This window comes from Anarhichas minor, unplaced genomic scaffold (genome assembly GCF_050575085.1).
Source record: "Anarhichas minor isolate MPS153535 unplaced genomic scaffold, ASM5057508v1 ptg000038l, whole genome shotgun sequence".
In the NCBI taxonomy this organism is placed as follows: domain Eukaryota; kingdom Metazoa; phylum Chordata; class Actinopteri; order Perciformes; family Anarhichadidae; genus Anarhichas; species Anarhichas minor.
The window spans coordinates 1,865,356-2,009,534 of NW_027466484.1; the positions used below are offsets into that span (position 1 = coordinate 1,865,356).

The 144,179-nt window shown below is 44.1% G+C and overlaps 4 protein-coding genes across 13 annotated transcripts in view; all 4 read left to right on the top strand.

The window, feature by feature from the left end:
- The first annotated feature begins 16,308 nt into the window (after positions 1–16,308).
- slc4a11 (solute carrier family 4 member 11) lies at positions 16,309–92,012 on the top strand. The gene is made up of 20 exons (XM_076107391.1): positions 16,309–16,446; positions 33,796–33,846; positions 38,691–38,807; positions 46,789–46,832; positions 51,269–51,497; positions 59,616–59,697; positions 60,740–60,863; positions 65,334–65,543; positions 69,679–69,763; positions 70,763–70,888; positions 71,789–71,902; positions 72,825–72,957; positions 74,080–74,153; positions 76,760–76,988; positions 77,405–77,511; positions 80,989–81,154; positions 82,144–82,317; positions 84,786–84,981; positions 86,308–86,477; positions 88,524–92,012. The coding sequence occupies exons 1-20, from the start codon at positions 16,410–16,412 to the stop codon at positions 88,588–88,590; spliced, it is 2,535 nt and encodes an 844-aa protein (XP_075963506.1). The 5' UTR covers positions 16,309–16,409; the 3' UTR covers positions 88,591–92,012.
- Positions 92,013–94,211: 2,199 nt separating this feature from the next.
- Positions 94,212–100,648, top strand: rpia (ribose 5-phosphate isomerase A (ribose 5-phosphate epimerase)). The gene is made up of 9 exons (XM_076107402.1): positions 94,212–94,552; positions 95,306–95,366; positions 95,888–95,943; positions 96,236–96,295; positions 96,485–96,549; positions 96,631–96,699; positions 96,978–97,119; positions 98,168–98,267; positions 98,900–100,648. Exons 1-9 carry the CDS (start codon positions 94,388–94,390, stop codon positions 98,995–98,997), a joined length of 816 nt encoding a protein of 271 aa, XP_075963517.1. The 5' UTR covers positions 94,212–94,387; the 3' UTR covers positions 98,998–100,648.
- Positions 100,649–101,877: 1,229 nt separating this feature from the next.
- On the top strand, positions 101,878–132,308 carry eif2ak3 (eukaryotic translation initiation factor 2-alpha kinase 3). Its single transcript, XM_076107400.1, has 18 exons — positions 101,878–102,391; positions 111,947–112,076; positions 118,970–119,164; positions 119,264–119,394; positions 119,684–119,936; positions 120,054–120,222; positions 120,381–120,506; positions 120,718–120,840; positions 120,976–121,205; positions 122,161–122,273; positions 124,086–124,208; positions 124,724–124,873; positions 126,063–126,606; positions 126,897–127,070; positions 127,202–127,375; positions 127,549–127,650; positions 128,439–128,501; positions 129,335–132,308. The coding sequence occupies exons 1-18, from the start codon at positions 102,093–102,095 to the stop codon at positions 129,515–129,517; spliced, it is 3,282 nt and encodes a 1,093-aa protein (XP_075963515.1). The 5' UTR covers positions 101,878–102,092; the 3' UTR covers positions 129,518–132,308.
- Positions 132,309–133,056: 748 nt separating this feature from the next.
- atrn (attractin) overlaps positions 133,057–144,179 on the top strand; it is a 135,705-nt gene continuing 124,582 nt past the window's right edge. For 7 of the 10 annotated variants that reach the window (XR_012958963.1, XR_012958962.1, XM_076107397.1 and 4 more), the window contains exons 1-2: positions 133,058–133,559; positions 142,954–143,037. Coding sequence is in view for 8 of the 10 variants with exons in the window: in XM_076107397.1 (XP_075963512.1) it covers positions 133,330–133,559; positions 142,954–143,037 (314 nt within the window). In the remaining 2 variants the exon portion in view is untranslated. Of the gene's footprint in view, positions 133,560–133,588; positions 133,757–142,953; positions 143,038–144,179 lie in introns of those variants that run through there. The other 3 variants (XM_076107392.1, XM_076107393.1, XM_076107394.1) reach the window with 2 other exon arrangements.

Here is a 144,179-nt window from a genome sequence, read left to right on the forward strand (position 1 = left end):
AGCGTATCCATCTTCACCATGTTTACTTCTGACTGGAGGCACAAAAACGGCTTCCTTGAGATCTGAGGGATAAAGTGGGTTTATATTCTTCAAACATAACAACATATTTTGGCCTTGGGCTGTTATGTGATTTATAAACTGACGGATCCACGTTAAAAAAACTCTATTCTGTAACTAACAGGTAGCGTAATGTCCTCGGCTGCTTGGTTTCTCGTTATTGTAGCTGCTGCAGTCAAAACGTGTTGCGCATTGCACCCTGCTGGAGATGAAGGCATGAATGAGTTCCTCTAAAGCTCACGTGGACATGAGACCTCTGATTCCTGCTATTCATAGAGGATAAAAAGGTGAGTTAGTCATTACCGTGCTAGTGCTGTGTTGATGCAGCAGCTGGAGCTACATTCTGAACATGTTTCTAACTTGGGTTTTAGTTTTTATAGCAAACTGTAAGGGGGGGGGGGGGGGAGTTGCAGCATGCAGTGTGACTGTTATGATCAAAGGGCTGACTCCCAACTACAGATACAAGTTTGATCAGATCTCTGGGATACAACCTTTGTAAAGGTGTTTTAATAAGGGTGTGCTGCATAAAGTGCATCTATACCTGGAAATAATCAAAGAGCCCGTGAGTATCCAAAGCTACCTGCCACAGCCGCCCAGCCTCCTCTTCAACAGCTTAAAAACAGCACGCCACGGACAGATGGCCTCTGTTATAATGGATTGGTTGTATATTGTCATTTTAATGCATTGTGTAAAAAAACCTAATCAATGGTAAGTGTGGTAACAAGCTACTGCACTGTACAAATACCTGTGTTATTGTATATCCATTCTGGATTATTTGGAAATAGTTGTGGTGTATTTTTCATAGAATATCATAAAGTAAGCTGCCTTAAGTATTCTTTACATCGTCACAATTTTAACCACAGCAACAAAGATGCAAATCATCTAAAAATAGACAAAATATGACCAAAAAGAGACACAAGAAGATTACAAATGACCCAAAATGACAACAAACAAACACAAAACAACCACATAGAAACATAAAACATCTAAATAGATGAAAAACAACTAGAATGAGACAAAAAAAATACAGAAGACACGCAAAATGATTAAAAATAGATGCACAATCAACACAAAGATGCAAAGCGACTAATATAGATGCAAAACAACCACAAAATGACCATGAGGTGCAAAGCGACTACAAACTACCCAAAATGACCTCAAAGAGCCATAAAACAACTACAACCAACACAAAATGACCAAAAACACACAGAACACGACTACAAACGAAGACAAAGTGACCATTAAAGAGACACTCGACTACTGCAAACAACCAAAAGATGACCAGATAGAAACACCAAACCTCTACAAACAACTACAAGATCACCAAAAACACACAAAACGACCAAACGTAGACGGAGAACAGTCACAAGGGATGCAAACTGACTAAAAGTAGATTATCTCAGGGTCTGGTTTCCTAACCTCATCTAAAAAACATGAGCAGCAACTGAACACGTTTATTTTCATTAATTGTTTTGCATAGATGCATTCAAGTGATATTTACTTGAGCGTTCATGTTGTAATTGTTAGTCCATGTATCAGAAGTAATTGAGAGCAGCGTGTTTGTTGTGGACGGATTGTACCTTTACAGCAGCAGGTGTCACGTTCAATGTCCGGTTATTCAGTCCGACACTAGTTTGGACAAATCCACCGGTCTCGTGCCTGTAAAGGTGCGGTGGGCGGGGTCACTGGTTCAGGCACTCGGCGGGCGCGTGCTGTCAGCAACACCTGATGATGACCGTATCGTGACTTTTAATGTAGCCACCGGACGAAACAGACGTCTCGTTTTTTTTACTCGTTTCCTGTGAAACAAGTAAGAAAAGCTGGTGAGAGAAAATACTCGAGACGTTATCGGGACACCGGGGACGTTATGGAAACTGTTCAGGACGACGGAGAGGCGACGGGGGGGTCAGTCAATCGATTCACTGGAGGTAAGAAGATGCCTTTAAGTTCTTGCTCGCGTGTTCTCACACGCGGGTCAACTGTCGTGACATTTATGGTTTTGGTGTGAGAACTGTGTTTTATATTTTGCACAACTGTCCAAAAAATGATTTCATGATGCAAACTACTGAAGCTACTTGTCATGCATGATGGCATGCAAGTCATAGCTGTCTACAGAGTTAGTTAAAGTGCAGTGTGTGTGTGTGTGTGTGTGTGTGTGTGTGTGTGTGTGTGTGTGTGTGCAGAGAGATGGAGAGATAGATACAGATGGAGAGAGAGATTCTCCTTTAATTAAATGGGACACAAACTGCACCAGAGGGCCAATTTGCTAAAGAGGGAAATTAGGCAGGAGTGGAAACAAGACAGCCTCCGTTATGTAGTTTCAATTGCTTTGCAGAGTTTTTAGGCTAATATTTCCCAACTGTTGCATCATTTAGTGTTTAGTTGAAGAGCTGCAGGACAACCTGCAAACTACAACACCTACTGTACTTGTCTCAGAGCTCAATAAAACGCTCCTCTCTGGTGACAGAACGTGTAAATCAAACATATTGTGCTGTTGGTCACGTCTCTAACAGTGGAGTCACACATGTTCCTCTATCGTGTTGACATCTGTGTAGGTTTTCACCCGACACGTGTTCTGACGTGTCGGGAGATGTGTGAGGAATACAGCAGAGCTCGTTGTATGTGGATAGGGACTGATGGATACACCAGTAAACAGTGTCGCTGGTGCCAAGACACATGTAAACAAGCGGCTTTAAGTCCAACAAACAGTCAAATGTGGCATCTTGAGACGTCGTGCTCTTCCATGCTTTGCAGCCTCACGTTTACATTTTTAGTAAGTAAAATAACTTGTATTTTCAGCACAGTGGCACCGATAAGCTGACTAAAACACAACATTCCCAATGATGATGATGAAGAGAGGTAGTGACTTATCTGAACTCCAAACGCACCACAAGAAACACACCCAAGATATAGGAGCAGATAAGCACATTTACCTTTAGATCTAACACATTCGTGTTATTGTGCCGATACTGCGGTTTCAACTGTGTTTCTCTAACTGACTATTCCGACTCAGTACTGATTCTGTGACATCTTGTAATAGATTTAACGTTGATTCATCTGACCTCCATGCAGTTGTAGAAATCAGTGGTCAGCTGATGAATCCATTACTGGCTCAATAGAAAGTTGTGGAATCAAATCATCATTCAAGTCATTTATTGAGCAAACATGCAGTTAATATCTTCTCAAATTTCAAGATGTGCTCTTTTTTTCTCACTTTGTTATGACTGAATATAATGTTTTTGTGTTTATCAGACAAAACAAGACATTTGAAGAGTGAAAGGCCATTTTTCACTATTTTCTTACATTTGACAGACTAAACGGTTCATCAGTTCATTAGAAATAATCAATATTTAATAGACAATAATGATAATAACGTAGCTGGAGCTGTTTCTATGAAGGTACATGTATGAACCATGTAAACTCTTCTTTGATGATGTGAAACAGGTTTCCTTCATACTGTCGGCTTGTAGGCTGGTTTTCTTTTAACCACATCAAAATGAAATCAAGGAGCTTGTAATTTGGAACACTTCTCAGAGAGACTCCATTAGCCTCTTGAACCTTGCTTTGCCTTATCTTGTATTTTTAATTGGTCGTTGCAGAGCAGAGGCTTTACAGCCCTGAAGAAATACAAAATCTGTATTCCTTTGACCTTGAATTTCCCCAAACATCACTGTTCCTACACATCATCCGGGGTGTGTTGTGTAACGTCCTAACCAGGATTACCTCTGTGTGCCATTTGGCTGACACTTTCATCCTGAGCTCCTGGTGGACTTGAGAGTGCCTCCATGTTGTTCTGCTCCTGTGGGAGTGGAGCTTCTATCTGTGACGCTGTTAATGCCGTGCTCTACATGCTGACCTGCTCTGGAGGATACAGCGTGACCCTGTTAGTAATGTAGAGCGCACATTTAGAAAATGTCTTTACGCAACAGTATCTTCAAAGCCTTTTTGTTTTTTTACTTTGTTTATCGGGATTGTGATGTAAACCGGATTATATCTTCAGTGAAATATTATGGACATAAAAAAAGAGACAAGAGAAAGCAGAACGCTACATGGTGATGACAACATTTAATAAAAAGAACAACATATAATAAAAAAAATTAAAAAATGAATAAATATATAAAAGGTAGGCTATGGTATTTAAAAATACAAAACTTCAGGGCAGAGAGGCTGTAGTAAGGGAGCATGACTCATTATGACTTTCTCCCTGTTACAGAACAACGGGTAATGTGATTCTCTCTAAAGGATCCATACTTTAGCTAGAGTCCCGTCCTCAGTATTTTACTTTCTCTAACTTAAGTCATGTGTGCAGTAAATATGTCTTCTAGATATGTAATCATCAAAACCGGTAAACATTCAGTCTTTCCTCAGGACTAACACACGATGTAATATCCTTCAGACTCCTGAGTGATTTGTGAGTATTTGTGTTTTTCTCTTCTTCACTGCGACCTGAATGCACTGTTGTTACGATAGGACCGTTGATTATTAAGACAATCTGCAGATGAATTGGTTAGTTGCATACAGTGATTATTCAAGGACAACGTTGTCCCGGATTGTTGCAGTAACCCAGCAACACAGTTGGAGGAACATACAATTCACTGAAATTCACATCAAGTTTTACAGAATGTACCTTGGAAAAAATGTTTTTCAAAACGTACAATTGCGTATTAGTCATTAGCTGAGCCGAGGTCTTGAATATGTTCAGTATTGAACAATGTGTCGATATAACGGATCTGAGGTCAGAGGACGTCTTTAGTGCTCCTCTGAAGCCTCTTGTCCGTCTTACGTAACAGACGTGTGTTCAAGGATGCGTGGGGGTTTGGGTCACAGTGTTAATTGTTGTCGTTCATTATTGGCTGTCTGGTGGGACTGCAGTAGAATCAAGTAGCTGGTGGTGAAGACATTCATCGATCAGCTCAGACACAGCGACTCACTGAGCTTCCGGCTCCCTCAGTCGCTTCTAGAAGCACGTTGTCGCGTTAAAGAGACACATCGTGGTGTTAAACTGATAGTTCACACATATGAACGTGCACATATTATAAGGACAAGTAAAACGCAACAAGTCTGAGAATTACAGGATGTTTTATCCATCAAATCATTCTTAAATAATTGGTTTCTAAAATCTTTAAAATGTCAAAAATCAGAACTTAAATCCACGTTCAGCTTTACATGTTTTTGTCCAAGCAATATTCCAGAAATACAAATGTTATCTTGGTTACATGGTTACATCTTTCTACAGTAACCACAAACTTTTATTTCTTATGTTATGTTATTAGCGTGACGGCTTCACTAAACTACTTCAAGAAGACTTGAAACAAGAGACTGAGACCATAAACTCATGTTCACAATGTTTACTGAGGTAATAAATCAAGAGTCATTTTCTCATAGACTTCTATACAACCAGAGGAGTCGCCCCCTAGTGGACACTAGAGAGAATGCAGCTTTAACACGTGAAGCATCAGCTGTACTCTGCAGAACCGGAGGTTGCCGCCTGATATTACTGGAGGTTGCATTGAGATACATTATGATGCCGAAGGTAAATTATAACGCTATCATGATGCCGTAAAATGTAATCCTCTAAAGTGTAAAGTGTAGTTTTTGTAAAGCATCTTGAATAGAAACAGTTGTTTGAAGGAGATGTTTTCACAACAATATAAATATATATTAGAGAGGGGTTTATGACCTGTTTAACTCCCTAACACGAGGAAGTATAGTTTACATCCAGACTGGTCACAGCTTCTCACATGTGAGGATCTGCTGCTTCCCCCTGTGTGTTATCATTGTAAACTGACAGTCAGACAAAAGACATTTGAAGACGTGAACTCTGGGAAACAGTGATGGGCGTTTCTTTCACTATTTCTTGACTGTGTACAAAATGAAGAGTGGATGAGTGGAGACACCTTACTGTAGCCCTTTAGTGCTCACTGCCTGAAGCACATGTTTTAGAAATGACAGTAATGTTACTTTCCTGCTCACATATATACTATTCCACAGAATGGCACTTCAGTATGTCATTGGAAAAAAGAATGCATGGAAAATCATGTTGTAAATATTAGTTTACGATCTACCGGCACGCCGATAAATCCTTTGTGTCTATATTCAGAGTGTGTGCGAGCGTGCGTTGTGTTTGTTTGATTTGTCTGCGTGCGGTTTTATGACGGCCGCGTTCTGTTATTCTCCTCGGCGAGCGGCACTTGGCCAGCATCTGAGAAACGGACAATGCGAGGCAGGACCAGTCAGGAGGAGAGGAAACCCCACCCGGTGTTTGTCCACCAGCTGTGTGTCTGCTGTCTTCCTGCTCGCAGCACCAGACAGCAAGGTGCCCTTTGCAGTTCATTGCAGCGCTTCCAGAGCGCTCTGTAGGTGCTCAGAATGTTAAGGCTGGTGGCAGACTGTCATCTTCTTTCTTTTTCTTCAGAAGCGCTTGTCTGCGAGCAAAGGCTTCTTTTCAGAATGAGGCAGCTTAATCTATTTTCATAAAGGTGACACGCACTCCTGGAAAAACATATTAATAGCACAAAGTAGAGCCTGGAGTCTTGGCTGATAAACATCAGGAAATTATCATTTTCTCAAAGAGATGGGTATTGATTTCAAAATGAATTCTTTAACCACACATCAGATTAGAGCACGTGCAGTATTATTACCAGTATTATTAGATTAATTACCATGACTATTAATCTTTAATGTGGACATTTTGTTCAGGATAGAGGGAGATATGAGCCACCCGACCACTTACTGCTGTCTGTGCTAGAAGCTCCTTCAAAGTGAATGTCGTCCTGACTTAATCAGTGCAATATTTGACAAATATCTTACCGTAAGAATGGGCTTTGTGGCAATTTAAATTAAGTTCCAAGCAGATCCACCTATGAAATGTTAAAGTAGTGTTTTGGTCAGGTCCTCTTGGAGGAGAGTGTGATTTATGGAGGAGGAGGAGGAGGAGGAGGAGGAGGAGGAGGAGGAGGAGGAGGAGGAGGAGGAGGAGGAGGAGGAGGAGGAGGAGGAGGAGGAGGAGGACAGCAGCATTGCTTCCCTGTGAGGGCTTCTGGAAATGTAAAGACAACAAACATTTCCTGTTTCCTTGTGTGCGTGTGCCTGTGGAGGGTATCACACTGAAGAGGGGAAACTGGAGGTCAAAGAGCACAGTCACTGTCTTCAATTCATGCTGCTTCTTGCTCTGCACATTTCTTTATCTGACCAATCGGAGATCAGACGAGCCTCACTGAGATAACCGCTCTGTGTTTATTAATAAATACATCTTCTACTCATTTTCACACTAGGTTTGCTTTGAAAACAGGCACCATAGAAGAAACCCTCGAATATAAATGGCATGTTTTGAAGAAGCGTCCTGTGTTGAGGCTGTGTAGCCTCCAGCAGAGGGCAGTGTGTCTCTGTCTCTGTCTCGCTCTACTACATCGTCTCTCCTGGCGAGTGTGTTTGGGATTATATTCAAGATATTTTGCTGAGTCATCCTTTGTCTATTTTGCATCAGCGATACAATAATCCTTTAATTTGTCATTATTACCTTATTCTCGGCTGCTGACTGTCTCCCCTTTGGGGATTAATAAATCCATTTTTATTTGGGCATTGTGAAAAACATTTCATGGGGATATTAGGAAGAGAGAGAGTTGAGAAGTGTGTTTGTGACCAGAGGGTTGCTGGTTCTAATCGGAGAGCCTGTTGGAAGAGCAGAAGGGAAAAGTGAGTCACGTGCCCTTGAGCAAGCCAGGCCGCTGCATGTGAGTGAGTGTGTGCTGTGTGAGCGAGGCGCTGCTCAGTCAGCCTCCCCCGTTTAGAGGAGGGCTGAAACTTCCCCACCACGCTTGCTGCACCGGGATTCTCATTTTTTTGTACATCCCAGGCGGTTATGCCACGCAGGTTCCCAGGACAGCTTACTCCGAGCGAGCGGGGGGGATTTACTGTGTGGCACTTTGCTGGAACGCGTTGTTGTCGAGGATTTGATTCTGTCAAACTGTAGGCCGCCGTGGCAGCCATTACTCTGATGCCAAACAAAGGAGTTAACCAAAACGAGCTGGTCAACTTCTTGCTGCGGCTGAAGGATGTGCGTTTTAGGGAGCACTGAGTCTATTGTAGCATTATGTTCTTTTAGCCAATTATTGGTTTGGCACAGGACGGAGAAATACTCAGGTTGGTTTAAAAGAAGAAGAGAAGCTGACTCTATTACTATTGATTTAGCATCGCTTCATCAACAGATCAACCCGACCAATGAAGTGAGGGGACAAGTGTTGATAGGGTTGATTTATGTTCTGCTGTAGCTATAAAACAAGGTTATACAAAGCTGTCAATTGATGGTTGTGTTTTGTGTAGAAACGTGCGGCTGTGTGAGCTCATTTCCTGTTTCCTGAGAGTGCGGTGCAGCGGTCACCGCTGCAACTGCAGGACAATGGAAGGTCAAAGTGCACGTCTGCACCAAACCGTCTTCTTCTGCCAGCAGGGTGACGGGGAGAGCTCATCCCAATATCACATCTAGGAAACTCACAATGTAGTGTTGCACTTCAAACGTTGGAGCATCTTTTGAGGTAATATGAGGTCAGAAAGAAATAGTTACTGAAAGAAAATGACTATACTTACAGCATGTGAACCACAATGCAACTAAGTAAGTAATGTCAGACTACCTCTTTGATTTGACCAAATGATTGACCTACCACTGTGTGATGGACCCACCTCACAGCCACATGTGTTGAGTCATCGTTAGGGGATGGGAGCGACGTCACACCAGGGTTGACTGGTCTGCTCCAGCCAGGTTAGCTGTTAATAGCAGTACCAGTTGAGAACAATACATTATGGTAGTATTCTGTGTATAATTACACCGTAGCAACAAGTTCACAGACATCACTTAGACCGTACTGTATGCATGACCGATTTAATGAGACACAAGTGGCACAGAAGTGCTAATAAACAGGATATTACTTTTTCTTTTTTTTTACTGTTGATGCTCGGAGCAGCCATCTTGGATTTTGTGTTCGGGAGTTAGTGGTTTAGTCCGACTTTCCGAATCGAAAATCCGACATCAGGCGGCGTTCCAGTCGAAATTTCTGAGTGGGAACTGGGAAATTCCTACTTCCCAGGTGAAATGGAACGCAGCATTGCATCCTCCACCGGTGGTGTGTGTTCACCTGCGTCATCTCAGTCACAGTCAGACGCTTTTGCCGGAGAGAATATAATCAAGTTGTTCTTCCTCCAAATTCAATCTGTAGCTAGTTCGTGACCTGAAATATGCCCTCGTCCCCCTGGCAATACTTATAGCTCTGCACTGAGCACACACACACACACACACACACACACACACACACACACACACACACATACCCATACAGTGGGAATTGCGGGATGGTATATACTGAGAGCTCCTGCAGTGATGTGTGGGGGCAGCAGAGTAACAAGAACCAGCTGCTCCTCTCATCCTCCTCCTCGTCCTTCTCCCTTCTCCTCCTCCTCTTCATCGTCTCTCTCCTCCTCCTGTTTCCTTCATCTCTCTTTTCTCCTTTGTTATTATGATTATCACTGCGCCTCTCTCTCTCTTCCTGTGCCAGACTACAGCATCAACAACAACATCATCAACAAAGGGGGATGAAAAAATACAGACAGACTTCCCCTAATTTGCGCACACACACACACACACATATATGGTCACACGTGCACACAAAACATGGCAATAAAGCTCATAGACACACACACACAAAAGACAAACTATAGACGCCTACACAGAGACGGAAAGACAAGATAGATGCCTACGGATGCAGACACTGAGGTGTAGTTAGAACACAAGCACACACACACACACAGTCATGCCCACACACACACACACACACACACAGTCGGCTGCTAATGAAGGTTGTTCCCAGTCAAAAGGAGGGAGCAGGATTCCCTCACTGATTGATGGCTCACTGGGGCAATAGCTGCCGCTGTTTGTGCATCATTACTTGCTCTGCTGTATTGCCATTAATACTAGACTAGTGCAGACGCAGCCGCCTCAGGAGCCCCGCGGCTTCTGAAAACAGGGTCGGCAGGTTTTAAAATCACCAAGTGGAAAGTCTTTACACCGGCTCAGAGGCACGATGGCATCCTAATGATGCTGTACACCACATCCTGACATCTGGCACAAGGACAAAAGGACAGCACACACACACACACACTCTGCAGCAGCACAGTCATGTACAGCACCGGACTACAAATCAGTGGAATCGCATCTTTTCTGCAGGCCCGTGCTCAACATGGCTGCATATTAGAATAGCGAGCGACGGGATCAAAAGGACCATGTGCTCATGAATGGCACTCAGCCGCCGTCACATGATCAGCGGGAAAGTCTCTCTGCGCCGGCTGTGCCATTGTCTCCCCGTGGGGAGCGGTGGCACCCGACTAGACAGGAGCTACAGTGGCTGCATTAGACTTTCTTGTTGCCCGTCATTTAGACGAACACAAATTACGTCATAATCTATTATTACCTATCATGATCATTCTTTAATTATTATAAGACAAAGGCCTATTTAAAGGCGGAGTCTGTGATTCTAATCCAATACGCTTTTTGTTAAATTCAGCCAATCTCTCCTCGCAGTCCGCTGTGTGTGTGTTCTGTGTGTTCTGTGTGTTCTGTGTGTACAGTAATAGAACAGCCCCAGTGTTCACTCACAGCCTTGGCTCTGTGAATGGGAAATAAACAGAGTGGACTGGACCAGAGCACGAGGGCTGTACCGCATGCACTTATTTTACAAATTCAAAGCTTTTATTGAGGGTTTTTTGAATGAAGCTCCACTTGTCCATTAATTCAGTCGCGAGCCTCCCTGTGTGTGTGTGTGTGTGTGTGTGTGTGTGTGTGTGTGTGTGTGTGTGTGTGTGTGTGTGTGTGTGTGTGTGTGTGTGTGTGTGTGTGTGTGTGTGTGTGTGTGTGTGTGTGTGTGTGTGTGTGTGTGTGTGTGTGTGAGAGCAGACAGTGTTTCACTCCTGTGAAAATGTTGTTTTCTGAAAGGCTGAACGCCAAAAAGCAACACTCGCATGCTTCCTTCTGCGCCGTAATACAGTTGGTGGGTGTAGTTCGGTTCACAGAAAATAGTTCCTAAATAAAACTATTAACAAGACTGTTGGTTATCTTTTAGTAGCCGGGTCATGGTGTTTCTCAGTTTCTCAAATCTAGTTATTCACTAATATTCATATAGTGCCACTATAATGGAGAGAAGGGCAGACATCTCTACGGCTGATCTCTCCAACACTCAACACTGAAGACTGCAGAAATGACTTAACGTATCCGAGTCTCCTGAATGCAGGTTGAATGCACCCAACCCCCCGTGGGCCTTGTGAGTGTTACACCTTATCGCAAACAACACCCTTTCTCTATGTTTTTGTGGCCTGCTTTCTAACCTTTTTTCTATCTTTTGTTTTTGTTGAAGCAGCAGGAGGGCTGAGCGATGGACTCACAGCTGTACGGTTCTGGGAGGAGTCGATCCCAGGCCAGCAGGGGGGTAGATGTGGTTTCAGGGGCGGAGAGGGTCCTAACTGTTCAACTCTCTCTGTGCACCTCATTGCTCTTCAGTGGTGAACGCGGTTCACGAGTGGTGATTCATCACTCACTAACACACACACACACACACACACACACACACCAAGCTGAGAGCTTCCGCCGATGACGAGCCGCAGAGTAGCCAGAGGGTCATTCCAGACGCTTCTCAGTATCCTCTAAAACTGACATTTTATACTTTTTTTGTTACACAGGCACCTCCCACTGCAGGTATGTGGTGGAACCACCTTTTGATGCCAATTAGCTGGCGAGAGCGAGGAGCATCTTGTACTGGATGTGTCGCTCCGAGCAGAAACAAGAAGCAGACCTGGCTCTAAGCCCTCAGCTGGAGTCTGAGGCATGATGGGACTTTCTGTTAGAGAGCGAGGGCGGCCCACGGCAGCCTGTGTCGGGCTATTAAATACAAGGTGAAAATGCTCAAAATGAATGGATAGAATATCCATTTTAGCGTTCAACATGGCCACAGCTGAGCCGGCTGACAGCGCAGACTTACGGAGGGAGACTTCAGAGAAGGGCTCGCTCAGAGGGAGAGTTCATCCTCTGCTCAGTGTGGCCGTTACTCCACTAACAGAGCAGATACTTGTTTACCGCTCTATTGATGCTCTGGATATCGGTACAAAGATGTGGTTCTATCAAAGCAATTACTGTGAGCCCAATGAAAACGGGGACAGAGATTTAGATGTTGGTGCTTGGTCGCTCCTTGACTTTGAGTGAGTAGAAGGGCTCCGTGTCACCAGCAGCTGAGCACATGGCTGTGGCAGGTTACGTGATGCCCTCCTGCTCTCATCCTCCTCAACCTAAGAACCTGGGAAGTGTTTAACTCAAGGTTTGGGTGGAACATCGGGGCGGTCGATATTAGAAGTTGTAGATGAGGTAATGAAAGGCTATTCTTTTGCAGCTGCTTTGTTTTTTAACAGCTGTTTTGTTCTGGAGCCTGGTTTCTGGATACAAAGTAGCTATAATTAGGACTAGAAATGTGTTTACATAACTCTCCCTTTTTCCCTTCTCGTGATATTATGACAAGTGCCAACGCTCGCTCTCTCTCTCTCCCTTCAAGCTAACATAACAAGTGCAGAATCATTTCAGTTACCTGTTCACCTGTGTTGATGAAGCCCGACTGATATCAGCATTGCCGACATTCGTCTCAATGTTTAGCAAATCACATATTGTTGACCGAAAAAGAAATTGCAATACACTAATGCTACACGTGTGTTAAAGGTTATTTAGACAAACATTCACTATCAGTTTATTTTCACCTGTAAAATATCAATGGATGAAATGAGAACGTTAAAACAGAATCACCGCCTGAATCTGCAGCTCTCCTCGGCTTTACGGAGTTCCAGCTCATTATTTAGCCGTCTGGATGGAAACCTTCTCTCCGCTCTCATAGTGTTGTTTTCGGCCACAGCAGACACGCAGTCTACAAAGTCCTGATTCCTGCTCGGCACCAAATGGCAAAAAGACACAATTGGCGACTAGCTAGTGAACAAAGCGGAGCGTTGAGCTGTTAAAGAGCAGATATCGTTCCTCGAGTGGAGCGGTGAGAATGTTCCGCTCCTCGCTTCCAGAGCTGTTCGTTCCTTCAAACAAACAAGCTGAGTTGTATTTTAATTAGAACTGCACCGATTGAGGTTTTCGGATGAAGCTTCTGAACGGTCCTGTTGCTCTGTGACTTTTCTGGATGGAGTCAATTTGCAGCTTCTTGCTCACAAATTCGCCGACAACTTCCGCTGCCCCGAAGAGGCCAAAACCAGTCAGCTGCTGCAGGTTTGATCACTAAACGTACGGGGGTCCTTGTGTGTCACACTGAGAACAGCAGTATGGCTTTAAGAGAGGAAGGTAGCACAGGCTTGACATGATACTTGGCCTTAGTCAGTCACCTGATAAGACGCCTACAGGCACTGAGCTGCTGCTTTACTGCAAACAGGCTCCACACTGAAGCTGCCAGCTGAGAGAGATGAACAAACAAGGGTACACGTTCAAGAGAAATGTGGGCGCGAGCAAGATATTTGAGTTTAAAACTCATTTTCTTACACAGTAAAGCGTTGGATATTACATAACCTGGGCACAGCCGCCTTCGTTCTTCAAAGATCATTTTTTTTCAGCATCCAGTTTGGAGTTCACTCAGATTTTATTTTTACGTTTACAGTATTTTTCCCGCCGTATTTCCACTCTATTGAGCTTAATTCTACACCGTACTGGAACCACCTCCGGTGCAGCGCGCAGACACCATGCTGATGAGATTGGATTTTTCTTCTGGCTTCGGAGAATAACAAAGGTAGAAACAAGTGTAGATTCAACCTTTAAGGCTTCAGCACAGCCCTCCAAGCACCTGACAGGACGCGTCTTATTCCTCCAGGTCGTCAACTCACTCGCTCTTATTGACACTAACAAGCACTTGTGTTGTTGTGCAGCCGTGCCGTTTGGTGTTTAACTAGAGTGCACCCATCAGGACACCCGGGTTGCAGGTTTCGTGGTCGGTGAGAACACTGGAATTATCGTCCAGGTAGAATGCACCCCGGTTCACCGAGTGACGCATTTGCCCTCGCAGTGCGTAACAGTTCTTATGCAAAACAGAGCCACTGGCCATACCGCACACAGTGATGTTATATATGCTGGCTTATGCAAATGAGAGACCTTTCACAGAGCATTTACATCAGGGTGGGAGATGAACTTTTTGATCCAGTGGCCTCTGTGTTTATAAATCCAACCTGCTTATTATTGCATTACAAACGAAAACCTATACTCCAATATCATAGTGTAACAGTATGAAGTAAATCTGATCACCTGGTCATCTTGAGACATGGAACAGTCTAAATAGATGCAACGTTTTCTATTTATTGGTATCGGTCTACATGGTGGTTAATATGGACCCTGTATCCTACAAAATGACGTTCCCATACAAGTAAGCTACATTCTCAATTAGCTTTCAAGGGACTACGGTCTTAAGATGTTTAACGTCGTTGTATTCAGGCAACAAGAGTACTTGGTTATGTTTAGTAAAGCATCACGGTTTAGCTCAGGTGTGACTGCCATGTTGGTTACGGACATAGATTGAAATAAGTCGATGTTGACTTTTGGTTTTGCACGGGACACAAACAGCAGTCTGCAGGGTGAAAGTCCTGTGTGTGGACTTCCACAGACTACCATCAGAATGATAGGAAACTAATGTAAACCTGGACAAAATATGTGTAACTCAAAATGGATTTGACGATGACATTAAATTTCCAAATGATGCTTCCATGTTGACTGTCGCTCCGAGCCTCGAGGTCTAACGTGATGTAAGAGTTGTTGACGTTGCCTCTTTGGTAAGACCGCGATCAGCAGGCTTTGTTTTCTTTGTTTGGCCAGGGAGTCATCCCGGAGAGCCCGGAGAACCCGTTTCCCAGCGTTACGGCCGCTCACGTCAAAAAACATGAGCTCTGAAGTTGCGTTGCTTGTATGTTACCTGATGGGGCTCGTAGGAATGTAAAGATGCATACGTGATGCAGATATGAGACGGTAAGCAGGGTTTATTTTGTTTTCTGTGCAGAATCTCGTGCCCTCTGCAGCAGCTTGCTCTTCTTGGACAGAGTTGCTGATACCTGTCACCGTGCGAGCCTGCGTTTGGCTCCTGAATGCGGACGTGTCGACACGGGCCTGATGCCAGTCCCTGTCACTTTAGCTGGGGGTGACGGTACTATATCAACAAATCTTTGCCATCATGTTGCTCTCACATCAAGGCAAAGCTACGAGTCAGTTTTGATCAGGGCTGCCTGCGACTCACCAAGATAGTTTTTTTGCATTTTATTCGAGAGAGAGAGAGAGAGAGAGAGAGAGAGAGAGAGAGAGAGAGAGAGAGAGAGAGAGAGAGAGAGAGAGAGAGAGAGAGAGAGAGAGAGAGAGAGAGAGAGAGAGAGAGAGAGAGAGAGAGAGAGAGAGAGATATTCCAACAGCTAGTCCTCCTGAACACGCCACTAGTTCAACTATTGATTTATCGCTCACAAATTGTTTCATTTAATCAACTAATTGTTTTTTTAAATATGTGCTTTTGTGAAAAATCACAATTTTTCCAGAATCCAAGGCGCCCTCTGAAATACATGTAGAGAGAGAGACTTTGAGCTGCACCAGAAAGTTAGGTCAGCTGTCAGTCTTTGGTTGGGCTTCGGCCTGATTTGGTTTAACTTCAATAAATTATGATCCACAATATTCTGTCTTGAGAGAGACAAAGCAATACTGTATACGCAATACTACGCATGCTTTGCGGAAAGATCCCGTGACTACAACAGCGTTACGCTGTGGCTTTATCCCCGTTACGCTCGTGGTTTGACATTGTCCGATCACATCGCAGTATGCGTGGACAAGTGCAGAAATATGTGCATGAGATCGTTGAGAGAGATACGCTCACATTCATGGAGAAACTAGTTTAGTCAGTCTGAGCTATTTGTCGGATAAAGCGACGGTGACCAGGTGAGCAACAGGACGACATGTTGCATCTTGGGCCTGCTGCGTTGGGGGGGGGGGGGGTGTCTTGACACGAGGCTTGCCTTCGCTGCATGCCGGCCTGCCATAGGCTGCCGACTGGTGAGCTGGAAAAGTGGAGGGGAGAGGTGGGTTGGAAAAGTTGGGGAGGCACTAGGACCCAGCGGCGAGACAGCGAGTAGGCAGACAGAGTGAGGCTGAGTCACTGCATGTGTCTGAGAGGCAGTCAGACACAGAGCAGAGCAGAGGGAGCAGAGGTGATCTCACACTCATCAGCACAGGATAACACAACCATGATGGGTTGACTTGGGGGGGGCAGGCGGTTGGAGAGAGGAAGTGTGCGTTCGCCACCACTTGCTCAGCCATGGAGACCAACAAAGTTCTACATTTTGTGCCTTCGGGTAAGTGGATCCAAGCTCTCAGAGCTGCTCCTCAGCTGTGCACGACATGTCGTTGACTTGGGAGAACCTTGGGGGTTCCCTACCTAGTGAAACCTGAGAACCCCTCCTGTGCACATACATGTGCAGCCCACCTCCACCTCCACTCTGATGTTTGGGTTTGTGCATGTGTGCCACTGTACATACTTGGTGTTATCTGTGTGGCAGAAATCTTTGTTTTCATGTTATTCTCAGAGGAGGTGGAGTTGTAGAAGCCACGTTATGCGTACACAAATGCAGATGTGGTTTATCTTTGTGCGTTTGTTTTTTGCTGCATTTTTGTATGAGTGCGCGTTTGGCGCTTTTTTTTTTCTCTCTCGCTCTCTCTGGTTTGTCTTCTTGTTGATCATGTCTGGTATGCGACACAAGTGGTTCCTGAGTCGTAGTGCTTCAGTTTAGGAACTGAACCATTTTTTTAGAAGTGACACCCAAGCCAAAGGCGGTAGACCTGTCGAGCAGAGACAGACGGAATGCAGAGCTCACAATGCACTTTCTCATGTGTTGCGCTGATGGGGGGGCTCGTGCAAGTGCGCTTGCCAGACGGAGAGGGATGGACACGGCACATGAAGCACTGTGTGTGTGTGTGTGTGCGTGTGTGTGTGTGTGTGTGTGTGTGTGTGTGTGTGTGTGTGTGTGTGTGTGTGTGTGCGTGTGTGTGAGACTAGATTAGTGTTGGTGACAGCCACAGGAGAGCAGCGAGTTCCCCCATCACTGAAAGTCCTCTTGAGAGACCAGAGCCCATTTGGAGGTGTGATGCGGCTGCCTCCCTACTTTCATTTTGTCTGGGAAGGCAGAGTGGAATACTGTGTGTCTGTGTTTCTGTGTGTGTGTGTGTGTGTGTGTGTGTGTGTGTGTGTGTGTGTGTGTGTGTGTGTGTGTGTGTGTGTGTGTGTGTGTGTGTGTGTGTGTGTGTGTGTGTGTGTGTGTGTGAGATGGGGACATTATGTGGGATAATAATGTGAGTGCGGGAATATTATCTGAGCCAGTGTGTGTGTTTTTGTTTGTGTATGGGATAATGTGGGGGAATGTATCCGTGCATTTTTGTGTGTCGTGCTCTTGTGAGATGCGTGTGTGCGTGCGTGAGCGTCACGCACCGTGCACACTAACTACATCTCAGAGTGTGTGTCGGGGCGTGATGGACGCTGCTGTGGCTCGTCCTCTGAAGAGTCATTTGAATTAATTTGCTCGGTGCTGATTGGAGGCGGAGATGGCAGGTTTGATCCTCGCAGCAGAACAATTGGGTTCTGCGGGAACAGAAAAAGGAATTCAAAAAGGTTTGTCGACCAATCACGGGAAAGGTTGGGGTTTGAAAAGAGTCAAAACATCTGATCCAGTGATGTCCCATCAGATGTCTAATCCACCTCATTACCATCGTCCTGTGAAACCATGGCTTTAGATTAGGCTTATTAACCATTTCTGCCATCTGGATCGTCAAATTCAAAGCAGGCGAGCTCTGGTGCGCACATAACGGGGACACGTTGTCCATCAGCGTGTCCAGCCGACGCTTCCCATGCAGATTACACAAACTGCTTCAGAAAGATGTTTTTATTGGTGTTGTCTTCAACCCCCCCCCCCCCCCCCCCACATATTGCAGAGTGATCTCCCACATCGTGTCAGTATTCGGTGGAAACCTGCTGACAGGTGAAGGAGCAGCTGGTGCCGTGGGAGCAGGTCACGGAGGCACGGGACTCCCTTTATTGCACATTATAATGATACTGCAGCGAGTTTCCCCTTTCATGCTGACGCGTGTCTTCTGATTTAGTTTGCTCGCTCTCAAAATTGAGCAAACAGGCAGCTTGTGGCGATGCAGCGTGGAGAGGTTGTTACACAATGTTTTTAACTTTGACGCGTCACTGAGGATGAACTGTTTCCTGTAATGGTTTCTCTTGGATTGTTATTCGTGATTCATCTCTAAAAACGGAATATGCAGCATAGGAATAATTTGCTGCATAGTTTTATAGTATCGGGGGAATCATGTTTCGATCATATCGTTGTTCAAAAGTAAAGTGTAGATAAAAACAAAAGAAAATAGTTGGAGTAGTTTGGTTTGATGTAATGCGTCATAAGTTTTGCGCATTCTTGCCATATCATGATCAATATCCAAAAACCTATCACGATAGTGTCACGATACTGTTTTAAATCAGCCAGAACTAGAAATATTCCGCATTTCCAAAGAGAATTTCTCGTGAAATAAAATAGTATTCAAATATACAAAAGGTCATTTACATTATTAATTAATCAGCAGTAAATCTTAATCACGATTAATTGATTATCAAACTGGTTGCTAATTAATTTTCTCGATGAAACAGTTTTGTAGTCGGTGCTTTCAAGAGACAGTAAAACCCCCCAAACAACACATTTTAATTACTTTAAATCCACTCCAGCCAAATCCACATTTCCGCCATCTTTTCTTCAACAGAGCTGACTAAATATCATCACAACGTTAAAGTGAAATCTCCGGCAGGGTGTCAGTCTGCAAGTGTGACAGACAGCCTGGTAATCAGTGCTGCAGCCGTGACCGGCACAGCCGCAGGACATCAGCACGGAGGACACACAGGGGCCGCGTGAATTAGTAGTTCCACCATGTGGAAGTGGAGGTGTGTGTGTGTGTGTGTGTGTGTGTGTGTGTGTGTGTGTGTGTGTGTGTGTGTGTGTGTGTGTGTGTGTGTGTGTGTGTGTGTGTGTGTGTGTGTGTGTGTGTGTGTGTGTGTGTGTGTGTGTGTGTGTGTGTGTGTGTGTGTGTGTGTGTGTGTGTGTGTGTGTGTGTGTGTGTGTGTGCTGTAGATGTGACGGTGATCTCTGATCAGTATTCACCACTGGCAACAGATCTCAGAGGCTCTGAGCACAGCCATCTGGGCAGAGGAGAAACACACACACACGTACAAATTATTATACAGTACCACACACACACACACACCAGCACTGAGATATCACTAAAACACGTCCAACCAAGACACATCAAGACAGTCACACGCACAAGTGTATTCACACATTAGCATTTTTTTCGTTTTAAGTAACACACACACACACACACACACACACACACACCGACTGGGTCACAGATATTGTCCCGACACACACTGCATGTAATTATATACATATTTCATTCTATCTACATCGTTTGCCTGTTGAGACACACCGCAATTATGTAGATGTGTCAACATGGACCCTCATCATGCACACTTCAAGGAACACCGAATGAAGAAGACGACACATTCATTACAATTACGACTCAATAACACACACACACACTCTCACACACACATCATGCCGTGGTGCAATGGTCAAAGTGTGATGAAAACACTTCCTGTCAGGTGGCCAGTGGAGTCCGTATGAGGATGACGAGCTGCGTTAAGCTTCATCACACTCACAATCAGCAGAGATGTTCCAGGTGATGAATGACGGCTTACAGACAGATCAGTGAGCTGGTGATTACTTCCTGTTTGGTGACTTTCTGGTGATAAATGATGTTCTCACTGCGACATCAGTGAAGTAGAATCAGCAGCGTTTGGTCAGTTCTTGCATCGATTGTTTTCGCTTTACTTAAAGTAAAGAAAGAGGACTTAGAGTATAATCACATTATTACTGTTGTAATTCATCATAAGGTCATTATAAATGTAAAAGATTATAACGTATTAGAACTTTGGGAATTATAATACACCATGAAATAAAATGACTGGCAGTTATGAACTTATAAGTAATTATAAGATGCTTTATAATGAGTTATGTCTCATTATGAATATCTGCGAGTGATATAACTATTATGAACATTATAAGTATGATTTTAAGTATTCACATAAAGCATGATGATTAGGTAACCGTTTGATTCGTGCTCTGTTTCGTACTCGATATTGGACGAGCACATTGACTTTAATGTTTTAAAGTAAGAGGATCAGGAAGGCAGACGACATGTAAAACATTTTACGTTTATAAAGCTGCACTTTCCCCCGAGACGCACTCGTTGTGCACAGTGCACCCGTGTCCTGTCCTGTCCTCACCCCTTCAGTAGACGGAGGAGCACTGCTGCATACTCACACTTCTCTGCATGTCCTTGACCACGGTTGTATTCCCCCTGTCCTTTGAGCACAGCCTTCACGTGTTTGCACATGAGATGGAGTTGTGTGCAGAGATGTGCACGTCATCTTCCTCACCAGCGCTGACTTTACGCAGCTGCGACTCATTTTTATTGTTCTTAAGCAGCTATTACTTTCACCGCATTTTACCCAGAAACAGAAACAACAAAAGCAGTTACAAGATAAACACAATAGATGACATAACAATAAGGAACAACACCATACATAACAGCTTCACAGGTTAAAGAGGAGTAATGAACACCTGTCATGTGTTGATGCATTGGATGTCTTCACTAACGCCAACACAACCGTTGTCACATAATGATGAGATCAGCCTCTCATCATGTTTCCATCAATCAATCAGCCGATCAGCACCAGATGATCATCACATCATCAATTCACTCCTTTTCTAAACAACAATGCCAAACTTGTTCTTAAATGTGCAGATGTCATACTTCACTATGCTACACTGAGTACATTTACAAAACGCAGCTTTTAATAACACAAGATCTGCCTCCAAATCACATCATCACAAATGAGCCCAACACGACCCAGTTTAAAGGTTGTTCAGTCGATACTGAGAAGTATTACAAACTAACGCAGGATGAACAGTCTATTTAAGCAGCATATCCCTGTTCGCTCCATGTATAAAAACACAGCCCTGTAGTTCCAACATGGCGCGTAACGTCTTCTGTTGATTCCACACGTCTTTGTTGCTTTATAGCAGCTCCACATGTGGATGTATAGAAAGCATCCGTTCTTCTCCAAGCATCAGATCAAATGGGTTTAAATACTAATGTGCTGCATCTTTGAAGAACAACCACTAATTATAAATCAGGTCAGACTGCATCCAGCTACACCAGTACAGTCATTTGAACTGTTTAAGTTTAACCTTTAACTGTTTTATATTCACACGATTGGATGTAAAGCTTTGTTGTTGTTTGCAGCAGATTACATGAAGGAATGTAGGAATTTAAGTTTTAAGCGGTTTTCGGCTTGAAAGTCGAGGATGAGGAACGGATGTTCGGGCTCTTCAGTGAACATTTGATGCACTTTCATTTCAATCCCAGGAGAGGCCCTCTCTCCAAAACACAATAGATGCTTTTAGGTCAGAAATAAAGCAGATTGCCTGCTGCCATCGTCTCCACATTTAGAGTAGAGTGGGTCCCAGAAGTCAGATTAAATGCACACAGCATGGACATGCACATGATCTCTCATGCACACACGAGGACATGAAGTTCATGTACTTTTTTTACACGCGTAAGCACGCGTACAACACACAGTCCTCCCTCGTCTTTGGTCGTGACAGGCCGCTCGGGTTTGCCGGCGTGTAATTAGGCGACAGTTTAACCCAAGCATGCGCACACACACACACACACACACACATTCACTGCATATTCAAGCTTACTGTACAGGTTACAGCACAGGAATCGTACCTGCACACAGGCGAGGTGTTCGTTTCACTTCCTGTTTCATTTTGCTTTCGCGTGGTCGACTAAGGCTGCACGGCATTGCCAGCGCAGAACAGTTTTGTGCCGCGCAGGCTACTTTCTCGTTTTGACTTTAATTTCAAACCAACAAACAGAGTAGAAGACTCTGCCCCCCCCCCCCCCCCCCCCCCCACACACACACACATAGTAATTATTCCCAAACCTTCATTGTAAAGCTTCCCTTTCCACGCGCCTGAGCAAGGATACCAACATGCCAAATAGAGTGTGGCAATATGTATAGTTGGTATAATACATAGCACACACACACACACAAGCACGCAGACACACACACACACACATGTATAACCCGACAAATTAATCAAAATGCAGAAAGGAGTTGCATCACGATGCACGATGACACATTTTCTTCTTCCCGCTCGGACTGAGGGAATGTCTGTGTGTCCATAAGATGTGTTTATTGTTTCTTGCAGTCTTCCCTCACTTTGAGGTCCGATGTCCTTTTTGTCCTTGTTGCACGTGGTGATGGCGTTCATCATCCATCTGTGTTCTCAGCACCAAAACTGCATCCGTATTCCAGCACTTTTAGTGCCGGTAATATCTGTATTTGAAGTGTGTCGTCGACGTCGTTGTTGTACGGGCACAGTTCACACTGACTGACGTTCAAGGTTAGAAGGAGCTCACCTGCAGGCTGAAGACAAAGACTACACCAGCCGCTCTGCAGCCAGCCTCAGGCGGAGGATTAAAGACGGCCAGCAGTGAGACTTACTGTAGGACGCCGAGCTGGAGAACAGCAGGTAGCCAAGGTCGCTCAATTTAAATTCAGAGACAGCGACTGAACACCGCTGAGGTTAGTGGTTTGGTTCTCACCAGGGCCCCGCATGTTAAAGAGCTGTAAATACTCAGCTGAAATTTGATTTAAAAAGGCCGTAAAATGTTTCATTTCATCTCATTTGAAAGGTCACATCCTCTACCGCAAAGAATCCAAATCACTTATTTCCACGTAGGGTGGGAACACGCACAATATACGCACACATATATGGACCTCACATGGGGGGGGGGGGGAGCAGACACATATACAGTAAACTAGACTAGACTTTTGTGCCGACATTTTCTCTCCCGCTTCCTCACATCGATTGAGGTTTAGCTGCGTAGTTCTGCGTAGTTCTGCGTGCACCACAGATGAAAAGCAGTGAGCTATGCTGTTGGATGGCAGGCTGGAGCAGCGTACAGTAGAAGGCTGTGTGGAGAACAGCAGACTTGAAAGGGAGATGGTGGCCTGGCTTTAATCGAGCCAGAGGAAGAGGGGAATGTGCAAGCAATTAGCAGGAATCCCCTCGCACTGGCGTCCCGTCCCCCCAGTCACTCACTCCCCAGCTCCTTCGCTGCCTGGCTTGTTCACACAAAGAAACAGCAGAGCTGCAGCACCTGAGCATCATCACATACCTGTGTGTGACTGATGGATGTTGAGACGACAGAAAAAACAAGAAGATGAAGAGAGGAAAGAAATGGAAAGTGAGATGTATGAATAGATGGAGGGGTAAGAAAAACAAACCGATGGAGCGCCGAGGGGTGGAGGGCTTTAAATTGGAGCGTGTTCAGGCGCCAACCTCGGCCAGTCACGACGCCTCGTCTCTCAGCCCTGCAGACGAGAGCCGGACTCACTATGACTGTCAATCCCTCTCAGGTGAGAGGACCGGAGGATTACTGCGCAGCTCTTCTGTCCACAGGCGTCACGCCAAGAGCAAGATCTGACATTCAAACGCTGCGGGGCTGAAGTTATTTGCACAAATGTAAATTCCCACCAATTAGACAATTAGTCCAAACGAATGGCTCTGCTGGAGTATCCATGTTTGTTCTTTGGTTGAGGTCACTTACTCTTTTGCTGCAGATACCGATTGCTGATCGTCGATGAGCCGAACTGGCTGATATAGATGGTCTTTGTTTCGATATAGGAGCTGGTATAAAAGGCTCCAGACTCGTTCTTTCACCATTGTCCCGAAAAATCATTTCAACTGCTCTGAAGTCAAACCGTGAAACAATCCTAAATGCAATCGATGCACTACGATGATTAATAAAACCGTACGGATCACCGATCAACTACGGTCCGTTACACCGCTACCAATTATACACATTGATGTATGAACAGATATAAACACACACACACACACACACACTGCTGTCCAGCGTCAGCCCAGCCAGCCAGAGTCCACCTGCCTGCCAGACAGCTCGGTGCGAGCCAGCCTCGTGGTCACGGCTCTGCTGTGACATCATCAACGTGAGACAGCAGCCCGGGGACACAGCTGTCAGGAGCGGAGCCAACAGCTCTTCTCCTTAATCGATCCACGTCCTGTTTAAATTCTCTCTAATATTATAATAAGAAGCTCAACCGGTGTGACGACGGCGAGCAAACACTTTCATCAGTGCAACGTCTAAAATACAATAAAAACATGTCACGGATGAAAACTAGTGACGGCAGAAAGCGTCCTGCAGAAGGAGATCTTACATTTAATTGTGAGATTTTGTCATTTTGAGTTTTAATTATTCTTTTTTGCCGATCACTTGTCTCAAACTTCAATGTCCTTGTTAACAATGCAGGCATCCCTCACTGACAACACAGAGCGCTCTCTGCAAACGCCGCTCATTATACTGAATGTGTCTGAATCGGGATTTGGACCAATCGCTTTCAAGACGACTGAAGCCGATGTGACTCATTCCACTTCAAGGTTTTCTGGATAAAAGCACACATCACATGATGTGGTGTTTACCTCGGTTGCCCGGCTGGACGACAGTTCAGGCTCGTTATATTTTGTGGAATATTCTAAAGACTTAATTGGCAAAATACATCGGTAACCTACGGATAGAAATCAAATCATTGTTTTGTCCAACCAGCAGTCCAAGAACCAAAGTAGACCAGTTTATTATCAGAGGAACATTCACAATTAACAAGCTGGAACTAGAGAATGTTGATTAATTGATTCATTCTCCAGCGATGAACTACTCGGCTCATCTGGACTACGGATCAGTTCATCATTCAGAGAACGTCCGACCTTTTAAATGTATTTGGCTTGAAAAGTGTCTCAGAAATAACTTCCTGTAATTGTTAATATTTTGTTGACGGCTCCAGTTTGTCCACATCAACAGTAAATGTATCGTCTCTAGAAAGGTGAGATTTCATCGACTGCTGGCTTCTGAAATCAGAATTGATACGTTTATGTCTCAGTTTCTAGCTGCTGTAGTTCAAGATTCAATATGAATTAACAAATGACTTCATTAATCCTGATTGTGCTATAAATTAGCTTTATTGTTGGGTTATTATTAGATATGATGATAACAAAGTGAAACATAAAACCTGATTTTAAAACAAGAACAGCCTCACACCAATAATATTAGTATTTATTTATCCTTTGTGTAAGCAGGGTTACCTTATGATTTATGATTACCTTATTAAAGATTGTTTGGTTGTTTTTCACTAAAGAGGATGTTTGTTTCTGAACAAAGTGTGAGGTGAAGTGATACCCGAATGTTTTAACGTTTTAGTTTAGTTGTGAACATATTTGAATGATTATCGTGAATCACAGCTGTTCATGTTCATATCTAACCCAGGCAGCGCTCAGCATCATGGAGCATCGCTAAAATACACGGCGCTCTCATTGCAAATCATTTAAAAAAAGAACAAATGAGAACATAGTGGCTGTGGCGCTTGTATTTTAATGTTGCGGTTATTGCGACGGCCCTAGAGGTAAGGGAAATAACGAGGGAATGTGATGAGAGACCAGCAGAGACTCTTCCCGGTGGAGCCGGGACCAAAGTGACCGTAACCTCGTGATGAGTTGAAGCCAAATCCTGCTTCTGCACATCTTATTACATCATCCAAACCAGATTCCTCTCGAGGCTTCACTTCACTGATGCGGTTGCCTTTCAGCAGCTCAGCGGTTGCAGCGTGGCTCCGTGCAGACCGCCGGGGTGGCGTCCCACCTGAGCGATCACTCCATCCATTTCTGTCTGCTTATCGGGGACGAGATTAGAGAGGAGTCCCTTCAGCGCCGGCTCTACTTAGTGGATCACCACCAGGCTTTCCGAGGCCGGCGTGATATGGATTTGCCCTCACCTGCTGGTGATGGACAGGATAAGATCTCACATGCAAGCAGTCACAGTTGCACTCCTTCACAAGGAGTCGAGCAGTTAGAGACAGGATAATGATCTGAGGTGTTCAGCTTGGAGTTAAGCAGCAGTTTGCTGTCGCCTAAGAAATGAAGCAGGAGGTGTAATACCTGCAACTTGAAGCTCACTTTTACTACATTTCATTTCACCTCTGGGGGGTTTTGATGCAGCAAAGGAATCTTTTTGCTTTTTGTTTGTCAGTTCTGTTTCAACTTCAATCTCTTTTCCAAACCAAACCTCATGTGATGACAAGTTGCCAAACCTCCGAATAAACAAGTATGTGAGTAGCAACAGGCTGAATTTGCAATGAGCCAAAATTAATGAAATACAGAAATTCCAACGAGAAAATGTGTTCAGCCTGGTTCAGACCTGAGATTACAGAAAGGCGTAGGCGTGCCCTCTCACCTAGCTTTAGGCTCCAGCGTGCCCCTACGCCTCTTGGGAAATACCATGCGAACTGTAAACTGCCCTTTACAACGTGGGTGTGATTAGCATGCCGACTGAAGCTCTTTAAAAAGGAGACGAATAAAGGCCAAATGTGTGCCTGCTGTTTAAAATGTGCATACGAGCTAACGGAGTAGCTCGGAGCCGAGCATCGGGAGGAATTCCCTCTCCGCCTGGGCTCTCTCAACGACCACAGCTCCAGAGAGGACGGGTGCCAAGAGAGCCCGTGGGCACAATTAGCCAACAAAAGGCCCGGCCTCCTCCTCCCCGGTGCCGGCCGGGCCCTCGTAGATCCCCCTACAAACGCAGCGGGGCACCTTTTAATGTCTTGCCCTCTTCACTTCAGACTCTCAGCCTCACCTCTCCTTTAAATTCCAGGGTTTTGACCCTCCTGGGGGTTCTGACATCTGTTTTCACATGTACCTGCAGCGTGCTACCCTGCAACACATCAGCCTGCACGGGGGAGGAAGGTTGGCTCAGCTTCAGCCCGGCTGCTTTATGAAAGGTCGTATAAGTTGACTTCCTGTTGTCTTGGAGCATTTAAATACACATCAAAACACGCTTTTCTTGATCCAATTAAGGCAAAGTCTGCACTGGGTTAGAGTAACGAGTGAGTCGTACCAATAAAGCCATCCGCAAACGTGTAAGGCCCTCCCCTTTCACTTCAGTACTGTAAGCCATCAACCAGCAGCAGGAACATTAGATGGAGACATCTGCAGGCTTTACACCGCAAAGGTCAAACAGCGTGCGTGCCTTTGCTGGTTTATCTGCATCTAGCAAAGTCAGTACACAACCTTCTGCACTTTACATTATTCATCAATAAAGACGGCATTCTCAGGATGCAGCTTCACAAGACTTTCTGCACTTTAAATGATAGAGAAGTCAGGTGATGTTCCCAACAACAGCTTTACTCCTTATTTCTGTGTCCCTTGAAATGTTAATTCAAAGCTTTCTTAAGCCTCCGTCCCTGTGACAGACATTTCTGTTTGTCCGTCCGTCCTTCCGTCCCATCCTCGTGGACGCGATACCTCAGGAACGTCTGGAGGGAATCTCTTCACATTTGGTGCTCAAAGGTCAAGAATTCATCTGCTATTTAAGTTACATTTCAGACACATGTCTCAAAAGAATAAAATGATGAAGTGAGGACATTTTGGACAGACGTGGATGTAAACTGCAACTTGACTGGTTGGCGGAGGCAAACGACCGCTGTGAGGGTAATTATAGTTTTTTGTTGCTCCATTGTATTTGGTGATAGATATATTTGCACTTTGCTCCTCTTTAAACTTCTAAAGTGCCTGCTGCTTTCTAAGGGGATTAGAAGTGACTTTATTTAAGCTCAACCCCAACTTCGCCAGCTGATGCTGAACTTCTACTGAAAATATATTCACCAGCTTTAGCCTCTTGTGCCACACTGCACCAGGATAGAAATTCATCCTCATGCGTTTGTGCCCCGAGTTGACACTTGTGATTGCACATAGGAGTTTAAAGTATATGCTTATAATCTTTTTCTGGTCCCATCATCTTTCTTCTCAGTGACTTCTCGCTTGGCTTTGTCGACTGAAACAGCCGGTAAACAGCCGCGGTCTGGGTTTCCTGCGGTGTTTAGCTGTAATGGCGTGCTGTGACTTGGTAACGGAGATCATTTTAAATGTTGGCAATACACCTACAGGACTGGATCTTGGCCTTGGGGCATATACGACACTAAAACTGTCCCTGAATGTACGGATGACTGAGGGAAGACATTCTTTCTCTTCTGAGGACACAAGGATCAAAAAGGAGACTCAAAGCAGAGGGACGGGTCAGCTGGTGTTCGATTCCACGTTTGCGGTTGCAGACAATTATGTTATTTAAAATCGTAGTAATACTTGAAGCTTTGCATATTTTGTCATTGTTACATTCGTGCCAATAAAGCATATTGAAGGGAAGTCATTTGAACAGCTGACTTGCTGTGTCACTCCTCCGACTGATGCAAAAACCACAATCGCTGCAAAAGGCAACAAGCAGCTGCCTGCCATCTTTTTTTAAATGATTGCAGATAGATAGCTGGTATCAGACCACGGTTTGGGTTTGTGAGGAAGTCAACAGTTTGTCATGTGGCATCAAGTGATGAGCGGAGCAGATGTTGCCTTGCTTGTGGGTTTGTGACATGTAAACTGGGCTGACTGACAGATATTTCCCTCATGTATATGTTGGGCGACGATGAAAGGACCGATTCCAAGTAAAAGACTCGTACACACACACACACACACACACACACACACAGCAGAGCAGTGAAAGGGATGCGACGTTCGTGTGATACTATTCTAACCAGTTCTGACTTCCTGCCTGCAAGTAGACGGCTTCCTCTTTTCTGCAGATGATCATCATACACCTCTTTTTACCCTTTTTTTGCATCAACTACTTCTAAAAGCTGAACTTTCTCTTCCTGGAAGAGCTGCGTTAACAGTCGGTTTGGTTTAACCACCGTTTGCATTTATTTCATCGCAAAATCAACAAGGATCCGATAACCGATTGTGAATAATAAATATCTTCAGGAGGCAGAAGTGTGCAGCAGCTTTCTCTGTTGTGCTTGTGAGAGAATCCGCATGCACGGGTGTGTTATGACAGAGTTTTTGTTTCTGCGTATTTAATTGTTTTCGTGAGAGTCTGCAAGGCCGAAATGTGTTGTGCAGACAAACACGTAACGAAGTGAAGCAGGTTCCTCACTTCCGTTGTTTTCGTGTTTATTTCTGAGTGAGTGTTGGTACAAAGCTCTTTATTTGTTCAAGTGAAGCTTGCAGTCTCACAGCAGAGCAGCGTTCCTGCTGTATATTCATTGATCTGGAAAAGCCAGTACATGGATAACTTGCAGTCCCCTTCAATCCAACTAAATCTCTCTCCCAATGTGTCAGTGCCAAGCAGCTCAATGCGAGCAGAGCGCGTGAATCTTCACAGTGCTGCTCCTGATCACAGCACTCAGAGACGCAGCAGCACAGCCGTGATGTGTCACATAAATAAAGGAGTGCAGTAGGAGAAGCCCTCCAGGAAAGAGACGGATCTGCTTTTGTTCAATGATTTTCCAACTTCTCTGAGTACTAAAGAACATAGTTTTATTGATTTTATGTAACTATCCTTTTTCCCACTTAATAATGATGATAATAATCTGTCAAAGCAGTGGCGCTTTATCCTTTGGACACAAGAGACTTTCAATGTTCTTCTCTACGGCTTTATTCAGACATGACGGGTATAATATCATTTTTAAAAATAGCCAAATATTTGATGGTTGCAGCTCCTCAAATGTGAGAATCTGCATCTTTTCCTTGTTCTTTAGATGATTGTAAACTGATCATTTTGGCGTTTTGGACTGTTGGTCGGACAAAACAAGACACAAGCTCAACTCTGTGTTCTGATGTTTCAAAGACAAAATAATGAATTGAGAAAATAATTGGCACATTAATTGACAATAAAGAATGATGAAGCTTCATGGCTTATGTGATATTTGGCATTAGATGCGAGTGAGGAAGCAGCGCTCTGTTCTCTCGACGACTTTTTTCATAAACTTTATAATTTATTAGACGGAGGATTCTGTGGCCTATTTCACAAAGCCCGATGAGATTTATGTTGTGAACTAAATTCCTGTTTACTCACTAATAAAGTGTTCCGCTGGATATTCTTAAGTTCATGCATGCAGATGGAATGAATGAGAATGTAACTGTAAACTAAAGAGAGGAAGTGCTGGCCTGATTATTATTACTTTCACAATTAGTTGATTCATTGTTAAAGGTTCTCAATACGGAATTCAGAGCATTTCTGTTGCCTCCACAAGGCTCTCAGCCGGCTGGCAGTCATCGTTGCTAACAGTGCAGACAGAACTAACAGTGTTTAGCTGAAGGGGAACCGGAGGGGGGGTGCTACGCTGTATGAGAGCAGTGCAGCGCAGCGGTGACTAGCCAGTGGGTATTGACAGGTCTCTACAGCTACCAGAGCCGTGTACGGCGCCTCTACGTCACTCCTCCGCAGTCCAGATGTGCTCGCTTCAGTTCACTGGTTGCAAAAAAACAAGATGGCGACAGTAAAAATCCAAGATGGCGACGACCAAAATGTTGAACTCGAGACTTCAAAACCGCCGTCCACAAACCAACGGGTGACATCACGATGACTACGTCCACTTCTTCTATACAGTCTGGCTATGATCACAACACACTCGGAGGGACGTTACTTCACTATATCTCCACTTAGCAAATAGCTGTTTGTAAGCGATTAATCATGAAATTCTCTTGTGTTTTCTGCCTCTCTTTGTCATCGTAGACTAAACAATTGATCAAGAAAATAATTGGCAGATTTATTCAAACTTGAAAATCATCATTAGTTGCAGCTCTTTTTAAAATGGTGTTAATACAATTTCTTTTTAGTTTTTTTGTCCACCACTTGTCCCAAGGAAAGAAAAGAAGTCATTTATAGACAAAGACATCCGGCATGAAATGAATCACCCAGACAACGTGCTGAAGAATTGACCCACTCAGTGTTTAGTGGTTTATTAGACTGATACGTGAGAGGTGATAACTGATGCATTCATTGCAGCACTCTTAACAAGGCGGAACATGCCGATTTAATCTCTGGGTTTATTTAACCGTGTGCTGCTGCAGCAGTTATGTTCCTGCGACCGCTTTCAGCTCAGACTCGTGTCGTGTTGGACGCGTTATGGAAACGTTACGTCTAGTCCCAATAAAAATAAGACCGGTGTCGTGACTTGTACGTTAAATTTACTTGTGTATTTAGACATGAGACTGACGTCACGTTTACGTAAAGATGTGTGTCTGAAAGGGGTTTAATGATCATAATGATGTTGTTACCTTCATGATAGCTGAGAGATGTGTGTTCTGGACTAGAACACACACTGATGCAAGAACTGAGCGTTTATGACGTTTATTTAGAATATAGAAATGACTGAACGGATAGGAGAGGTAACATAACCCATGGTGACATTGCTGACTGTATATCCATTATGCGTATAGTCTGTGTGAGTGTTTGTGCTCTGACAGATATGTTTAATGCAGTGGCTGCAGCTGAGCAGACTGCACGGCAGGGATGTGATGGTGTTGTGTCGGAAGGTGAGGGGAAAGTGTATGTTTATGTGACTGACATCACAATCAACAGCACACTCGGTAATGCAGAGGCAGAAGGGGATGTCGGAGAAATGTTCCCACACGTTTCTGTTAACACGGAAACTCAGGTGAGGGAACTGATTTGTGTTTTGATATTTGAGGAAGCCAGCACAGGAGAACAAGACAAAGAACTCCAGAGAGTTTAGTTTGACAATCTTTATTCTTGTCGTAAATCAGAAAGATCTACAACCAAAGAAATGTCCTGTGGAATTCCTCGTTAAAACAAAAGACACAGTCAACCCACCTGGTAGCATATCTGGTTGGTTTCAGACAGTTCTACTGTAAAGCAGCCGTCAGTGTCGATGCTTTTCTCTTCTAGTGTGACCGGAGTGCGTCAAGTAAAGGATTAGCAGCTAAAATTAAGAATCTTCAGGCGAGGGTCATTCTTTGACATTTAAAAGTCTTTGTCCATTAGTGGCAACAAATCAATTTATTTAAATTTAATTAATTTCAGTTTTGAAAAAAGGGAGGGAGGAGGTGTTTCTCGCTTTAGAAGGATGTTGTAACAAACAACAGCATAGAATCACCAACATAATGTTTATGAAATAATTCTAATTTGACAAAAAAAATGCTTTGGTCTTGCATAAAGAGTAAAAGATGCAGATGTTAATTAATGCAACCAGAGGTCTTTACACCACCTTCCTAAATCATATCAAAGAGACTTGGGTAAGCTACTTTACTTCACTTGTGAATCTGTGTGTGTTCTCTTTCTTTCCGGGGGTTGGATGAGAAGATGAATGAAACTGGAGCCAGGCGATCCTTAGCTTAGCTTAGCTTAGCATGAAGACAGGGAACAGTCCAAACATTAATAAAAGAAATCCACGTACCTAAAGTCACTTCATATCTCGTTTATTTGATTTGTACAAAAAACATAACGTAAAAACATGTTACAATACGTTTGTTAGGGGTTATGTTCCGGTCTATTTCTTGGCTGAATTTACCTTATTTATCTTATGTTTTTAACCTGTTTTCACTGCTGACTCAAACATTAGCAAAGGGTCAATTCCTTTAAGTATTGTCAGCACGAGATACATTGTGAGGCACATTACGCCCCTTAAAAACTTATTATTTTAACACTTTGATTTTTGAAACTAATGAGATTTAATTAACGCGCTCTTTTGCTGTAACTCTCAGCAAGAAAGCAAATTTGCATATATTCCAAAATGTCAAACTCTTCCTGTATAAGGATCCGTATTCCACACGGAAGACTTGGTTTGCAAACAAGATTTTAAAAAATACATTAAAACTCAACATGAAGTCAAAAGAGTCAAAGCACCAGAGAGGGAGACTTAACTGAACAAAACAAAATGCAAAATGCAAATATCTATTAGAGACCACAGCAGCTATAATTACGTGTATAAATTAGACACGGTAATTTTTGTGGGGATAAATGAATCCCCAGTTCTTGAACTCTTTCCCCCCCCAAGAGTACAGCAACATTTTGTATAATTAAAATTGCATTCTGTTCCTCTTGTATGCTTGTCACATCAAAGGATCCTGTCAGGAGAGAGAGATCTTGACGTCCCTCTTCTTAGTCAGAGTTTGACATAGTTGCAGTGCAGTTTCACTCATTAGTTTTACTCGCAATGGAGCGTTTCCCGATTAAGACCTGGGATTTGCCGATATTATTCGAGTTATAGCATTCTTTGGACATGATACAGCACATTTAGGATATGCTGTATCACAGCCTCTTGCCTGTTTACGGTGGACTCTGCGCTGTACAGGAGTTCACACAAACCAACTACCAACAGTTTGCAGAGATGCATGCCTAAAAGAAAAGGCCATATTTGTGGATGGAATTAGAAACGTACCTACTTTTAAACATCATCAAGGACTTGGATACCAACAGGTTGTTGGACATGTGTTCTACAGACGGTTGTTGAATGGATGAACGAGAGAGGCTGTTGGATGGCTGTGATTTTAACATGCAGTTGATATCTGGTTATAGGATGAATATGTAAACATATTGGGTAAATGACTGAAGTCTGATAGCACAGCCCCCCCTCAGTCATTCTTTCTGTTGTGCTCTCTCTCCTGCAGAGGCTCCTCCCTCTGGGATGTCCAAGAATGGATACTTCTTTCAAGAAATGGGTGAGTCTGAGCCAACAGCACAACATATCGTCTTTTTACCGCTTTTATTTTATTATTGCTATTAATATTTCATTTCTGAGTTTGTTCTTGTCATATTGGTTTTACTGTTTTATCTATTGTTCTGTTTTATCAGCGATAAACTCTTACTGTTTTCTGTTGTTACATTGCAGCGCTTTGTCTGTCAAAGCGCTTTGTAAACCCTGTTTCTAAAGGTTATTATTATTATTATTATATGAATGCAACGTACACTAAAACATCAACATCGGTTTCTTCACAAAGGAAAACAAAGAAGCCATAAAGAGTACATGAGTTGGAGTCAGAGGTTTGGTGCTGTTTGTTTAAACGTGGCAGCGCATGACGTTCGCACACTGTTGAGCTGTTCCTACGTCGGTAAGTTTACTTTAGTCAACTATAACTGAGCACACCATCAAATGTCAAACAGACTTTATGAATAGTTGCATCATGGTGAGATGATGATGTGCTGGCAGCCAAACATCTAGCTACGTGGTATTCTTGTTACTCAATTAGGTCGTGAATCAATCGACACACCTTAAATGTCAACATGTCAGCTTTAACTGTTCCATTTGTTTTTATTGGCTCTCATGCATGGCGTACACTTTAGTGATGATTAGATCTTTGAGTATTAAAATTCTACCGGATTATGCAAACGGAGGAGAAAGAATCGTGGCGGAGCGTCGTTCCAGCTGCACTACATCGATCAGAGACACGACGTGAAGAGGAAAGTGTCAGTTTTTATAATTATTTGCATATTGCCAATGATGTGCTCTGTACAGTAGTGAAAGGTGTGACTTATAGATTAGAGCTGCAGCACAGACACCGAAAAACTCTCCCAGCCCTCACACTCCACTGCATCTGGATATAAATAATAAACTTTGCTGTTATGATAACGGCAGTTTCATTACCTTCAAGCCAAGGAGAGGCACCCAATCAGTATGTGCAGCACAAGCAGTCAGGACAGAATACGCTGCACTGGATCTCCCTGTCTCCCCACAGCCAGTTATCCTCCTCCTGCAACACACACATTCACTCAGCAGAACCGTGGAAGGCCTCCTGCAGCCCGACACAACTGACGTTATGTGGCAACATTTTATCCAGATATAAATGCAATGTCATCATTGTTGGCAAGTAAGCATCGTCCATCGTCGTCCTCTCAGAGGTGCATTAGTGAGGGTCGGTCTGTAAACAGGGTGCTGTGAACAATGACATTAGTTTTATGTCTTGCACTGTGGAAGTGATGCTGTTGTACCGCTGCCCTCTGTGCCGTTATGCTCTTCATTAGTGTTAATAGTTGTCTCCGAGTCGTATCACCGTCAATGTGCTCAGCTAGTGCTAGGAAGGCTGTCGTGAGTCAATCTGATTATGGCCGCTCGCTTTTTGGGTTAAATTGGGTTAAACACAGAAGACAAAAAAAAACATGCAATGTGTGAAGAATGGGAATTTAAAAAAAACACAAGAATATTTTCAAAAAATTGTAAAATAATACAACATTGCAACATTTATACAACATTTCTTTGTGATTTTTATCGGTGAATTTGTGGATTTTAGGACTTAATTTATGGATTCCTGAGGCAATTGTTGAGCAGAGGTGGTAAAGCACTGAAATCCGGACACAACTCATCTTGTGATCATTTCAGTTCATATAGAACAACCTAAACAATAGCTCCACTCATTTCGTATGTGGAATGTACGATGTTGGAGCTTGATGATCTCTGATGAGTGGAGGCGGTCTTTCACTTACAGGTACTGTGGGAAACGCTTTTAACCGTGGAAGGTTCCACACAGTGAAAGACCGACATAACCTTCATCCATACAGTATAGAGTCATCTTTCCTTGTGCATTCTGTACATCATTCACACACCTGTTTCTGATTTGGAACTGATGCCATTGTCTCCATCTATTCTCTCGCTGAAGCCACCAGACTCCATTGAAAAGAAGAGTCAGGGGTTGCTGGCTTACCGCTGCCTCCGTCGGTCAGTTTGTTTGTGTTGTTGTGTGACTTTGAACTAACCCTTTAAAACACCAAAGTCACACAATGACACAAGTCGACCCACTGAAGCAGTTGGAGGGCAGCAACCCACCCGTCCTGTGAGGTACAATTACTGTTATAGGGGAGACTAAAATATGTTTTGCTGCTTGTTTTGTCTTAAATGAGACATTTGAAGTCGTCCCTTTGGCCTTTAATAGATGATATGAATCAAAACAATAATTGACAGATGAGTCTATACGTAAACGATGGTTTGTTGCAGCCTGAGACGACCTGCGTCGTGTGATTCTCAGCACAAAGAGTTTGAAACATGTCTAATGATGCAGGCGTGTTTGTGTCTCTGTCGTCTCTCTCTGTGTGTCACATGTCAAAGGCTGCTGCAGAACGCTGCGCGCTGTGTGAAGGAAACACATCAATCATTCAGTGTTTCCATATCGAACATCCCGCGTCTCTCGTCCCTGTTCCCTCTACATGTTGCATGCTCGCATTAACTGCTCACAGTCACTGAGAGGCAGCGCGGCTCCATTCGTCTGGATGCAGTTCATCATTTCAATCACGATTGTGAAAAGAATCCAGTTTGACATTTTTAATAAAATCAACCCTGAACGTGAAAAGGGACTCTCTGTGTTTGGACTTTGATATAAAATATATATAAACAGATAGGAAAGTAAAAAGCAGGTCAAATGTTTACAAAGCAAGTGATAAATATTCAAAAGAATTGCTGTGAATTTGAAGTAGAACCGTGGATTTGCTCCTCCTGAAGGTCAGAGCCCAGCCTGAGACACAGCGAGGTTCAAATAATGTCAAGTGCTGAGGGACGATCCCGATGCCCGACTGACTGAATGAACTGAAGTTGGGGCCTCCTCACGGATAAGGTCAGCAGATAAAGAGCACGAGCATTGCTCTCGTCGCATCGCCTGGGATGATATTTGGGAGCCTCAGCCCGCTAGTTAATGTAGCTTTGGATCTGAGTGGCTGCTGTGTGAGATGAGATGAGTCATACAAACAGGCTCCAGGCTGAGTGCTGTGATGCTTCCTACCATACGAGATCCTGCCCGCTACAAACCCGTCCACCTGCTGAGTCATGAAGACTTGTCTTCATAGCAAAACAACCAACGACCAACAGCAGTTCTTTGACAATCTGGGCCATTTGTTTTTACCTTTTCAGACGTGGAGGTCCTCTGCTTACGCCTATTTACGCTTTAAAGCAGTTCAGATTCAAAGCGGTCCATTTAGAGGACATCTCCTCAAGCAAAGGTCTGGAGCATCATCCTGTCTCTAATGAGTCAGTGTCATCTTATCAAATGCTTTTCTGTGCCCTCAGTTTCAAAAGATCTGCTCTTTGTCTCGTGGAGGCGCTTCTTAATAATCTCCACGTTCTCAGAACATACGAGACACGCTGGTTCTGAACTGTGTGGGAAGAACCAACATGTCCGTCTGTTCACTGTTGATTCAAAAGCTCTGCTTTCACTGTCGAGCACGCCGCATGAAATGCCTTCTCTCTGACTACTGTCTCGTCCCCCCCCGCCCCCGTGTGTGTGTGTGTGTGTGTGTGTGTGTGTGTGTGTGTGTGTGTGTGTGTGTGTGTGTGTGTGTGTGTGTGTGTGTGTGTGTGTGTGTGTGTGTGTGTGTGTGTGTGTGTGTGTGTGTGTGTGTGTGTGTGTGTGTGGTATCACATGAGATGGTTTACATTACAATAACCAGTCCCATAAAGGCTAGAAAAGCTGCGCCGGTTAAAATAGAAACGCTCCGTCAAAATGTGAATATTTCGCAATAATTCATCAGTTTTAGGTCCGGACTGCGGCCTGCCTATAAGTGACCTCTGCATTATAATAATAATAATTAATAAATCTCTTCCAGGTAAATCAATGTGAGTGGGTTGATTGATCAACAGAGAAAAACTGTGAATAACTTTGCCTAAAAGTACTTTCTGACACTTATTCAAAATCAAAATCGGACCAATTATCAGATATATAGATCTGGAACTGTTAAACCATTTAAATTCACTGGTTTCAGCTTCATCTGTGAAGAATGTTTCCTGGTTTTCTTCTTCTTCTAGGAGAATAAACTGAATATCTTTGGGCTGTTGGTCAGACACACAAGACTTTTTAAGATGTCACCATGTGCTCTGGTACCTTGTGATTTATTTATCTATTTGCTCAAAATTAAAAGACCAAATGATGAATTCATTAATAGAAAAGAGGAATCAATAATGACAACGAGTGTTAGTTGCAGCCCTAAATGTGTAAAAACCTATAAAAAGCCTGTTTTTAACCATCCTGTAGTTAAAAGCTTCTTTAACTCGCTGCAGTCACATCTGAGTGCATATCTGACAAGCGAGCCTCCCTGTGACACGCTTCAGGTGACACTAAAACAATATTTGCATCTAATTCAGAGGATTCTTTTCTTTAAGCACCAGACGCCTGTTACAGTGTCAGGACGGTTCATTGAGATTCAGATCAGCTGTCACAGAAGATCTGACAGTATTTATCTTTGATGGGATTGTTTTCCATCTCACGTTGTATTTGTATGTTTTTACATCGTAACAATGCTTTATTTTTATCTATTTATACATTTTAAGAAAGTATTCAGAGTATTCTGCCAACACAACACTAGGAAATGTACCAACTTGTATTAATGGTTTTTTTTATTACATTTTTTCAACAAGTTTTGCAAATACATAAGCATCATTTGCACTCTCGGATTTTGACAGTGATTTGCCTTCATAGAAGTACCTGTTGACTTTCTGGGCTGGTAACAATAATAAAAGCGGGCTTGCTGCCCCGGCCCGGTAGCCGGGGAGGTTTCAGGAGGTGACCCTGTGCTGTTGTGTCCCCAGAGCAGCGGGAGGTGGAGCAGGAGGAGGGCAGCGAGGGCCGAGAGGAGGGACAAGACTCGCCGATCGCCTGCGGAGATGACATCCATCTCTATGACAACCAGATCAGCCCTGGGCCAGGTCAGTAGAGGGAGGGGGGAGGGAGGGAGAGGGAGGGTGTGGTTGGTCTTTATCAAATATAAAAAGCAGAAAGATGTCAGTGGGATTTTGAACGAGGTTTTCTTACTTCAGAACCAGAAGTTCTGGTTTTACTTCGGCCCTCTATGCAGAAATCCCTCGTGTACGGTTTCTTGCCGTCTCACTGCGACCGTTGACCTGATGTGATTCTAAGTAGGACCGTCACGATCAGCTCGCTCAGGTATAGAGAAAAAGAAAAAAGGTTATAAAGTGGCACGCTGCCGCTCTGAATGTGCTCGTAGATAACCTCCTCTGCTGTTCAGCTGTGATCAGTATCAACTCTTCATTTTCATTTTGCTCCTTCGCACTTTCCTGCGCTGGTTTTCGGAGACGTTATTATGTCATAACACGATGCGCCCTCTTCAGAGGCGGTGCGTGTCTGCAGTCACGGCGGACCTCCTGAGGCGTCGGTCAAGAAGGCAGCAGAAAGAAAAACCCTCAGAACAACTTTGAACTCATTTGTTCTGGTGGAGTCCATCCCGAGCCTGACGGCAGGTGTTGACTTGACAGACAGCTCCTCAGCTGCAGGTGATTCTTTTTTTTTACTCCCCCCCCCCCCCACACACACACCAGAAACCCCCATGTGTCAACAGGTGACCGTTCCCTTTGAATGTGACAGGTGACCGTGTCACTCGGGCTCATTCTCCATACATAGTAACACTTAAGGCTCTGACAAGAGAGCTGGAGCGGTGCATGCTGGGAACAAGTTAGGAGGAGAAAACAACAGTGAAAAGCTCTCTCTCTCTTGGACAGGTGCTGTGAGTGTCAGGTGTAACATTAAGAGTGTTGAGTGCTCGAGTGGCGTAGTGTAGACTGTCACGGCAGAACAGATTATATCAGAAATACTCATTATGATAAACGTGACCATGGGAGGTGTTTACACCTCTGAGCCGGATGTAAAACTAAATTATTACACAAAAAAATATAAGAACTACAACCTCTGAAATCAAATGAGTGGTCACATCTTTATGCTCGTCCATTGAGAGCGTCTGTAGTGAACACAGTGTTTTGGTTGTATGGTGGAATGTCCACGATGTAATGCTACTATGCCGGTACTGAGATGCGGTAGTATACCGGTTGTGTACGGTTTCCTTTGTTTTCTTATTCACCGCTTCACACGACAATATCATTTCTCACACGCGGGAATGTTGGAAAGTTAAAAACAAGAAACTTCAGCACGTTGTTTTCACCGTCAGAATAAAGGAAAACAATTACCACTTCATAAAGATCAGACCCAAAATGTAACATCAGTAGTAAATAGTACATTCACACTACAACACTGCAGGTCTGTTTAAAAACCTTTTGTTCTTCTTAATCTATGGTTCTGGTGCAGTTAAAACATTCACTTGAATAAAATGTCCTTCCTGAAAACAAGACGCTTCATGTCATTGATGAATAAAAAAAACATGTTTTAATCCAACACTGCCTGAAATGACATACTATCATTTGTTCAGTCCAAGCTATTCTGTTATAACAGACATGGATGTAAAGTGCACCATGACAGCAAGATGCTGAATCTAGTCTGTAGCCCAACCAGCCTCAAGGAGCCTTACAGTCTGTAGAGCACACTCTGTCCTTAGACTCCTTAGACTCCCATAAGAACACAACTAAAAACTTCTAATGGGGAGAAAATGGAGGAAACGTGAGGAAGAGCAGTTCAGGAGGACACACACATGCAATAGATGTTGTGCTGTACAAACACCAACAAAGTAAAATTACAGTATAGACGAAATCTAAATGACAAGAAATGATCACAGATGTAAACATATATGAAGAAAATGAATCCTGGAGTCAAACAGATATAACCTGAGTCACATGACCTGTTCTCCACCATGTGACCTGGAAGAAGGAGATGCATCATGAACATAAACACACGAGGAATATAACATCTCAGAACCAAGTCTAGTGGTCACAGACATTAGACCCCAGTGTCATTAGCTGTTTGCGTTATCATCCTATTCTTTATTGTTCCACATCAGCAGGCCGCTGTGGAACACGTCCACCATATCAAATCAATGTACGACTCTGAACAGGACTTTTAATCACATCCTGTCTAAATCAGCAGTGGTGTGGAAAAGCAAATAGCTTGGCGATTACATCAGACCCAGAGACAGCAGCTCCTATCAGAACCTCATTCCAAAAACATCTGTCTGTTGTAATTAATTCATATTTCTCCGTGTGTTGAACTGTGGCTTCTTTCAGGAGAAGATGCTTTTATAACTCTGGTCTCATGACATCTGTGTCTTCAATCTTGACCTTTATGATATCCTGCCTGTTGGATATTTAACTGCAACATATTAAAGATATGTTTTATAATGGCGTCCAACATTTGAGTTATTTAATAAAGAGCTTTTTTATTTGATTTAATGTCCTGAATACGAGCTCAGCCTCCAAAGTACTGCGGCACATTTCCACCACGAAGCCATTTTCATCTTTGAGTAGTTCTTCCTCGTGTGCTCATCTGTCTCATCTCAGGAAGTCTGATTTGTTTGACTTATCATGTCTTCTATCGTCAAACTTGTATACGCATAAAAACATTTTTGAATAAATAAACCAGCATTGACTGAGGAATAAGAAGAGCGGAGGCACATTTTAATGATAAAGTGGATTTTAGTGGCTATGAATCTGTCTCAGAAACGACACCAAAGCACAGAAGATGAGGCGAGGTTTGTCATCGCTGTGAGACATCTTATTCATCATCAGTGGTACCCGATCCATTCACAGGAAGACACTTTGGGACCACTGTTGGTAAAGTACCGTGCAGTTCTAGAGGTTCTTTCTCTTTTTTCCGCGCAGCTGAAATGTTCGACAAGGCAAAAAAAAAGATAACGCTCTCAAAATGTGCTGAATGTCAAGTTTTTGTGGCGGAGACATTTAGAAAGTGATTCTCTCCAGACCTGCGGTGGTTAAACTACGGCGAGGATAAAACGAGGATGTACATCGCAAATCCTAGTTTAAATTATCTCTGTCTTAACCTCCTGTCATAGAAACCAATATTTGACTGCCTGTTCAGTTTGTTACATCTTGATATAAAACTGATTTACATCTTAAATTTGCATCGTAGTCTTTTAAATGGGCGCATAGGCCATAAGCAGAAACCAATACTTGGCAATTTATGCCCGTTTTAGATTATTTATGTACAGATTTACATACATTTTGAGTGGGCATAGTTAGATTAAAAGTATTATAATTCATTTAAATTATATTTACGAGCAGCAGATGCAGAAATACTGTTTGTAGTACGTGGGCGCACTAATAAACCGTTTGCTGGAGATGCTAGTTATTTTGACAGAAAATCTATTTTCTTGGGTTTTTGTTCTGCAAACAGATTTTATTGTAGTAACTGGGTGAAAACTACACATGTATTGTTGTTTGGCTGTTTGACTTCTTTTGTATGTGGCCCACAATCAAAAACTGTGAAGGTTTCTTGCACTGACTTTCAACAGTAATTCAAGAGTGAGTCCATTATGAACAAGAAAAGACAGCAGTTTAACAACAGGTCCATAAATATAGCAACGTCGCCACAACTTACTGCATGTTGCTTCTTGAGTGAGGGTCCTGACATCACTCCGACTACAGAGCGCTCTGCTGATACTGTTGCTTTCTTTATCTACATGTAACTCTCCCCTGTAAGGGTAAAGTGTCTTCACAATGCATTCAAGGAAAGGCTTTAAAGCACTTAAAGTTCATGCACTGTAGACGAGGCAGATGCATCTTCAGAGGTTTAGCTTTTATTTGTAGGTTTTCTAAAATAAAGGTTCGACATAGAAACAGTAAACGGAACTAAAGTACATGTGCAGGTGAGGTAGAAACCCAATACGAGCTTATATAAAACCTCCACCATGCAAAATATAATATCAATACGCATGCTTGTCTTTCTATTATCTTCAGTCTGGTTTTGTTTATATACAAAGACAGAGAATCAGTCAATAAGTACACATTTGTAATCCATATTTGGACACCACGGTATTTTTTAACAAGTGCTATCCTGGAGATGGACATTTCAATAATAGTTGAAGGCGATTGATTTGTCTGGTTGTGTAAAGATGAACTTAAAAATTACAAATAAAAAACTTTTAAAGCTTTCTGGCAAGTCTGTACTCATGTACTTCACTTTCAAAATAAAAGGTACATGAATGTGCAAGAAGGTGTTTCCTTCAGATTGGTTTTCTCTGTAGTGACGAGGACCTGAATTAGCATTTGTTGAGAAGAAGCTGATAACAGGATGAATATTTCTTAATCCAGCGCCACCAACAGTTCAAAGTTGTCTCTTATCCAGAGAAATGACTCGGCGTCTACCAGATGGATGGGCACAGAAGCCTGCTTCTCAGAGGATGTACCCTGAAGGATTCTGACGTTCCTCCAGCGCTACTGTGAGCTTTTACATTTGTAGTTTTGTGTGAAATATCTCGACAAATATTTGATGAACTTCCACGACATTTGGTACTTTTTATCTGTCGCCATCACAAGGTCAAAACTTTAATCTTCTGTATTTTGGTTTCGACCAAATATTTGCAAAACTTATGACGTTCGTATCGGTCTCAGTTGAGGTTTTTGTTGAGTGCAAATGTCAGCACGTTAACGCGCTAATGTAAGATTGAATGTTATTCTTGTTCTACGGTCTGTGTTCGGACGTATCTGCAGAAAGCTCCCCGTCCTCTTGTGGGGGAAGAAGAGTCGGTAATACCTTCTGCTCAGTTCTGGGGTGTTTGTGGCGTCGGGCAGAGATAAAACAAAGTGATTGATGGAAATGATTATTGAAGATTAGAATTGAAGTACTTACTGGAAATGTTGTCAGCTGGTGCTGTAACACAAGGATGTTGTTTGTCGTCTGTGTGTTTTTTTAAATCATTTTGACATGATTTGTCCATTCTTCTCTCTTTAGAGAACTTTGTCATGAAGCTGTCAAATGCTCTCCATAAATAGAATTGATTTCATGATTATGTGTCTGCCAGCGCAGGGCTCAGTTCCATTTCAGTTCAATCAGTTTGGCTGAATACTGAAGTGGAGAGGTCATGAGAAAGGACGGGCGTCTGTCACACTTCGGACCGAGGTCACTTCTTGACTTGATAACTGTTTGGGGTTTTGTTTCATGGACACAGTATACTATAAAGATTACAGAAGAACCCGCTTCCGGTTGAACCTGTTTCAACCGGAAGCGATCCTCGTGATCCTACCCCAAGACCCGCTTGAGAGGAGAACTTTGAGGAGAACCTTCAGGCCAAAGAGCTGATATCAGATCAGCCTGACCTCACAACCAGACAGCAGACTAGCAGGAAAGGGAAGCAGCACATGAAGCTTCTCCACTAGCCGAACACCAGACAGGTTTGGCTAGCTGGATGACGTCATGCTAATAACTTATTTAGCTTTTTAAAACAACGGGGACAGATCCAGCACGGACAGGTAGGGAGTGAGGGACATGAAGCACCTGCTGAGACATGATGTATAGTTATAAATACATCATTATATATATATGAGTGTGTGTGTGTGTGTTTTATATTATAGTGAATATTATTATATGATATATATTATATGATATATATTATTATATTATTATATGATATATATATTATTATATGATATATATTATTATATTATTATATGATATATATATTATTATATGATATATATTATTATATGATATATATATTATTATATGATATATATTATTATATTATTATATGATATATATATTATTATATGATATATATTATTATATGATATATATATTATTATATTATAATGAGACTATAATAAGATGTCCTGACGTGTTTGTCAAAGTGTTATTTTCTGCTTTTTTTCATGTTGGAATAAAGGTTAAATATTTAACTGTAAAGTAGTAATGAGTGTTTGATACCTTAATGTTTCTGCATTAAATCATTCTGGGATGTTTGCTGACATTGATTGGATGAGGCTCAGCCCTACAGAGAACATGTTCCACCAGCTCCACTGATTCTCAGTATTATGAAAGTGAAATTTATTTATTTTTCTACACTACCAAACCAATTACTTCCTTATTTCATAACGCATATTTGAAATGCATTTACTGTCTCAAACACACTGCCCAGCTCCGGCCCAAGGAGACTTGAGATGTTTTCCTATCACACAGTAATTCCGCCATTCTCAGTCACCCTGCAGCCCTTAATGACTGAAACAATACAGCACTTCTTTCTGAAATGACATAACACTTGTGGCCGACTGAAAGTAATCAACAGTTGTAGAGCGACATTGATCAAATAGAGAACCGATAGGGACACAAACCCAAGTCATATTTGAACACTTCCTCTCCCTAATCCTTAAACCCTGAAATGCTCCTGGATTACTTTAAGCCACAGAGTATAGAGACATACAGGAGGCCATTAGAAGGAGGTGATCATTGGGGTAATCTTACATGAATATATGAATATCTCCTCCCGACTGCAGCCTGACAGCAATTAGAGCCGCGGCTCGCTCTCCCCTCTGGGAGCGGATCAACCCAGCCGTGTGCTTTTTGATTGTGAGGCTTTGATGAGCCAAATCCACTGCACATGACACGTGCCCCCAACCCAGCCCCGCCATAGCCTCATCATAGAGGCAGGCTCTGTCTCCCAGCACTGCCTGCAGGCTTTTATGATGGCAAGGTGTTCAGTGTGGCGATCAAAGCCCCTTGTTCCCCTCACGCTCACACTCAAACATGTTCACTTGTGGCTGGATTATTGATATTTTGATATCGCAGTGCTTTCCTAAGTCTTATTGGCTTGTTAAAAGGTTGGTTTGTTCGTGCTTTGCCATCGCTGAGAGGGAGGAGTGAAGCGCAGCTTGATCTCCAGAAGGAGACGTAGTGCATCACGTGCAGCAGAGGAGGAAAGCCCACGGTAACCTCATAACGTCGTCCCCACAGTAACCGCCGATAACGGCGTTATGTAACGGCAGCGGCGGACCGTTCATGAGAGTCAGCAGGGTACTGGGTCTGCTAGTTAAGGGACCGAACCGTGTTGGAAACCTCCTTCCCTCGGTTTGTCCCCGTATTGTTTTCCAACATAAAAGCTTTTCCCTCCTTTGTCCCTTTTTTATTCCAACACTGAACATCCAGCCTTTGTACTGTATGTGAGCGCTCGGCTCCACAGACCTGTGTATTAAAACCTTATCAGCAGAAAACCTCCAGTCCCTGTTCAGTGAGAGCGTTTACAGACTTGCCTCTTGGCATCTTCAGCACTTTGAGAAAGAAAGGGTCTCTTTACTGGCTGAGTGGTTGTTATTTTTATTTATCTTTATCTTTATCTTTATTCAATGATGGTTGGTTAGAACATGCTTTAAATGTAAATACAGGACATTAGGCAAAGTTAAGCATTTGAGCTTGTAATATTCGAATTCAACAAAAGCGAATGCTTGTACACTGTTTAAAAAACAGAAGACAAAAGGCTTAAAGGGCCCGACCATGAACCACAGCATTCCCAGTTTTAGTCTGCTTGCAATTCATGTCGTTCCCCATCTCTGTCTCGCCTCATTTCCTGTCCCTGTCTTTACCGTCGACTCTCTAATACAGACATAGAATGCCTCAATTTCAGGGCAGTATGCTCATTTTTAGTGGCGGTTACCGGGCAGATCAGATCTTTAGTTTTACATTCTGCTCTGAAGCACAATGTGCATTTTGTTTCTCACAGTTTACCATCAACGTTTTGACCAACTGACCGTGTATGTTTTCTATACGAGTTTGTTCGATGTGGGTTCACTGTGTCATACTTGCACCTGTGTTTTATTGATTGAAGTGCGGCGAGACGTCAACATTGCTCCAACGATGAATTTTCTGCTGACAGCAAATATTAGAGATATATTAATATAATACATACAATCTTTATTTATTGCAGTCATAGAGTTTATGATGGTGCTGTATTATGGCACAGTTTGATCGTCTAATTGCACCTCATGTTTGGTTTCTCCTCAGACGCTGACGACTCTGGTTGCGTGTTGCTGAACACATCACGACGGGTAAGCGTACATATTCACTGAATGTATGATATGTTATTATTTAAAAGATAAGGACGTTTTTGGCAGTCAGGGAACTTGGCACATTGCTGATAATGAGTGCAGCCATCTTAATTGATCTGGAGAGGAAATTTGACTCCAGATACAAGATTTAAACTCAAAAGATTTAAACTCAACATCTCAGATCTGGAACCTACATTGGACGTTTATTTTGAAAAGGGACTGTCTGCATGTAACGAGTGGAAAATCAATTGTTTTCTGTGAACACTGACGTTTAAAAAAAAAAGAAACAATCCCTGATTCCACAACTGGCGCTACAGGCTATGCTAATAAGATGCTTTCATCACATTTAGACTACAGTAATTCTGTTTGTATCCTTAATAAATCGTCCTTACAGCAGCTGCTGCTCTTTTAACACAATACAACACATGGCCCCACACATTACATATTCTAACTTCTCTGCATTGGCTTCCAGTTCAGTTTAGAATTCATTTTTAAAGCCCCAAAGCTATTTTATAGTCTCACGATAAGCTCTTTGAACTCGGTGGACTCTTTCAAAAAGCAGCTAAACACCCATCTGTTCAGATGGGAATTAAGGTAACATGTTGTATGTCATGTTTTAACTGTCCCGCTTGTATATTGTATCCAGTCTTTGTTTTATCTATTTCATTTTGTTTCTTTGACTGTGAAGAACTTAACTTAACCCAAACTTGACCTTTTCCTAAACCTAACTAAGTAGGTTTCACTGCCTGAAGGAGATTTCTTGCCGAAAGCCCTGAAGGCAAACGTCTCCCACGTGAGCCACTGACCAAGCGTACGTTTTTGACGAGTTAGGGGTGAGAACGTTTTGCAATTGTACATGAAAGTGGTGGAATTATTTGTGATGGAGGTCGAAGTGATTAAGTGATAAGAATATTTTTCTGTTAATTATCCATTCTTGATCTTCCTTAGTCGTAGACAGTAACTTAAACTAAGCTTCATCACATCTAGAGATGTTGTTATGGAGCTCTTTCGGCTGAGTCATGAGTATCGCCTGACACCGAGTCCCAGTCTACCACTTATATTCCCCTACACACTGTAATAGCCCACAGCTCCACAGCGCACAGTCGGCAGCACGCTGAGGTTTGTAAAAACCAATCCAATTTCTGTAAGATGTGCCTGACAACTGAAAGGCTCTGCTGTCAGTGTGAATATCTTCTCATGCCACTCCGCTCGTATTGTCCCGTGTTAGGAGCTGGTTCCTGTGTTTTAGCAATGCCACAGCGGTGCTATACCTGTACGACTGCTGACTGAAAGCAAAGCAGCAGAATGTAATTAGACTTGATGAATCCTATCAATTAAAATGTACCTGAGCTGTGCTGATGTGAATCTCACAGACTCAGGGAATCCACATGTTGTTTGCTGATCCAGGACATTTTAGGATGTAAAGACCTGCTCTAGTGTTGTTGTCTAGCTTAGCTCCCTGTTTACCATTTGTTATCTTAATTGGCTTTCCGTATGCATTATGAGCTTCAGTCTACATTCTGGACCCACCTGTGTACCGTCTGCAGAGTTTCATTCCAAACAAACACACCAGCAGCTGATTCTATTGATTGTTACGTGTTCAACCGGAGAGGAGGGACTACTCACAGGATCAGCCTTTATTTTGACAGCACCTGTTGGGTTCATTAACGTACAAAATGAGGCGGATGGGTTTACATTGGAGTGTGTTGAAAGCTAGCGTTGTGCATCTGAATGTCTGGGCTCTCCGTGGTAGAGGACACAGCAGTGAATTACAATAATGAAGCCTGCTGCTGATGAAGGCGTGCAGACGTCTTCTCAGAGTCTGCCCCGAAAGAGAGTTATTCTGATGGAATGTTATTCAGATAAAAGACAATTTTGGTGGAATGTCAAAATTCAAATTAGACTCAAAAACTTCCGACTCACAACTAAGACGATGCTTCTCACTCTCTGAGCGTTTACATTTTGGAATATCTGTCTGAAAGCAACACATTCTGTGAAATCTGTGAGTTGATGAGATCCATTAGTGAACCAGTTAACATCAGGATTAATACTCATGAAGTCATACGGACATATACAGCCGTGTGAATCAACCCCACGCTCAATGATTAGTCGACTATTTTATCTGATAATAAACTAAATTGGCATTTTTACAAAATGAAAAAAGCTAAACAGTCACTGCTGGTGAATATTTTGAGGTTTCGGCCTGTTGGTTGGACAAAACAAGACTTCTGAAGATGCCACTTTGTAATATATTATGATAGGCATCTTTGAGTAATTTCTGATATTTCATCAATAAATTGTGACAATAATTGGCAGATTAATTGATAATGAAAATAAGACGTTAGTTGCAATTTTCCAGTAAAGGCTGAACAGCACAAGTGAGCACTAAAAGCCAGACGGTGTCGTGTACAGTGAGAATATAAACCCGCTTTATTATGTCAGTCGTTTCTAAGTAGATTGTTCAAATGAATCAAACAAACTGTGATTCTAGGAACCATTCTGCAGATACATTTCTGTAAAATGAGGGAGTATAAAGCAGCGCCCAGAGGGCATTGGTTTGAACTGGTGACCAAGGCGGTCAGGAGCTCGATGTCGTCAGTACACGCCCGCCAGAGAGTTCAGTTTGATGAGCCTTGTTCCTGCTTCTACTCTCTGACCTCTCCGTTCTGTTTTACGCTTCTGTTTGTTCGCACTCTCCTTCTGTTTTTTTTTCACATGGTCACATCCTCACTTTCCCACTTTTGTCGTGGATTTATTACTTGCAGTGGTCTTTATTTAGAATTCATTTGATCATGGTAAGGTTTCTGCTACATCTGCGTGCTTCTCGCTTTCTTCATCAACAATTCAGGACATTTCCTTAGAATGAAAGATTTCCCCTAATGCTCTGTCCAGCACATACAGTATGGACTGCAACGCCACTCGCTGTTCATCTGACCAGGAATACATCTTAAAATAGCACCAAGTTATTTTGCAATTTACACCTTTTGAAGCACTTGACCCCGAAGCAAAACCGAACCCCAAAGTTGACACATCTGCACAAACAAATCAACTGTATTTATAGCTTCAAAGACTCAGACATGGACTCAGCGCAGTGCTCGTCTTTTTAAAAAATGAATAAAAGAACAGCAGGGAATCCACTCATCTGCAGAATTTCTGTCAATCACACGATCAATGAAACGGAGGACTGGTGTGTGTCTGGGCTCTTAATCGAGCTGTGTTCTTCTCGCGGTCCGTCCGTCTGTCTCTCAGGTGAGTCTCAGACTCCACTGGTAAAATCTTGACGAGCTTTCAAGGGGTGAAGCATCTGTTTTGTGTGCTGCTATTTAAAAAAGGGACAATAATAGGCTCAGAGGGGGTGGATACTTTAAGGTCAAAGCTTTAGGGCGCTTTCACACTTCGGCCCAATCTGTGAGTGGTTTGATAATATAATATTGTTACTGTGCCCATGTGGTCCTGTGTATTTTAGACTCTGTGTCACTACACCTGCTGTATCACATGAAATAAGTTAGTGTCATAACATTACAACGGTGATTTTGGGATCCTGATTCTCTGAATTCTCTGCGTCCACTTCTCCAATGTGTTCATTGATTTAGGCCAGACTTTATGACCTGCCAGAACTCTGTAGGACCGTCTCACAGCCAGAACCTTGATGGAGTGAATCAGTGGATTTACACCTCTACTGATCTGGTTCTGGGACTCCGCTTAAACTGAAATGAAACAACAAACGATTTGGCAAAAATTCTTCCTGATTCTTAAAGTAGTTGTAGTCAACCGAGCTTCAAATAAGATTTAATGGCTACAGCGTCTGGCCAGCTTTATTGAAATAAAAAAAATATGTGATTGTCCTTTAAAATGTTCCATTACTACTCCTGAAAAATGACAGAAAACTGCAAATGTGCAGTTATTTCTTTTTTTATTCAACCAGATAAAATCTCTTTTGCGATGGAGATCTGGCCAAGAAGTTAGCAAAGTTAAACATTGAGTACAGTTCATTTTAGAGTACAATTTAACTAGAAAATACATATAAATAGTGTATGATACATACACATACATACATATACCAAAAGGCAACTCTTGCACATTGTTACAAGAGCAGTTTGTGGTTAAAACCTCTGATAACTACTTATGCGTCAAAGAAATATATGAGCTAAAAATGAGTTAGCTTCACAGGCACATTTTTGTAGTCTTAACTTCTCCAAATGCAAAATCAGAGACATCACGGCCGAATCAACACTTCAGCATGTTGGGGACAGTAGAATAGTCCAAACCAAAGATACATTTAAACAACTATATGAAAGGATTTTCATGCCTTTGGTCCAATAGATGCATTTTGACAATGTCTTCCAGTCTTTAAAAATACACTGACTGGCATCATCATCACAGAAATCTCAAATAAAACTATTTCAGACTGAAAGAATTCCCATCTTCTCCCGCAGTATGTGAAGCTGATGAACTTTGAGGAGGAGATTCGGGCTCACCGGGACCTGGACGGCTTCCTGGCCCGGGCCACAATCCTGCTGGACGAGACCGCGGCCTCCCTGGACGACGTCCTGAAGAGAATGTTGCACCATGTGGGCCAGGACAGCAACTCCTCCGAGCCCAGCTGCAACTTCGAGGAGGTGATGAGCATGCTTTTCACAGACGCAGGAGCTCAGGAGGTCAACGGTAAGCAGTGAACCTGTCGACATGCATGTATAAACCAGCACGTGTGTGAAAACGAATACAGCCGCACAGAACACGATAAGACAGAGAACTTGTACCGTCTGTGTGAGCCCACAATCAGACCAAGACCATCCGACACCTGACCTAGAAACATCCAACGTCTGCACATGTCAACACCTGCCCGGAAAATAGCTTCACCTCCGGCTCAGGAGCAGAATTGTCAGACTGACTCGGGAATGCTTCAAGAAGCTTTTAAGACCCAAAGCAGAGTTTGTGATGTTTGAATCGAGGCGGCTGTCCATTCGCCCCTCAGCTTCTTTCAAGTGGACACAAATAGAGCTCGCTGTGCCGAAACTATTTACATGTGCAGACATCAAACGTTTCCCAGGAAAGCTGTCAGGTGGTTATCTTACACTTTAGTGCACAAGATCAACATGTTTTTTTATTTTACTGAGCCACGGAGAACAACACAAATGATAATCAAAACTATCAAATCCTGTGTTACTTTCTCTCATGGTGGTAGTTCAATGTTTTTCAGATAACTAGAGAAGATAACTTGAGATGTTTTGGTTTATTCTTTTCACAGATTGAAGCCATTTAAAGCAGGTTGCCACTTTAACTCACGGGTTGCTTCTTGTCTTCTTTCAGACTCGTGGAAAGAAAACATCCAAAATACACATTCAGGTGTTTACTTTACTACTTTGTCTATTTTTATCTGTAGATTTCTCCTAAATTCACCAAAAGTTAGCGTTAGATAATGCCTCATTTGCATATTCAGACATTCCATTTCAGAAAACTTAAAAAGAACAGTCCTAATGCGAGTATTCAACTGGGGAAGCTTCATGGTGATATCTTTTAATACATTTCTTTTACCCTTTTCACCTGTGGTGTGCTTAATCTTCCTTTTTGGACATGAGAAGCTCAGGTTTATTGTACCTTAAAGTATGTTAGATATGCACACCTTACTCTCTTGTGATGCATACATTAATGTCTGAAGTGTACTACAGTTTCTCCAATGTGTGGTAATGATATGTCGGCTTACGGATCCCTTTCACATCAGCTGGGTTCCTTCAGCTCGGGTCCCTTTGGCTGAGTAGCAAAGCCTCTTGGTTAAAGGCGAATCTCCTCAGACCATCAGAGCAGGAGCAATCCGCCCTCTTACATAACAGTGCGTAGCCATTGTTGAAGCCTCGTTCTCTTCCCCGGCTGCACTGAACGCCGCATTCACAAAAGTAACTATTTCTTTTCTGCTAACGTCACGCAGAATTGAAGAAATATAAATGTTTTCCTGTTAAACATCTGCTGAAGGTTTAAAGATGAGAACACGAGAGGGTTTTTCTCCCCACTGTAGGAGCATGTGGAGCTCATGGTGGTGGAAGGCCTCCCTGTCCCGTACTCCCTCTCCAGTGTTTTCCCGTCTGGCTCGGCTGGTGTCCGCTGTTGTTGATGGGTAGTCAGAGGTGGGTGGTGGGTGACGCTCACAGATCTGCGAGGTGATAATTGACTTCTGTCATCGATCACTCACTTAGCTTTTCAAATGGCTCTCTGAGACTCTCAAGCTGTGGCTACTTGACTGTTTCTCTCCCAGAACAGCCCACTCAGAGGCCACAGAAGAGACTTTTCTCTTCTTCTTGTCTTTGTGGCTATCTTGACAAAAAAAGACTTCCTGCGCAGGTCTGGATGTGTCTGGAAAATCAATCTGCACTCAGGGGTTTCACTGAATTTTAAAATTGAATAAAGCAACGTAGAAAAATAAAGGAAAATAATTATACTAGTGATACTTTATGATTAACAATAATCGACAGCCATTGAGCAATAGTTATAGCTGGTTGACCACATTATCATAGAATAGCACTTCTAATGGGAGCAGAAGCACAACAAAATACTGTGTTGCTTTATTTTAGATGATTAGGAAGTTATGAGTAATGTCACAGCTGAGAACGTAGCAGTGCAGCGTGTGTACAGTTTATTTGTCGGTGAATAAATGCTACAACTCCTCAAGAACATAGACTGTACATAAGAAGTGGACGTAGTCGTCGTGACGTTTCTCATAGACTTCTATACAACCAGAGGAGTCGCCCCCTGCTGGTCAGTAGAGAGAATGCACGGTTAGGACACTTCTGCATCGGTTTCACTCGGCAGAACCGGAGGTTGCCGCCTGCTCAAGACACGGGCCAAGTTCGTGAGTCTCGCTTGCCACCTGATTGAAGTGAAGAGGGTTAGCTCAGAAGCTAGCAACAACTCTGGCTCAGGCTCACTTAAGGTGGACTGACCTTTAAGGTGGACCAGCTGTTAGCTGAAGCGACAAGCCGCCCCTCTTTTAACTGTTAGATCACATTAATCGGTCAAAATATTTATTTTCCGGTTAAACTGTTGGTTATCAACATCCCTACTGAAAACTATGTTCTGTTTGTATCAGGAAAACAAGTTGTATATTTCATTTGTTACACTCGTTAGATTTAGTTCTTATATCGGTCGCTATCAGCAAGTACCGATATAAGTACTTATATCGTACTTGTATCGTATAAGTACGATATAAGTACGATACAAGTACTGGTCTGATAAAAGTGGTATCGGTACATCCCTGCAGTCAGTAGTTGTGCATCCTTATCAAAGTTATTAATTAACTAAAGATTCTCTCAAAAACAAGGTCAGGGTTTTCTTTTGTATTGTGCAGCAAGAAGAGCTGTTTGAAATCAGCTGAAACTTGAGTTCTCACTCTGGGGAAATGCAATAGCTGCAGCAGAAGCAATAGGGGAATAACAGATGAGAATTAGTTGATAATTAATTGCACAGCAGATGATGTAACAATTCCACCATCATGCAGCAAATACGGATGACAAAGATGTACAGTTTGAAACAGGCAAATGAGAAGCACCACCAGCTGTTAAATAACATCTAGAGGCATGTAACGTACAGAATATATACAGAATGAGCAGAAAGATTAGGCTCAGACATCCTAACATTTCTATTTAGTTTTGTTCATTATTTTAAAATAAATATTCTCCATTTCAAAAGATGGACTTCTCATCTTCAAAATCCTTCTCTTCACTCAGAGTAACGTGTCGGATCCTTGAATTAAAATTCAGGACATTCACACGTGAAACACTTGCGTCAGTGCTGAGGTGTGTGTGGGTGGGGGGGGGGGGGGGTGGTGTATCTCCATGGGGAGGAACAAAAGCTCTTCATGGGGGAATACATTCATATTGCACGTGAGTATGTTATCGGCGGCGCACATCTCTTCAGGTATTAATTTCTGCCGTATCTCCGCTCACACTGCCACAGCCGGGTGATACGGCTGGCGAGCAGACCGGCTCATTCTGAGTGTAATACTGTACAGCTGTGAGATAAAGAGACCAGGGCGAGATTATAACAGCACAGTGAGAACAGAGAATTACTGAAATGGACCAAAAGATGAAAAGCCCAAAGAGATAATTAGTCCTGCTAGAACTTGTACAGAGGAGCCAACTTGTGCTGGTTTTTTTGGGTTCACTTTTGTCTTGGGATTCGGCGGCACATACAACGAACAGCATTGCTGATGATGCAATGCATAATGATATTACTTAAACCAGCCTCTATTAATTCAAAGAATAATACTGAACCAGTCATGTTAGGACGCTGGAGATGATGGTGGTGCTTACAATGTGTCAATATTTCTGTCATAATTCTTTGTATCGTTGTATTTTCCTCTCTTCTTCTCGATGCTGTTTGTGATGACTGTACCTTCATTCCTCCCTAAAGTTCTGTCACCTTCGATCGATCCCACTGGCTCTTCACTTTGCCTCGATTTGCATAACCCTGCTGTGTAATTTAGTTTTTGTTTTTTATCACTCAAATCAAACAGAAAAAACAGTCCCACGCTCATGATTTAATAGCTAATTATAATTTTTTTTTAAAGAACCGGTAATGTCAGAGCTTTTCAATACTCTCTCGGTACCCATCCCTAATGTGTGAACACCATTTGTGCAGATGTTACTTTCTGACTGGAGCCACTGCAGTTATTCTGCATGTGATTCACTCAACAGGAAAGCTGCTGTGTGTGTTTGAATCAACCGACTATGCCTTCTCTGTTATAATGCTATTCCTTTTCCAGGCCGGCGGCGTGACTCTTCACTGTGAAAGTCTCTCTGTAGCGTTCTGCGGGAATGATCAGAATACTAAATTGAAGCCATTAATTCGAGCTCTTTACCACGGGAAATAAAAATACACGTCATTTTTGTTCTCATCTTGATCTCTTCTTCACTGTCGTCTTCGGGGTTTCTCTGCTCTCGCTGAACACGTAACTGCTGTCAGTGATAACATAGCCTGTAGACGGTAATCAAGATAAGATCTCTCAGCGCCCAACGGAGGCGAGACATTGAGGGATTTTCTCTGGAAAATGATATTTAATATGCATGAGGTAAAAAGGAGGGCAGGAAATGAAGCTTCTGTTCAGCGGAGATGTTCATGTGTGTGCCGGTTAACCAGAGAGTGTCTCTATATGAGTGTGTGTGTCTCAGTGTCGGTCTTTTGCGTATGTTTGTGTAAAATCTTCGACTCTGCTCGCCTGCTGACCGCAACAGAAGGTGACTGAACTGGTTTCACCTCTTGGTTTTTCTTTCTCCCTCCTTCTCCCCATGCAGACAAGTCTCAAAGTTTCGTTTTCTTTGATGACGGTAAGCTGTGCTTAATTGGATGAAAATGTCAGCGTCGGCCGCCACGAGGCTGCAATCAGTGGTGTGCTTCTGTACCAATCATCACCATCAGTGTGCCGCTTGTGTTCCCTCTCCACGCTCGGGACTGGGTCGATCCATTGAGTCATCAAATGATTACAGACGCCAGCAATCGCTCCTGTGTCACAGATATCGATGCCTCTTCAGCTGCCCCTCAAATCAACGCCCCTCTCCCTCGATAATGTTATCAGTTCTTCTTTTTAGTGCAAAATCCTGTGAAAATCCTGTGACAAACAAAAACAAAATGCTGGCTCTGTGAATTCTATGAGGTCAAAATGATTTGGCAGAAGAGATATGTCCTTGGCATGCTCTGGAAATTTATATAACTCTAATATAGTTTATCGTATATATGCAGCACTTGACTCTGATAGTATTTCCATGTAGGGCGTTGGTTTATTTCCCTTTAATGAAATTAGTTTTTTATGCAAGCGAGTAGAGGATTAGAATTGACAAGCTCTCTAGATAACAAGGTTTTCACTATTGACCCAGTCCTAGTGGCCCTCTGCTTGCCGTGTGCTGCATGGGTTCCTGATATACAGTAAGTGTTTCATCTTCTGTATGGATCCTTCCTGTATTTTAATCACCTCCTTCAAAGTGCCCTCCACAATCCACGCTTTGAAGGAAACCAATCATTCCCCTTTGTGTGTGTGTGTGTGTGTGTGTGTGTGTGTGTGCGTGTGCGTGCGTGTGCGTGCACGTGTGTGTTCGTGTTCGCTGGCAGGTCTACCGATGGTTGAGATCACGGTTAATCTTTAAGGCAGCATAAGATCAGTAGGCTGTATTTCGGTCACCTCTGAGCATAATGTAAGACGTCTCCTTTCACACGCTGGCAAAGAATCTGTGAATCTCTGTGTTTTGTTTTTGTCCACGCGTCTCTGTGGATTTATCTGCCGCTGATGTTCGACTGGCACGTCAGCCAAAAGAAACATTAACATCGCTGGGTTTTTGTGACTGCTTGAAAGCGCATCGATTGATTCGTCTCTCTCTTGTTTGTGACAGACTGGATTTTCCTCGCATGATTTGCAGAAATTGCAATCTGTTATTTTCCCGTCTTCCGACCGAACCGTGTGAATAATGCAGCTGAAAAGAATTCACCAAAAATTCAGGACAGATCAAAGGGGCCAATCCAGCCATCCGGTCTTGCCTTCCTCATACGTTTTCATCACTTTCCATTGAAGTTTGTCACATTTGATGTGCTGCGTGTCTGTGTGTGGGAACAGCGGTGTTTGCATATGAAAAGCTGACGAAACGGTGCAGAAACCTTCACATAACTGACACGTATCAAACGTGCATGTCTTAATTAGTCTACCACTTGATCACATCAGCAACACTTCCTCTCCTCTTAACAGGCAGGTTTGTTCACCTTCGCTGGTGATGTAAGATAGCCTGTTCACAATGTCCCACACATGATTTACAAAGGAGATTGGGGTGGTGGAGGGTGACGTACAGACACAATCAGTTGTGTTCAGCAGCCGGTGAGAGGGAGGAGGTGGGAATGACCTCTCACTCAGGAGATATATTGATTGTTTATATTCGCCCCCCCCGCTCAGATCTGAGCTTTGTCTCATTGCTTCTTCGCTTGGATATGTGAGCTTCTCAGTGCAGAATGACGTTCGTGCAGAGTTTGATACTCGAACGCCGGGTTTTTGTTTTACACTCATCTGTTTTGCTGCGCTCACCTTAAATCTCAGTTAAAGACGCGGATGTGTACAGGATGCAGGATGTTGTGACATTACAACAACGTTGGAAGCCAATCGTGGTCCAGGATGCAACTTCACATCTCAAGATGTGAAATCCTTCAGTCGTACACATTGATTCTGGAGGCATTCTAGTTAAACTATTGAACTGAACAATATTTGCATATTCAGAGGAGTATTCGTATGAACTGACAGTATTCATGCTGTTGAAGCAGTCGCTCACACTTTAAAAACACAAGTGGCACAAAAGACAAATATGGAAGTGGTTGTAATCTGAAGGCTAGCAGCGTTAGCTTCTCTCGCCTATCGGTATGGAAGATCGTCTTCCTCTCTCCGTCTGTGTCCTTCATGTCTTCACTTGGCTTTCTCCTTCTTTTCCTTCGTCTTTTCCTCCTCTCCTTATCTTTTAATCTTTTTTTTTTGTTGCGACTGAATCTCTCTCTGTCTCTCTCTGTCTCTCTCTCTCTCTCTCTCTCTCTCTCTGTCTCTCTGTCTCTCCCATCCTCTCTTTCCTGACGTCCTGACGTCAATGAGAAATTGGATGTTTTTTGATTATTACATGGCTGTCAGGCTTACTGCTATTAATTGAATTGAATGCCAGTCCATCTCCTTTACTTCTCTGTCCCTTCCCTCCCTCTTGTCTCCCCTCCCGCTCTGCTTTTCATCGAGCCTCGCTCTCATTTTCCTTCTTGTTTGTCCCGTCCTTTATTTTTTGTATGATTTGTGGTTGTTTCCATCCCCTCGGTCCTTCTTTGCTCCTGTTTCTGCTCTCAGTTTTCCTCTCTGCATGTCTCCTCCCACTCCCGTCTCTCTCCTTCCCTTTATTTTATCTCCCTTGATCCTTTCTTTTCCTCCCGCCTCTCTCTCTCTCTCTCTCTCTTGTCGGCCTCTCTCTGATTCTCCCTTCCCTTCCTCACTCCTTGAGCACTGTGATACTGTTGTCATGGTGACACCCATCATTTTCTGGCATGAATGGCGGATACTTTATTGATGAGACTGCGGAGAGAGAAAGGGAGAGTGATGGAGAGACAGGCAGGCAGCAAAGAAAGGGAGAAGCCATATGGAAATGGTCGTCCCCGCTGCTCACAATACCAAACATTTCCAGCCTGTAATGTTCTCGGTACCGATGAGTAGAAGAGGACGTTGCAAGCTGATGCACGCTGAATCTCGTCGAGGGGTTTTTGGGATAGCCGGCGCTGCTGTAGAATGTCCCCCTAAACACTATTATTCATCAGTCTCAGCGTGAGAAGTCGGAAGGGAGATTCCTCCTATTAGGAAGCAGCGAGCTGGTTTCCGCTGTGTCCCGAGATGCCCGTGTTTGTTCTGCGTAAACATGGCAGCATAATGAAATGTGAAATGTGCGTTGGTGTTGTGTGGGGTTGGATGGACATCGTCATTAGTTTGTGTCGTGTTGTGGTGTTTGCACACAGAAAGCCAGCTTGTTAGACACTTCTGATGTAGACATCATATCGAGAAGCTTGGCCCCGCAGATAAGGCTCCAGACTTCCATCTGGCAGACACCATTAGACAACATACAGGAACCAGAGACAGGTCTTATGTTTAAATATGATGTGGTAATGTAACTATACATTCTAGGACAGCTGAGATACGTTTGCTGGTGTAGCAGAAGAGAGGAGAGCTTGAGAGGAACAAACTGGACCTGAGGTCCATCTAAGCGTACTTGTGTTTGACCTCTGACCTTTCCCCTACAGTCCACCTGCTGTCAGAGACGATCCAGGGGGTGACGGCCACCGCCACCGGGATCCAGTACCAGCAGTCCTGGCTCTGCATCCTGTAAGTCACAACGTGTTTGTGCATGTGTGTCTGCGTTGAAACAATTAGTCAGTCGTTCAAACGGTCGATCGACAGAATAGTTCATCAACAGTTGTGTTAATTGATTGATTTTATTTATTTAATTAGCAGAAATACACTTGTAGTAGCCTTTCAAATGTAAAAGAAATTTGTTTGTGTCTCTTTGATATCAATTTATATAAAATTTAATATTTTGGGGTTTGTGACGGTTGCTCAGGCAAAACATGTATTTCTATAGCACATTTCATCCACACGGCAATAAAGTGCAAAGACACAAAGTGCAAAAGAAACGCATTATAAAATAAGATGAAATGCATAACATAAGATGAAAAATACAACCTACCGACTTATCAGAATAATACTATTTAAAGGCATTTTTAACGCTATATTTTTTTACATTTTGTAGACAAAACAATCAATGAACTCATGTCAAAAAGAATCACCCGACATAGATCAGACGCTTTTCTTTCATTTTAGAGTTTTCTCAGCCCATAAACGAATCCCTCGGTTTACCTGAAAATTGTTAAATTGCTGAATTTGGAGATGCATCGGTTTAAATCAACGGCTACAAAATGTGAATGAGGTATAACAGTCATGTTTTAAAAAAATGTAATATTTGTATAAAATACACTTTAATCCAACTGTGAGAACTACAGGAATGTGTGTGTGAGTGCGTCTGCAGTAGATCTGTCCATGTGCACACACACTCACACGCGCGTGCATGTGAGTGTGTGTGAGTGTTTTTATGCAGCACAGATGAATACTGTCTACCTGTTGAGAGAGAGAGAGAGAGAGAGAGAGAGAGAGAGAGAGAGAGAGAGAGAGAGAGAGAGAGAGAGAGAGAGAGAGAGAGAGAGAGAGAGAGAGAGAGAGAGAGAGAGAGAGAGAGAGAGAGAGAGAGAGAGAGAGAGAGAGAGAGAGAGAGAGAGAGAGAGAGAGGTTAATATATGGAAATGAAGGGCGCTGCTGGTGAGGTGAGGCGTTGACATTTATAAAACCTCCTCCTTCTCCCTCTCCGCTCCAGCTGCAACGTGAAGTACCTCCAGAGGCGTCACGTGTGCATCTCCCGCCTGGAGAGGCCACAGAACTGGGGGGAGAACTGCTGCGAGGTCCGCTATGTCATCCTGATCCTGGCCCCGCTCAAAATGGTAACTGCCTTCCCCCAGAGGGTGGAACTGATATGTGAGATTTATCTGACTATGGTGGATCACTGAGGCATTTAAGGCCCACTTGTTTCTTATATTTGTTCATATTTCATTCATGAATTTATGTTTTCTTCTATTTTTTATCATCTTCTGCATTTGTTTGTCAATTAATTCCTTCAGTTAATCGCTGTGAAGAGATTTTTCTTTCATTTCCACTGCCAGTCTTTTCTCTCATCTTTGCCTAAATCTGTTAGCTGTTAAGTCCAACTCAACCATACGAACAGCGTAAGCATCCCGCTGCCATCGCACAACTAATTGATCATTTGCATACCCTCCTGCTCCGCTTCCAGCTACTGTATTTAAAAGAAAATGTATATTTAGTTCAACAGTTTTTGATTTTAAAAGTGTGCTCTTGCAAATTCAGGTGCAGTCAGCCACCTGTCATGACTCCAATTAAGTTTACTTTTCTTACCCGCAAGCTCAGTTCTGGATGCAACCGAGGATGGACATTTTCTGCTTTTGCGTATTTTTAGCCCAAAATGCCCGGAATGGTTTAAACAGATTTTATGTCTCCATGCTTCCAAAAACCTGATGTGTCTGTTGCTGCAAGAAGACGCTAATCACCACATGTTACAAAACAAGATCCTGTTGTGACAGCTCACAAAGTGTTTTCTGTCATTTTAAGTAAAAAGACAACTGGGAAGAAAACAGAAACTAGCTTCTGCTTATGTGCCGCAGTAATTCAATTAATAAGACATAATTGAACAATTAAACCACAGAATGTTTGGGATGCTAATGTTGGTTTTGAAATATGATTTTCACTCAGATTGTTTGGTCTTATCAAACCACCTCTGGCTTTACTTTTTACATAAACCATAAGTCACTTTATTCAAGTCAGTGTTTGTATATCGCACCACTTAAAAACCAAAGTGCTTTATCAAGTAGAAGGGAAAAAGTGCAGAAAATGGACAAATGACACAATAAGAACAACATATATCTAAAACAAACAGAAAGTCAGAGTGGGTTCTTAGCCTGGATTTGAAACATTTGATATGTCATTGAAGATTATTTTCTATTTCAATTCACTAAAATAGCTGAAGTGCTACTGATATCACTGGTAAGCAGCCAACTGCCTGTTGAACTGAACTCAATCCAGAGCCCTCGCAGTGTTTAGTGTGGGCACGAGTGTCCTGTTGGCTGAACCCTTGTGCCACACATACCCTTCTCTCCCATCAAACCACTCAACCCTTCTGTCCTCCACCGCTTCATCCTGAGCTTTCAACACACACACACACACACACACACACACATATACATGCGCAGACACACTTCACTCTCCTATCTTCAGATGGCACTGATTGTTGGACCTCTCCTGATGGAAACCTCCAATCCTCAACCCCCGTCTCTGCTGGAAAGAAAAGGGACTTTCTTCATGCTGGGTCTGCTTTTAGCGTGGGATCGTCCCCTAAAAGTCACCATTTTCACCAACCTACCATCAAACTGTGGAACCACCGGGAGGTTGGCCTGACACTGGCAATCAGCGATGCCTCAGCTAACTGCATCACGTTTGTTTGTTTGGTTTCTGTTTTTTCCCATGAGCCCTGCATTCGTGGCTCTTTCCCCAATGCATCCAGCTCCCTCCTTGCCAGTCCTGCAGGCAGCAATCACAACCACTAATGGCATTCTCAGAGACATTAATCTGCGAGAAAGAAATCTTTTGAAGGGGCACGATGCTAATGATAATAGGAATTCCTTTGGTTGGCAAATGTATGCAATCTAGCGTGGGTACGGGCGGACCATTTCTATCAACCACCATTTAAAGAGCGTTGCGGCATTTGCGGCTTTTTTTTCCTCCTTTTCTTTACCCGGCGTGAATGTGCTGACCTTTCTTCACAAATGCTCTGTTTCTCATTTAATCGGTTAAACACATACCTGAAAGCGCCTATCAACATGTTCATGTACTGTTGCCCTTAAAGAAACTCCTTCAGATCTTCTGCTAGTTGGACCAGCTGCCCTCAGTCTTTGATGTTGATGGCACGGCGTTACTCACTGTGTACTTAAGTGCACTCACTTTCTACACACACATTTCCCCAGAAATCAAAGCTAGTGACCTTGAAACCAATAGGATGAATCCTACTGAATACGTTATCCCCTGGACTTTTGCTTTAGTGCCACCAGCAGGTCAAATTTCTCACGTCTCAAAATTGACAACAAAACTTTACGCAAACTCATTTCCAGTGGGTGTTGGCCTCCGTCCCTCGCACAGATTCTTGCACAGCGGGGGGGAAGGGGAGTGTTCGGTTTGGGGATCTCAGAATTCTGTCTCTGCTCTTTGCAGATGATGTGATTCTGTTGCATCTGATCAGGAGGCCTCCTTGAGACCTCCGGTTAGAGGTTTTCCAGGTACATCCAATTTGTACGAGGCCCTGGGCTGGACCCAAAACATGCTGGAGGGATTATATATTTTGTCTGGCCTGGGAACACCTCGGGGATCCCCCAGGAAGAGCTGGAAAATGTTGCTGGGGAAAGGGACGTCTGGAATAGCCTGCTAAGCCTTTTACCCCCACAACCCGGACCCCGGATAAGCAGAAAAAGATAATGGATAATAATAAAAATTGATTTTGTACAAACACTCATGGTTCCCAGGAGATGTTTACCAATAACTTTGGTGATCTCTTGACTTTTTCTATAGTGCCCGTTTGAGGCGGACATTTTTTGTTTTTTGTTATTTGATGGATTGTCATGAAATATAGATCAGACATTAGTTTTTCCTCGGGTACGGCGCTACACCGGAGCTAGGGGGTGCTATAACTAGATCCCAAATCTGTGTAGACCCACTTAAACTCTCTCAGGCATTTCAGTGCTTCTTTATTTTTGAATAAAGACATAATGTAAAAGTTGAAAACCACCCTTTCAGTTCCTAATGCGATTCCCTAAAAAATTGTTGTCGCCATGTGGATGTATTGTGTTGCTATCAATTATGAGTGCATGGGCACTGTTCGGTGTAGACATAGGCTTAATCTCACGCAAAACATTATTACAAATGCACAGTTGTTGGATTATGAATATTGAATAAATGAACTTCTTGTTGAAAGATTTTAGCACCGGACCGCAGCCACAAATTATAACAACACAATACATCCAAAATGCGACTACAACTTTGCACATGTACGTTTTTTATGTCATTTTGTTGTTGTTTTTTGTCTTAAATATTCTTTGGCCAAGCTACCCCTGAGCACCAGGAGAGAAAACATCTTGGCTACGTCCATGATTTCCCCCTGTATTTGTTATCATGATTCGCTGACTAGCATGTTAGCATGCTGAAGTTAGCATTTATCTCAAAGCACAGTCTTACAGAGGTGCCTTCAAGGCTGCCTCCTAAACCGATTGTCTGACTAAAGGTCCATCACGCAGAAGGAGAGCCTTCAGATTATTCATGATCCATTCTCTCAACTCTGGTTGAAATTCAGTTACCACTGTGAAAAAGCTTAAAGGCTTAAATTGTTCTGTTTGCTGCAGCTGCTGCTGTACGCAATGAGCCTGGCTATGTTGGTATCAACACCACCTGGCTTACAAGGCTTCCCTGGCACACTGTCTCAGAGCCTCCCAGGACATTAGTACCATCGCTCTCTGACTTGCGACAGCATTATTTGTAACAGATGTGGGATTATGGACAAAAGCCCCCCCACAACACACAGCTCCAAACCTGCCACCTTTGAAGTAGTATTGTTTACATGCTCCTGAATATCCAGACCAGATTTATATCTTCAGTTCTGCATTTGAGAGGTATTCTTAGTCGATGTAATACATTTTATACAACAGTATATTGTGAAATCAACCAATCATACAAAAACAATATGAATCTGAAAACATTTGTAGAGCATATGTTTTGAAATTTTTGATATTTCTACTCTTCAATTTTTGTTATTTTGGAAAATTTAAAGCATTATTTAAACACTCAATAATTAAAGCTGCAATAATCAACAATATTAACAATGGATGAAATGATTGTGTAATGTGAAAGAGGTAGAGACTTGACTTGACGGTGCGTTGCAGCATCTTTTGGCGTATTGTTCTGGTTTTACTGCTTTGATTCACTCTCACCGCTCTCATTAGCACCACAGTTGGCAGCTGGTTTCTCTGAAAAGCTCTAAAAACACACTTTCCATTACCAAACACAGAAATTGAACTTTTAGCAGCTAAACTGCAAAATATTTTCCTTTAGTGGAGGAGTGGATAAGAGCTGGTGGAGACCAAAAGCAGAGCTGAAAGCAGTTTGTAAATTGGACTCACATTCATCAGCTGGACACAAACATAACTCCACATGAATGCTGATGTGTCTGATCATTGCGTAAAAAGGAAACGTGTTGTTATTATAGCTAGTTTCCACTGGTTTAACACAGGTTCACCAAAACATACCTTTGATTCTTTCATTCTTTTGATGGACCATCTTTTCCACACGCTCTCCCACAGAAAAGCACCAAGACAGCGATGGAGCTGGGCAGGACGTTCGCCACCCTCTTCTCTGACATTTCCTTCAGGCAGAAGCTGCTGGAGACGAAGACGCAGGAGGAGTTTAAGGAGGCGCTGGTGTTCCAGAGGCACCAGCTGACGGCAACCAACCAGCAGCCCATCGCTCTGGGGAAGGAGGAGACCGACCCCCGCAGTCACAAGCCCCTCAAGGTGGGCAGCAGCGTTTATATGTGTGTGTGTGTGTGTGTGTGTGTGTGTGTGTGTGTGTGTGTGTGTGTGTGTGTGTGTGTGTGTGTGTGTGTGTGTGTGTGTGTGTGTGTGTGTGTGTGAGCAGCATATCGAGTGTGTACAACCTTTCAGTTGTCGGCGATTAGGCACATTTCCACCCATTCTGAAGCAGCATGTATTCATCCATAGGATTTATGAGTCCTTCCCATTGCCCTGAGGCGAGGCTTGTGATTGGTTAGCACTCGCTAATGCTCCTCTGAATGTCAGATTTGAAGTAGTTTACGTATGCTTCTTACTCCCACACCTCATTTCTTTACAGTGCTCCTCCTGACGCGTGCAATAACACACACACAAACACAAACACACACACACACACACACAACCTCACAAACACTTGACCTCCATGGCAAAATTAAAAAGGAGCTCTCAACTGAAACCAATGATGCCTCCCACAGGACTCTACGGGAAACGCTTCATGAGTTTGGCCACAGTTTGTGACTCAGTTTAGAAGGTATTTTTGTTATAGGGACAGAGCTTAATTAAGTCCCACCCACACTGGAAGGGAAAACAAATCATCGTTCTCCATTGACTTTGTATTAAGTGAAGGTGCCTCCTTGTCAGTTCCGCCTGCTAGCAAACAACAGAAAGAAGAAGAGAAAAGTGAGGCATCAGCAGGAAGAATGGTAAAACTGTGGGTTCCCGACACTCACTATTTCTAATGTTACGTGTGCAGCAAGCATTTTGTGCAAATGTCAGTCTTCGGCTAACTTTATTTCTGTAAGTTATGCAACTTGAGTTATAGCTCTTGCACTTGTTTTCAAGTGCAAGAGCTAACTACAGCAGCTTGCTAACAGCTAACTTGTCCCATCGGCTGCAGCCCTGGTACACAAAGCGTCCTTTGACATGCGGAAATCTAAATGTTTAGCAAGCTGCAGGCATTTGTTTTTGCATTTCAGCCCCTTGGTTGTATATTGTGGCGCCTATTGTTTTGTCCTCTGGTGGGCATGTTTTATAGAGTATGACTCTAGAGACCACGCTCACTGCCACACCTCCATGGCATGAACGCAAACACACACCTTCACACTAGGCAGCAACCTCCGGTTCTGAAGAGTGAAGCCAAAGCTGAAGTGTCTTAAACTTGCATTCTTTCTAATGGCCATCAGGGGGCGACTCATTGGAAACATGAGTTTATGGTCTCAATCTCTAGTTTCAAGTCTTCTTCAATACAGCATGATGTTCATTTAGTACATTATGGTCCATTTAGAGTCAAACAGACCATAAAGCAGGGGATGCTTTAGGGGCGGGGCAACACAGTGATAGACAGGTCGCTACCAGAGCCGTATACGGCGTCTCTACGTCACTCCTCCGAAGTCCAAATACAGTCACTTCCGTTCATTGGTTGACGGTCGTAATCCAAGATGGCGACGGCCAAAACGCCAAACCCAAGACTTCATACCGGGAGTCCACAAACCAACGGGTGATGTCACGACGACTACGTCCACTTCGTTTGTACAGTCACAGCCAAACACTTGACCTCCATGCCAAATGTCAGCCTCCTAGGGCGACAACTGTGGCCGCCAAAGTGTGAGGACATTGTTGTGGACTGACAGAGTGAGCTTTAAAACTAGCTTTAAACCCCCCCGCCCCACACACACCTCCTCTCCTCCTTGCTCGGCTGCCTCCACTCCTCCATCTTTTCTCTCCCCCTAATCAATCAGCATCAACTCCTGCCAGGCCTCCTCAGTGGGCAAATGACCTTACATCTCTCACAGTCCTGTCAGAGCTCCCCCACCCCTTAGCTACACGTGCACACACACACACACACACACACACACACACATCTCCAGAGGGGCTCTGCTCAATGCCACAGACCAACATCTCCTCCTAATGTTGCCGTTGACAGGCCAGGGCTCCCAGACATTTCCCCTCCTGTGTTTTTTATTTATTTATTTTTTATAGTGGAGGATTGTGTTCATCCCAGGGCTTGAAAGGCTCAGTGCCACTCAGTGAAAGAGGGCTATATGGAGCAGGACAGATGGATGGAGAGGGGGGGGGGGATACGGGATGGTAGATGGGGAGAGGGAGCAGGTGAAATCAAGAGGAAACAGAAGAAGAAGTGAAAAACAGAGACCACCGTCTCCACATCCAGACCACCCGCAAGAACACACCATTAAGTTTCTCCCTCCCGTCGCCTCTCTCCATCGACCTTTCAGAACGGATGGCAAACAGGTGGACAGTAATTCCTCTCCGAGACTTTTGTTTATCGAACCTGAGCCAAAAGCTGGTGATCAAGCCCCACACACACACACACACACACACACACACACACACACACACACACACACACACACAAAATACACACACGGGCTCCCTTGTAATAATAAATGATTCCATGATGTATTGGGATTTAATGGATGAACAGTCCTTGTTGAACAGGCATGTGTGGCTGCATAAAACTAGCCAGACCGCTCAGAGAGAGAAGAAGAGAAGCCGATGCTGTTGTTTACGTTGAGCTAATTTACTTTGTTCTGCAAAAACATTAAACGACATAACTTCTTTTTTAGCTGACAAATGAGGCAGGACTGATTCTCCCTGGGGCTTTTCCGACACACACACACTCACACACACACACACACACTCGTCACCCATTCCGTTTAATTGCGTAATGCTATGTTCAACAAGAAAATAAAACATAGAGTAATTATATAATTTGCTTAATAAGCTCGGCCAGGACTGCACATTTACTCCCTCACATCTGTAACCTGAAAGATCATCTTTTTTAAGATGCACTTTGTGAATCACGCGTCTCTTTCCCGACCGTCCTCCCGACATCTCTAAAAATACACCAAAGCTTCTATCCCTCGCCGTCATCTCTCTGTCATTACTCGATCACTCTGGGACACGGGGATCTTTATTAAATGTACATGAAAGCGTAGTCCTAGGATTGAAGCTTTTCCAGGACTATCTCGTTAAATTTGATGATTCAAATCAGCTTTCAGAAAGCCCCCCTGTGAAATCACCAGCGCCTCAGCTGAATCATCAAATGGGTCATTTCTAATCCAGCTGTGTCATTGTCCACAGCAGAGGTCAGGAGCCTCAGGCTTTCTGTGCTGTTGCACCTTTTGGAGGTCACCATGGTCAATAATTAAAATGTAAACTTATCCAACAGAAAAACACAGTATGCATCGACAAGGAAGATGAAACTGGCTTGTAATTCACTCACAAACTCATTTGTGTTCATCTGGTTGAAGTTTGTCCTCGAGGGGGAGCAGTGCGCTCGCTGTCAAACTAGTTCTACAAATACCAACGTGTGCCGTCAATCAACACCGTGTCTTACAAAACTACATTCCTAGATTACGTTTGAAATTTTAATACAGCATTTTCAATAAAGTTGTGTTGTTTTGGGACCCGTCTGCGCAGATATGCATCGAAAATACCAGCAGCAGTTTGGATCTGAACATGTAGACGTGTTGATGTTGCCTCCTGCAGGAAGAGAAAGTAGAGCTTCTACAAGTTGAACACTTGCAGGTTAAAACAATAATATTTATACTTTTATTTACAGTTATTGGATAAAAAATATGCTGGAATTACATATATTTTTTTTTTTCTTTCTGAAACCAAACTTACGCAATTGGTTGTTAGTAAATAATACTACTATAGATATAGCATGAACAGTACATCGTTTTTGATGATTTTGTAAACTAATGTATAGTTTATTTCTCTTTCTAAACAACAAAAGATTTCAATAACATTAAATTTCAGCGTTGATATATTCTCAGGATTTACTCGGCCTGCTTTGCTTCCTTTTGACCTCTGCATCCCAAACCTTCTTCTATCAAGCAAATCAAATCTCAAATGTCAAACACACACACAGCCAGCATCTATAAACGGAAGAAGAAAAGACTTGTTACAGCACCCGAGGGCTGCCGGTGGCGTACGTCTCAATCTGCAGCAGCTGTAACTGTCCTTGCCTGTAGATGGCGCTGGTCACTGGCACGTTGTCCACACTTGTCTCACGTTGTCCACACTTGTCTCACGTTGTCTACACTTGTCTCACGTTGTCCACACTTGTCTCACGTTGTCTACACTCGTCTCACCTTCTCCCTTCCGTCCACAGTGTCAAGACTTCTTGAGAGCCGGCCGGGGGATCTACGAGGACATCTGCCGCCGACTGCCGTTCTACCCCTCTGACTTCACAGATGGTAGGCTGAGCACCGGACTTGTTCTGGAAGTGAATCATCTCCCTTATTATGCCACAGCGGGGGGCCTCTGGCGGCTCCTCGTTTGTCTGTCACCCTTTGCCTCGGACACATCTGCGCTCCATCTGTGTCACATCGAGGGTTTGTCTCCCGCGAAAATGTCTCACTGCTCCCGTATGTTCCCCCCGCACGTTCCAATGTTGTTGTCATTTCCCAAGTCATCAGACGAGGACATCGCCCCGTACGTTCCCCTCGCAATCTCAGCAGACCGGTGGTTTTATTGACTCATCAAATCGTTTTCTTGATCAGCAAACGTGTGAGAATGTTTCTGTCGTCAGTCAGACAGATGCACACATGCTGCTTGACCTTTAGAATTTGGTCTTTTCCGAGGGAGATGGATGAATACGTGTGAATGTTTTTGAGCATTGCCAGAGATGCTTGTTTATTTTGTTTTAAAGGGATTTTAACTGCTTAATTAAATCACATCAATTTACTCGGTTGACCTCGAAACGACTCAGTAAAGTACTTCTAAGGGAAACAGAGTTTTCTGGCTCAGCTGCTCTCTTTCAGCTCTTTCTCATTTCATAATATCCGACCGCAGTCATCGGGCTGAAACACAGTCAAGATACTTCTGTGTGTGTGTGAGTGTCATCAGATAATGACCATCTGATGGAGGTCACAGGACCAACATCATTGTGATCACATTAGAGCCCAGTTTAAGTTATTTAGAAAATGAGTTGTCCATCATTTGCATGAAAGCGTTAACTGCTCTTACAAAACGATGGTCGGCATGAAACCGAAACAAATGACCCGTATTTTTATTTAAACAGGAGTCATGTGTTGAATAGTTCTACTGTACTCACTGGATGTTCCATATCGTGGAGGCACCGAATGATGAACTCTGTTAATGTTTTTAGTCATTTAGAAATGAAAGTGTTGAGCCTCCTCCGCTCCATTATGAGGTGAATATGACTCACGTGTTTGTGTTTGTCTCTCCCTCAGGCATCGTTGGCAGTAATAAAACCCTGCTGAAGTACATGACCACAGCCATCTTCCTCTACATCGCCATCCTCCTCCCCGCCATCGCTTTCGGCTCCCTCAACGACGAGAGCACGCGTGGCGAGATAGGTACGAGCACTGATGGACGTAGACACATGAACGCTATTCTAAAAGGACAAGTTCCCGTTTATTTTCTCCACAGACAGACCGCTAAAAGAGGCAACAAAGCGTCAGATTTGGTTGATAAATTCTCCGTGGGTCAGTGTGAGGGACTGCTTTCACAGTACAAGTTGTCATGTCATTTTACATTGATGTATCATTTTTGTGGAGCTTTAAATTGGGTTTAAAATATGTGTATATTGACATTCTACGGAAGCCCTGAGAGGCAAAAAATCTCAATTGTTTCTCTCCTGAAAACAAATGTTACCAGAATAAAGTTCCTTATTTATTTATTATTATCTGTGAGACGAGCGGGAAAAAAAGTTTTGTCAAGATTAGTTACTTAGTTACTTCTTTCCATCTGTTTAAACTGGTGAGAAACACAGTTTCAGCTTTGAAAAATATTGTTTTTGTTTGGATAATTTGTTTTAGGCTTAAGTGCACCACTACCCCATGTTCTAAATACTGACTAAAAACATGAATGCTTTTAGTCATATTTATAAAATGTGGTGGTGCCCTTCAGCCCCTTGTGGCCTAAATGAGTATTACAACAAACAACGTAAGATTCACCTTCCAAAGCTTTGTTCTCACACATGAAAACAAGTAAATTAGTAAAAACATTTTTTCATTATTTCTTTTCTGTTTCACAGATGAAGAAAATAATGAAGATAAAAAGATTTTCCTGGCAAAAAAACAAACAAAATTAGCTGTTCATTAGTCATTAGACTTATAAAATGCCTATCAGGGCTTCCGTAACATTCTGATTAACCTCAGCTTCTGTTCAGCTTCACAGAAGATCCTTAAGCCCGTTAATTAGTCCACATCGGTACTTCCTCCTGAGTGTCCTCCGTGTGTGTCCTCTCTGTCCAGATGTCCGGAAGACCATCATCGGCCAAAGCATCGGCGGGGTCATCTACTCGCTGTTCGCCGGCTCTCCTCTAGTCATCCCTCTGACCACAGCTCCCCTCGCCATCTTCATCAGCGGTAGGCCTCAGCTCAGCCAAAACACACTCATCTTTTCACAGTTTCTGCCGGCGGCCGATTTAAAAAGGAGGCTCGGGGGGGGGGACTAAGAAGATTACATCAAAAATCAGGAGAAGGAGGCACCCGACTGTGTCGAGCAGCAGCTAGAAACGGTTACGTCCTCTCCTGCTCCCTCTTTTACTAGAAAACAGTGTGAGAAAGTTTTCTCACACAAACAGTATGTTGACTGTTGACTGTTTCTGGTGCAGTCGAGCAAAAAGCACATATGTCTTCGAACCTTGTGTTTCTCATTGATGTTGCATAATGGTTGCTTTCAGGGGCCTACAGGTCAGGAAACTGGCTCGTCACACACACAACCATGCAAAACGTACTATTCCGTTGTGAGAGTCGACAGCGCACAAACTCTTCTTCGGTTTTTACCCAACGGCAGCATTTTGTTGCTTTGGATTTTAAACGATCTTGGCGGCTGGAAGCTGCGGAGTCGGTCAGCGGTGAGGAGGAGCAGCGACCCCGGTGCCAAGATGTGGTCTTAATACCAAAGCTGTGTGCTGGGTTTTGTGGTTTGATGCTCTTTGAAGTAAATGGGTTAGAACTGTGCTAAGCACATTCTCATATGGATAATTATCGTACATTTCCAGCAGCCTGTCTGAGCGGAACAATGGCTCGTTTGTAAAGTTGTAACTCATCTGCGCACAAATCTCCTTTTCTTTGTGCGTGAGTAAAGTAAATCTCTGCTAAATCTTTTCCTCAGTTTCTTTCTTCCTATTTTGCACAGATTACGGGAGTTACTGTTGGATGTGAAGGGGCGACACGTTGACTGTTGGCTCATCTGTTTTTAAGTGTGTGAATCCACAAAAGGTCTGTGAGGTCGTAGGAGCTCCGGTGATGTCTGACATGTGCTGTGATCTGTGTTCATGTGCAGTGATACGAGGAATCTGCGACGACTACAACCTGGACTTCCCAGCCTTCTACGCCTGCATCGGGTTGTGGAACTGCCTCTTCCTCATCCTGGGAGGCATCTTCAATCTCAGCCTGCTCATGAAGCTCTTCAAAAGGTATTTCTCAGACACTTTTACAATTTGACTTCATTATTTTGACTTCATAAAAATCGAATGTAGGGAAGCAATTCTCACTGTTCTTTTGGTTCTGTTGGTGTGCTTCCTTCTCTGTCAAACAGAAGATGATTTAAATTGGTCGGTTGCGTTCTGTGTGACGTCTCAGAGCTTTAGATCTTTACTTCCGCTTCTCTTTTCAGAGTCGCTTCCGCCAAAACCAACAGATATTAAGTTCTCTTTTATCCTCTGCCCTCCCTCAACTGAACTCTGAGGAGAAGTAGCAAATATATATATATATATACGTGTATGTGTATATATATATATTCACTAAAATGATAGCCGTGGACAGAGGCATGTTTTTGGGACGTCCGTCTGTCCCATTCTCATGAACACGATATCTCAGGAACGCCTTGGAGGGAATGAAGTGATTAGAATCGGGTCAAACGTCACTGTGACCTCACGAGAACTCAAGAATTCAGCTGCTGTTTATTACAATCTCTCTCAAATGTCTAATAGGATCAAATAATGAAGCGATGACATTTTGGACAGACGTGGAGACGCGCTTCTTCTAGTTACTCGTTATGTGTTTGGGGTTTTTTTATGTTTAAATGTATGTACTTTTAATATTGTGTTACATTTTATTCATATGTTGTGTTTGTGTTTTGTTTCACTGCTGCACAATACATGTTGGTCCTATTAGTGTTGAGTATTGCTGTAGAATCTCTTTCAGATTTTAAAACATTTTGTGAAAACACACGCACGCAAACTATACTCTGACACGTTGCTTTTTAGATTTAAATTGTAGTTTAATATGATTCACTTCTGTGTGTTTGGTAGTTTCAGTGCCGTGTTCTGACCCTGGTACATCTGCCTGCAGGTCTATTTCTAGTCTGTGATTAAAAAGTGTGATTAAAGTGTAATTGTTTTAATTATTTGGCCAAAAATACATTTATTTTCTAAGCACGGTTGTGTGGATGGAATTATAATTATTATTTTCCATTAAGAGTAGTTTTTATGTTTATTTCAGTTCATATCTGCATCTTTGTAACACTTTATTTTGATATGCACTGTTCTACAGCAAGCTTGATTATCACCGCAGTAATGCTTGCTGTGGTCTTCCAGGTCGACAGAGGAGGTCATCGCGCTCTTCATTTCCATCGCGTTTGTGGTGGACGCCATGAAAGGAACAGTCAAGAGTAAGTTGTTGTTCCCACGTCGCTGTTTGTCACAGTCTCACATTAAGCCACAATAAGCTGTCCTCTGCTCTGATCAGAACCGATGCTGACGCTCAGATCATACCTGCTGTCAGATCCACCACACACGTCTGATTTTTAAACAGCCGAATACGTGAAGACAGGAAAACTTCAAATCTCCAAAATAATCGACACACACACTTTTTAATTTGTGATTTAAAGGTGCAGCTCACTGATTAGCACTGCCGTCCTCCACTGAAGAATCCTTTGTTGACTGGTCGTCAGAAGATCTTTAAAATGATCATTGAGTCTATTTAATTACAGCTTTTTTCCCACTATTCTGCAGATGAATACCGTCATTCAGAGGAATCTTTTCAAATCTGTTCTTATTGAAGAACAAGCCACATTCTTGAATATTATTGTATTGCCAGATAGTTAGTTTTCCTGGAAAAAGACCATAAAAGACAACAAAGAAACTGTCAGACAGCAAAGACCCAACATGTGATGAATGAACTAATCTCATAAGAGCAGTGCTGCTTCTTCAGGCGTCATAGTTGCTCTGTTGCTCCGGTGGGTCAGCAGACCGAGCGGCTAAGAGAGATACTATGTACTAACTTAATCAATCCAGATTTCGATCCCCAGCCTGCAGCCATATTACCCCCCCCCCCCCCCCCCCCCCCTCATCTTAGTATATCATAAATATTTTACACAATTTAATTTCCAAAACGAGGTGATGACGGCAGAATGTAATTTATTTTGAATGCGATGTCGTCCTGTTTCCACAGATCGACTACATCGCACACTGCGATGCAGTCGTTCAATTTTCAGAAACCATTTGTAAAATACGCTCCGAGCTCACATAACATTAACCTCTGCCATTTTGTTGACACTTTTCATCCCAAGTATTTTTGTGCAGCATGAATGAATGAATACACCCCGTGAGTGCATCCAGGCTCCTTTACAACTTTGCTTGCCACGTAACTTTCTCCCGGTTTGATGAACAGGCCGGCGGAGGGAGCGGCGTGCACGTTGAGTCTCACGCTCTCCAGTGAAAGTGATGATGGGAACTTATTTCTGCTTGTGTGGCGAAGTTGTGTCATTTTTCTTATTTAAATAGTCGTTTAAAGCAAAGCTCTACTCTACAGGGTTTAATATCTCAACCCTCAGCTGAAGGAGCAGACTCACATGATGACTGCAGATCTGATGTGTTGATGTCTGTCACATTGTTACTGTAAATAATAAGTCTCAACTTACAAATACCATAAATCAAGTAAAAAAACTCAAATTATTATAAATATATATATATATATATATATATATACATATATAAGATATGCCTCTGATTCAGGTTTCTATACACAATCTTGTAGTTTGTATGAGCAAGTTTGGAAAATTGCTACATTTTTCTTTATAATAATCATAACACATTTATAATTAATCATGTTTGTCATCTCTCCAACCAGTGTTTTGGTGAAAGTGCTGGTTTTTCGTAGCTTTTGTAGGCGTGAACTACAGACTCATTCTAAACTAGATTACTTATCAGCGTATGAACATGTCAGAAACAACTGGACAAGGACGAGGTTCATGCAATTTGCAGGTTTGTTTATAATTCTGTCAGCTCTTTCATGTGGAATTCTTTATGTTTTATGTTTTAAACTTCTTGCTGTTCTGTTTTCTGTGTTTTTATTTGGCGTTTGTGTGAAGCTTTCACGCTGTAATCTGGGACCCTTTTGTAAATGAGGTTCAAAATCTCAAAGACACTTTCCTGGCCAAATCAGATTGAATGAAGGATAAGAAGATAATAAAAGTGTCAGGACTGATTTCAGTGAACTGACTCCAGTGCAGTCTGATGTTGCTGCTGTTGCCAGCGCAGAAATAAAGTCCTACGTATGCAGACTTTAAGAATTCTAATAGTTTGACCGTTGATCCAGTCGCTGCCCGTCATTCTAATGGAGATGATTCTCAACGTGTTTGATATTTACTGTGTGAGCCAAACGTCCAAAAACACTAATCAAACGTAGTGCCGTGTACCTCGAGTGGGCTTTTTTTTTTACGATCCAGTTGATCAGGTTTCAGTGCAGAGCCACAGCTCAGCTGATGTTTATCTCACTGTTATGAAGGTCTCTCTCATCCAGCTCACCCGGCAGAGTTTACTGTCCCTGTCCTCTATTTCTCTCCATCCTGCTGGACCAACAGAAGACAAAGGTCTGCCCATTGTAATTCCCTTTGTGCCAATAAAGTGCAATTTATTGGCACATCCACCAGGGATGTTTGTTCGTGTTCGTTATACAGTCACATCAGTAGTTAGTGTTTTAGGAGTTCAGACATTTCACATAAAACTACAAAAGTCAATCAGCTGGTGGCGCTAGAGGAGAAGTCAGTGTATCACCAAACTCTTTAGCATTCATCCTCTGGGCACCATGAATGTCTGTGCAACATTTCATGACAATCGTTCTAATCACATTGGGGGACCATCCAACCCGCTAGCGTGGATAAACAACAATCTGCGTATGTTGCTGGAAGTAGTCGTTACGTTGCAGAGTTTGTAGTCTTTGCTTAATCTTCAGAAATGTTCTCAGCTTAACTCAACCCTGTGGATGTGACTTCAGTCTTTCACAGGTACTACCACGCCCCAACGCTGGCCAACGGCACCATAGACGCCTTCCCTCAGGGCGGAGACCTGCTCGGGGGAAACAGGAGCGAGACGGCGGCCGGGTTGGCCCTCAACGCCCTCCCTGATTCTGTCATCCATTGCACCCGAGAGAGGCCCGTCCTCTGCCTCCTGCTGATGCTCGGGACGTTGTGGATGGGCTACACCCTCTACCAGTTCAAAAGGAGGTACGTGCAGCACTGCGGCACTCTGGAGATAAATCACTGGAGGAGTTTTAAATCTTGTTTGGAGGAACACCGACGAGTCGGGGCCTCGACTCTAAAGATTGTCTGGAGTGACGGCGCTCGCAGGAACTTTTCCAGAGGGGCTCTCACAAAGCTCTCGTTTCTGTCGAAGCTTCTGTCCCAGCCTATGATTTAATAAGCATTAATATTCTACTTCTGATTGGCCCAGTAATCAAATCAACCTCAAAGCTGGATTCAATTGTGTAAGCAACAGGCGGACCGAGGTACTTAGGCAGTGTCAGGATTGCAGCCATTGTCCTCGTCTTGTCCACAGTAATTGTATTCCTCTATTATTTGTCTCTTTCTCTCCCTCTCTTTCTCCCTCTCTTTCTCTCCCTCTCTTTCTCCCTCTCTTTCAGTCCGTTCCTGCATGCCAAAGTGAGGGAGGTGCTGTCGGACTGCGCCCTGCCCATCTCAGTGCTCGTGTTCTCCTTCATCGGCTCCTACATTTTCAGTGACATTGAGCGTTAGTATCATTTGTTGCTTCTCCAGATAATAGAGTGCATTTGACTTGTTCATGCTAAAGGAAACTTCATAGTGTGTGTGTGTGTGTGTGTGTGTGTGTGTGTGTGTGTGTGTGTGTGTGTGTGTGTGTGTGTGTGTGTGTGTGTGTGTGTGTGTGTGTGTGTGTGTGTGTGTGTGTGTGTGTGTGTGTGTGTGTGTGTGTGTGTGTGTGTGTGTGTGTGTGTGTGTATCGGCCTGCAACAAAAGTTTCTCGCCACAGCTGTAATTACACTTTTTGATTTTGAGGTTCAAAATCCAAACTTCTTTACTCTTAATGTAAAATGTCTCATTGTTAGGATCAGATCACACACAGTCATTTTAAACGATGAGCAAGATTTCTGTGATTTAGATGTTTTAGATTTAATGTGTTATGAAAATGTCTTAGATATTTAGCTGGAGTGTAACACCCTGAGTCATGAAGAAAATGAGTTCCGATTTGACTATATCAGTGACTATCTGACGTTTGTAGTGACCCTTTCCTTTACGCGGAATCATTGAGTGATACTATAGATTTATGTCGTTGGCAGAAATGGGAAATATTATTTATAACTATGTTTATATTTGATAATAATCACCTGAAGCTAAGAGTCATGTGTCTACGTTGGCTTACGTGAGCCCTCATATCTACATCGGCAGCGGGTCCTCTTCATGGAGTCCGCCATATTGCACCGCCATGTTTCTACAGTAGCCCAGAATGGACAAACTAAAGTCTGGCTCTAGAAAGAGCCACCGTAGTTCTTCGACACACTTGTGTAATGTCAGTATTGTTAGCCGCAGAGTTAAAACCGCCTTACCGCCAGCTGCTGTCTGACTCCCGTTGCTCCTGAAGTTGTGTTATTATGGTGATGAAGTGGTGATGAAGGTGACTCACACTACTCACGTCTCAAAGGGGGGGGTGAGCGGAGGGGGTAGCAGTTGGTTGAAATCTGCAATCTCACCGCTAGATGCTACAAAATCTTACACACTGTCCCTTTAATTAACTCTTTTATATAAAGAAAATATACAGAACTTTAATATAAATAAGAATACCTCCTCTCTCAGCCATGATAACTGTACGCCACGTGCACGGGCATTTATGTTTTCTCACAGCTTTTTAATGGATGATGAAGTGATTTACAGTTGTGTTTCTGTATTTTAACTCGGACCAACATGACTGAAGAAAAGCATCGCTGATTTCTCATCTGCGTGCATATCAGCATTTATTTGAACTTACATAAAGTGGGTTTATTGCCTGTGGTTTTGTGTCTTTTGTGTCTTTTGTGTATTATTGCAACCTACTTAGTCTCTCTGCTGTTAAAAAAAGAAAAAGAAAGCATAGAACATTTCATTAAATATGAAGAATAAGGGAAAGTGATTGTTAGAAAGCTGCCTGTGGTTGCTAGTCAGCTGTCTTCTAGTCCCAGTGCTCTGCTGTTTGGGGTGTGTTCACACTTGAGGGATTTGGACTCTGGTCCAAACCTGCTGAGGGGCTCAAACTTATAGCTTGTTTACTCCACAGACTGACTTTGTAGCTGCGGGGCTTCCACTATTCGTTGCCTTTATTGTCTTTCTTTATGTTCCTTAATCAAGGTACAGGCCAGAACACATTGGATATTTTCATATCCTCCATTGTTTAGCATCATTTGGAGTCTTCATTCATCGTTGCCAAGGCAGCAGCTGTTCTCCAGGGGGCGACTCAGAAACAGAGACGAGCGCCAAAACCCTCGAGTGAATTCAAATTTAAGTGCCCGGCCAATTCTCTGTTCCTTTACCTCCGGAGACAATAAGTCATAAGATAATAGGCCCATTATTGTACTGTCATTACTTCCTAAATGGAAGTAACTGCACTTAATTCAGCGGCGTTTGAGGGGCCAAATGAGATACCCAAGACATTTGAAAAGAATCCAGCTCCTCCTAGGAAACGATGTTTGGTGTGAAAACGTGAGTCATCACAACAGTCTGAGAGACAGTTATGTTTGTGAAGATGGAATCTGTTCTGATAGCAGATTTCAGGCAAAAATGACATTCCTGTCACCTTTTAAAGTCCACTGAAGGAATGTATGTTTCTAACTTTGCTCTAATGGAGATGTGATCAAGCAGGGCCTGAACTACAGTTATCTAACAAAGTAAGAACGCTTTCATTGGAGGAAAGTCTCACTCATGAATTACGCTCATAGTTGTAACTAGGACTGCAGCTAAGGATTATGTTCATTATCAATTAACCCTTAGAGACCCACATAGACCCATTTCTGTCTTTGTTTAGGGGGGGCGGGGGATCTTTATGGGTGGGTCAACAGTAGATGCCACATAGAAGTGTGTGTCGAGTTTTATAGTTATAAATCCGTAATACACATTGTGTTTAGGACACTATGATGGAAGTATACGATGCCATTCCCGTGCTCAATAGTGTCTCATAAGTTGTTGCAGCTTTTTTGGGGGTTGATGCCATTTGTTACAGATTTGGTGCAAAATGTAACCATTGTTTTCCACTCAAGAATTGATAACAATGATCAGAAATCCCTCCAAAATACCACATTAACACACCAAGACTTTTAGAAACACCAGAGAAAAATCCATGCTGTGATTTGATATCTAAAAAACGTTTATGCATATTTTGGTGATTGGATGGCGAGTACTCCTGTTCTGGAAACTGCTCAGAAACCCCTTTCTTGACAATATACCTTGGAAAGCCAAACATCCTCTGAACGCCCAATGTCTCCCGTTTGTGGGTGTAAAGGGTGTAAATGGTCTCACTATGTTTCTAACATCATCACACGCGAATACAATGGGGCTCATTGGATCCACAAGAGTCTCGGCCTTTCCAGTCATACCCAATTTATGCAGTTCCAAGACTGTTGAGGGACCCAAGTGTGCCGAAATATTCAAATAAACCATTTCAGAATAGGCGAAAATAACACATTCATTCATTCTGCATTGGATTAGCATAAAGTGGGCATGTTTGTAAAGGGGAGACCCATGGGTATAAAAGAACCTATTTATATTCACATATCTTAAGAAAGAGGTCAAGGGACCCCTTTAAAAATGGCCACCTAGCCCAACTTTGTACCATTATTTAGCCCATTAGTGACACGGTTGGTACCAATAGAGGCCTTCAGAAGATCCATTATCTTCACTCTCACTTTAATACCGGCAATCTGGCAGCTCTCAGTCTGCAGACAGTTTTCCTGATTAACCAATATATTGTTTAGTGCCTAAAATATTGGTTGTTCTGTCCGACCAACACTCCGAAACCGAAATATGTTGAACTTTTACTATCCATATAGAGAAAGGAAAAACAGCAAACCTTCATGTTTTAGAAGCTTGAATCAGCCAATGTGGAATGAATAAAATAATTAATAGATTATCAAAATTGTTGCCGTCTATCTGTCCATTGAGTGATTTAATTACTCACTGACTATTTCAGCTCTGGTTGTAATTTTGTCTCTTCCTCTGTGAACAGTTCCAGTCTTTAAAGTTCACGACCGGCCCGTCTTCAAAGTGGCTCCGTTTGAGCGGCTGTCGGCCATGAACGTCGTCAGCGCCATGGGCCTCGGCTTCCTCCTGGCCCTCCTCATCTTCATCGACCAGAACATTGTCGTCTCGCTGACCAATGCGCCAGAGAACAGGTACCGTAGAGGCGAAGAGGCCTTCATGTACAGAAGGAGTTTAACAAAGAAAGCGTGACTTGAAACAATTAGAAAACTCTCCGAAGGGATAATATCAGTGATACTTATTAGGGATACTAATTCTTGTGCATTAGCTTTCTTAAACTCTTTCCATGACCCCTCAAAAAGCCACCAAGGACCTTTGGGATCTGCTGGAACCGGATCTTTGCCGGTCTGTTAGGGAGGGAAGATTAACTGAGCCAGAAACTTGACATCTGAGTCAAATATTCACAGTCAGGGAGCTCTGAAGAAGCCTCAGAGCCAAAACACCATGTTGAGCTTTTTACCCTGTTCTTCTACATTTGCATCGGAGAGACCACTTACAGAAGCAGCAGCCATCGACCAGCCGGCAGGGAAAATCTATGGTGATGGAATTACAGCTCTTATCATCCACATTTATTGGGGAGAAATTAATTGGATCTTAATGTCTGTTCCAAACGAGGACTGGAAAGCAAAACGACGGCTTGATGTCTTCAACACTGTTGTATTGTTTTATACATTTTAAACTACTATATATATATATAGATATATATATATATCTATATATATATATCGCATGTGTGAGAACATGTTTGCATGGCACATTAACCATGAATGAGAAGAATTAGTGAAACATACGAGCGCGTTTATTCAGGTTGTGTTAAAGGGCGCCGCTGACCTCAGGAGAGCGATGCCCTTTGTATTTGTGTGACTGTGACTGTATGCTCATTTTCTTTTCACATCTCTATCTCTGTGTGTGTGTGTGTGTGTGTGTGTGTGTGTGTGTGTGTGTGTGTGTGTGTGTGTGTGTGTGTGTGTGTGTGTGTGTGTGTGTGTGTGTGTGTGTGTGTGTGTGTGTGTGTGTGTGTGTGTGTGTGTGTGTCAGCAGTTTTTCCCTGCGTGGTTCGGGTGATTCGTTGTGCTGCTGCAGTATATTTGTTGTCGAGTTTAACGGTTGCGTTGCTCCTCAGGTTGCTGAAGGGCACGGCGTATCACTGGGACCTCATGCTCTCTGGGCTCATCAACATACTGATGTCGGTGCTGGGGTTGCCCTGGATGCACGCCGCCTTCCCCCACTCCACCCTCCATGTGCGCCAGCTGGCTTTCGTGGAGCAGCGCGTGGAGGGGGGGCACCTCTATGAGACGTGAGTTCCCCGCCCTCTCGTCGCCGCTGCTAATCAGACGCTCAATTAAAGGTCGTCTTCCAAGCATGTGGCGACTGGTCATTTTGTGTTGCAGGCTACTGTATCCTGCTCTTCCCCTGATTACATGATTACTACGTAGCTAACCATCTTTTCTCCGGGCGGAAGAGGCGAAGGAGCTTTTCAGAGATGAGAGGATTAAGTTCATCATTACGGCCACGCAGATATGTGCAAAGTTATAGTCGGCGCATATATTCAGGATTTCTGACGTAGTCAAGTGTGATAAAGAGAGCATGGGGCCAATCGTCTATAAGAGCAGGAGATCTAATTAGAGATATTGATTGTAGAAAAATGTGCAATTTAGGGTTCTTGGAAGTGTGTCTGGGAATTTAAATTCGAAATTTCCTGATTATCCACGAACATTTGCAAAAGTGGCCAATCTTGTGGTGACATTTCAAAAGTAAGTAATCTTACTTATAGAGCACGTTTCAAGAGCAAAGTGCTCCAAAATACAAAATGAAGATAAAGCAGGAGACATAAAATACCCATTTAAAGCAAGGGTTGGTTATGTTACGCTAGATTTAAAAAAGTATCCAACTAAAAAAAAACAGCCCAGTGTTGCCAACTCTTTTGCTATGAAATTAGCGAGCAGCTCTCGCTCCAAAAGTTGCTAAACCTTCCAAAAAAGTTGCTAAGTCAGCAAAACAAGCCGGTCCCTCCAGGCCTCCCTCCAAAGCCACAACAACAGAATTATCCTAATGGACGTAAACACCGAGTGTGCACAGGTAGGCTCGAATTAAATGATTGGACGGTTTTATTACAGTCCTGCGACGGCCACAGATAGCAGAGTTTGTTTCTGTTCTTTTGTCGGAGCGTTTGAATAACTGATTGACCTGTCTGCAGGTCTCACGTTCAGAGAGAGAATCAGAATCAGAACCGTTTATTGCCAAGTACACATACAAGGAATTTGACTTGGTGAATAGTGCATAACAATAGACAATGAACACAGTGCAATAATCAATGGGAAGAAGCTGTTCTTGTGGCGTGAGGTCTTGTCCTGATGCCAGATGAAAGGGACTCGAACAGTTTGTGTCCAGGGTGAGAGGGATCGGCTACAATCTTTCTCGCTGGCTTCAGGGTCCTGGAAGCGAACAAGTCCCGGAGGGACGGCAGATTGCAGCCAATCACCCTCTCGGCAGAGCGGATGATGCGCTGCAGCCTGCCCTTGTCCTTGGCTGTGGCTGCAGCGTACCAGACTGTGATGGAGGAGCAGAGGATGGACTCAATGATGGCTGTGTAGAAGTGCACCATCATTGTCTTTGGCAGGTTGAATTTCTTCAGCTGCCTCAGGAAGTCCATCCTCTGCTGAGCCTTCTTGTTGATGGAGCTGATGTTCAGCTCCCACTTGAGGTCCTGGGTTATCTTCAGGAGCTTGATGGACTGGTGACTGGAGGTGCAGCTGTTGGTGTACAGGGAGAAGAGCAGAGGGGAACCGGTGCTGATGGTCTGGGAGGCTGAGACGGGTTTTCCCAGCTTCACGTGCTACTTCCTGTCAGACAGGAAGTCTGTGATCCACTTGCAGGTGGAGACGGGCACGTGCAGCTGGGAGAGCTTGTCCTGCAGCAGAGACGGGATGATGGTGTTGAAGGCAAAAGAGAGAGAGTTCCAAAGTTTAGGAGACATGACCTCAAAAGCATAGTGGCCTTTAGTTTTAAGTCTGTACAAAGTAGTGTGTTGAGAGGCACAGAGACACATTTTCCTTTCTAAGAATGTTTAATTTGAATAACTTTCAGAGGCCTGAAGAGGTATAGAAAGGTCAAGAAAAAGAAACGAAGGCTTAGAGGAAGAATCGTCACAAAGATCTTTTTTTTCTTTTTCGTTTCTATCGCTCTAATTATCCTGCAACCTCACCGATTCATCTCCTGACCCCTGTGTGGGTCTCAACCCCCAGGTTGGGAACCACTTATTTAATGAAGTGTTTTTCTTTTGCAGCTTCACGCTTCTCTGGACAGGATAAGTGGACAGATGGATGTTTCAATTGCACTCAATGCAATACATCCGACAAGACAAAAGCTAATACTGCATGTTGTCATCACAAACTACCGATAGGTCAGCTGAGGACACTCTGCCGACACTTGGCCAAAATGTCTGACGTCAGAACAAGTGAAGGACGTTTCAGTTACAGTTACAATGTATTTTTATTTACTGAGGGAACAAGAAACACGGTTGGTGACATGTCCTAAATACAGAGTTTCTTTCTTTACAAAAATCTGCATTTTGTTCATCACAGTCCAAAATAAATTTCCCTCAAACTCTTAAGAAATTTCTCAAATGGAAAATGTGCGGGAACACTGATAAGAAAATCCTGGACTAGAAATGTTGTCTGTTGCATTGTATGAAACGATTGTGTGCTCTCCGGTAAGCCATTCATTTGTATGTGTGTGTGTGTCATTGTGTGTGCGTCTCCTCAGAATCGTCCAGGTGAAGGAGACCCGGCTGACGTCTCTGACTGCCAACATCTTCATCGGCGTGTCGGTGCTGCTGCTGCCTCTCCCGCTGCAATGGATCCCCAAACCCGTCCTGTACGGCCTCTTCCTCTACATCGCCCTCACCTCCATCGACGGAAACCAGATGTGCGACCGCATGGCTCTCCTCCTCAAGGAGCAGGTGAGGAAGTGTGTGTGTGTGTGTGTGTGTGTGTGTGTGTGTGTGTGTGTGTGTGTGTGTGTGTGTGTGTGTGTGTGTGTGTGTGTGTGTGTGTGTGTGTGTGTGTGTGTGTGTGTGTGTGTGTGTGTGTGTGTGTGTGTGTGTGTGTGTGTGTGTGTGTGTGTCTGACCATATGTCGATTGCAGGGCTCTGCAGATCAAACGGTTGACTCAAATAATATTTGCAAATATAATTTTTGTGTTAGTTTTAATCTACTCAGAACACCAGGTGGGGTTTGGTGAATTAAGACAGATCAGCTAGTAAATTGTCGTTTTTAAATATAGATTTTATTGCTGGGTATCAGCGGCATAAAGATGGTTTCCAAACACTGATCTTCTTCCACTGCTGAACCTTCTTAACAAGGTCAATCAGATTATAATATAAAACCAACATTTTGCACAATACTTTTCCTTGAAGAGGAAATCTCTTTTCTTGTGTCTCTTCTTCTGTGTGTCCGATTTAACCTTCCTACTGGAACTAGTCTCCTCTAAACTCTAAACTTCACACACTGGCGCCTCCAAATGGCAGTGAGAGGTAACTGTAAGAGAAATGTCCCCCACCACTCGAAAATGTATTCTGCTTGTCCTCGCTTCACCTGGATGTTTGAGCTGCATCACCATAATATGCTATTACAATATCAAACATGAAAGTAATAGACTGAGAAACTCTTCATAAAATGTCCAAATGACAAGATCACAAAACAAGAAGCCTTGTCTGGACAAACGGGACTCAAGACTCCCCACATGAGGCCTGTGCGTCTGCCTCGTGAAACGAAATACACCCCCACGTGTCATAAGTCATGTCTCCAAAACGCGTGCAGGTTGTAACCAACACTGTGAAACCGTTTTGGTGGCAGAGGCATGTGGTAGTTTTTGATTTATCCGCTCCTGTTGTTGCAAAGGTTCGTGCCTGACACCAGATCAGTCGGGGGAGATGAGTTTGTTTCTCTTGCAGCTCCACTCAGACTGGAGAGACAGGTGTATTTTTACATAAAAGCCTCACCGAGTGCAGGTTTTAAAATAACACCAGCAGCTTCTCTCCTGTCCCCCACCTCGCATTCACACAGGAGACCCCTCGTGCTATAAATAGACTCTATAAGACAACATCCACTGAAAGCTCAATGTTATTTATGATCTGAAACCCGCTGTGCACTTCTTAGAGGTGTGTGGGCCGTCCACTTCCCTCAGTCATGTCTTTAAGACTGCAGGAGGCCCGAGGACAGTGAGGAAGAAGACCATCGGGGTAGATTGTGTTTTTAATCTGTCCTGATCCTCTCACCTCCTGCAGACGTCTTACCCGCCTACCCACTACATCCGCAAAGTGCCCCAGAGAAAGATCCACTACTTCACCTTCCTGCAGATGATGCAGCTGCTGGTACTCTGCACGTTCGGCATGTACCCTATGCCGTACATGAAGATGATCTTCCCTCTGTGCATGATCATGCTAATTCCAATCAGGTACGTCCGCGGCCATTTTGTCCCAGAATGTGATTTTTCTCAAGTGCTTTAAACCAGGACGACGTTCAACTGTATGTTTCTGTTGTTGTCAGCACCACTTGTCTCTTAAAACAGCACATTTTGGGGGAATAAAGTTGACAACTGTAGTTTTCTTAATTTCTTAATTCATTTTAATTTCATTCGATTTAATGTTTTTATTCAATAACAAGGTTTAATGTGTTTCAGCTGGAAACATCTGGCAGTTCAGTTGAGATACAAATGTTTTGTGCTGCAGGTCATCTGCTCAGTCTCACCAAACAAACTGTGTGAGACCAGTGCACTGCATTATATATGATATGTGTGAATTCACAGAATAATAATACCAAACGTTTACTGAAACACACTGTTTGCAGTTTATTACCACACCTATTACATATCATTGTATGCGAGCCTGATTAACAGACTGAGGGGCGAATTCACAAAAAGATTGCGCGGCTTTTGCAGCCGCCAAACCTGCAGAAATAAGACAAAATGAAACGGTAAATCTCCACGCACCCGCAAAGGTTGAAATGCACCCATAACTGTGCTGCCAAGCAAATGGCTTCTCAGTGCTCCTGTGCTATTTGCACCTATTTAAATGAGGTAATATGCAGACATTCGGTGCAAAATTGGCCCCTTTCTACGGAAATGAGCCTCATTTATAATATAATCCAATTCACAAAGATCAGCGCTGATAGCCACACGCAGTTACAGCGATGTTATGAGCCTTTTCAGAGTTGGTGGTAACTGAAGTGCATTCATTAGGGGAGTCCGGACGCCCAGGCTTCCAGTGATCATGGCAGCAGTGATTGTATTCAGGCGACGACATCGTCATGCATGAAGCGCTCAAACTCATCTATGTCGGGATGCACTGACACGATGTCATGAGAAAAATAAAGGAACAAAGCTCCCCTACTACCGACGACAAGAACATAATAAGGTTATTACTGTATACAAACAAATGAACAAATCATTTCTTCCCTCTGTGAAAAAGGGCAAATTGCACTCAGCTGCAACTTAATTAGCGCGTTGACGCTGTCTTCTTTTAGCTCCACGTCTTTTGTGAACGTGACTTGGAGGCGAGGCAGAGAGCGGTTACAGGTGATGCGCAATTCATGTTGCTGTTCTGGGTGAATCCGCCCCTCAGATTATCATTAGCTCTTCCAGCAGTGACGTGATGCAGATTGGCAGTTCGGAGCGACTCGTTTAATCGTTCCAACTTCACAGTGTTCAGTGAAGAGACTCGTGTGTGAACAGCACTCACTTAGTTTAACGTTTCTAACTGTAAAATCCACCTGAAACTACACAACACCTGTACTTCAGAATACTCCTCGACCATTATTAAGATGAACTATTTTGTCATTTAAACCTTCCTTAATTTATTTATTTCGGGGGAACGTGGGGACAGTGCAACAAGCAATAAACACAACACTGATCACATCATTTAAATTCTAACGTTGCTAAGGTTCATGTGTGAGCGCACAGTTGGCTCTTTACATTTCCTGGTGGAATTATCTGAGTGTTAACCTGCTAAATGCTCCACTATGTTAACCAGCTAGAGTACAGCAGCTAATCAAGGCAATGGGACTGAACCAAACCAGTTGAGTTGTGGGATGTAAAAGCGATCAGCGTGAGGATGTGATCTAAGCTCTGTAGAGCTGAGGGGAACGGCAACACCTTTCTCATGAACCTAATCCCTTCATCCATATAGGATTGGTGATTGGAGCAGCTTTAATGCAGACATCATGTACAGTTGGGATCAGTGCATGTTGTGCTGCCTCAACAGTCGCATCAGAAAGATAAATGTTTTCGAGTGCCAAGTATCAGTTTGCAGCTGATAAACAGTATAATCAGCAATTCCCCACGCGGATCTGTGCTGCCATTGTGCACACTCGCGTTGATTCGATCTCTTGTACTGGTGAGAAGGAAGCGATGAATGTAATCTGATAAGATCTGACATGCTGCTGGTGTTTTCTTTCTCCGTGCTGGTCTGACGACTGACATGGATTCTGTCTTCTCTGTGTTTAGGAACAACGTGCTTCCTCATATCATTGAGGCCAAATACCTGGACATAATGGATGCCCAACACATGTAGCTACAGATGGAGACGGGTTCTGGATCTACAAATAGACATCTGGAGTTTAAATAAAAAGGGAAAAAAAAAAAAAGAGGATTTAAAAAAACAAAAAAAAGTATTTTTCAATGCAAAACTGTTGGAAGCAAAAAGGAGATAAAAACCAACTGTTTTGATTTTTGTATCTGATAAGAACATTCTTACAGGTGAAGCACTGGAAATGTGGGAAGTCGCGTGAGAAAGAAAGATGAGAGCTGTGTGGGAAGTGTTTCCAGACGTGGACAGACTGCATCTCTCTGGGGAAAGTTCTACCGTCCAGAGCTCCCTGTTCCCTCCCTTTGACCCCGTCAGCTAGTTCAGTGCCATATATACCTCCATGTTCTCCTCTCACACCTTCACATCTTATGGTAACATTTTACAATATCCTTACTGGAGTGCATTCATCTGTGTGTTAAGCTATGGATAAGTGCTTAAAGTACTCACTAATACTGTGGAAGTAATACAAATGCTGCCGGTGTACATTGTAGAGCACGTAGAAAGGTGTAATGGCACAATGTAAGTTTCAACAATATCGCTCTTTTTTTGACACTTGGCACTCGCATTGTGTTTTTACGTCATTCGGGTGAATTCGACATACTTACGCTGTGTTGATAAGTACTTAAGTACTTCTCTGCGGATGAATTAACTGGTGAGAACGCTGCATTTAAGCCACTGCAAAGTAAATCTGTACCTGTTTTGTAATTCTGTCATTGTGCAGCGTTAAAACCAGTCCTGCACCTGTTAGCTGTGATTCCCCTTTTCTATGAAGGACACGTGCATATTTAGTTTCTAAGTCATTCCAACAACTATCAGTGTTCATGAAGGCGGAAAAAGGAAGGTGTGTGTGTGTGTGTGTGTGTCTGTGTGTGTGTGTGTGTGTGTGTGTGTGTGGGTGTGTCTCTGTGTGTGTGTGTGTGTGTGTGGGTGTGTGTGTGTCTCTGTGTGTGTGGGTGTGTGTGTGTGTGTGGGTGTGTGTCTCTGTGTGTGTGTGTGTCTGTGTGTGTGTGGGTGTGGGTGTGTCTCTGTGTGTGTGGGTGTGTCTCTGTGTGTGTGGGTGTGTGTGTCTCTGTGTGTGTGGGTGTGTGTGTGTGTGGGCGTGTGTCTGTGGGTGTGTGTCTCTATGTATGTGTGTGTGTGTGTGTGTGTGTGTGTGTCTCTGTGTGTGTGTGTGTGGGTGTGTGTCTCTGTGTCTCTATGTCTCTGTGGGTGTGTGTGGGTGTGTGTCTCTGTGTGTGTGTGTGTGTGTGGGTGTGGGTGTGTGTCTCTGTGTGTGTGTGTGTGTGTGGGTGTGTGTCTCTGTGTCTCTGTGTCTCTGTGTGTGTGTGTGTGTGTCTCTCTGTGTCTCTGTGTGTGTGTGTGTGTGGGTGTGTGTCTCTGTGTCTCTGTGTCTCTGTGTGTGTGTGTGTGTGTGTGTGTGTGTGTGTGTGGGTGTGTCTCTGTGTGTGTGTGTGTGTGTGTGTGTCTCTGTGTGTGTGTGTGTGGGTGTGTGTCTCTGTGTCTCTGTGTGTGTGTGTGTGTGGGTGTGTGTCTCTGTGTCTCTGTGTCTCTGTGTGTGTGTGTGTGTGTGTGGGTGTGTGTGTGTGTGTCTCTGTGTGTGTGTGTGTGTGTGTGTCACAGGCACATCACTAATCTGTCCTTCATCTAGCTTCCTGCCAGCTCTTTCAAAAACCAAATTTTGAAGGTAGAAGTTAAGTACTCAGCCGAATACAATAAAACACATTCCACAAGTATATATGTAATTATTCAGAACGACAGCACAAACCAAAATATATAGTAAAATCTTTATCAAATTATGAATATATTAGAATATATTATGGAATTATACAAAAAGTATTTTAGATTGAATTCAAATAGAATATTTATTTATCATGATGACAGTTTTATCTTTGAAGTACTAAATGAGAATGTTGTGTGTTTATCCGGATCTTTAAAGTAAACTGTGCTTCTCTGTTTGCTCCTTTACATTCCACGGTTACTGACTCTTGTATTCTCGTGTCTCGTCTCACATCTGGCTCTGCCGTGGTGTTTACATATCAAAGCCCCTTCCAGCTTCATGCCTCAGTCCAACACACTTCTGGTGCATTGCTAGTAAAGACGAAAGTCAGGTAAACGTTAAACTAAAAAAATAAAAATAACTAAAAAATAAATATTTGTGAGCTTTGGATTCAACAAAATGCATTTATTTTTTATTTTTGTGAACTCCTGTTCAAAGATGAGTTTTAGAATAATCTGGTCTTGTTTCCTATTTAGATGTTATGATTAGAGCAATGCTTGCAAACGTTGTCATGTAATAATCCCGACGTCTGGAAAGACGCTTGTTATCTAATACAAAAAGACAAAAAAAGTACATTTCTAAGCAAGCACTGGTTCGCTTATTAAAGCATGACTCGTCTGGGTTTTTGATACAATGTAATGCCGATGGACATGTATCCTACACAACACACAAAAAAGTAGCAAGTCAAACAGTAACTTCTCAATAAACTGAATGCAACGCTCAATATTCAGCAATACTGTGTATAAAGATAGTTCACTGGTGAGGTCTGGGTTTCCCAGCAGAGGCGGGTCCATCAGTGAAGCAAAGACGGGCCAGCTGTATTTTTAAGACACAGACTTGTCAGTCCATCCTCACGGTACAAAAAAAAAAGAGACTGCTCTGTGCTGATTCAGTTATTGCACAAAAAAGAAAAGGTTTGCCCGTCAACAAGGCATCCACACTGCTGGATTTTATTTTACTTGCTTTCCCAATATCCAAATGGCAGCTCCCTCAAGCAGTTCTGTTCAACTTTGTCTTACAGATGTGAGAAAGATGTCCAATTTGAGCTGATGTCTCACGCCGAGATAGCAAGGCATGAAAGGAAAGCTCGACGGCATTTGCATAATCCTTGGATTAAGGCTTACTGGTTGAGAGAGGAGAGAGATTGTGAAGGTATGAAGTAATATGTACAGTTTGCAACGCGGAGTTTAGTTTTGATCAAGTATCCGTTATAATCCACGGCACGGTATTAGTTTGAACCCGAGTGCAGAGATTTAACCATTCTTCTTCTTATGTGACAGTATTGTTGTTGTTCCTCGATATCTTCTCTGTCCTGATGATCTTTGGAATAGCAGCAGACTTCTCTCGGAGGACGTAGCATTGGGTTCAGAGTGATGATGTGAAACCTTGACTCCCCCTCTCGTGATTGGATTTGTTTGAAAATGACGTACTGTGGTGTTTCTCTTATTCTTTTCTTGTCCTGATTTCATATAGCCTACTTTTTCTAATCATGAATGTAAGGTGTGGATTTTTATATAGCATAATAATTTAGGTGTCAAACAGAATCTGTAATTTTGTCAAAAAGATCAGCTATATTTGTAAGCTGTAATATGTAAAAATGCGAAAACAATGGTTATAAAACAGAATGTGTTGGTTTACTATAGTATATATATATGTATATATATATATATGTATATATATATATATATATATATATATATATATATATATATGTATATATATATATATATATATATATATGTATATATATATATATATATATATGTATATATATATATATATATATATGTATATATATATATATATATATATGTATATATATATATATATATATATATGTATATATATATATATATATATATGTATATATATATATACTGTACACTGAAAAAGAGAAACTATCTCAAGCTGTTTGCCAAATAAAAAGTAGTAGTGATGTAAATGTGTGTGTGCGTGTGTTCATTGAGGTGGTTGTCGATGGGCGGATTATGATTGAACGGGCTTCTGGGTGCAGACCCCCCCACCTCTCCTACACGGGACCAACACTCGTAGTTTAGCCTCTTTCTGTTTGTTGTTGCTGAAATAGTTTTGGTCTTTTTGTAGTTTTTGTCTGTGGTTGTTTTGTGTCTCTTTCTGTTGTTTTTGTCTCTTTGTAGTTTGGTTTTGTGGCTGTTTTGTCTTTTTGTAGTCATTTTGTTTCTCTGTGTGGTTTTGTGTATCTTTGTAATTGTTTTGGTCTTTTTGTAGTTTTTTGTCTGGTTGTTTTGCATCTCTTTGCAGCTGTTTTGGTCTCTTTGCAGCTGTTTTGCATCTCTTTGCAGCTGTTTTGGTCTCTTTGTAAACGTTTAGTTTTTTCGTGGCCGTTTTGAGTCTCTTCCTTGTTGGTACGTGTCTCTTCGAAGAGAAGGCCAGGGGGGCCTCTGACACATCAGGCCCTTGGGCTGGTTCCAGTTCAATAATCCATCCGTGTGTTTGTCAGAAACTTTGGACCACAGTAAAATATTTAAATTACTTAATTAATTACAAATGAATGTGGATGATCTGCTAGTGCCATCATCAGGACAAACTTTTTCCTTTTTTTCCATTATAGGTACTACAAAGGGTCATTAGGTCTAAATAGATACAAATAATATATGAATTGACACACAAAGCTGTTGTGGAGACACTCAACAAGATGCTCTCTTTGTGTAGGAATACAATCTATTCCAAGAATTATAGCACTGAATTTCAAACCTCAAAACCTTTTGGTACCAACCAAAATGTGGCAATAAAGTAACATACTTAAAGCTGGTCAGACTTTGATCACATTGTTCACTTTTTTCAGCAAAAAGGATTTTAGTTTTAACAGAATTTAATGTTTTGCTTTTTAATTTAATGAAAACGGTTGTTTTTTCGACAAATATATTTTTTTATTCCGAAATGAGGACACAACAGAGAACACAGGATGAACAGGACACGGGGGAGAGAGGTTTAAATCAATTTATTTCTGCATATCCCATTAAAAACACATGACTCCCATGGGGGGAGACTGTCATATGTAATCCTCTGCACCAGCTCTCTCCGATGTCTCTCCCAAAGCTGAAATGTTAACTGCACCCTTTGTTGTGCACAAGAAAACTATCAAACTCCAATTGGCAGATCGACTGTAATGAAATCTACAGAGCAGATTTCCAGCCCCCTAGAGAATTAACCCTTTGTATTTTGGACACGTTCCTCTTGTACCACCCTCAGGCCAAAATGTCAACTTTACACGCAAGGAATCTCATAATTTAATATGAATACTGTGAACACTGCTGAGCTCCGTCATGCTCCCAAAGGGATGAACCATTTTAAATTGTACTGACCCCATGGCTTTCCCTCTGGCGCCACCCTCAGGACAAAATGTAGATGTTCAGCTCCACCACTCTGTGAAAATCCTCATCAGTATGAAGGTGCCTTGTGGTATATTGAATTTACATTATTAGTTATATTACACACCAACAATCCTCAAAAAGCCACGCAGCAGACAGGGAAGCCTCTCTGAGTGCTTCTGTTCAGCTGCGCAGATAACCGCAGATCTCCAAGTCCTCTGCTACAGACTGGACAGATGATCAGCTGTCAAATATATGATAATATATATAATATATCTGCAGTAAAAAATAAAGAATGAGAAGAACACTTAGCCGTGATAATACAAATATCCCCGTGGTAAGTCATAATTCTGACCTCATAACTTTAACTTGTTTCTGTCTCTCTCTGTCTCTTCCTATCTCTCTCTCTCTCTCTCTCTCTCTACCCCTATCTCTTCCTCTCTCTCTCTCTCTCTCTACCCCTATCTCTTCCTCTCTCTCTCTCTGTCCCTATCTCTTCCTCTCTCTCTCTCTCTCTGTCTGTCTCTACCCCTATCTCTTATTCTCTCTCTATCTCCCCCCATCTCCCTCTCTCTCTCCTGTTGAAACTTCACTTCCTGGTTGCGGAGGGGAAACCTGTCTGTCTGCCTGTCTCTCTCTCTCTGTGGGCCGGGTCATGAGACTCCAGAGGTGGGTCTCCTTCAGTAAACGCGCAGTTGGATTTCTCTCTCCAGCGTCCCGGAGGCAGAAAAACGTGCGTCCGTTCACTCAGTCCGCCGCTAACATGGCAGAGGAGGCGAAGAAACTGGCCGCTTACGCCGCAGTGGACAACCACGTCCAGGTAAAGTGAACCGCAACACAGCGGTGTCCCTGTCGGCTAACTCGTCCACGTGTGTCCGCAGCCTGCTACGCTTGAAGTCTACACCAGCTCAGTCATTTGTAGTCTTTGCTACACACCTATATGCTAGCATGCTAGCAAAGTTAGCATTCACTGAACAGAGATGGAACGTTCCGTTAGCCTAGCTTGCTAACTTATTGCTGTTATCTAACTAGCACGGTTTGGGAGGGAATTAGCTCGGTGTTATGCATTGCTTGCCCGGGATAGTGGCATTAAGGACTAAATATACTAGCGGAATGTTACATCATGTGCGTGTTAGCTGCTAGCAAGACGGTAAGTGTAGTTTCAAGTGATGGACAAATAGAGATAGATGAGCTAACGTGCATGAAATGGGAAACGGAAGCTGCAGAGATGTTGCTGTTTTGTGTATTATGCACGGCTTTATCACTATTAAATATATAGATTATATAGCGCAGGGATTTAACACAAGGACAGTTTGGTTCATGAAATGTCAGCTACAAGAAGTGGACACAATAATAATTACAATATGAAGAAAGAAGAGAAATCCTAATCTTGTTTTGTTGAAACTGCAAGTTTTTTGAGGCTGTAATTTCAGACTTGCACATGTGTGTTGAAGCTTTAACACACAAACACACTTTAATATACCAACTCTTCTGTTCCTCTTATTGTGTCCCTCATTTCAAAACACCTCCAGTCAAACTAGTGTCTCTGAGCTTTGTTTTCTGTCTCTCACAGAACAACCAGGTGGTTGGAGTCGGCAGCGGATCGACCATCGTCTACGCTGTGGACAGACTCGGTGAGTGAAACCACTTTTAGATGTAATATACGAGGCAGCTGATGTCTCAGATATAACGCCTAACCATGTGACTCATGTCTTTTAGACCTGGCCACAGTCATTTTAATATTAAAGTGAAAAGGATAGTCAGGAGCTTGTGGTCAGCAGCCTCCAGCTTGCAGAAGCAGACAGGAGTTGGTGTACGGGAGCAAAGCTTTGCTGTGGACGAGGGGCAACAGCAAAGAACGCTTCACCTAAAAACAAACAATCAGTTGCACTGTACGCTATATTTAGCATATTTTCACTGCTTTACCTTAACGTGAGACACAAATTTCTGACTTAACACTTAGACCGACATTGATTAGGTATTTATGTTTTGCGGCTAACCCTTATCCACAGCAGTGCATTGTTTTGCTCTCCTGTCTGCCAACAGCCATCTACAGTCGGTAATACACGGACTATGGATAAGTACCTCATACAACCCCACTTAAAAACATTCACCATCCCTTCATTGCTAACTTTGTGTGTGTTGTTTGTTCCAGCTGAGAGAGTGCGTCAGGAGAAGCTCAACATCGTGTGTGTGCCCACCTCCTTCCAGGTCGGTTTGAGATCATCGGTCTCACTTGTAGACCAGCGTGACTTCTCATTATTGTCATCCCGGTGGCGTAATATGCTGTGTACACAGTATTTGGCAACAGCATGCACTGTAACATTGTGGCTTCATTACCACACACAATCCTCATTTATTCAGAGTGACTTGCAAGAGAAGGTGCATTCATCATATTTTACAAACGTGCCTTTTGTTACAATAATAAATGCACAAGTTGAAAATAGTGACGCTGCTTGTGTTCGTCACATTGGGTCCCGTCTGTCTGCTTGTCCTCCCACAGGCCCGTCAGCTGATTCTGCAGCACGGCCTCACGCTGTCGGATCTGGACAGTCACCCAGAGGTATGACGAGCTCGTTACAAATGAATCTGAAAGCCCCGCAAACGAGGAAGGGCCACAATATGTTGGCCCTCCAACACTGTCAGCTTGATTTGGAGCGTTGGGGAAGTTATGCCTGAATGGTGGAGCTGTAGAGAAACGCTTCCTGTGCTTTGATGTCTGCTGTAATACGTTCACATGGCTCCCACACAGCTGGATGTGGCGATTGACGGAGCGGACGAAGTGGACGCAGATCTGACTCTGATAAAAGGTGGAGGGTGAGTACGGTTTCACACAGACGGCAGAACTTCACCAGCGTCTCTGATTTCTGTCTCACGCTCGTCCTCTCTGTCTCACAGCGGCTGCCTGACGCAGGAGAAGGTTGTAGCCGGCTGCGCTAAACATTTCGTCGTCATTGCAGACTACAGGTTTGTGTTTACTAGTTTAACTCGAGGGGAGACGTTTAGTTACTAGACACAGTGTCTCTGCCGGCCCTCAACGGGGAAAAATGCATGAATTTATATGCATTAGTTTTAGGTAGAGAAGCACTGCTCTATACAGTGTGCCTCAGTCTCTCTTCTCACATGAACTATTGCATGAACACGTTCATCCAGCAGAAGGAAACACTCTTATAAAGTACAGGTGAATGAGCGTGTGGCCAGATGTGGTTCTTATCTTCCTCTTCCTCTTCCTCTTCGTCTCTCAGGAAGGACTCCAAGGCTCTGGGCCAGCAGTGGAAGAAGGGAGTTCCTATCGAGGTGATCCCCATGGCGTACGTTCCCGTCTCCAGGACCATAGCCAAGCTCTTCGGAGGGGAGGCCACCCTGCGGATGGCTGTCAGTAAAGCAGTAAGTGTTCTTCTGTTTACTTTGCGTGTTGTTACTCCTGGATATGTTTCAGAGTTTTCATACATTCCTGTTTGATCACTGGTGCTCTTTCCAGGGGCTCGTTGGAGTCCTATGGTCCAGGGTTAGAATGATGGGTGGTGGTGATGTACTAAAACTAGAAGAGCCTAAATGTCCTGTTAGCAAGACATTGAATGTTCACTCACTGCTGTCTGCTCTGGACCACATTACTGGCTGAAATGGCTTCAGTGTCAATCCAAATGTAGCGCGCAGACCTCCACACGAGCACGCTGGTGACTCACGGATTGTGCAAGTAAAGGTCGTGAAGAAGAAGACTGCAAGCTAGTAGATATGGATGTACACGATGTATGGTTTTGAAGTACTTTAAAAAATAGTTTTACGTGGAAGGAAATGCATTCGACCCATTTGGAAGTGCACAAGAAGACTCCACATGGCATTGTGACAAACACGACTCTTGCACTGTACCTGCTCTCAACAGTGTGTAGAGTGGACCGTTCATGGTTTACTTCAGTTCTTTTCACATTAACACCCGACAGGAGAGTCCGTTTCTTATTCTGGCTCCTCGTGTTTCTTCCTTTTGACTGACAAGTCAGGAAGCAGTTTGTGTGCTGATGAGTGGACACGTCTGTTCACGCAGGAAGTCTTAATGATCACAGACGTGTTACTAAACCAACATTTGCCTCATAGTTGCACATGGTCACTCAATATTTGCAAAAAGCCACATAGTTTGCCACACGGTTCTGCTTATCATAATTATCGAGACTTTGTCAAATTCAGTTTTAAATGAAACGTGTGTTTCCAGATTCATTGTAAACTGACGTGTCAGCACTTGTGTTTAACTCGTCGTGGTCACTCTGCTGTGACTTGTTTTAGAAAAGCTGCGATGGATCATTTATCACAAGATTGTAGTTGTGTGGTGCGTTTAGTACTTGGTGTTATAAACACACTTGTGTCTTCTGAACTTTGCTCGCAGCCCTCTGGGTGTTCGAGTTAATTGTTTTGATGAAGTTTGTGTCGTTGTGGCTCTCAGGGTCCTGTGGTCACCGACAACAGCAACTTCCTCCTGGACTGGAAGTTTGAGCGCGCTGAGAACTGGAAGGAAGTCAACACCGCCATCAAGATGATCCCAGGTGAGGCGCTCGCTCTCCGTTTATTAAGACAAAAGTCATGACACACAACCACAGACTGTGTATAAGAAGTGGGCGTCGCCATCGTGACGTCACACATTGGTTTGTGGACTGCCGTTATCAAGCATCCACTTCGGCGATTTCGTCTTTGCCATCTTGGATTACGGCTGTCGCCATGTTGTTTTTGCAACCGATGCGGAAGTTAAAACTTTTGAGACCTGTCAATCACAGTAAGCCCCGCCCTAAAGCATCCCCTGCTTTATGGTCTGTTTGACTCTAAATGGACCATAATGTACTAAATGAACATCATGCTGTATTGAAGAAGACTTGAAACTAGAGATTGAGACCATAAACTCATGTTTACAATGTTTACTGAGGTAATAAATCAAGAGAGAAGTAGAATCATTTTCTCTATACAGACTTCTATACAACCAGAGGAGTCGCCCCCTGGTGGACATTAGAGAGAATGCAGCTTTAAGACACTTCCTCATCGGCTTCATTCGGCAGAACCGGAGGTTGCCGCCTGGTTCTAACTTCCGAGAAATGTTGGTTGTGTGTATAATGTGCTTATAATTTAAAACATTGGTTTGGCCTTCTAAACTGGATTTGTGTGTTTGTGTGCGTGTCCTCTTCAGGCGTGGTGGAGACGGGGCTTTTCGTCGGCATGGCTGAACGGGCCTACTTCGGGATGGCGGATGGCAGCGTGCAGGTTCGAGATCCTCCCGTCAACTGAGGAGTCCGTCATGTTCACTGCAGCCACTTCCTCCTCAATGACCTCACTTTACCCCACAAGTGCCGTGTTCGTGATTTCCACCCGACCGTGTTCGGACAAAAAAGTAACATGAAGTCTGCTGCACCATCAAGAAAAGATGCTTCCCAAGAAATTCATTTCTTGAATTAATATGCTAATTTAAACTGAATAAAAAGCAAAACAATTAATGAGATATTTGACAATTAAGGGAAACCCTGTGGTGCATGTATGAAAATTCCATTATTTCATTATCGTGTGACAATAATCCGGTGTCGCCCACATACCGTATAGCACAGAGGTGGGCTGTAATGAATATCCTGTAGATGATTTGGGCTTTTAAATGTTTGAACAGAAAAACCAAAACTGGTCCTCACACAGTAGAAAGTTACCAAGAATGGGTTCAGAACCACCAAACTAGAGGACGAGGTGAAGTCATTGTAAGAGCGTGCACTTCCTGTTTCATCTGAAATGTGATGTTTCAGTGTGTGGCAGCTCCGCTCCTTCAGTGCCTCAGTGTGACTGAAGCTCCTGCTTCTCTCAGTGGATCATTTTACTACAATTTAGCGACATCATACTCATTTTGTTTTTCATCATCCAAAGCGTTCAGCCGCACTTGCCGACAACTTTGCATCCTCTTTACTAGGAGTTGCACTTGTCGAAGCGCTGTGGACGACTGTGCCGGTGAGACGAGTATAATGTAACGTGTACGTTGTGCCGCGTCAGACTCCTGAAAGGAACTTATCGGATATACGTTTAAATGTGCGTCACCATACGGGAGTTCCTCTCCTCAGCTGTTCAATTTGAGCATATGATGGACCAATAATCTGGTTTCCTGAGTGAGGACAGTTTGGGTTTTCTGTTGTGTTAAACTAGTCCGTGGACAGAGTTAAAAGTCCACATCCAAACCACTGACTGTGTTGCATGTTTTATTCATGCATGTACCTCCACTGTGTTGGCTCGCCATCGTGCCTGTAGGTTACTTTGCAGTAGAATATCTTATTCCTTACACAAGCTCACACACAGTCTTGTTGCCATCATCTTAATTTTAGATATAGCTATAAAGAGACCGTTTTGAGGAGATGATGATGGCCAAGTGTGCTGTGAAATGGTCCCAGTTGATGGTGAACTGATGGAGCTGAGATCTGAACCAACAGCAACATCAGTACGCTCTATGTGCCTCGGCAGCGCCCTGTTTTATTCCGATGAAGCGACATAACTTCATTATGTAGCTGGTCATGTTGTTGGAACCAGAGGAATCCTTGAGGTTGTGAGCGGCTCTCGAAAGAGAAACGACCACCATATTTCAGATGTCTTTCATTCTGGAATGCAGCTGTTCACTCTGCTTTTGGCTCACGGTGCCTTACACCCTGCTGCTGTTTTTCTATATTTTTGTATTTGCAAGCAAATCTGTCTGCAAGCCACTGTTATGTTGTATTAAAGTCTTAATTCTTCTCTCGTAAATCAAATGGAAGCAGGTGACGTGTACGTAGACGATGTGAAAGTTGACGGGTTGTACACCATGTTTTCGTGCACCAGCAGTTCTGTTATTACTTTCTTTACCAATTGACTGTGATTATCATTTTGCTGTGACGGTACTATTTTCTTTGTCAACCAATACAGAACCGTGACAACAGTATGCCTAATGTTTCTTTTTATTACTGAGAATTTGGTAAAAACTTAATTTTCATCATTCTGTCATTACCCTATCATTGACTGGTTTTAGTTTTAGTTTTCCAGATGTGAACATTTGCGTTATCTCATATGATAGTAAACAAAATATTGAGTTTTGGACAAAACAAGCAATTATTTACTCCAATTTGGGCTAGTTTCCTAATCCATTTATCAACAAAACAATCGGCAAAGTAACTGACGATGTAGATAATTGTTAGTTGCAGTCGATGTAAGTGAGTTTTTTTTATGGAACAGACCTTGCTCTGTAAGTACATACTTTTTAAAAATGTTTTCATATCAAAGACGATGAGGAAAAAACAAAACCTTGATGGTGCCATTCTCCTCTATGGTCACCAGGGGGCGCTGTTATTCTGCTAGTTCTACTGGGTTCACAATCTGACCTTTATACCACTCATTATTCAGAGATATACTAACTATATACATTGAGCAGCTAACTCTGCAGCTACACATGCTGATGTGTGCTACAGTAGCTGTCATGTACATTTATGAAAACATAATTTAGGAACTTGAAAGCTTCGTGGCAGCCATTGAGTTTTATTTAAGTTTCCGTTTTTAACAATCTAAATTCAATGACGTACATTATGTCATAGCCCTTTCCTGTTTGTTTGCATTAACAAAAAACTCGTGATCAGGAACAGGAAATGCAGCTCTACAGTGAAGCCACGTTGAAGCTTTCTTGTCGGCTGTCCTGACAACTACTCTTGATTGACAACTGAACTATCCAATGTCGTGCTTACGTTTAGTCCGCGAGGGCGAAAATCGACCAATAGCGTTGTTGCTGTGACAGCTTCGTCTCTCTCATTGGACGGACGACGACACATCCCAGCCAATCATATACCCGCCACAGGATTCGCCACCGGGGATTTTTTTGCGTCACCTTTTGCTCCCGTTGTGTGCCAGCCGCCCAAGTGCGCATGCGCTGTTTTGACAAACATCGGATTAGCCAATAAAACGCACTGTTTGGGGGGCTGGAACATTCTGAGCCCGCCTTCTTGAGTGACAGGTCTCTGTTGCAATCGTATTCTGTTTAGTATGCGAGTAGCGTGATTGACAGCGAACGGCCCAATGAGAAACGGCCGGATGACATTTTAACGAATGTAGGGATTTGACCGTCCAATCCCAGTGTAGAAACAAGGCGGGGCTTAGCGTTACCAAGGCATATCTTGAGTCAAGTATAAAGGGAATAACATGGTGTCCCAGTGGCTGTTTATGTTTACTTAAAGAACAGATTTGAAAGGGCGTTTTACAAGACACTACGGGATTTCATTTTGTAGTTCCACAGTTGTTGTTTTTTTGGTGCACTTTAACTTTTTTTATGTTAAGATTTACAAGACCTAGCTAGTGGCATGTAAATCTCATACTTCACTAATGTGCCAGTCTTACAAATGGAAAGGGGGCTTCACTTTGGAAACGTGAGCATTTCCCTGGTGCTCCTGCTGTTGCTGAAAGCGCTCACTGGATTCGGAACCACGCACGCTCACCAAGGCTCAGCCATCGGGGGTTCAGGGTCGACCTCGGAGGGGGAAGATGGTGCAAGAAGAACAGTCATGGAGTGCGGCTTGGGGAACGTCGGCTCCTCTCCGGTCATTGTAGCAGACGTTACCGTGGAGGATGACGAGACCGGGTCGGAGGCGGAGGCCGACGAGTCATTCGGAGAAAGTAACGGAAACGTCCAACCGACAGGGTACAACACATTTTATTTTATTTTAATTAAGTGTAACGTCAACTGTTAAGTAACTGTTGCAGCCGCGAGTATTGTTACGCATGCAAAATGTTTAACGAACGAAATGTGGACGAACCCCAACATGACAAACTAAATGAAATGAAGAAAACTCTCTATTTTCTTATTTAAAGCAGCTAAAACAATCGCATTGATTGACAGTCTCTCGCTAAGTGCTAAGTATTCCTCCTCCGAAACTTGTCGTGGTTGTTTGTGTCGCACCTCGTTCTGACGCGTTATCATCCTCCCGTATTGTGTTGATACATTCTTATGGAAGAAATGTTAAGAGTTGCCATCAAACTGGTGTGAGCACAAAACATCAAAAACAAAAGTGTGACTTCATGTTGATGTGTCGAAGTTTTAAAAAGGCGACACGCGGATAACTGCAACTGGCTAATTCTGGAGAGATGATAGGTGGTGGTTGTGTTTACGCATCGTAGTGTGTTGTTTAAAGTGACAGTTTGTATGAAATGGACTATAAACACGCTCTAGTTCATCGACCACAAGTGTGTGTGTGTGTGTGGTTGGATGGTGTGTTCCTGCGCGCTGACAGCAGCCTGTAACGAAACCAAAGTTGTCCACCGTGGAGCTGGTGACATGGAATGAACTGACATGTTCCTGGTTGTGATCTTGGTATTTGTTAGAGCTCGATACTGGAAATCCAGGTAACCTTGTAATCGTGCTCGTCACTCAAAGCACAGTTAAGTCCGCATATCTGAGAAGTTGCAAAACTGCACTTGTTTCAGTTTATTTGATAAAGTAGCACGTTTGTGTCGTGGTGGTTGTGTTGTCCTACAGAGATCCCTGTGCATGAAGGGGACCTCCCTAATCACTTGACAACAGAGCCAGCGTCCACTCAGGACCCTCCGCTTATCTCCTCCTGTCAGCAGATAGGCTGCTCTGAGCTGGCAAAAGTAAAGTAGGGAAGTAGTCCCTTTTATTTTAATTACAGTTAATTGGGAATTAATATTTGTGGCATTTCAAAGCTGTGACAAAGTGTCTCTGCAGCGTAATGATAAAGATGTCCAAAGGGTTTGACTTCACATGGTGACATTCTGTCTGAGTTCTGAGGTCTGTTGTTGTTTAGCAAAGTAGAAATAAGTGGAGTAGCTTCAGATAGATATCATGGTCCTAGTTAGGGATTATGTCTTGGAGTTAACCTTAAATCAGTTGTTATAAATGAAAAAGCATCCGATGGGCGCTCCACCACTCAGACACCAAGAACACAAATCAAACACGACAAGTGCATGTTAATATTTTACAGCTGTTATGCAAAGACATGTCGCTCAGCTGAGGAAAAAATCCCCGGGATCCTGTCAGTCAAAAGTTTAGGACTTCACAGAGATTTCAGGTTTACCGAACCCCGTCAGACCTGCTGCTGCTGCCCAAAGTCAGACGCAGTACTTGGCGCAGTGGGCAGGGCAATTGATTTAGTCTTCCCTGGTAAACAGCAGGTTCTGACGCCTACCTTAGATGTTTGCGCAGTGTTTTCTTCATGATGTTCCTTCTCTCTGCCATATTTGTTTTTATGTACCAGAACCCTCACAGACACCTTTGAGTGTGATGCAGCGTCTACATTCATTCTTAGTCCGGCGAAGCACATCAGGCCGTTCTCTAAATGATTCTCTGTGTAGTTCTCTACATGTGCCGCTCAGTCAGTCAGAAGATTGAAAACATTGTTAAAGTCCAACCTCTGTTCTTGCCGTTTCTTACCGTAATACTGAAACGTGCTGCCGTATCTCCTCGGTAAGAACAACAATGCAGCAGGATTCCCCATTTGCAGTCCCTCTGTTTAATCTTGCACCTCACGGAAAGGCTTCCTGACAACCCCCAAAGCCTCACATATTAGTGCTTGTTATTTGGGATGCCATACAAACCCAGCATTGTCACAACAGGGAGCTGCCGAGCAGTCGGCCCCACGGAGCTCAAGTCGAGACCAAGAGCTGTAATTAATTGTCCTACTTGTTATTTTGGAAAAGACAGAGGAAAAAAAGAAAAAGCTGTTTTACATGATGTTTACAAGAATACAGTGTTTGTGTACACCGCTGCGCTGCTCACGCCCAGTGCACCTCCTCACAAACCGATCAGGATATAAGTGATGGTGAAGTCTCTCTGGCGAGAGGGCAACACGCGGGGAAGGACTTGAAGGAGGATCAGGCTCCTGCCTCTAGGACAGTACCAAGATGAAGTTGAAAGTAATTGGCGGAGCAGTTTGCTCGGGCTCTGCAGAAAACGCTCCCGAGCGTCACACCCTGCCACTGCTCGCTCTCTGAGCCTAAACGTTCGATTCCCAAACATACAAACCCGCCTGCGTCTGTTTACCCTCCTTTCTCACGTTGCCCCAGTCTGTGGACCGCTTTCTCTTTCCCATCTCTCGTGATCTTTCTCACATATATACTTAGTTTGTCTGCCACCACGTATTGGCTTTGCGTCATCTCATATCGACCACTCTTTGGTTAATATGTACAATATATCGTCCAGAGCATCAGCGGTTTAAAGTGTTAATTTCCCTCTTTTGTTTTTGGTTTATTACATTAAAAATAGTCTTGAAATATTGGCACAAAAGTTAGTTTTCTGTACTTTCTGTGTAATGATCTAAGTACATTGAACAAAGTTTTTATTTCTGTCAGTTTTCAAAATGCTACCGCAGAGGGTGTGAATCTACACATGGTCCCGAAAACAAACAGTAAACACTGACACGTAGACGTCAACAAGATAAACAATTTACAAAGTGGCTCTGGAGGCAGATACAGGAAGGCTGAACAAGTGAATTATTCATTCAACAGCCCGTCTGTAAAACAACAACACATGTTAAAGATGACAGGTTTAGCTGCGATAATAACGACCTCATAATATAATAATGCTCATAATAATGAAGGTTGTCTTCTTAACTTGTGTCAAAACACAGAAAGACCTTCGATCACATCCTGTCTGTCTCTCTGCCTGGATGTCTTTGTTGAAGTCTGTCTCTCCCTTGCATTCATTCTTTGTCTCTTGCTCTCATATTGTCTCTCTCTCTTTCACTCACTCCCTCCCTCTCACTCACTCACACACACACACACACACACACACACACACACCTCACCTCTCACACTCCTTCCCCAATGCTCTCCCTTACCTTCACACACACACGTTGCTTTTTATTGTCACCCCTTGAGTATATACTCTACTCCATGCTCCGTTTCCATCCATCTGTCAGGAGAATTGCCGTTGAACTTTAAAAATGCCACGAGAAATGAAATATGATTTAGGTATGTTTCTTTGTTTAGGCTTATTTAGACTTCTAAAATGTCAGAAAACACATTTACAACAGAGGGAATACATGTCTAAACGTGGTTTAACAAACACAGTGATGACCGTGAACTTCAGAATAAAGAAGAAACCCAGCCGCGACTTCAGTGTGAAGCAATAAAATAGAACATTTTTTGGGAAGTAATTGTTTTTTTATGTCCAGCATTAATTAGGTCAGCCTTTTGAAAAGGTATCGCTGTTTGCTTCTGTGACCTTTCAAGGCTTTTACCTGCGGCTGCTGCTGTTCTCCACGTCAAACAGACGAGGTCCTGTGGTGATGATAACAACGTTAACACACCCTTGATCAACTTTACAGAGTCACTGTTTCAAACAAAAAGAACAAGAGTTATGGCCTTGTTCATGGCACAGAATCCAAGCGTATGAACCCATATTACCTCGGAAGGATTGCTATCTCTTATCATACCTCTCCAGCCTGGAGCTCTTTGTGTTGGTAAGAGAACGGAGTGGAGCGCTTCAAACACAGACTCTTGAAAACATTTTGTGCGGACGGCTTGAAAAGCAGTCTACGCTCAGATGTCACATTTTTTAAAGTTTCTGTCAGTTGCAGTCGTTTGGTTTTCTTTTCATCCCCTCCTCCGCGCCCGTATCCTGTAATCTATAAATATTCGAGATGCTCACTTTGATCCGGCCTTCAGTTTGTGACGAAAAGCTGCGTCGGCTGCCGCCTCACTTTTACCGCTGCCATCTATACGTTACAACCTCTGCTCTGGAGGTGTGTGTGTGTGTGTGTGTGTGTGTGTGTGTGTGTGTGTGTGTGTGTGTGTGTGTGTGTGTGTGTGTGTGTGTGTGTGTGTGTGTGTGTGTGTGTGTGTGTGTGTGTGTGTGTGTGTGTGTGTGTGTGTGTGTGTGTGAATCATGCATGTGACGGCGCTGCAAGGTTTGACGCCTCCGCCAGTGAGCGCTCCATGGGGGGGGGGCCTCCAGCACCTCAGGGAGCACTTGGAGGTGAGAAGAGAGAGGACAGCAGCTTTGTTTGAACCTGCTACCCCCCCCCCCCCCCCCCCCCCCCCCCCCCACCCCACACCCCCCTCAGGGCCCTGTGTAGCGGCAACAGCTCTTCTGGGCCGCCGTGCTTGCCGGCTGGCTCCCACCAGCCTACTGCTTAGCAACAGCCAATCCACCGAGCCGGGCGACTTGTCGACCAATTGCGTCGGAGAGACGGGCTAGTGCTCTGAATTTGAGTTGGCCACATGGGTCTGTCTATAGTTAGGTAAAGGGGGAGGAGGAAGATATTCTCTTCATTTCCTTGTTTTGTTTTTTCTAACTTCCAGTAGTCCACTTCATGTAACCAGGGAGATGTTGAAGGTTTTATGAATATAAACTGTCCCCAAAATAACAGGTCAAGATGAGAATGATGAACTCACTCTGAGAAGTGTTAATTCAACTATTTCTTATTTCATTGCTCTCTGTAATGACGTTAAAGTTATTGTTTAGTGTGCAGACGTTACTGATGGTGACATGTGAGCATCTTTAGTGTCTTTGTCACTGCCTTCCTGACTTCCTGTGCACTTGATGAACACTGTCTGTTTCATAACCAGTTCTTCATAAATAACATAATAATTGTTTTGAATGTTATCAGGAGGAATGAGTTTATTGGGTCAGTGGCTATTTCGGTAAGTCGGCAGGACCCATCCTGCAGCACTGCAGTATGGGTGGGGCAGAGGCAGAAAGGTGGGATACTCGGAGAGGGAGGGAGGGAGGGAGGATGAAAACAAGGAGCTAGCTGGTGGTTAGCAGGGCCATGCTGTCTTGTTTTCACTCTCGGTGGCTCCTCACTGCTTAGCAACAACGAATCAGATCCTCGGATCAAAGCTGCAGCCCAGCCAATCAGCCGGCAGGAGTGTGGCGCCATAGAGTTTGGATTTTACCACGTGTGAGGTGATACGGGTTGGAGAGGGGAGCGCACTTATGCAGAGAGAGAGAGAGAGAGAGAGAGAGGCTTTTTAATGGTGTGTTTTATATCCGAGTACTAGAAGTTTTTTCTGTTGTTTTTTCTAAGCCACACCCTCTGCTCTCTGCTGCGGTGGTCTGCTGCAGTGACCCTGATGGATGTGAGGTCGGTGTTTGAAGCTCATCTTCATCAGTTTGGCTTCAGCTGCTAAAACAAAGATCACTTGTTTATTCACCAGGTTTAGAGGACCGTTATATAAACCTTCAAATCACATTAAGCCGCGTTTGAGTGCAGGTGTTGCAGAGTGTCATCTGGGATTATTAGGTGCACTTTATTTTATTCTTAGATATTTAATCTTGTAGTCATTCATACAAGGCATTGTTAGGAACATATTCATATATTCATGTTTGCCAAAGAAAAAGACACGGTTCAGGTTCCATGCTGTGTTGTGCTAACTGCCTGCAGGCCCCTCTTTAAATCTCCTGGATGAGATTACAGGATTACCATTTATCTGAAAGATTAAAAAACCTATTTGATATTTGGCTTCATCCGTTCTCTCTGTAATCAGGCTACTTGTGTTGTTTTTCTGATTCAGAATAAAACTTATCTGTATGAATGTGCGCAGGAATGCACTTGACCCCCCCCCCCCCCCCCCCGCTGGTGCAGCTGTTGGTTCTGGGTGTGGCTGCCTCTGCCTCAGAGCTGCATCCATAACTTTTCTCCCCACGTGCTCCCCATGCTCTCGTATTTTTGTTCTGCCTCTCTGTGGCTGCGCGGCAGCCGAACTCTCCACACTCCAGCGTGCATCCAGGCTGCTCGTTGTTGCATGGTTACAGACACTTCTGCCCCGCTATTGGCTCAGAGTCTGCGGAGCTGCCCACCCGTTGGCTTGGCGCAGAGAAAAAGAGCGCTCCCATTGGCCGCCGGGGCAGCGGAGGGCTGTTGCGATTGGTCCGGCTCGTCGGCTCCCGCTCCTTGGAGACTTGGCCTGTGTAAACATCCTGGTTGCTTCTTTCAATGGAGTGTGTTTACCAGCAGCCCGGTATCGGCGGTGTGTGTGTGTGTGTGCGTGCATGCAGACTGAGGCGAGTGTCTCTGAGGAGCAGAGTCTGGTGAGAGCGAGGCTAATTGGCTCCCTGCTCCGCCATACGCTTTGTGATTGAAGAAGCAGTCTGCAGTATTATGACACTTTGACAGCATTACAGGCGAGCACGCTAACAACCCTCAGTCTGTTGGCAGCCTCACCGCTCTCCTCTCTTTGTCGCTCTTCTGTCTCCATCCCAACGTCTTCTTCGGCGTCTCCGCCGCCCGACTCTCTGTGACAGTCCGCGTCTCCGGCCCCACAGGCTACATGTGGCCCTTTGGTGGCGAGCAGCGCAGCGGTGTCTCGGGGCCCAGACGTGGAAAATAAATTGCCTCAAGTTGTAAATGATACAGTGGGCTGTTTGTTTTGTGCGAGTTGTTTTTATTGTTCGGTTTAGTACTATTTTTATAGCTACCCCCCCCCCCCCCCCCCCTTCCCCTCCTCCACTGCTCGTTTTCTCCATTACCATTATGATACCTTAAGTTGTAGAGTGAAGCCCCCCCCCCCCTGCCTTCTTATCCTTTATCTGGAGTACAAAGACTCCACAAAAGCCTTTGATCACAATGGAATTCTTCTACCTCTTGCTCGCTCTCTTTCCGTGCGTGATGTTGAACCCGATGCTCTCGGTGACTTCTTCTCCCTCACTTTCACATTCACAGCATCACTCGGAGGGGGCGGGGCCATCCGAGCGAAGGCCGCCAAAAGCTTCCACCCTCTCAGCGAGCCGACTGCTTAGCAACAACCAATCAGCCTAATATTTTTGGCAGGGTCTCGCAGCCAATGGAGAGTGTGAGAGCGGGCTTTAGCGCTGTGTTCTCATTGGTGGCTGAGAGGAAAAACAATGTTTTTCTCAGAGCGCTACACTCCAGTGCAGTGGAGGTGCTGGTAATGCTTCGAGCAGATTTGGGGAGATAATCTTGGCTTTGATGGGGCTGAAAGACACATGGCTCATTATTGTTAAGCGATCCTATTTGCAGTTTTATGCAAACTTCTAGCTGGTCCAGAGCAGTGAAGTGTAACTCCCTGTGAATGTGTCAGTCTCTACAGCGGAACGTAAGAGAAACCTTCCTCAGATTGATTTGCGCGCTCTGAAACAATCCATTTCTTAGTTGTCCTCGGGCTTAAACATTCTTGAACACGCTCCTTCCCCTTCAAGACTGGAGAGTGTTCGATAGGTCAGATCAATAAGGGATTATAGCTCGTCCTTATCAATTCACCCGCTGATGTGAATACACTCGGCTTAAGTTAACAACTCTCACAGTGCACATGAATAAAGATGATGGAGGGTGTCCACGGTTGTTCTTTTATTTCATCGTGTTCTTTACAGTCTGAGATGTGAAAGTGAACAAGTGTAACAGCGCGTCTTCCCTCAGCAACTGCTGTCTTGGTGCCCTCGAGGGAAGCAGTTAAAACCCTCCATATGCCCCAGTGGCCCACAGAGGGAAGCCGCTCGGGTCCCAGCTGGGTGGATGTGAAGCAGTGGGCGCTCAGAGATGGCGTGTGTGTGTTAAATAAAGCTAAGAGCCCCGTTGACAGCATCTCCTCTAGACAGATAGAAATCAATAGTCAGGAGGCGGACCCCGCCAGAGCTCGGGACATGACTGACAAGCAATGCGGCAGAACCCTTAAGCGCTGGGCGAAGGGTGGGGCTGGATGTCTTCATTCAGTCAACTCACTTGGGCTGTTTTTAGCCTGGAGTTACTCGACCAAAGAGAGAGCAACTTTGAACGCATCTTGCTGTGTGGGCACATACAGAGGAATGAAACTCACTTGGAGCATTGGTAGTTTACTACTGATGGAGAAACCCCCTCTTCAAGTTACACTAATTCAAACAATCTTCTCTCTGAGGTAAAGCGTGCCGGTGCGGTGAGAAATCCGTAGCCCATACATCATCTAAAGGGAAACGCTTTCTCCCCCTGCGTCTTATTTTTAGCTCCTCGCTGTGTCTCTGACAACAATACCTCTGAATGAAATATGTGGAAGATACTTCCACATATTTTGAAATAAGAGAACTCAGTATGAAACATCTTTTGAGGAATCAATGTAATTTTTGCCAGTGATACATTATTTGTATTGTATCCAACGGGGTGTCATCATTGCGTACTCGCAACAAAGGTCTGTGAGTTTAAACACGGTTTGGTTGTTTTCCTCACAGCACTGATGTGGTTTCTCTCCGAGCACGTCTTTGTGGGCCACCAAGCCAATATTTGTTAACACTCATTTTCTGCCACAGCTGGAGAGCCCAGAAGAAAGCCCAAACTAATCAGAAACGTCACTGAACGAATCCACGGACTCTGAATACGAGACGGTCTTTGTCGACACCTAAAACATTTCTTTGCGGTTTTACATGTAAATGAGGCTGATTTTATGGCGGTAATAACAGTTTTAAGCCCGAGAAAAGTCTCCGTGTCAAATCCCCCCGTGTGCTCTTAACAGTCGCCGTTACCATCTGTTTCAGAGCATCATCAGTGGGCTCTCTGCATACCTGAGGTGCAACAAATGTATGTCCACTGGTTTAAAATGAGGACTTAAGGAAAGGACATAATGGAGCCAGCGTTTCTTCATTTGATTGTGAGACTGGTCTTAGGTTTAGGTGGGCTTTGCTCTGTGGGACTACATCCCTCGATAAACGTTGAAGACTGTGAGCAAATGGACACATCGTGTGATGGTCTGTGAGTGATGGAGGATCGTTTACTAATCCAGTTCACCCATCTGTTATTTTGAGTTCACTCACCATCGGCAGAGTTCTCACTCCTTGTAGTCTTCACCCAGCATGTCAGCCACATAGTATGATGTTTTGAATTTCTGCTTCGGTTCACTAACCTCTGAGAATCTCACACGTTCTTATGGAAATAAGTTGCCATGTGTGGGGGGCCGGCTGGTCGGGTGTGATCATCCTCAGGACCCCTCTTTAATCAACATGCCACCCAGACGGGCAGACAGGATGGGGGTTGTCATGGCACAGGTGTGCCGTTGGCTGCAGTTGAAGGTCAGCCTGCTTGCTCAATGAGGTTGAGGACTAGCGAGGGAAAGACAACATCTGCACCACCACTTAACAATTCCTCGCCCTTCAGTGTTTTGTCTTTGACTGCATTAAACGTGAACCCTCAGTGGGAAGACGGGGCAGGTTGTCGGCGGCGGTGCCCACGGCTGAAAGGACTGTGAAGCTGTAATAAGTGTCCACCAGTACTTCTGTGGGCAGCGTGCTGACGTCTCTGTGTTCTGTCCCCAGGTCTCTTGTGATCATCAGTACCCTGGACGGGCGGATCTCTGCTCTGGACCCTCACAACCAGGGCAGGAAGCAGTGGGACCTAGATGTCGCCTCGGGGTGCCTGGTGTCGTCCAGCCTCAGCAAACCTGAGGTAGACCAACCTTTGCATTATGTTAACGAATGTTAAAGCAATACAGATCTTGATTTATTTGCCCTTTTTGTCCACATAACAAATAAAGACGTTCATTCTTATCCATAGTCAGTGTGTTGTATGCAGCAATACCCCATCAGGAGCAGAAGTGCACGCTGTATTTATATTATATTTAGGATATCTTTGCTGATTAACCTTGAGACAGCTGAAGCTGTTATCTGTGCTCTTGCCAAAGCCACCAGAATCTAATGTTACTTGGCAGAACACGTGGGTTGCTGGTGCGACTACTGTCTCCACTAGTAAGTATAACACAAACAAACTAACCGATGGAGGCAGCGGTGGACCAGCAGCCCTCTGTGTTCTGCGAGGTAAAGCTGCTGTTGTTTCTAATGGAGTCTGGTGGCTCCTGTCTGTTTCTACATACTGGGAGAAGTACCTCATACAACCAAACTATCCCTTTAGACAGGTTAAACAGAGGCTGTGCAGCTGATTAAGACACACCGCGAGATGAAAAAGACAATTTCCACAGTCTGGACATATCAGTCATATAAGTCTCATGCCTCAAAACACACACGCTCCCTCCTGGCTGTCTTTCTGTAGACAGTAAGACCAACAAGTGAACTCAGCGCACTTTGAACAGTCAACCAAGGGTTGCTGCTGCTTACAATTATCTCATGTACACACACGCACACACACACACGCACACAATACACAGCAGACATACTGTACACCCCCACACACATCTGAGAAGTAGTTTGCCTGGAGGATTAGCCTCTTTGTTGACTGTGGTGGTTTACACATACAAGCACAGCAAGACCCTCGTCTGTCCATGTACACAGAAGCTTAAACCGCCCACACCGACAGGCTGAAAGTGAAGTGTAGCCCAGAGCGCTGCTCTCCCAGATGCACACTAGACACGTGCTCGTGGTTCACTTTGATGTGGACTCGCTCTGTGTGAGAGTTTCGCCTCGGGGAAGAAGCCTCGGATACTAACAAGGGTCTGGGTGGCGGCTGAGCTCAGTGTAATGTTGGTCCGCTGGTGCTGGTGAGGCCTGTTTGAGTGTAATGAACTCTGTGGCTCTGGCATATAAAGAGGTTTCTGCGTTATTAGTCTGGGATAACAACAACAAAGCAATCCAGAACCCGTTCATGACGTTTAACACCTTTTGACATGTGGGCTGTGTTTGATTGTTTGGAATCAGTCCTTTGTGGTTAACACGGAATAACCAGCTCACTCACCGTAGAATAAATGAGTAATTCATCATTTTTACATTCAGAGCTTCTTCTGAGGTTTTCAAATGAAGCTTTGAATCTCTGTCGTCGTATTTTACGACGTCATCTCCCTGAAAAACAAATAGTTGATCTATAAATAGATCCCAGGATGACTGGTTGTGCTTCAGGGAACAGTCAATGGGGACTCTATAATAAACTATACATGTAATGTATCACCATACACCATGCTGCACCGCCTCGTTCATACAGGCGTGAGCCTCCAGCAGGATGTCCCGTCAGATAAAACATGTTGTGAACTGTGGAAATAATTACATCGACCTTATTTTAAATACATTTTTGCTTTTGGACTTTACAACAGTTTTATTATTGTTGGAAACATATAGTGGAGCCTAGGGCTGGGCGGTATACCGGTTGAACCGGTATACCGCCCAGCCCTAGTGGAGCCTATAACTGTGCAGGAACACTACGTTCAAACAGAGTAAATAGATGTAAAAAAAATGAATTTTGGTTTAGAATTCGAATGCGTTTCAAGTGTTTAAGAACATATAAGTGGGTTTATAAACGTGCCATTGAGCCGGAGAGGTCTGCATGTTGTCATCCCAGCTAAACGCCACAGCAGCTCAGTTCCCTGATTAGCAAACCTACAATTAGAAGGAGGGAACCAATCACTGAAATCAGCTGCTGCTGTAGTGAGCGTCGAATAAAAACCACGTATTGTGCTTCACGATGGTGCATGGTGCAGAACTGCTGTGTTTGAGATAAGAGAACCTTTCTTTCTGGGGTCCTCTGGGGTTCTGCAGTGGAGAACCCCTAAAGGTTCCTCGGAGCAGACTGTGTGAGCGCAGTATAGCTTCTCCACTGGATGCATCAGAATGTGATGTTGACCTTGAATAACAAAATTGCTCCCCGCTCTGCTGAGTTACGAGAGATCACACTCGTTCTATCAGTGGAAGCAAAGCGTCTCTACGGTCTGAGGAAAGTCTTGCACTTGCTTATGAATCACATTAAGAGCTCCAAAAGATATTGTTATTGAGCTGACAGCTTGCTGTTTGTCTTAGTTCTTAAGTGTTTTGTTTTTCCCAATGCTACTTTGTTTTCGTATATTGTTAATTTGATTAAACAATCTCTGTAAGAAATGTAAATGTGACCAAACAGAAGGAGCTTACATGGATTGATTATCCTTCCAGTCATGACATTTGGAAAATATATTATCCCAAAAAATAACTGTAATAAACAATGTTATTGGCATTTTTTGATTATTTTATTCCACTGATATGATTACATAATAGCATAATAATGCAAATAAACCTTTTCAAAGAGCAACGAAGTTTAAATTCTTTAGAATATTCAGACATTGAACCATATTAAAATGTTCTAAATGAATAAAATGAAACCACACAACCAGAACAATAAACCAATCTTAATATAAAATGTAACAGGTAAGAGCAGAGTTTTCTCTCCTTTACGTCTGTGTTCAGTGTGTGAGACTTCACAGGAAGTGTCAATGAATTCATAACATCCTCCAGTGTGTGTGTGTGTGTGTGTGTGTGTGTGTGTGTGTGTGTGTGTGTGTGTGTGTGTGTGTGTGTGTGTGTGTGTGTGTGTGTGTGTGTGTGTGTGTGTGTGTGTGTGTGTGTGTGTGTGTGTGTGTGTGTGTGTGTGTGTGTGTGTGTGTGAGAGAGAGAGAGAGAGTGAGACTCCCTCTATCTGTGCGTTTTCACCTGTTTGCTTTCATTTGGCTGACAGAGCGAAGAGATGCCTGTCAGCTCTGAACCTGATGACTCGCTGTGACGTCATTTGTTATGGTTCCCAGAGTGTTCACTAGTGTGTGTGTGTGTCTTTCATGTGTTTTTTGCTCATGTGCTTTATGTAAGTTTCGATCTAGCTTTACCCTCTCTGCCCTCCGTAACCTGGGATGCCTGCCTGCTCTGTTTCTGTGTGTGTGTGTTGGTGGAGGAGGAGGGGGCCGCACGCCCCCACGCCTCCTCAGCACTCAGCTGCAGTTTCATTGGTGAATGCCGGGTCCCTGAGACCCCAGTCTGCTCGGTGATGGCTAGGGGGTGTCTGCCGGCGTGCCATTGGCTGGCCTCCACACGCCGGGGAGGAAGCAGCCACTCACCTGCTGCACTGTGTGTTTGTGCCTCTTTCTTTTCTTTTTCTTTTTTTAAATGAGGGACAGCAGAGCCACAAACAGCATTGTCTGCAGAAAAAGAAGCCATCACTTCAAAAAGCCAGGAGTCGCTCCGGGGTGTTAGGGAGGGGGGGGGGAGGGCGTGTCTGTGTAAAGTGTGGGGGAGGGGGGGGGGGGTTTACATGGAGGGAGTCTTTGCCAACGTGGAGTGAGTCATGCGGGGGGGTGGGTGGTATGGGGGGGCATTAAAGGGATGAAGAACAGAGGGGGGGAGGTTGGGTGATTAGGGGAGGTGAGGTAATGCCTCAGACCAGAGATGATGTCATCACATAACAGACAATACAGACAAACACACTCTCTCACTCACACACACTCTCACACACACACACTCACACATACCTCTGCCGGCATGCGGTGTAAATGAATGAACGATGAGAGGATTTCATTGATCAGCGCTACACCGACTAAACGATTGATGGCCGCGCTGTGACGAGCAATAATTCTTCCAGCGTGGCGAAGGAAAGGAAGAAAGGCAAGACGGGCGATGTCTTTGGCAGAAAGTCGACCTTTGTTTTCCGGCCACTCAGGTTTTATTTTCATGCGTTTGTTTTTACTTCACCTCTCTCTCTGTCTGCTGCCCGTTGACTGAGCAGGAGCCGTGTGGGCTGACACTGTTTGACAGGATCACTGGAGCGTCGGCAGCAACACACACAAACACACGCCCGACCTCACCCCTCACCCCTCACCCCTCCCTCTGAACCTACGCCCCCGTGTGTCCCATGGGGGATGCAATGACATGACTGCAGTAATATCAGATAATCATCAAGTGTTCCAGCTCATCAGCACGTCTTTGGATAAATGCCTCCGTTAGAGATATGTGTATAGAACCAATACTTTTTAAAGCACCACTAATAGAGATAGACCCTTACAGATGAGCTAATAATCATCATAGTACTGTATAGTGTACAAACACACACACACACACACGCAGTGAAGATATAACCTCATGCTGCCTGCAGCCAACAGATGGATGCCTGAAAATAGCTGAATGGCTCTGCTGGTGGTGGTGATAGTGGGTCTATTTGTGAAAAAAGGGCGCATCCGCATATTCAAGAAGGAGAAGAGGGTTGGAGACGTGAATGGGTCTGAGTTATAGCTCATAAAACATTAATAGGCATTGGAAATTCATAGCAAAAGAGACACGAGGAGAAAGAAAGTGTTTGTGCTGAGCAGTCAGTATTTTTTAATCACTGAGAATATTTTCTTTAAGTGGCTCTTTTTTAATCTTTAATTTAACTATTCTCCTAAAGATATAAAAATATAAGCTCTTTTCTGATTTGTTTTCATCTGTTTTCAAGATGTAGCAAAAATATGAAACTTAACACAAGACAAAAAAAAACAAAAAACAAAGACCTGGTAAACCAAAGCAGTTCATACACACAGAGGATAACCAGTAAAGGGGTTCGGCCGTTGGTCATAATTTATACACGGCTCATCAAAGAATACCTTTAATTTGCTTTGATGTTTGTTTTTGTTTTTCATTAAATCAAGAACTTAATCATTTCCTCAAACCTTTCTGTGACGCTTCACAGCTACACATTTTGAATAATTAACAAATTTACATTTTAATGAAAATCCTTCTTTTCTTTTTTTGCAATTTCTTGCGGGATTTCTATAAACTAAATGCTGCACAGGTAAAATACGTGAGTAAACGTACCCACCAGTGGGAAATTAAATGCATCTCACATAATGTTCTGCATGTCTGATGCCTAAAGTCATAGAATGTGTAACACTGTGAGCTGGATTTTAAGGATCTCCCCCCCCCCCATCTAAACCACCAGTAATAAGGATGCCAGCTTGCTCAGGGCAAGTCAAATATCACGTTGGGCTCGTAAATCTAGCAACTCACTTGCTCGATGGGACAAGTGGTAAAAACATAAATAAACACAATGCTTTTTCCTGAGCTGATGATGGAAGTAGTTGAGGAGTGAGCCATCTCTGTCGAGAGCGGGCCCTGCATAGTGCCCATCTGGCACTTGTGAGAACATGTCGGTGGATAAAAGACAACTTTCATGAGCTGAAGCACAAGCGAGCATGTCGGTTATCCTGGAAAACAGGAGTTTAGTTTGGCGGCGTTAGAGGATAAAACAGTTTGGGCAAGTAGATCAATGGCCCACTTGCCTATAAAGCATTAACGTTGAACCGGCGTGTTTGAATAGTTTGGCCTACTGGGCACCACTTAGATTTCCTTACGTCTCTATAATTTACGTCAACCTCTGTTTGTTTTTCCTTCGTCTCACAATTTGCTGATCTGAGAGTTTTGCGGGCCGGTGCAGGAGTCGCTGGAGTGGAACCACCAGTGTGTGAGAGTCTGTGGGCACGGAGGAGACGGCATCCTGGGTGTTGGGACACTTTGCTGGATCAGAGACATGGATTAGGGCATCGGGAGCGGGATGACTCATCCACAGCAGAAGTCCCCCCCACACACACGCACACACACACACATACCAACATGGTGTGATGTGATGGTCAGATTCTTAACCCCTCCTCCTTTCACTTGCTAAATTTATCCTCTTGTCTCTAAAGCACCTCCCCCTCCTCCCTCTAGAAAGATGACATCACCTCTGCTCTCTAGTAAATCATCCTGCCACACATTTATCACTTCTGACATGTTTTAATCCACCACAAAGCAAGTACTCCGACTTTTGTTTTGAAGAGTCTAAATATGATTTAAGATCAACTGTTTGACAGCAGCAGCACCTGACGTGTCCATTAACGAGACACGGAATCAGTAATAGGTCCAAACGCTGCCGTTATGTCCCTGAACAGTTGGTTGAAACGAGTGAGTCACAACTGGGACGTCCAGATTCTTGACGACAGTCTTTGTATAACAATGACTGAAGTGAAGAAAACAATTGTCCCTAAACCCACTGACGAGCTAAAGCTGCGGAGGTTAAATCAGGATTAGGGCTCAGGTTTTTTTGCAATGATGTCATCCTCGCTGGCCCCCTTACAGTGAGCACCTAATGACACACACACGCACACTCTCCACGCTTGCACACTTTTAGAAAGATCCAGGTTAATTACTTAGGCTCTTAGTTGTGTAATGGTCCCACCAAGCCGGTGGATCGAGTCCAAGTGTGCGGGGGCCAAAGCTGCTGCCGTGTGGGCGGATGTGTGTCGGCCAGTGGTTTTGTGTTTGAACGATTGTCTGTCTGAGCTAAAAAACGACAAAAAAAACGACATTTTAAAAGACCGTAAAAGATATTCCAGGAGCTCTGATGTGTGTGAAAAGCCGTTGCATCAGATAATTATTTTGCCAAGGACAGTGTTGTTCAGCAGATTCTTAGACTACGTTCAGACTGCAAGCCAAAGGGCCCGAAAAGCGACTTTTACATCCCTCCAGGAGAGAGAAATGACCCCTACCCTTTCTTCTGGTGTGCTTTTCAAACTCATTAACATCAATTTGTTTTTTGACAAGTAGTCAATCGACACCAACTCCTGAAAACCAACGTGTTTGTTCCTGCAGGTGTTTGGCAATAAGATGGTGATCCCTTCACTGGACGGTGCCTTGTTCCAGTGGAACCGGGACAGGGAGAGTATGGAGGCAGTGCCTTTCAGTGTGGAGTCCCTGCTGGATTCGTCTTACCGGATCGGGGAGGATACCGTCCTGGTTGGGGGGAAATCTCTCACTACCTACGCCCTGGGGGCCTACAGCGGCAAGGTCAGTGAAATCACTTCAGTTGAAGCTCGAGGTGTGTTGATTCATTTTGTTCTCGCCACATGCAGACGGTAGAATAACCCCCCCTTTTGTTCGCCTCAGATTCGGTACATCTGCTCCGCGGGGGGCTGCAGCCGCTGGGGGGACGAGGAGATGGAGGCCGAAGATGTGCTCCTGCTGCAGAGGACTCAGAAGACGGTGCGAGCCATCAGGCCGCGATCAGGGATGGAGAAGTGAGTTTTATTCGACCGGTCAATCAGCCTGTCATCGTCAGTCAGTCACTTTGAGTCATGGGACGGCCGCTGGAGCTTGTGTGGTGTTCCATCGACTTTCCGTCAGCGGCTTTAAATAAAGTCCGTTAACCTTTCAGCCACTAGGAGCTCACACTAGCATGTCTTCTGTTGGCTGAACATGTCTTCTGTTGACCTGTTGGCTTTACCGCACTGACCGGATCATTAACATACAACAGATTTCATTTACTTTCTTATGTTTTACAACGTGTGTTATCGCTCTGGATTCCAGGTGGAACTTCAGCGTCGGGAACTTTGAGCTGAAGCTCCTTCCCGAGACGCAGTCTGGCATGAACTTCCTGGAGGGAGAGGTGGCGAACGGCGACGCCTGGAGGGAGAGCCAGCGGGTCATCGCTGACGAACCAAAAGAGACGGAGGACCAGCAGAACCAGAATCTGGACCTCGTCATCAAAGTGTCTGTTCCCGATTGGAAGGTCATGGCCTTCAGTGCGGCGCCGGATGGCCAGCTGGTCTGGGAACGTCAGGTAGAGATGTTATGAGCATTTACACTGAGCGTGTTTGCAGCGGTTTATTTACTTGACTTAAGTTGAGTCAATTCGGTGAAGTGTACCGACTCATTCTGCGTCGCCTGTGTTGTGTAGTTCTGCACACCCATCGCTTCGGCTTGGCTGGTGGGCGGGGGCAAAGTCACACCCATCGCCCTGTTTGACGACAACGCCTACAGCAACCAGTCGGAAACTGATGAGGAGGAGGAGGACGACGACGATTCCCAGAAGGCCAGAGGAGCAGAAGAGTCCAGTGTTTACCTTGGTAAATAGACACAGACGCTCACACTGCATGCTCGTACTCATTCATAATGTGGAGTAGCCTTCTATGCAATTTCTGTGACTTTGTTTTCAGCACAAACGCCGACAGCACATGAACTACCAGTGAATGTAGTACATGTCTTTACTCTTTGGTTCTGTCAGGGATGTACCAGGGACAGCTCTACCTCCAGTCCTCGGTGAGGATCAGCGAAAAGTTCTCTTCCAAAGCTATCGGATCGGTCAAAGACATAATTCCTCTACCCACAGTCAAGTGGAAGCCTCTAGTCCGTAAGTCCACACCTCCTCTGTCTAACCACCCAACCATGGCTTCATTAGCATTGCTTTAATCAGCAGCCTTTTGGGCTTGTTCCCTGTTGCTCAGAGCTTTGTCTTCATTCCCATTAATGCATGATTAATCTTGCGATTGTTATTCTGACTCTTTTGATCCCTCCTCCTCCTGCCGAGATCAAAAAACATGTTCATCTTGTCCTTGACACAGATTCCCCATCTCGGACACCAGCCCTGGTCGGCTCTGATGAATTTGACAAGTGTCTGAATAATGACAAGTTCTCCCATGAAGAATACAGCAACGGAGCCCTGTCCGTCCTTCAGTATCCATATGGTGAGGTCCTGATACTGGACACAGGGCTGTAAAAGACCACAGTCGAGTCTTGTGTACGAAGAAAAGTGAATTGGCTGAGACGGACGAAAACAAACATAAACCCGCTGATCGTTTTTCTGCTTTTCTTCTCCGTAGACAACGGCTACTACTTCCCCTACAACAAGCGTTACCGGGAGAAACGCGACAGTGCCGTCAGCCTGATAAAGGGAACCGGGGCGGGGGCCGAGAGCCGCAGGAGGAAGGACCCCGTGCTGCTGCTGCCCTGGTGGAAGGAGATCCTCGGCACCATCGTCTTCTGCATCGCCGCCACCACCTACATCGTCCGCAAGTTCTTCCACCCTCCCGCCCCAGTGGCCTATGTGAGGGTAAGAAGCAAGCCATACCCACAGTGGCTGCTGGGGGCTGTTCTTGTCATGGAATGTTAATGTGAGACACAGAATAACAACAGCTTCCACAAGTGACTCATCATCATGGTTATGATTAAGATTCTGTATGCAGAGATGGCTTCATTTGATTTTGTCAAAATGCTCCACATAAGGAAATATTTCCTCAAAATGTCTCTGAACAAAACGTATTGTCCCGTCCACGTCCTCGGATGTCCAGGTTTTCATTTGGATGTTAAAACTAGGATTCACGCTGTGATGTACGACGGCATATTGGGACCATTGTAGGTCAAAAATGTAATATTCAGAGAAAAAATAATTTCCAAAATTAAAGTAATACATTTACCAAAAAACTAAATTGCAAACTCTCTGAGATGACAGTTGTCCATTTGTGAGAATAAAACCCTCCATGGAACCACATTACATCACTGTGACAAGGTCGGCTCAACCTTGTCACACAACAGCTGCCGCAGCTCGTGTGTTGCGTCTGCAGCGGATGACCTCATCTCATCTAGCAATAAGCAAATACTCGTGACTTTTAGCTCAGAAGCACCATATTGTCATAAGCATCTGAACTTTGAAGAGACATCGCCGTGAATCGGAAGAAAACAGCGTCCTCCTCACGAGCCTGTGTGTGTGGCATCTGTGGAGTGATGAAGCTCATCCAACCCTGCAAAGTGAAGCCACACAATTCAGTTTTTTCTTGTAAATTTATGACTTTTTTTATATCAGAGAATATTCAATTCTCTTCTCTTAATTTAACCCTCTACTGTGTCTCGTAGTAATAACTCAATTCTGTATTTATTTTATATTTATTTATATTTGTATATAAAGAGGTCATAGATATTTCTTAGCAGAGGTTCAACACATGTCCTGCCCTGCGTGTCCCGTGTCTCACATGTATGTGTCCTTGCCGTCCTCCTTCTGTCCCTCAAAGCAACGGAAGGAGTCGGAGACGCAGTGCCAGACGGACTGCAAGTTTGACCTTGAGGTTGTGGCATCCAAAGAGCCGGTTGCTGTGGAGACCCGTTCCAGCGAATATGTGTCCAGGTACATCATAATGACATCATCACAATGACATCATCATCAACACGCCATGACGCTTTGTTGTTTTATCATGACTCAGGAGAGCTTGACAAAACACTGCCGCTCCGCTGGGAGTTGTTATCCTCACGCTTGAACGATGTAGTCTCTCTCTGAGTCTCTCTCTCAGAGTCTCTCTCTCTGAGTCTCTCTCTCTGAGTCTCTCTCTCTGAGTCTCTCTCTCTGAGTCTCTCTCTCAGAGTCTCTCTCTCAGAGTCTCTCTCTCAGAGTCTCTCTCTCAGAGTCTCTCTCTCTGAGTCTCTCTCTCAGAGTCTCTCTCTCTGAGTCTCTCTCTCAGAGTCTCTCTCTCAGAGTCTCTCTCTCTGAGTCTCTCTCTCTGAGTCTCTCTCTCTGAGTCTCTCTCTCTGAGTCTCTCTCTCAGAGTCTCTCTCTCAGAGTCTCTCTCTCAGAGTCTCTCTCTCTGAGTCTCTCTCTCAGAGTCTCTCTCTCAGAGTCTCTCTCTCAGAGTCTCTCTCTCTGAGTCTCTCTCTCTGAGTCTCTCTCTCTGAGTCTCTCTCTCTGAGTCTCTCTCTCTGAGTCTCTCTCTCTGAGTCTCTCTCTCTGAGTCTCTCTCTCAGAGTCTCTCTCTCTGAGTCTCTCTCTCTGAGTCTCTCTCTCTGAGTCTCTCTCTCAGAGTCTCTCTCTCTGAGTCTCTCTCTCAGAGTCTCTCTCTCAGAGTCTCGCTCCGAGAGTCTCGCTCTGTTTCAAGGTGTAGCTACAGATTTCGGCACTGTTACCATGGTGACCACTGGTCTTCCAGCCGGCCTGCCTCGATAGGACCAGGCAGAGATGGGAGAGACGGGAGAGACGGGAGAGATGGGAGCGATGGGAGAGACAGGAGAGATGGGAGTCGTAGTGGTGCGTGATTGGATAACTCAGCTGTTTGCCATCGAGCAGACCCCACCCTGCCCAGCAGCACCTGCCATAGGGTCGCAGTGTCACTTTACACCGCTGTCAGCACATTGGCAGAAGTTTATTGTGGACATCCCAAATATGATCAGTCGCCATAATTGATGGGCTTTCACTGACCTCGTGTCTTCTGATCGATGGGAGTTTGCATGTTTACATTCTTTAGCTGAATATTACAGCTCTTCTCCCCTAAACGCAAGCAAGCATCTGATTAAGCTGCTCCCCCCCCCCCTGCTGTCACCATTTGCGCATTCTCCTCTTTTGATCCATCCCAAAATGACACCCGCCCCTCCCCTTTCCAGTAGAGCTGCTGCTGCAAATTGCTTTCACCGAAAAAAGTTTCCCTAAATAAATGTGGTGGCGGCTGCAGCAGCTGAGGCGGGCGTGAGTCAGGATCATTGGGAGGCAGATAGAGATCAGGAATGGAGGCCTGACTCACATGTGCCCACACATTCCCTAATAAGACAGCCTTCAATCCCCAGAGGAGCCTGAGAAGAGATGCTTCACCAGGGTGCAGAGCAGCGGGTCCCACACCGAGCCAAACAACCCCCAATACACAATGCACATATGCACATATGCACATATGTTTACAACAGGAAACAACAAATGAATACAGTATAATAGATCAAAACCTTTTTTTATTTAAATAATGGGCCAGTTTAATCTTGCCTCGGTAGTAATTCCTTCCTTGGTAAACACCTTTTACCACTTAATAAGCCTACTCGGCCACAGGGCACTGACTGATCCCAGGTCTTTGGAATTTGTCAGAGAAGTAGCAGATAACGCTTCGTCACACGCAGCTCCTTTCTATTGATGAGAGCGATTCCCCTTTGTGCAAAAAAAACGACAACCAAGGTGTCTTCTCCCCAGGTACCTGACTGACTTTGAGCCGGTGCAGTGCCTCGGCCGCGGGGGGTTCGGGGTTGTGTTTGAAGCCCGCAACAAAGTGGACGACTGCAACTACGCCATCAAACGAATCCGTCTGCCCAACAGGTAGCGCCTCTCGCCGGCCACACCACAGACCTCTGTGTCGGTTTCCTTAGACTGAATTATGTAAGCTGCAACCTACATGTCTAAACACACACAGAGGCAAAACTGACAGTTTGGTACAAATAATAGCCATGTATTCATACTCCTACTGACAAGCATGCAAATGTGGTGTTCAGCTGACGGCAGCGCTGCATGTATTCTCATTTCAGACCATGTTGTTTACTGGTACATCACGCCACGCATATCAAACCAGATTGTGTTTTTAGGGCCAGTGTTTTTTATGAAAGCGCTTATTGAGACCTCGGTGCATCAAGACTGGGCTCATATGAAGGTCATCACAGTCTGATAGTTATAACAATGCCTCAAAAAATAAATCTAATAAACAGCAATGTCTTAGTAGCAATTCAAAGGATTTGTGTCTTGACATCCTGGAAATGTGGAACCCGACTACTGAAAAACGTAGTCCTGGTGGTCCTGCATATGTATTCAACTCTAATGCTCAGCTTCACGTCACACAGAGAGCTCGCCCGGGAGAAGGTGATGCGAGAGGTGAAGGCGCTGGCCAAGCTGGAGCATCCGGGGATCATCCGCTACTTCAACGCCTGGCAGGAGAGCCCCCCCAAGGGCTGGCAAGAGGAGATGGATCAGAGGTGGCTGAAAGACGGCAGGTTAGCCAGGTTATTTTTTATGTTTTAAACCCGTCGCCCTGTACAGCTCAGCAGGTCAGACATGTCCAGGAGCACTGCCATGGGGTCTGTTGTCAGGGATGGCTTCCATGCTAAGAGAGCCCCCCCCCCCCCCCCCCCCCCCCTCTCAGGAGGAATTATGGCATCGCTGACATTTATTACTCCCCAGACTTAACATCACTCGCCTCACTTCACTGGTTGATTAAGACAGATGTTTAAATGCCAGGGGATGAAAAATGCATGAAAAAATTAATTTCATGCATAATCACACAAGCATGTTTGGGGCGGTTAACTTAAAGGAATAGTTTGGGTGTTTTGAAGTGTGTTTGCATGAGGTACTCATCCGTAGTCAGTGTAGTATGTACCTACAGGAGACGGTGGAGTTCCAGCACGGGGGCTGCAGCAAAACTTATATTGTGTTGTTGTGTGACTTTGTTGAATCCGAACTTCCTAAGTCGTACAATAACACAAACAAACTAGTGGATCGAGTCAGTGGTAGACCAGACACTCCCGTGTTCTCGAGGTAAAATCTTTTTTTCTGAAGAGAACGTAGATAACAGCTTCGCTTTGACATCGGAAAGGGCTGTCTGAAGGCAAGGTGAAGCAGTGGAAATACTCCACATATAGCGTACACTTAAATGGATATAGATTTTATTTTAGGTGTATAAAATAAATGTTGCTGCTGACCCCGCCCACAGCTGTACGTTGCTTTGCTCTCCGAGCCTCCTGTCTGTTTCTCCGAACTGGTGGCGTGCTGACCGTCCACGACTGTAGGTAAAACACCGACCGTGGATAACTACCCCACTGCAAAACATCCAAACTATCTCCTTAAAGTCTGGTGTCTTTAAACCTTTCTTTGAGTCAGGCGGATTAGAACTAAAAGTAGCACCAGATAACCACCCAGAGAGTTAAACATCCTCTTCCTCTTGTGAGGCACCAGACGGTCCAAAGTACATGTTACGCTTCACTGTGTTATTGTCACAGAAAGTGAGCTGTTAGTGTGGTTACACCCTGAACTGGACATTTGGTTTGTTTCCTTAGTATTTCGTAAACTGTTTTGTCACAATACTTCTTCTGCCGGTTTGCACAGTGATCTTGAATGATTAGTTGTAATAGTGGTTAGTTTATTTTAGTAAGCCTGACAGCAACAACCCTCCTTTCTCTCTTTCAGCACCACCGACTGGCCAATGAGCTTCCTTGACCACATGGAGGCGCTGTCAGTCAAAGTCCCAGTGTCCAGCTCGGTGACGCCGGTCTCCGGGCCTGGAGGAGACGTTCTGGAGGCCTCTGTGGATTCGCGGGCCCTTCTCTCCAGCAGCGCCGGCAGTGCCGATGATGGAGACCTGTCCTTCCACCCGCTGCTGGGCCACGACAGCCTGATGTCTGAGCGGGACAGCCAGGCGGACCACGACGCCTCGGACACCCCCCACTCCTTCGAGCTCTGTCCCCCACGCGGCCCCAGCGACTGCACATCTTCTTCCTTTGACATCGTGTTTGAGGACTCGGGCTGCGACCGGGACGCCGACGCCGACACAGACTCGGTGTCCAGTGCAGCCAGCCCGAGCACGACGACTGAGAAGAACAGCTCGTCTTCCTCGCGCACAAGACAGCAGGAATCCGTCCCGCCCTCCTCTTCCTCTCCCCCCCGGCCAACCTCACTTACCCTGTTTATCCCCCCAACTCCTCAAACCCAGCGAGTCCAGCCTTCTCCCAAGGTCAGTCACTCACTCACTCACTGTAGATGAATGATGTCACATGCTTGTCATGGGGTTATGACCGGTGACATGTTGATACCTGCTGGACATTTGCTGTTTCATTTAGCAACACTGAAGTCATAAAATATCCATTTATTACTTTTTGCTCACAGTGACACCATCTATCATTTTGGGAACATGCTATATTTACAGTACTTTAATGAAAAATAAAAAAAAGCTGCAGATGTTAAAGTAAAGTATTGTCAGACGTAAATCCCAAAGTCTTTGAACCTTCCCCTCCTTGTCTCCAGGTGTACCTGTACATCCAGATGCAGCTCTGTCGGAAGGAGAACCTGAAAGACTGGATGGCTCAGCGCTGCCTCCCGGAGCAGAGGGAGAACAACCAGTGTCTCGATATCTTCCTCCAGATCGCAGAGGCCGTTGACTTCCTGCACAGCAAGGGGCTCATGCACAGGGACCTCAAGGTGAACACACACACACACACACACACACACACACACACACACACACTGTCTGCTGCACAGGCAACAGTTCATGTATTAGCAATGCTCTCTGCCTTCATGTATTTCATGACCCGTCTCCGTCGGTCCTCCAGCCCTCCAACATCTTCTTCACTATGAATGACGTGGTGAAGGTGGGAGACTTCGGCCTGGTGACGGCCATGGACCAGGAAGAGGACGAGGACGAGCCGAGCGCCCTGACGCCTGCCCCGCTGCTGACCCGGCACACGGGCCAGGTCGGCACCAAGCTCTACATGAGCCCAGAGCAGGTGAGCAGGCGTGCTAAATGTTTTGATTTTCACCAGAACAATAAACATAAAGTGAAACTATGACAGGATAAGATTTGATACCAACATGTATCTATGGGCGAAGTTAGTAGTTTGTTCTTCTACCTCTAAAGCAGGGACTCTCAAACTCCATCTGTTCCTTTTTGTCCTGGCAGCTCTCTGGAAACTCGTACTCTCACAAAGTGGACATTTACTCTCTGGGACTGATCCTGTTTGAGCTGCTGTATCCCTTCAGGACCCAGATGGAGAGAGTGAGGGTGAGTCAGCAAAGACACGGGCACATAATCACGCTTTCTCTCTCCTTTTATTCAATTCATTACGTTGGCTTTTTTAACTGCCGAGCACTTGATTGTTATAGTAAATGTAGACTGTTTCCGTGTATAATACAGGGTTACAAATGAGGTTGTGACGCATTCAAAAAAAGAGAACATCACTAAAGTCAAAAGGCTATGTAAGCGAAGCAAAAACAAAAACAATATTTTACTAATGTGTTTTTAAAATACATTCATGCTGCAAGCAATTTTCCCTCAAACTGAACTATTTAATTTGGAAACAATTAAAATGTTGAGATAATTTCCTCAACTGTAAAAGTAGTTAGAATGGTTTGACCCCATAGAATCCCCACTGCTGGAGACAAGAGAGAGACTTCCTAATGAGGCAGTTTGTCTTTCTGTCTCTTCTTGTATTCAGTTAATTGTGAAACTGTGTTGGGCAAACTGCAACACATAATCCCGATTGTCCTTTGAAGGATCGTTATTGTCTGTTTAAATGGTAGATTGTGTGTGTGTGTGTGTGTGTGTGTGTGTGTGTGTGTGTGTGTGTGTGTGTGTGTGTGTGTGTGTGTGTGTGTGTGTGTGTGTGTGTGTGTGTGTGTGTGTGTGTGTGTGTGTGTGTGTGTGTGTGTGTGTGTGTGTGTGTGTGTGTGTGTGTGTGTGTGTGTGTGTGCGCGCGCGCGTTGGACCGGGGCGTCTTTGTCTCGGTAACAAAGAGCCTGATGAGCCACCAGCAACGCTCCGCTCACAGGTGTTTACATCCTTTCTTCCAGACACTGACTGAGGTGAGAGCGCTGCGCTTCCCAGAGGTTTTCTCCAAAAACAACGTTCAGGAGGTGAGTGATCGTCTGCCGCCACCTAGTGGCTGAAAACGCAAACTGCACACGAACCAAGAAAAAGAAAACTGTTGTGTTTCTCCTGAGAACATGCAATGAAGTAAATGCAGAAAGCGGGACACGTCCAGAGCTGGGAGGGTTGATTCTCATTGTGTAGTCTGTCACAGATTTAATAATCTGTCCACATCAACATTAACACCTCGGTGAGTCAAATCTGATGAACTAATCTAATTAGGAGCTGTGCTTGGATTATTCTGCCCTCGGATCTACAGGATATAAAGTTAAACATGCATATAGTTTCACATTACACACTAAAGTGTAAATAGCAGTATTGTTATCTGAGACATGATTTGAAAATATAATTTGTAATGTTCAGTAATAATCCCGTTAGAATCAAACTATCCATATGTTTAAATAATCACTTAAATATGTTGTTTACTACCACACCAGGGGTTTGGTGAGGGGTTGTTCACATTACCTTGTTCCCCTGTTTACTTTGTAATGAGATTAACATAATCCCATCGCATAATCTGTGATTCTCCAACACTGGAAATCCCCTCGCTCTGCTATCCCAGCTTCCCACTAGCTGTGTACTGTTCTATTTTAAGATGTCCTGCACAGTGTGTACGTACGTACCTGTGTGTGTGTTTGGCTGAATGTGACTATGTATTATTATTTCATCATGAGTTTTGTGCGTAAATTTCAATTTCTACAGGTTTCCGCTGTGTCACACGAGCTCGAAGTGCAGCAAATCAGTTGCACTAATATATGACAATATTAGCATTAGCATCGCTGTAGCATGACACTACTGTTTCCTCTGTCTGTGTGTGTAGCTGAGCATGGTGCGCAGCATGCTGTCGTGGAGCCCCGGCGAGCGTCCCGAGGCGGCCGAGATCACAGGGACTCCCCTCTTCCAGGAGCTGGAGCTGCCTTGCCGACTGGCCATGAGGCAGCGCTCCCGCACCTACAGCGCCTCGTCCATGGGCCGCCCCTCACGCCAGACATCGACTAACTGAAAGTCCCCGTGACGCAACATGTAACCCCCATCCCACCCCACCCCCCCAGCCCGAGAGAAACGCCTCAGCCCCCTGTGCCATCACACACTGCCTCAGACTTTAAAACGCTCGAGAACGACACAAACGTGCAGGAATTTATCGGCGCGGCTTCAGAGCAGCGAGACAAAGTCCTGCTCACTTACTCTCCTCGCCAAATGCACACGCTGTTACATATTCGCACACCATCATGCCCACGTTCCCAATTTTAATCACACTTACAAGTGAGAGAATATTTTAAAAGCAACAGCCGTTCTGTAATGTAATGCCGTTCAGACTTGGCTCAAGTGGTGCAAGCAAAATAATTCTTAGTGGTTGTTTTAAATTGGCTCCGAGTGCCAGATGGGCGGTGTGTACGAAGCTACCATCCACAGGACATTATAACTAATTGATTTGGGCGTGTTTCACTCTGACATGGCTGACTCGATCATCTGGTACTCTGAGACGACGGACAGACGCCCTGAGAACTTAACATATGATTTGAACGCCGGTTCCGGTCACAGCACGCTGCTTGCTCCCAACATTCAGCCAGTGTTCACTCACCCACGCTACACCTCAGGTATCAAAAACCAAGAGGACACTCCAAAGGGGCCTTTGACGCTTGATCATCCTATCTACCGGTGACCAGCACTGATCACCGGTACGAGCACTATCCGGTGTTCTGACACCCAATATGCCTGATTTGGGAGACCAAAAAAAAGACCATCTTTTTTTTTCCTGTGTTGGTTTTTTAAAATGAGAGAAGGTGATGTACTGCGGAGAGAAGAGTTTATGAACCCGGATCATCCGATATGATTTGCCTTTAGAAAGTGGCCCCCGGCCTCTGAATGAATGCTGAGCCACTGGCTCCTGTCCGTTCTGCATGTCCCTGACAGGAAAGTGAAGGGGTGAGTGTGAGTCTGTTATCTTAAAGCCAGTACTTGGAAGCAGTTTTTTCTATGTGTAAATCTACACACTGACTCTGAGGTGCTCAATCATTTTGTTCAACACCTCCTCTTTGCTCCGTGTATATAATTGAAGGGAAAAAATCTGTTTATATCCTTTTTTTTCTTTGTTAATTCAGAAGATATGTTCGATCAATCCTGTACATACTGTAAGGCGCCGTTGCTTGTAAATGGCTTTTTCCATGAGGCAACTGTAAGATAGTGTGATATACTGGGGGGGGGGGACAAAGAGGGGACGATCTCTGCCATTAACGGATAGCTGAATGTTACAGTGGGACCTCCAGAGACACATGATGGCGGTCACCTCTTCTCGCTGTGGGAGAATGATTCTCAGTGTTTGTCTTCACATGTGTGGGGCACCGTAGGGGTCTGCCTGCTTCCAGCACCAGAGTAGAACCTGCAGGACCAGAGTGCCATTAGAAAGTCAGTTAAGTGTACTTTTCTGTGACTGATAAGCTCACCTAACATTTCTTTGGGGGAATTGTGCCACCGCGCTCCGACCCCATCCCGCTGGTGTTCCCGGTGAAGCGCGGCACATCCCGAGGTGTGCAGCCCTCCCGTGAAGAGGAGAACTAGCATTTAGTCGAGAGAGATGATTCTGTTTTATCCCCTCTACGTCGCCTACTGGGGACCTGGACCTGATGTTGGTCATGTGATCCACAAAAGCATTGTTTAATGTACATAAGACGTGCTGGGAGAGTCACATGACCCGCTTGTAACTTCACAAACTGCTAATTGTAATGTGCTTTCAATGATTGTACTTTTCTAAGAATCGTCTTCTCTCTTTTTGTTTTTTTTAACAAGCGTAGTTTTCTGATTATTCTGCAGGGTTTTTTGATTACTGTAAAGTCTTGACTGCGTTTGATACAAGAAGTCAAACTGATGTTCGTTCATCCGTTCACTCAGCTCAATGAAGATGAGTCGTTCTTCTTGTTGTAAAAGGATCAGTTCTCTCCTCAGAGTTTAAAGCAGACTGTACTCCACCACCAATAAGGCTGGAAACAGGAAAGTAGTTATATAAATGGCAAATCCTGAAGTCGGGAGGGGAAATGTGAAACCTCGCGCCGCAAATTCAGACAAATGTTGCTTTGTGAATGACAGTGTGTGGGTACTGTTACTCAAGTGTTGACCATGTACAACTATTTTGTCGAATTAATGAATCATTTTTCAAAGCAATTCAATAATGGATCCAGGATGAATCTGTCTCTCCCACAAAGCTGGAATTAATTTGGAACTATTTTTGTCTATTTTATAGAAGTCAATTTCTCAGAGAAATGTGATCTAAAGACTCGTTTGAGGAGGATTTACAACAGGAGAGAAGGAAACGTTCACAACTTAACTCACCTATAGTAGTAAATAGCTTGTCAGCTCATAACATTAAAACTTAAAACAGCATTATTGACAATAGTGTATTATATGAGGATCTAGAGATTTTCTTCTTTTCACTCAAAACCAATAACATGTGATCATACTGTCGGTTCTTCTTGCTTTGTTAAATCGTGTTTACCCTCCTTTCACTCCTGCCGTCCAGGTTTCTTCTCCTGAGGACAGTTGAATTTGAACAATCGGACTCCCTCCTGTCAGTCTCTGACGCCTCTGTCTGGATGTGTAGTTGCCTGTTTTTGTGCACAAACCCCGTTCCCTTGTCCATGTTGAATTGTAAATATGTTCATTTGCTTTATTTATGTTTTGATGCCGTGATCAATCCTTTCGGGGGTTGGTGTTATTATCAATGCTCTTCCTGCGATGGAGCGCGTTGGAATATGATGACTTCTTACAAGTCTAAATTTAATAAACCGTTCTATACCGTTTGTACAGTTGTGTGTCCTTGGTGTGCAGTCTGTGGGTTGTTGGGCAGTTTGATCATTCTGAATTTTACTACGAGGTAAACAACCACCAAAGTTATGGCTTTCATAAAAAACAGAAATGTCAGTCCTATGAATAATTTACTCTGGTTTAGTGCAACTTAAAATTGCTGTATGTGCATATGTAATATATTTATGTCAAGCTGTGTTTGTACAGCGAACAGAAGCGGTAGTTTAATAACAAGCAATACTGTAATAAACCTGGCAAAGACTAGATTCTAATATTACGATAAAGACCCTTTCAAAGCATTATGAAACAATAACAAAATATATATTTTGTGAAATTATGAAGTAGAAAAATACCACACATTTTACACTACATGGCCCTGTAATGTAGAAATTCATACACATGAAATTAAGGCACACGTTATGTAAATGAAGAGCAGAAAAGCACACCTTTTATACATGTAAATACCATGATTAAAGGCCCTGCACACTCACACAGGTGATTCAGTTATTCCTTAGTCTTAAACTTAACACAAACATCGCAGTGTCATGTTTCATATTAACAGAATAACCGACGAAAGACGCCATTTATGAGAAAATATGACTGAAAGGAAAATAACAAGCTCGCATGTAAAGGGCTGCTCTCTGTTTTCAAAATAAAAGTTTAAAGTCCTGCGCGCTTCGCTTTCAAAATAAGAGTTTAAAGTCCTGCGTGCTTCGCCCCCCCCATCCCCCGATTGCGCATTTCCGCTGCCATAACGTCACTTCTGGATGTCAATATGCGGCTCGGTGCGGCGCTGGGAAACGGAACCACTGGAAAGATGTAAACCAAGTCTCCAGCGGAAGACAAGCCTCAGCGAAGACACGTTAACCGTAACCACCGGGTGGGGGGGGCGTACCCTAAACGTCCGATAAACGTGAACCACACCATAAACCTGCAGCTCGCTCGGTGAGTCGCTGTCTACCCCCCGAAGCAGCGGAGCGCTTTTGCCTCAAAGCAGCCATCTTTTTGTGCAGAGAAATGGACGCGGAGACGCGGCGGGCCTGCTTCGGCTCTGGCCGGAGCCGGAGCCTGCTGATGCCGACCACCGCGCTCCTGCTCTCGGTTGTCGGGCTGCTCTCCGGCGCCGCCGAGGCGAAGGAGTGCGACAAACCCTGCATGAACGGGCAGTGCAACGCAGCCACTGGCAACTGTGTGTGCGTCCCCGGCTGGGTTGGGGACCAGTGCCAGCACTGCGGAGGGAGATTCAGGTACCGTGAACGCACCGGCAGAATACAGAGCATGCTGTTATCACTTCAGACGTGGTCGTGTTATGTTGTCTACGTCCGCTTTGCTTTGTGGCCCAAAGGTACCGAGCAGTGCTCACCTGGGGCACAGAAAGACCCGGTCTACTACTACTACTACTACCTGTACTACACCTCTCCTGGTTCAAATGCAGTATCTTCATGTTTGTATACATGCTAAATAGTGCAACTGTGTCATTTGGATGCTCGTGACGAGGTGGAAGTGACTTACAGTTGACCACTATTGAGCTTCAGTGTCTTACATCTTCATGAGTGTCATTAATCATTAATCATCTTGTTATTCAGTCACCAAACCAAGTCGCACATCACCCCACTATTGTCCACATCACAGCCCTGAGTGTGAAGGAACTATATGAACCATAGTAGTGCTGGGGTTTATGTTCTATATTTGTGTTTGTGATGTATTCACATATCCAATATCCAAGAGGATCGGTCATCTGATGGCTTGTTTTGTCCGACCAGCAGCTTTAAACCCAAAGGTGTTCATTTAAAAATGAGATAAAACAGAAACGCTGCAAGCAGAGAATGTTTGGCATTTAAGAAACAAGCAAAAGAATATTTAAATGATGATCAAAATTGTTATTTTCCCTTCTATTGACTAATTGAGTAATCACTTAATCATTTTGGAAGTCATGCACTCAAACCCTTTTATTTTATGCTGTCATGCAACCAGCCAGGTGTTTATTTCCAGTTGTGTTGTGAAGCCAGTAACACGTGTGCTTTGTAATTGTGAGTCGACGAGTGTTCCCCTCTGCTGAACCAGGACGGAGGCGATGGCTGCTGCTGGGAGACATGAGCAGAGAGCGTAGACCAGCTCTGGTCAGACCGGGTTTGTGTCGTCCAGTAAAGGACTCTTTGAGATGCAGCAGGACGGTGTTTGGGCCCCGCTGACGTGTTCAGAGAACAGCAGCTCGGAGGTCAAAGCATGGGGGGGGGGGACAGTTCACAGCTGAGCCGATCTCGGCTGGTGTCTGTTGGTGGAACTCGTGGAAACATACCCGAGAGGTGGAGGAAAGTGACCACTTAATAAAACCAATAATAAATCCCCCCCCCCCTCGCACACACCCTCCCCTTCTCATGTCGACGATGCACGGTGACACTACAGACTGTGTGAAGGCAATGAAAAGGTGTCAAACGTCGATAAGAACAGTCGGACCGTCGCTGCTGCTCATCTCGTCCTCTGCGCCCATTAAAGTGTCACTTCACAATTACTGGCGTGCGTGTCAGTGATGCGCTGGTGAGGATAATGGTCCGCGGCGCTTGATGACAGCGCTATCGTTTAGTGATGATTACACGGTGGATCAGTTTATGGAGGACTCCACACAAACAAGCATTTATTAAGAAAAACTGCTTTTTCCTGAATCATTTCTCTCCTTGGTTGAGTCAAATAGAAATGTTGTACTTCTGCTCGGCTTTTTTTTTGGTTGTAAGCAAGCTGATCTTGTTCCAGCGTTGTGATGAGCGAGCATGTCTGTGCAGCTAGGATGTGTCCATCAGGGTGTGCCGTACTGCCAGGCCTCGGATAAATCTCCCTCTTTTTTTAGGAGATCCTGACCGATTCTCCTCTCTTTTTCTTTTTAAATGAATTTGATATTCTCTGTCCTGCTGTCTCAGCTTATTGCCGGCCCAGCAGGTCGTAAAGCAGAGCTGGTGGTGTGTGTGTGGTGGGGGGGGGGGGTGGGGGGGGGGGGGGGGCTGCTGTGTTATGCATCCTCTGAAATCGGTCATGGTCAAAGAAAGGGAAGCCGGAACTGTTTGCACATTAGCACAGCTGATTGCTGAGCATATCCGAACAGGTAGGATGGAGTCTGAACGACTGCTGAGCTTCTAATGTAGCAGAGCGACGGCGTTGAGTGTCCTCTGGATGAAGTGGCTCCTCTCTGCTGTGGTTACAAACTTGGAGCCTGTTGCATCTAAGTAGTAATCGACTCAGTCCATCACTGTGGGAAAGCATCACTGGCCACCAGCTGCAGCACATCGGACAAGCTGGAAACTACAAATGTTTGACATTTGTAGTTTATTGAAGTGTCAGAATTGTGGCTCAGCTGGTTCAGCTGGTTAGAGAGCGGTTTGGTCATTAATTGCAGGGTTGGTGGATCTATTCCGACTTCTCCTTTTGTCCAAGTGTCTTTGAGCAAGAAGCTGAACCACTAAGTGCTGTGTAATGTGTGTAAAGTACAAAGTCTGCCTAACGACTGTAAAGATGCACAGATGTCTTTAAAGCCTGCGAACTACAGGATTGGTCCGAATCCAGACTTCAAAAAACATCTTTGTTTGGTTCAGATCCCTGCAAAGACCACACCATCATCATTTCAATATGTTTTTAAATACAATGAGAATAATGATGTGGAAATTAGTCAAATTGTCACAATTATATATTTTTCAAAAATGTTCAGCTCTAGAATTTATCTTTACGTCCCGACAAGCGATCAATAAATCAAAAGCATCGTTTATCTGCGGCTGTCACAGGGCCGTGAATATCCCGTCCAATCATTTCATTCGGCACAAATGTATTGATTGGTCGGCCGACCTGCCTGCTCACACTTTACCCCACCAGAGTGCTCACCATGCTGCCAGCCTAACAGCTGAGAGTATCAACAGCAGCCATGTTTGTTGTTTACCTTCACGCTGATCCAGCTTCTCCAATGTGAGGATGTGTTGCTTTGTTTCACGTCACTGTAAACTGAATATCCGTCTTCATGGGCTGCTGGTCAGATGTCAGACACAACAAATCTATTCAGAATCACCCTGGGCTGCGGAAAAATGTCGTGTGAATTTTCATTATTTTCTGACAACTTCTAAACCCAACAATAATCGCTTACTTAAAAAAAAAAAAAGGCCCAACTACTAGATACTGAAAGCACTCTGGCTCTGTGTATAACCATCGGGTATCTACTCCTGCTGCTCTTACTGACCCACACACTGGCCCTTAACGCTCGAGTTAGTCCAACGAGGACATAAGTCTCTGAGGGGATTGTTAACGCTGAACTTTGGGTTTGTCTTCTCTTCCAGCTACTTCTAAGTAGCAGCATGTCGTTGTCTGTTTTCTATTCTAAAGCTCTGCTGTGTAGAGCCGGAGAGGCTGTGGTGCTGCTCGCCTGCTGGAGGAGTGATGGTGTGACCCTGAACTTCACTAATAACACAGCAGGGCTCTGACTTTACAGCGTAACGTTCAGCGGCTCCAGCCTCAGCACTCCTGTGACACGGTGTGCAGTGTTATCCGTGATGCTGATTATTCTTAAATGTAATGGTGCACTTTCTGCTTCCTGTGATGCCACATTGGCCAGGAACCAGGGCCGTGTTGTTTTGTCAGCGCGGTCAAAGGGCCGATGGTTTTCTGAGGCCGTGTTTAGCATACGCACAATGCTGCCATACAAGGCTGGCTGAATGCTGGTAAAACAGCCTTCTGTGGCAGGGTCCGGCCAAGATGGAGACCCGGCTACAGCCATGAGGGCCAAAATCAACATGAAGGAGGGGGAGGGGCAAAAACAGACGAGTGGGTTTTGTTGTTGTGTTTATGGCGTGAACATCAGATCTCCTTTTCCTCCGAGGATATGTTGAACTTGTGTAAGTCAGTAAGAGGCAGGACTGAATGCCATTTATATGATACTCATAATGTCTTGATGTACAAGTTTGGCAGTTTGACAACATCGCATGTAAAAGAATCGGCTCCACTGCCGAACCATACCTTCCCTCATTGTCTTCGTTTTTAAAGGGTCAACTCACCCAAATACAAATAGAAACTTTCTTGCTTCTGGTGATCTCCAGCTATGCAGAGTGCTCGGAGGTTTTGTTTTTCCGGGTTTGAGATCTAAGCTATCCGTCTCTTCTGCCTCCATCCCAATGGAGCTAACTGGTGCTCACAGTCTTGCTCAAGGACACGTCGACATGCGACTAGTCAAACCGCCGATCTTCTGATTGAAGGACGACCCTGCTCTCCACTTAGCAACAGTCGCCCGCACATCGCATGTCGATGTGTCCTTGTGCAACACACTTAGCCCCAGAATGTCTCCCGTAGCTGTGCCTACAGTGTATGAATGTGAGAGAATCTGAATTGTAAGTCGCTTTGGATAAAAGCGTCTTATGCTAAATGACTGTAATGTAATGAATCAGAGTTGACTTTTGTTGTAGATTCTCAGAAACCACATTAACCGTAAAATGTTATTTCTATATGTGAAAAGCTCCTTTTATCTGGTTTACTATCGCACAGAACACGCCGCTCTCGCCTCGTCTGGCCACCAGCGGGGATTCCCAGTTGGCCATAAGTATCGCTCTTAATGTCGATGAATGTTGCCGTGAGGCTGAACTGTGAACCGTATCAGATTACCAGATTGTGGCTTCATGCCTATTGGCACAAAGAGTCACAAACACACGCAACTGTTTTGATTAGATCGGCGTGGATCTTCTGATGACTTTAATTTGCTATGAGCCACATGTTGCGTTGCAGTGGGACGGGGTGGTGAATAACTGCGTCGTCCCTGCCTCTTCCAGCGCATGGTCATGTCCTGGCCCCAGTTGTGGTGTAACTCTTTGCCAACTAACTGAATTTCCTGCTCGTCTTTATTGCATATAGATGGTGCATTAATATTCATTCTTTCGTCTGGATGAAGTAAACGCCGTCATCCCCACACTGGTGCGACATAAACAGCTCCCATGCCATCACCTGTGTCACCTTTTTTATCTATAATTGGCTGGTTAAACCAAATAGAACACTTGTTTACTTTCACATTTGCTAGCTAGCAGTGTTCTTTCCCGCCTTTTGCACAATGCGTTCCACCACCGAGCGTCTATCGGTGGAATAGAGTTCGTATCGTCTCGCCCGAGGGACCTGCTCTTAAAAACGTAAAGATTCTGTTAGTCAATTAATTCATATTCCAATTGTTTGTATCATTCAAGACGTTGAATCCTGACCAGGGTGTAGCATCTACGTCAGTATCTTTCCTCTGATGCGCTGCCGATTCATTCGCTCTGGCCTCAGAGTGACTTTTTTGGTAGAGCCTTTGTCGTCGTCTCGGACGCTCTCTGAAGGCTGACCTCGCGACCCCTGGTCCCCACTGCCGTGCTACTGATTCCTTCTGTTTTCAGCCTACTGGTGCAGAGGCATAGATGCAGGTACTGGAAGGATGGATTTGTTTACATCCGTGCAGAAAGGCCACGGTGGCTGGCGGTGATTTCTCAAAAGTCAACACGTAAATCTTTTGGTATCATCGGTAAACTGCTCTCAGTATCTTCTGTGATGTGGAATATGAAAAGACAGGATTTAGTTTGTGCAGCTGAGGTGAACCTGCAGGCTCTCGGTGGAGAAGGACCGATAAAGGGATTCATTTCAGTGCATCAAATATAAAAAGCTCTCTTTAAAGTGCAACTGTAACTCAAGCAAAAACACTGAGGTGCAACATCAGCGCAGTCATTTGGAAAATAGCCACTTGCTCATAATTTATGAAATATTTATTAGACAATATAACTGACTTATTGCTGCATGAGCATGTTTTGGACACTTGGCTTTTGTAGATTTGTTGCCCGCCATGTTTGGTTCACAGCTCTCCTCCGTGGCGGCTGCAGAGTAACTTTAAATCATGCTGCGTCCTCTTGTGTGTCTCTTAAATGTTTTACATTAAGCAGGGAGGACAGCATATTTATGTGTAGCAGCATCGGGAGGGCCGGCTTTATTTCAGCGTATATATTGTTTACCGCACTCGAACCTAAGCTCCACACAAGCTGCTCCTGATGGGCCTGGGTCGGAACATAAAAAGGAAAGAAAAGTGTATCCCTGAGAGATCATGTCGATATTAAGGGAAGCTTATTTCTGCTAACGTGTGAAATTATCCAATTACGTCCACCACTGTTTTGCGATATAGCGTTGGCCTGCTCAGACACTTCAGTGTCTGTAATATTGACTCTCCGTCTGAGCATGCTCCCCTCCCCTCACCGAGCAGAGCCGTCGTCGCCTCTGAACGAGAGCTGCTGTTTGCTCTGCTCTCGAGCTGCGCCACATTGCCATTTGCAGACACTTGGCTCTGCGTCAGGGATGCTGTTTTCATGAGAGAGTTGTCTCCGCTTGTATCAGCGTGGGTCTAATAACGAGAGGACCGGCTCACTCGTTGTCGCAGGACATTTAATATCCTCTGTTTAACATGACAGCTGTATAGCAGGACTCAATCACAGAAGAGATCCGCTTTGTCTTAGGTTCACCTGGCCTTGGGCTGCACAGAGGTCCAAAGATCCTGTTTATGTTTAACATGTAACTTAACTACAAATCCCATCAACTGTACAGCAGACACACCTTATGTGTTCAGGTGCATTGACCCAGCTCCATGAAAACCTTAGTTTCTTGTAATCATAGTATGGTATAACAAGTGGCCGCACAATGACAACATCTCTTGACAATAATAACAATGGATAAAGGAAACTGTCGGGTTTAATTTAATGTGATCCTGAACTTGACTCTACTTTGTATGCCTCATGGTAATAAAACATGAGGGGAGTAGTAGTTCTTTCTCTGCCTGATGGTAGTAAATGGCCATAACATGTTAATGTGTCAGGGACGACGGGTCAACAGGTGCTGAGGCTTCTGCTTTTAAAACTCTCTCATTGTGTTTTATTACAACACCCGGCTGCAACATGTCGTTCCAGGAAATATGTGCACGTTACTCTGGATAATCCACAGACATCAGGGTCAGCCGCTTTCAGCGGAACTACTTTCCTCCGAGGAAATAGTCCCTCTGAGCCACGGCTCGGTGCGTAGGTTATCCTGAGGGACGGACAGCGTTTCTAGGAACTCGCTCTGTAGTCTGTCACTTCTTTAAGGCTTTAAAGCCAATTCCATTTACCTCCGTTGCATTTTGATGTCAGCAAAAGTTCCAGCTGGGGATCTATACTGTCTACCTGGTTAGATTAGTGTGTCTGAGAGGTTTTTAAGAATAATTTGTCTATTTGCATCCATATTAGTTGTCAGTTTAACAATAACTACCCTTGAGTTCCACATATGTGTGGTTTGGGTGAACTGGTCCTTTACTCTTCTTTAAGTGGTCACTACTGATAGAAACATGAACTCTAGCTTCATATACCACTGTTTTTGGATTGTCTTGATGTTACAGTGGGATATCTGTACCCCAGTTGTTGTAGTACTAGTAGTAGTAGTAGTACTAGTAGTAGTAGTAGTGCTAGTAGTAGTAGTAGTGCTGAGCAGACTGCAGTACTGCTAAGAAAGCCCTGAACATGCAGCAGCTTGAGGTCTGGGGTTGGGAGTGGTGGTGTCTCTGGGTCCAGGTGAGTCCTCTGAGGATGCTGTTTGTCTGAGAGAGCCCAGAGTCCCACAGGCGCCGGCTGTGTTAGCGCCGAGCGATCTGTAATTACAGCCTTGGTGTACTCGTTAGCTAAGATAAGATAAGATGATCCTTTATTAGTCCTGCAGTGGGGACATTTACAGCAGCATAGTGGATAGTGCAAACAAGAGATCTAGTAATAAAACAGTAAAGAATCCACAATAACTAACATATTATACATAGAGACAGAATAACTGTTGTGTTGCACAGTGCTGCTGAGACCTGACACGATAGAAAACAGATCTGGGCTGACCTCTTGCAACACAAACAAAGCCTCTGTGGTTCTCACCGTCAGACTGATCAACACCTCCTGTAAGGACTTAACTTCTCTTTCTATTTGGTGGTTAAACTCTGGTTCTTGCCGGCGCACTGACCTCTGGTCCATAGCGGAGCATTGTTGCAACATGGAGTCACGCGCTTGGCCCGTTAAAGTTGTCGTTAACGTAACAACACCCGTGGCCTTGAACCTGCCCGGCCCGCTCCTCTGCAGAAAGTGTTCAATAACAAGACGTTGCAGCACACCTGGATGCACGTTGTTATGCAACACACACCAGGGACCTCCACAGATTATTTATCACTTTCATGCTGAAGTTCTGAAAGAATAAACACAAATTTGACTCGATGAATTCATCCACATTAAGTGGAGACAAAAGCTCTGTACTGGTGAGTCTTGTCTAAAGCGGGTCGTCAGGTTGAGATCTTTAACGTGGCTCCTGCAGCTGAACAAGGAGGAGGGTGTTCTCTGCAGACCTCGGTCTGGAGCGGTGCTGAGAGACTGTTTTGGAATGTGTGTGTGTGTGTGTGTGTGTGTGTGTGTGTGTGTGTGTGTGTGTGTGTGTGTGTGTGTGTGTGTGTGTGTGTGTGTGTGTGTGTGTGTGTGTGTGTGTGTGGAGTCATCGCACCCTGAGACCGACATCAGTAACGATACAATCTCTGCCTGCAAAGTGTCCCCTGTGTAGCTCGCTGCGTCATCGGGCCGGGCTCTATACTTTGCCTCGGATGATCATTCTCTGCCTCGTAGCCGCCCTGTTGCTGCACGAGCCAAATAACAAAGAGGCCGAGGTTAATGTTTACCTGCTCTGCTGACGGACTCTTGTGTAACAACCTTGTGTGTGTAATCATTTCTACTGCGTCGCTCCAGAGTCTTAGGATAATGTAAGAAACGATCGGTATGCAAAGATTACTAAACTGACTTTGACTCATATTCTGTTACACGCATGTAGGACATGTAGGCCTGTTGGTGTGTTATTGATGAAACATTCACTCTATAACGTGTCAGAAACATCTCTATCACAACCCAAAGATATACACATGTCAGACGTATAAAACAACGTTTGGGTAGCTGCTTTATAGATGATTTATTTATTGTCGTTGTCGACCTACTTATCATTTCTGCACTAAATTGATCCGTCAGTTCGATCGTTTATCAAGTCGACAGCCATGTGGCCTCAGTGAGGCTGTGATTAGGCACAGCGGGGCTTTGAGCTACATGCTAACACCGGCACGCTAACACCCTGATGTTTCCTAATGTCTGGTCATCACAATCCATCTCATTATTCATAATAATTCAGTCTAAACAACAAAACATGTGCTTGTTACAGCCTTTAAAACGTTAAGTCATTTCTCTCCATTTAAATGCATAGAAACCTGTCCTGTGAACATGTAAAACATGTGTTTAGATGAATGAAAATGTGACAGTATTCAGTGTTCATTTGTTATTGCACCATAAATCAGTTGTTTCAGTGAGTTACTTTGATGAAATTCTATTGAGATTAAACAGTTTGATTGGTGAAAGATATGACATGGATGAATAAATCCCATATGGAGCCATTTGGCTTCCCTTTCTTGTGTTGAATGCTGCTCTTTAATGTGACGGATGCACTCTGTTCTCTGTCCAGCTTGTTGGACACTGTTGCCTGAAAGCTGTTCGTCTCTTGGTGATGTTTGCTGCTGTGTCGCATCTTCCTTTGGAACCTTTAATTGATCTTTTCTCTCCTCTTCCTCTGTTCCTTCAGGTTGACGGGACCCTCCGGTCACCTGACCGACGGTCCAGGGAACTACAAGTACAAAACCAAGTGCACCTGGCTGATCGAGGGACAGTAAGTGGAAGTGCACATCCAACACCAGGGGAGGAACGCCACATCTTTAAAGACTGTCTTAGAACCTCCACCGCTCTAGAAAAAGAACAAATAAATCAGTGATCTGTAATAAAGTTAGTGTTGGTAATAGACTACTTATAACACCGGATGTTTGTGATCCAAAAATAGATTTTTCAAATTGTCTTTTGGAGGCGGGTCAAGCTCGTGACGTAGCCAGAAACGCTGCAGGAAACCGATCCTCTTATTGATTCCATCCATTAAATCGTCTTCTGCCATTAAGGAAACCTACGGAGTGATTCCTAAAACCACGAGGCGGCCGAGGGATGGACCGTGAAAGCCGAGGCAGCGATGTCAGTATTTCCAAGAGGCGCTCGTAACGATTATTTACACAGTCTGCGCCGCGCTCCTTCACCGAGATCCCACCCGGCACGAGGAGTTTACAGTATCCAGCAGGTGATGGATGAAAATACATAGCAGAGCAACTGTGAGGAACTCGACACTCCTCCTCTTTGTTCTGCTCAGCAGAACAGAGCATCGATTCACACAGATGAATCTTGCATTTTGTTTAATTTTTTTTTACGGCCCTGCCAGCTCATCCGAACCATAAACTCTTTGATTACATTTGCATTTTAGGCATTTCGCCAAATGCCCTCATTCATGGAGGGAGGGGGGTTTAACCATGAGTGACTTTGTCGGGAGGTCACGCTCATGTTTCCCTTCCACGGGACGCGTAGACTTTACAGGGTTTTGAACTTCTGACCTTCCTGTTCCCGTCCCTCTATTCACCTGCCCGGCCCCGTCGTTCAGCGTCTTCCTTTCCCTCTAACGCCACTTTAACACGCCGTCCTGAGGCTTCAGCCTGTGTTCAACAAGAGGCCAACGCAGTGACGCCGCGTGCATCACAACGACGTCTGCAGCGGCCTGAAGGCGGTGGGGCGATGAAGCTCTGTGCTTTAGCGCTGTGCTCGTAGGGACCTTCGGCTGTAAGTGCCGATTTGGAAGAGGAGTTTCTTTGTCGGCGTCTCCAGTCACTACGTGACTCCTGATTCGCCGTTAACCGGTCACGAGCCTTCCTCTCTAATGGCACCTCGGGGCTTCCGTCTGCAGATGGAGAGGGAACGAAGAGCCGCTGCTTCACTCCA

Excerpts from the sequence above, each read along its gene's own strand:
- eif2ak3 (XM_076107400.1), top strand. The coding sequence starts at position 102,093 with ATGGAAAGGGGGCTTCACTTTGGAAACGTGAGCATTTCCCTGGTGCTC. Across the intron at positions 120,841-120,975 it reads CGTCCTTCAGTATCCATATG|ACAACGGCTACTACTTCCCC; the intron begins GTGAGGTCCTGA and ends TCTTCTCCGTAG. Across the intron at positions 127,651-128,438 it reads CCCAGATGGAGAGAGTGAGG|ACACTGACTGAGGTGAGAGC; the intron begins GTGAGTCAGCAA and ends CCTTTCTTCCAG.
- slc4a11 (XM_076107391.1), top strand. The coding sequence starts at position 16,410 with ATGGAGACCAACAAAGTTCTACATTTTGTGCCTTCGG. Across the intron at positions 51,498-59,615 it reads AGGAGCTCAGGAGGTCAACG|TCCACCTGCTGTCAGAGACG; the intron begins GTAAGCAGTGAA and ends TTTCCCCTACAG. Across the intron at positions 71,903-72,824 it reads CCTCGCCATCTTCATCAGCG|TGATACGAGGAATCTGCGAC; the intron begins GTAGGCCTCAGC and ends GTTCATGTGCAG.
- rpia (XM_076107402.1), top strand. The coding sequence starts at position 94,388 with ATGAGACTCCAGAGGTGGGTCTCCTTCAGTAAACGCGCAGTTGGATTT. Across the intron at positions 94,553-95,305 it reads CAGTGGACAACCACGTCCAG|AACAACCAGGTGGTTGGAGT; the intron begins GTAAAGTGAACC and ends TGTCTCTCACAG. Across the intron at positions 96,700-96,977 it reads GTCGTCATTGCAGACTACAG|GAAGGACTCCAAGGCTCTGG; the intron begins GTTTGTGTTTAC and ends TTCGTCTCTCAG.